The sequence below is a fragment of the Desmodus rotundus genome, chromosome 12 (genome assembly GCF_022682495.2).
Source record: "Desmodus rotundus isolate HL8 chromosome 12, HLdesRot8A.1, whole genome shotgun sequence".
In the NCBI taxonomy this organism is placed as follows: domain Eukaryota; kingdom Metazoa; phylum Chordata; class Mammalia; order Chiroptera; family Phyllostomidae; genus Desmodus; species Desmodus rotundus.
In genome coordinates, this window is record NC_071398.1 from 90,034,866 (window position 1) to 90,149,155 (window position 114,290).

Consider the following 114,290-nt stretch of genomic DNA (forward strand, 5'->3'; position numbering starts at 1 on the left):
AGCCACACCAGCGAGGGCTGAACTGGTGCAAATTTTTATTATGCCTTCATTTCTTCTGAAACTGGTTATTACCAGCAAGGTTTTAGGGTAGCTCAGCTGCACCACTGTTAATTTCTACATGTCATAAATTTCAGGAGTCATGGGATTAAAATTCTTGCTTAGATCTGACCTAACCAAATTGTGAGGTATTGATGTAATAAAAAAATTGTATTTTAAGTTTCCTATCCTTTATTTAAGACTCCCTTGAGCCAAGTATATTTTCCATTTGAGTGAATTCAAGGAGAAAGGCAAAGATATTCTCACCTGTCATTTCAAGGAATACTTTGACTTCTTATCAATTATAATTCTTCCTAAGTCTGATAGAACTGATTTTTCTATCTCCTATTTCTGCTCTTGGGAAAACATGTTTAGTAGTGAGCTCTTTAGGTGCAAGATAAAAATAATGATTTGTACATGCCCTAAGGTCCTCCAAACATCTGAAAGAAGCCATGATAAATAAATCATCAAATATCTGAATTAGCTGAAGAAATTTGTTATTCTTAATGGTACACGATGCTTATCGGTTATAAACACCTGTGTGCTTTTCTACCTTTTGCTGTGGTACCAGCAGTATCGGCCATGTTTATAATTGCTAACCGGGTCTCCCATGTTGGAAACATCTTTCATTTGTGAACTATGATTTGCATAATTAGAGACATTATGAATCTGAGTGAGATTTGGGGGATTTAAAGCTGAAGGAAGGGGGACCTTGACCTAGGACATTTTTCAGTCCACGGATGTAGGAATGTTTGCTTTTGAAGAAGATGGGGAGAGTAATGCCAATCATCTTAGCCGTTTCCCTAAGATGAGAATCGTGGCGGAAGCAGAAGAGAGAGAACTATGCAAAGATCCAGAATGGTAGAGAATTCCAAACAGTCACGGGATTTCTCAGAGTCCTTTCTCACAGTAATACTTTGTTTTTACCAGGAAAACATGAAATGAATGTTCAGTATCTGACCTGATCTCAGGATCTGAAGGGGCTACATCTGTGTGTGTGCCTTTTTGCTCTTCCCGGAAAGGATCATCCTTAATATCACTCTGGAACCCAGCTTCGTAAACATGGGATGGTCTCACCCTAATTTGTGGTGCGGTGGATGATTACCCCAGACTAGGTAAATAGGGAGATAAGTGAGCATAAATACCCATGCTGCTAGACTTTACATATGCACATTTCCTATCAGACCCAAGAGAGACTTGAGCCTGCTCATCAGAGCAGATATTTATAGCAGGGAAAGGTCCGGGTTGGACTGGCTGCCTCGAGCCATTTGGAAACTGAACTGGCTGGGGACGATTGCAAGGTTTAGGCTGTGGGAGAATGACTCTGGTTCCTCTTCAGCCTAAAACAATTACCCAGCTGTTGGAATGTTGAAATATTGGAGCAAATTATATTACCTGAGTTAAAATAAGCACCCCTGAGAATAGCTTACTATATATATTAAGGTGCATGTATTATATAAGAGTTAACATTCCTATTTCTGTATCTTGTAAGTCAGCCTTGGAATCTTAACTGAAAATAAATTTGTTGTTAACATGTTTTTGGCGACACACACACACACACACACACACAGAGATCAACCGATGGAGTATTTATATCTGCCTTTGTTGGGTTTTCCCTCTTATCTGATGAGTTTGAGTTATTGAACTTCGCCAAGAAATAGGGGAAACTTCAGTTCTTCCTCTGGTCCTGCGTGTGGGTTGAAGCCACCATACTATCAAACAGGCAGAACATATACATATATATACATATCATATTCCCAAAGCCATTACCTCCCTAAGATTGGAACTTTCAGAATATCCTTGAATAAGCCAACAATAAAAAGAAATCTAAACACACACACACAAAAAACCTGTTTTAAATGTAACAACTGTGGAGTTTGACCTAAAGCTCACAAGATGCTTTAAAAAAAAAGGTCATTTACTCACAGCTGGTCTTATTTGATCCATATTGTACCCCTGTATAGTACACAGGGCATGTAATATAGTATCTTCAGTTGACAAAATAAAACCTTAGCAATAAAGGACTTGCCCAAAGCCATACAATTAACAAGTGACACATTCCTTCACTTCCTTGGGGTCCTTACTCAAATACCTTCTTATCCAAGGGCCATTCCTGATTTTTCTTTTCCTTCTTAACCTGCTTCCTTTCATGTTATGGTATTTATTACCATTAGATTCATTCATTTTTACGGTCTGTCTTCCCCTCTAAAATGTGAGCTATACTAAAGCAGGGACTTTGTTTTGTTCAAAGCCCCTAATTCAAGTCCCTGGCGCATGGCAGACCTCAATGAATATTTATCGCTTAACGATAATTATGTTAATTGCCCAGCCAGTGTTATTGTTTCATACCCAAGTCTGCCTCCCTTCAACATCTTGCCCTTTCTGCCTCACTAATCTGCATTCTATATTAGGGAAGACACAAACTCCACTACTTATTTACATCAATTCTTAGGACTCTTGTATTTAAACTGGAAAATTTATGCATATTAGGGTTGATTTGCTATTCAGCATAATTTAACAAATATTTTTTGCACACCTACTATATGCTCTTGGATAAGAAACAATGACCAACTCACTAATGAAGGGTAGCCATTTACCCAAGAATCTTGGAGCCCAGGAAAGCTCCACACGTAAATAATTGTACCTGTGGAGCTCTGTGTTCCGAATTACTATGTACAATGCTATCAGTGAGTCAGATCTGGCAGTGAATTGATAATGATTAAAGGTGCGTAACTGGTTCGCTATATCATGCTGTTTACTTTTGCATGTGTTTGGAAATGTCCAGAAGACAAATGACTGTCTTGTTTTTTTCCGCTACTTGATTTAAAGGGGTCCCCTTCCTTCCCGTCCCAGTCGGAGAGTAAATTGCACTCACTTATTGAGTATTGCACAGCTGCCTTCTAGTATTTTCCTCATCTGTTCGTACATTGTCTGTTTCCTTCCCGCAGAATGTAAGCTCCCTGAGGACAGGCACTGGGCCGCAGCAGCAGGGTTTATAATGGAATCTAACACAACAGTGAGCACTCAGGAAACGTGCGTTGAATGGGCAACTCTTTGTCTCATCATCGTTCGCTTGGGTAAGATCACTGTTGTTTCAGAATACAGCTCTAGATAATTGTGCCCCATCCGTGTTCTGCCAATTCGATAGCACAGCTTCAACCCACAAAAAGGACCAGGGGAAGGATTGAGGTTTCGCCTGTTTCTTGGCTAAGTTCAGTAATTAAAAATCATCAGATAAGGGAGGGGGAAAAACCCAACAAAGGCAGATAGAAATACTCCTGAAATGAACAGTTGCCGTTTCTCTTTTAAAATCCTGAGGAAGAGAGAAAGAAACAGTTTTTAAGATCAACCACTTTGGGAGCTGGGGATGTTGGAAAAAGTAGGTGTGGACAGAAAAACGTTAGAATGAGGGAGGAAAACGGAATCACAAGGGGGTAAGAGACAGAAAGAGCTCACACCATACTCTAAGTATTCATGGTCCTGGACTTGGGTACCACGTTCTGTCTTGTGGATAAACACTAATAAAGAGAGCAAGACGGGGTGAGGTGGGGTGGGGGAGAGAGAAAGGAAAGGCGAGAGACCGTGAAAAGCTAGGAAGAAAGGAGAAGGACCGAGCAGAGCAGTACAAAAGCAGCTTCGGATCTCGCCGGAGATGCAAGCGTTAAGGGGAGGCGGGGAGTGACGCGGTTTGCGTCTGGAGCGGCTCCTTGGAGTCCACAGCATCCGAGCCGGAGCCTCGCCTTCCTTTCTCCCTCTGCAGACATCCGGACACAAAAAGAGAAGCGACACCAGGACCAGCGCGAGGCACCCACCTGCACCATGACCGAGACCACCAAGACCCACGTTATTTTGCTTGCCTGCGGCAGCTTCAATCCCATCACCAAAGGACACATTCAGATGTTCGGTGAGTCCTCCCGCCCACCCTCGGAGGCTGCTTCCGCCTCTCTCCTTTCCCCGGCACCGGGGTTTTCCAGGGCGACGGAACTGGGAGGCGAGTGGCCCTTCGGAGGGGTGCGCTGGCTGACCCCTCTGGTCGGAAGTCCGTTCCTCTATTCCGGGCTCCCGGGAGGGGACGCAGACTGCGCTTTCCAAGCGTGTCTCGCTCTGGCCAGACCCGGCTTGCGGGGACCAAGAGGTGGGGGAGGGGAGGGGAGGAAGGTGAGTGTTGGTTTGGACTGGGTCGAGGTTCGGAGAACTGGGGTGCGGATGTTCCGTGCTTTGGCTACTTGGCTGAAGAGGATCGGGATGGGGGCCGAGGCTGGGCGCGGAGGAGGGAGGAGAGGGACGGAGATAACGTGCTGTTTGTTTAGGCTGGGCGCAAAGCTCGAAGGAGTTAAATGATGAATATGCATCGGAGGCACAAACACACACTCACAGCACTCCAATAACGCGGCTGGGGCTTCAAGGAGATTGATTTCGGGTTTGGATAATAGTTGGGGCGGTCCAGGGGCGAAATGTTTGAGGATGCTGCACCGTGTTTTGCCCGCAGGAGGTTGGATGGCTGAATGAATGGGGTGGGGTGAGGGGGGCGGCTGGCCAGCTTGGGCTTGGCTGCGGGGACCCCAGCTGCCCAGGAAGGGGAGGCGACGGCGTGGCCACTGCGGGCGGCCCTTTGCGAACCGGTGTCTGATGGAGCCGGACTCAAGTTGGCTGAGGCTCTGCCCAGGGCGACGGTAGCACCCGAGAGGCTTGTGGCGTGCGAGTGTGTGTATGAATTCGTGTGTATATGTGTGTGTGCGCGCGCGCGCGCTCAATTTGGGGCGGGGGCAAAGCGCAGAAACGCGCCGTTTGTTTCTCGGAAGCTTTGGACTTGGACCGAGAGGGAGTGGGCGGGGGCTCCTGGCTGCTGGTTTGGGATTCACTGGGGTAAGGGAAAGACGATCGAGGCCTGTCGGAGATCTCGGGCCACCGCTGGGTAAACCACGCGGGTCTGCCGCTGCTCCGGTAGGACCCAAAGGCGCGGGGGCGTGCGCGGTTAGACCCTGAGGGAGGGACGCGGAGGTCACTTTAGAAGCAGGCTTTAGGAGAGGTTAGAAGTTGGGGGTGCTTTTTTTCTTCTTCTTCTGGTACTGAGGGAAAAGAGAGGAGGAGAACGAGTGGGCTGGGGTTGGATGAATGACGGTGGGAGGCCCGACCTGAGCTACCAGCAGGGCGCTATCCAGAGGCAGCGGTGCTGAAACGCAGGGTGTGCCTGAGCTGGCTGCGGGCACACGTGTTTACCCGGAGCCTGAGGATTGCTGAGCCCTCCGAGGGCTCTTTCGTGAAAGCCACATCATATCGGTAAAGACTGGGAGAGGTGTCTTACACTAAAAATTCTTCTTTAAGCCTAAAATGTGTGTTGAACTGGGTCCACTTATTTTAAAAACCTCACGAAAAGAATACAGAATTACTTTGAGCTGAGGGCAGATCAGTCAGGCACATTTATAGGACTCAAGGAGGGAGACCGAGAGGTAGCCAGCCCTTCCTCGCCATCCTTTCAGCTTTTAAAGGTGTTTTGTTAGGGGCTAATGCCACCTTACTTATTAAATAAAGACTCTTTGTTAAGCATCAGGGTAGACCAGAGCATCTCATCAGTCTTCTAAAGGAATATCAGAGCCCTAGGCACACTGTACTTTCACTTCCTTCTGATTATGGTGTCTCCAAGCCTGTCTTTCTTTTCCTCTGTCTCCATATTCCCTCTAGTCATTTTATGTTGATGTACTTACTGCATCCCTCTCCATTGCCCAGACAGGGATGGACTTCCCTCTGGAACTCCTTGGCTCCAGGAATCTATCCATAGAGAGCCCGCAGGCACTCCTCCTTTCTTCCTGGGGCAGAGGATGGAGTTAATTCTGCTTCTTTCGGGATGCCATGGGGACAGCTTTATATTGAAAACCAAGGATTCTCTCTTGCAGCTGAAGAGAGTTGGGTAGCAATGGTATAAAAGCTTTTGTTAAGTCAATGCTGACCTGCCAGTTCCTCATGACTTTAGAGCATAGAATAGGTGGAGATAGGCACCTATCTCCGGATAACCATATGGAGGTTTAGACGTAGCGTAGGTGAAAAGAGACTTTTGACAGTAGTGACTATCTGCTTGTTATCGGAACTGTGGAAGAAGAGGATATCTGCCCATAAAACCTTTTGAGTGTCCATTAGTCACATGTAATTCAGAGGACAAGGTGGAAGGAGGAAATGGTATGATCGCATACCTTTAAGGAGCATATAACCTAATAAAGGATTTAGCACATATACATATGAATAGGTAACATGGATGCAAAATACATATTAAATTAATTTTTTTGGTAGAATCTGTTATGGGAATCCTTGGGCTTGTGATAAATATTGTAATTTAATTTTGTAGAGTAGTTTCTAGTTTGCAATGTCTTTCCATATACGTTAGGACATGTTACCGATAACAAACTTACAAGAAAGGCCCCATTTTCACCATTTTACAAATGAAAAACTGGTGTCCAGAGGCTAAGGGACTTTCCTCAGTGCCATAAGTCATTATAATGGCCTACAAGGCCTTCACGATCTGCCACCCTTCCCCCCTCACCTCCTGTCCAAGCACACATCTTTCTAACGCATTCTTAGCCAACCCCACTGCCCACCCTGCTTTGGTTTTAAAGTCTTTGTACTGAATGCTCCCACTGCCTGAATGCCCATCTACATACGCCCCCATGTCTAATTCACTCTCCTTCTCAAAGTCTTTGCCCAAATATAACCTTCTCATCGTCCACTGAGCAGATTCTGTTTTCCTGATCACACAATTTAAAATCATAACTCACATATCCCAGTCCCCCTTATCCAGCTCTACTTATATCTTTTCCCCTTACCTCTAAACACCTTTCAACAAAGCATGTTATTTCTTTATTGTTATGTTTCTTGTTTAGTGCCTGTCTCCCCAGCTAGAATGTGAGCTCCTCAAAGGGCAGGGATTTTCATTTACTCTGCTCACTAATGTACCTCAGGTTCCCAGGACAGCACCTGGCACGCAGTGGATGCTAAATAAATGCCTGAATGCGTAAGCTGTTAGAATTACCTCCCTTTGTTACCTCCAGTCTATATTCTCTCTGCCACAGGAAGGGCAGAGTCATGAGAAGACTCAGTGGCCCTTGACTCATTCAATAAATGTTTATTGAGTTGTGAATGTGCCTCAGGCACCATCTAGGCCTCAGAGGCATGGAAATTAAACACTCCTTCCCATGCCTCTGGGACATCCTCTTCAGTGGAGGAGATAAACAAACTAAACATAGCAGTTCAAGTCACAAGTGCTATGAAAGAGGTGAGAATGAAGTCAGGTAGGAGCATAAAGGAAGACGTTACCACCCTCAGCATGGTGGGAGGGCCAGCAGCACAGGTGTTAGTGAGAGTGAGCTTGGAAGAAGGAGCTGCCCAGTGGACAGGTTGGAGAATGGCTTCCTGGGCTGAGAGCAAGATGTGTGGAGAGGCCCCAAATGGCATAGCTCATTAAGGGATCTCCAAGGAGCTCAAGGACCTGGCTAGATGACTGGAGTGAGCGCAGGATATGAGAAAGCCGGAAAACAGGTGGGGGTGGGGGGGGCAGGGGCCGTGCCAAAGCTGAGACTTCACCAACCCTTTTAGTAAGCTCGCAAAGGATGACGGGCAGAGAAAGTACATTTCCAATGTGGGACTCGATCCCAAATGTTCCTTTGTTAGGGATCTACCACCATGGTTTTATCTAATCATTTTAATGTTACTATTTTTTAAATTTTGTTGGCATTTTTGTGTCTCCTTTTAAAATAAGGAGGGCTCTTCCTTTTCTTCATGGTTTTGTTTATTTGTTTATATTTGCTGAAACGGAACCCTCGTAGATTGTTCAGGCCATGTCTATTGAAGGAATAAACAAGTGAGAAAATATACTGCTGTACAACCCACTCAATCAGACAACTCCTGCTTGGATGGGAAGTTGTTCGCACTCGGGTTTTAAATGTACTCCTTCCCTCTTTTTACTTCAATGGGATGGCTGCCTCCTTGTTCAAGTATTTTAGGTTTAGTGAACTCCATGGAAACCACTCACCCTAGCGTGGTTTTCCATAATTTTGTAGAATTTGGATCATGTGCCCACTCTCTTTTCTACACGCTTAACTGTCTGAAGCGAAAAGACCAAGGAGAGCCTTTCCTTTAACCCTTATTTTCAGCTCTAACCCTTCCAGGGGTCTCAAACAGGCATATTTCTGCTCTTGCTATAAAGTGGTGGGTCTCTATGACCTTGAAATTTAGCGTATCTTTTTAAATGCTCAAACAAGTGACATTCCAGTGGGGGGCCGGGAACGTGTTTTCCAACGTTTTATTTGTCAACAGTTTCCCAACCCTTCATCTTGGTGCCTGTAGAAAAGGTGCATTCCTCATTCCATGGAGCACTGAGATCAAACTACACCAATAACTGTTCACATTTCTTTTGAAATATCTGTGTGCCGATCAATATTTAGCAGCATGTGGCTCATTGCATGAACTGCAAGATCTTTTTACCATGAGGCAAATTTTTGTAAACTTAGAGATTGGCACTATTATAAATTAGAATTAAGAAAGACAATAAAACCTAAGGCATAATTGCTTCATTTACCAAGAACCAATCTTGCTAAGCACACAGTTTAAAAATTATTTAACTTGTTATGCCCCCAGGGAATTGAAGTTTATAGATGATATATGATTTTCCCACACTGTGAATCCTGTTATAAAGGGTGGGTAAATGTCACAGTTTTTTCCTATTGCTTCATTACTTCTCCTTGCATGGAAATTAATAAACTGAATTGCTATTGATTTGAGAATGCACTTAGTCTCCTTCAGCCTTTGTTTTATCATTTGTAAACAGTGAGATTGATTTAGCCCCAGGGGTCAGCAAACTCTACAGCCTGCTGGCCAAATGGGGCTTGCAAGCTAAGGATGACTTTTATATTTTTAAATGGTTGGAAGGAAAGATAAAATAGCAATAATATTTTGTGGCAGGTGGAAATTTCATGAAATTCAAATTTTAGTGCGCGTATCGTGAATAAAGTTTTATTTATACTGCACTCATTCGCATGTGTATCGTCTGGGGCTATTTTCATGCTACAACAGCAGAGTGGAGCACTTGCGGCAGAAAGCCTATGGAATGAGAGGCTGAAACATTGGCTACGTGGTCGTCTACAGAAAAAGTTTGCCTGCCCCTGATGTCACCTACCTCTGGGGGTTGGGATGGGGAGCGAATCTAAAGGGTTCTAAAAATACATCTCGCAGCTGAAGTGCATTACCCAGAGGGACTCTTTAAGAACGAATTTTCACTCTAAACTAAATCTCTAAAAAGACTCATTTAAGCAGCAAATGTAGTGCCAATTTCATCATTGTATTGAGTCATGTTTCTGGCTGACTTAGTGAATGGCCATGCTCAGAATGGGGATGATTCTCTCCTGTCCTGTTTACACTGGGCACTTATTAGCCCCCTGGCTAATGTCGGGATTTTCTCTGCTGTCGAACTTTGCATATACTTCCCCAGAACATCCTTGTCCTGATTCACAGCTACTTCCTTCTTTAGATCTAATATTTCATATGCCTTACTATTTGAGGATTTTTTTTTTTTAATGAGCACATTCATTGCATCAGGTTTTTACAGGCTGTTGTTAGTCACATCTCGTTTTTCTGCAGCATCTCACCTCTTTCTGAACTCTGATGGCACTCGGTTTGTACCTCTCTTACAGCACTTAGCACACTGCACTGTGGGTTGTAGCTATTTTTGTCCGCCTTTCATGTTCTCTATCAGATGTGGGCCCTTGCCAAGGTCCTATGGCTTTCTCTATCTCCTAAGGTGCCTAGTGTGGTGCTCTATACAAGCACATGGAAGATACTATAGATATTTTTCAAATGAATGGATGATTAGGAATATCTGGAATCTCAAAGTTTAGGCAACGTAGGTGATCAGCAATCAGACAAGAATTTGGGAACCAGAAAAACAGATTCAAGGATGACAGAGTCAGAAGACAAGACAAATAGCAAACCCTCAGGGACCTCAAAATGGAGCCTCAGGGTAGGAAGGCTCTTGCATCCCAGAGTGGAATCTTATCCCAGAGCAGAGCCTTCCCAGATAGCCACGGGGAACCTGCGAGTCCTGTCAGAGAGCTGTCAAGTCTGGGCTGGAGTGAAGAAGGCGGGATCAAGGATGAAATGAATCCTGAAAACTGTTTACTGGCAGCTTTAGTCAGATGTACGGTGCATCTAGGAACGGTTTCTCTGTGAGGCAAAAGGAGTTTGAGAATGGCAGAGGAGTTAGGTTTTATTTTTATCTACTCTCAGTTTGAAAAAGGTTTTAGGGACATGGCACCTGGCAAAGGGAAGCTTGGTGTATTCTTTACTTCAAACAAATGAACGAAAAACCTTGGTTTGTCAGTTAGAAGCTCTCATCTGCGGAATTCACAGAATCTCCTTTGGAAGGCGTTTTCCAAAATCATGCCGATACTCATGCAGCCATGAAATCCCTGTAAAACATCCTCCCGAGTGTGCGTCCAAACTCTGCCTGAGATCTTCCAGGGAATGAACGCACTGTGTTCCAAAGAAGCCAAACAGCACTTGGCTCAGTTTTACTTTTTTCAAGATTGTTCCTTCTATTGGGCTGACGTTGGCCTTCCTGAGACTTCTGTGTGTTGGCCCTAGTTCTTTGCCTTGAGATCCGTGGAGCAGGTCTGATCTGTCCTCTTCTTGTGCGACATTTGAATAGCTGAAGGCAGCTGCTCTGTCCACCTCCCCAGTCTTCTCTTTAGGCTTAACAAGCCCCAATACCTTCAGCTGGACATCCATTGCCATTGCTACTTTTCATGACATCCTGGCTCATCGTCCTTGACCGTATCTTCATTTTTTTATATCCTTCTTCAAGTGTTATATCCAGTTCACGATGCTACATTCTGATGCAGCCCCAATGTGTGCTATCTTATCTGTCATTGAACTTCGTTTGCTGGATGTGCCTTTTACTTGTGGCACTGTGTCTGTCTCTTTCTAATGGAATCTGGTAAGGCAAGCTATGGGTACCTGTAGGCTAAAATGTCCTGCCATTGTGAATCATCAATCAAGTTGGTAGACTAAGCTGCTAAACTAGCACTGCCAGTTTAAAAATCTGGCTGGTGAAAAACAAACAGAGAAAGTGACTGGTGTACCATCAGGGTGTGGTATCCTGCAGAAATTTGCAGTCAATGGACAGGCTTAGCTATGTGAGATAATGTCAACCACACACTGGAGTGACACACAGCCTTTAGAGAGAGAATGACACTCTGCGGGTTCCCAGCCACAGCAGAGACTGTCATGTTTTAAATGGGTTCTATTAAGAGCTCCAGACAACTCTTGGTCACGTCTGTAGGTCCTGGTTTGGGGACTGAACCGTGAACTTCCTTCTTGTCTTGTGGGGCCCCTCCCCTCATGCTCTTGCCATTAGCACTGCTGTTTCCCTGGGGCTCCCATGGAGCAGGAAGAGGGCTCTTGTCCTCTGCAATGGTGACTTTGTCCCAACAGAGGTGGTCAGTGTCACATTTAAATTGGGCAGGTGGAATCTTTAAAAAAGTCAAATAACAAAAAAAGTCATTTTTCTTCTGGAAATTTTCAAACATATGCAAAAGTAAACAGAATGATACTCCAATGTACCTGTCACCCAACTTCAATAATTATCAATTCATTGCCAATCTCGATTCATTGATAGCCCTACCCACGGCCCCATTCCCTGCCATATACTGCCTTTTGAAGCAAATCCCAGACATTTCAAGGTGAGATCCTTTTACATGTACATACCTGCTTCTCTGTCTATATGATCACCATTTCCAGGCTGGATCTTTCTCCTCCCCAGTTCATGCTTGTTTGCTCGACAGTTTGGGCTGCAGACGAAGCTGGTATAGGGACAATGTTTAATTTCCATCTTCGAGTGATATGATAATGCCTCCACCCCAGTCAACAGTGGGTGACCCTTTGGCATTGGCATTGCCTTTAAAACAAGGGACTCATGGCCTTTCCCACCTTTCTCAGGCCATGCGGGAGCTCTGAGGTTCCCCTCCACACTGGGCCACCACTGGACACAATGGGCCATTCTTCCCCCAGCTTCCAATATTCAACTCTTCATCCCCTGTCATTCAAAGCCACGAATGCCTGTGTCGGAAGGCGTCCCTGCACCCATGGTTCCCAACCATGGGGGGATCTGACAACCAGGGTTTCTCACAAATCAGAAGAAGGGTCTGGAAACTGTTTCCAGTATTTCTAAGGGCCTGCCTTCACCCTCAGGATGGCACAGGCTAGGGGTCAAGTTTCTGGGCTTTTGCTTGTATCATTATCAGTTTGGTGTGAGGAAGCTCACATGGGTCCGGAGTCCTGCTTGTCTTTGCTAAACCAAACAAAAAGGAAACAAATGAACTTTTCCCCCTACTTCTCCACAAAAGGAGGAAAATAAATGAATTTTGCTTGGTGGCAAGGTTGGCTCCCGCAGTTGCGTTGGAATTCTGGGCTTCTCTTTGGCCTGACTTTAACCTCCGTAGAAAATTAAAAGAAAATCCTTCTTATTAGGCCCTTAATCCTTTCCTGGTGCTGTTTTAAATCAACTTCTCAAAGTGTATTGTCATGCGGTTCTGCGATCATTTGCATTTAAATGTGGTGAATAAAGAACTCCCTGCTGAACCCTTTGGGGAAGGCAGAGACCCACTATCCTAGTTTGCCCGGTGCATCATATGGCTCTGAATATTCATAAAATGGGCTGGAATGACTTCTCCGTAGGGAATTTTCCATTCCCAGCTGCACTCGTTTTTATTAAGGCTGGTTCTTCGTGTTTCATCTGTGATTGTATAGGGCTCTCGCAGTGGATGGGGAAGAAAATGGTGGGAAGCTGGTAAGGACAGGCTTGGAGTGGGCCGTCCCCCCACTGTGGTCATGGGGTGTTTTAATGTTGTTTTTCTGGCATTGATCCCCTTAATTTGCTTCTATACCCCTCAATACAACCCATAGTAATTTGTACCACACCTTTCTTTTAGATGCAAATTGCTTATTTCAGTCTGTTGTAATAAAAAGCTTTGGTTTTTTTAAAGAAATGTGCATAAAGATACTGTGTTTGAAAAGACTGGGAAAGAGAGTAAGACATGATGTTACTTGTGAGGAATCATCTCATTGTATGAAAATAGCTTTGGGATAAATTTTGGACTTTAGGAATTAAAGGGATGCAGAAGAAAAGAGAAAACCCAGCTTGTCAATTAGGTGATCTCTCAGGGTCCGTTCCCCTCCCCTTTCCCGAGGTTTGAGCTAGCCCCAGAGGGCTCCTGCGCAGAGGCTTTTGTGGGGGCTGAAACCATAGACACTCTCCCTGCCTTGGAGTGAGGAGCAGCCGTGGCTGGACACCCCTGACATCGAGGAATTTTTCTGGGCCTGTGCTGTGACCAGTTCTGTTCATCCTCTTAATAAACAATCAGTATCCACTAACACAAAGCTAACATTCACTGAGCACTTACTTTGTGCCCTCCTCCCCTTGCCTCATATAACTCTCCCAACAATCCTATTAACATTCTCATTAAGCTAATGATCAAAGAGGTGAGGTAAACTTGTGTCAAGCCACACAACAAGGGCTGTGGGCAGAAGTGTGGACCCACAGGCTCTGACTCTGGAGGTCACTGTTTTAACTCCTGCAAGATGCTGCCTTGCCCTGTGGGTCCCTCAGCTCTGTGTTAGGGGCTGTGGGTTTGTGTGTCTGTCGAAAGGCCTATATTGCTCTGGGATCCTGCCCAAGGCAGCCAAATGTGGAGGGGCCAAAGGACTCTGCAGACCACCAGAGAGACCTTGGACAAGTCCAGAGGACAGAGAGGAGCAATAGGAGGGGCTCAGATCAGAACCAGGAGCCACTGGAAGGAAACAGAAGACTGGAAGCCAATAGGGAAGGGTCCTGGGCAATGACCGTGAAGTAGCCACACTCACCTTTTTCCCAACTTAAAGGCACAGAATCAGTGTGAACAGACATAAATATAAAATTATCTCCCTTCTTTTGCATTGTAGTTGGCAAGAGTGTCTACAGATAATTATTCAGTCACCCCCTCCCCCCACATAAAATAAATATGATAATACCTACCTTGTTGGGCTGCTGTGAAGATTAAATGAAATGATGTGAATACATTACAATGTCACCTTTGACAGCCTGGCTCTCCCCTTGGGCCCCAGGGCCTTATCGCTCCCCTTGCAGCATCGCAGGTGCAGTCCCTAAGTCTAAATGAGGTTGATGGCACCAAACATTTCATGAAGAGATAGGGAGGGTTACAGCGCTAATCACCAACGATTTCCAAAGTGCCACACTCATCTCCAGGGAGAGAATATTTCCTCTCTTCTTTCCTCTCCTGGTTCTTCCCCTTATGGCAGCAGGTTCATCTCTCCTTTAGCAACTGCCCCTCACCTCCCCGAGATCTTTCCATGACATGCCCTTGTGGCCCTCTGGCTGCTGCTGTTAGCTTCCCTGCCCCAGCTGCCCCTCCATCACCTGTCCCACCTCTTTAAATCCCTTGGCTGGCCCACCCCACTCAACAAGCAGAAGCCACCCCTGCTGGTCAGACTCTGCCCGGCTATGGTTCTCCAAGCATGTGGATACATGTGGCCACATATATCAAGGTCACAGCCCATCTTGTCACCTACAGTGTTGTTAGCACACTATCTGGCCCACACTAAGTAATGGGTAAATGGGGGCGATAGCAGTTGTGGCCAGTGTTTGTCCTGTGATGTCTTGCCCGGGCCAGCACGAAGTCACCCTGGAGGTCTGTTTCCAGGGTCAGTGCGGGATTTGGGAAATGGCTCGAAGGCAAAGGAGGGCAGATTAATGCCACCCAGAGATGCTGTGAGCAGGCTGGGGTCTCAGGAAGGCCTGTGCATGCAGACATTATGACAAGCATCCAGAAGTCCCCAGGAGGGCGGCAGCCTCCTGTCCAGGACAATTTGCTCTGCTCCTTTTTGTCATTGCTGGTGGCTTAACCGTCGGTGAGATCAGAGTGACTGGCAAAGACATGCTGCCCATTCCCGCTGGAGGGAGCACCCCGTTCAGATGGGAGCCCTTGGTGGGTCCTGCAGGGCAAGGCTAGGATAGGCTGTGCCCCTAATCTCCCTGCGGCAGGGTCAGCTTTTGCTGTTGCTGGAAGGATTTGGGACAAGGGTCAGGTGACTGCTCATTCTCTTTGAGGGCTGGCAAGAGAACCATGGTGTTGGGCCAGATTTTTGGGCCTGTCCTTACACCATCGCCCACTGGAACAAATGATGACACAGGGTAAAAAGATTCCACAGAATGGAAAATAATCAGATTTGCAGTTGGAAGAGACTTCAGAGGACATTGAGCCGCTCATTGGATACTTCTCAGGACAGAGAGCTCGCATCCAGTCTGTTTCATTGCTGGACAGCTTCATTTGTTAGAAAGCTCTTTGTCATGAGCAAAGTCCGTGTTCTTGTGACTTTGGGCTATTTGTCCTATTGCTTTCTTCTGAAAATGTCCACCGGGCTTTACTATCATGCCCACTCCCTAGCATCTCGATTGGGCATCTTGAACTTATTTGCTATTCAAATGTACAATAATACATCTTAGACCATCTCCACCCAAGAGTTTGAAACACCGTCCCCCGATGGCTGGAGGAAGGGTTGGTGGGCAACTCGTTAACAAACTATAACTGGACATCGCTAACGTGACTCCTCTGTTCTTTTCCCCATCAGCCTCTGCCCCTACCCCTTTCACAGCGCTATTGCCCCCTGACATATTTGAGGGGATGCTTCTTTGTTTATTGAAATCTCTTCTCCAAGAATATAGACTCTATAAGAGCCTAGGCTTGTCCTGGTTTGTGTTATCCTTTCCCGTGTACCAAGTGCTTAGAATAATGCTGCAACGTAGGAAGTACTTGATTGATATTTGTTGAATAAATTAAGAGCCAAAGTAACATAGTGAAGGTCCCAGATTCTTTGTGCCCATCTGAGTGCCCCAGAGAAGGACACCTGGTTTCTTTAAAGGCCAACTAGTATGGAAGCCATAGTTCTAATCCTGGACTCAGGAGACTTGCGTTCATCACAGTTTTGGACTCACTTTCTGGGGGACGAGTAGGCTGGAGGGGACTTATCTTTCTCATCTACAAAATAGGACCGACAGTCTTTGCCTTATTCAATTTCAGAGTTGTCCTGAGGATGACCTACAACCATATGGGAGAACGAATTCTGTAAACCAGAAAGCACTGTACAAATATAGAAGTTATTACTATCATTATGGTGATGATTGAGAGGATACAATCTTGGTATAGTAGAAGTATATTTAGCCTAAGAATGAATTTATTTTCCACTTGAGATGAGTTCATTTCTGGAGCATGTGATTTCTCGAGATGCTTTCTATTTGTTTGCTTACCACCCCCACCACCTCCATTACCACCAGCAGTACTTACTTAAGTGCCTACTATGTGTAGGCATTAGTCCAGTTGCTGTAGGTACATCAAAGAACAAAACAGACAGAAACCCCCTCCTTCATGGCTCTTACAGTCTGGAGGAGACAGAAAGACAATAAACAAATACGTACTGAAGAGGAAAATAGAGAAAAAGAGGAACAAGATAGAGGAGTAGGGAGGATAAGGGGTGGGCTGCAGTTTCAGGGGACACCTCACTAGGTGGTGACACTTGAGCAAAGACTTGAAGGAGGTGAGGGATTTAGCCCTAAGGATGCTCTGAGGAGAGTACTCCAGGTGGAGGGAACAGTGAGTGCAAAGGCCCTGAGGAGAGTACTTCCCTCAAATGCCCAAGAGAAAAATAAGTAAAACAATGTGTCCAGAGTGGAGGGGTTAGAAGAGGCAGATAAGGCTAGAGAGCTACTGGATGGCCAGATTGGGTAGGGCCACACAGGACATTGTCAGGCCTCTTTGACTTTGCCTGCAAGAGAGAGAGGGATCCATCTGAAGGGCTTATGGAGAAGTGTTACACGATCTGAGTTCCATTGACTCACGTGACTGCAGTGATGAGAACTGACCATCAGGGCTGAGCTACAGGAGGAATGATGGTAATTTAGACCAGGGAGGTAGAGGTAGGAAGAAGTGATAGGATTCTAGATAGATCTTATGGGAAGAGCCAATAGGATCTGTTAATGATCTACTTTGGTGAGAAAGAAAAAGGAATGGAGGGTGAGCCCACGTTTTTGCCTTGACCCATTACGGAAGAATGGAATTGACATTGATTGCCGTGGGATGACTGTGGGAAGGGCAGGCGTGGGAGGGAATAGCAGGAGCTCAGTCTTGGGCATGTTACTTCTGAGATGGAGATTAGACATTCCAGTGGAGATGTTGAGTCAGCACATGCAAGCATGAGCCAAGAATAGAAATAAAGAAAGCACTCGGGGAGTCATCAGCATATAGTTGATATTCAAAGCCACGAGACTGGCTGAGACTACAGAGGGAGGGAGTGTTGACAGAGCAGGGGTCAAGCACAGAGTCCTGTGACACTGCAGCATTTAGGGACTGGAGAGATGGGGAAGAGACAGCAACCTTGACCCTGAAAGAGCAGTCAGGGAGGCTGAGGAAAATCAGGAGCTTGTGACAACCTGGAAGGCAAGTGAAGCTGGTACTTCAGTGGTGCAAGATCAACACGTGAAACATTGTTGGGAGGCCAGCCAAGACGAGCACTGACTGTTGGTCTCAAAGCAAAGGCCACTGAAGACTTTGGCAAGAGCAGATTCGCTGGAGTGGTAGGGGCAGAAACTGGACCCGAGTGAGCATAAGAAGGAAAGAACTGGGGAGAGCAAATTCAGGTGCTATTTTGAGGACTGTTACTCTACGGGGAACAGAGAAAGTCCCTGTATGGCTGGAGAGGGGCATGGGTCAAGATATGGTATTTGTTTTTTTGTTTATTATTTTTTAAGTGGGAAAAATAACGTTTGTACACTAATGGGAATCACCAATGGATGTGGAAAAATGAATATGCAAGAGAGAGAAATCTTGGAAGAATCTTGAATAGGGGAGAGGGATCGGCTCATGGCAGAAATGGAGAATTTGGCCTTGCCTGGGAGCACCAAAAATTCATCCATAGTAGTGGAAGAGAAAGTGAGAATAAGGAATCACATGGGGGTAGGCAGATAGACAAAGTGGTGGAAGGGTTTCTATTCTCTCGGTGAAACAGGGAGGCAGGTGAGGGGAGGATGCGGGGAGGAGATGCTGGGCTTTAAAGAGAGAAGAAAATACGCCAAAGGAGCAGGTCCAGCACGGAGGTGAGTGGTGGAGGGGGTGGCTGTCTGTCTGAGGGCACTGCACTCGCAGGGTCGGACTTCTGCGCTGATCTACGCTGCAAAATACCAGGTGTCCTTCCTTCAAGGTTTCTGGGTCAGGTTATTGTCAGTTTCTAGGCATCGGCTTTGAAATTAAATCTCACTTGTACATTAGTCAAGCGGTTCCGGGTTGCGGGAGCTGTCAGAGCTGCCACGGTCTTTTCAAACACCCACCTTCTATGCGCTGACCCACGCCGACCTTCCTTTCACGGCATCACGTGGTGGATTTCTCCTTCACAGCATTAGTTAGGGCGCCAGTCCTGGCCTGGGTGAGGAATTCTGTATTTGTGTTGTTTTGGGTAAATGTGCTGTCTCTTACATTTCTCCCTGCCAGGCATTCCTAGCCTGCGTTATTTTATCTTTTTAGAATTTCCAAGCACTCCTTCCAATCACTACCTTTTAGGCGGCAGCCAAGAGCCTTCAATTTTGGTTTTAAGTATAATTTGTATCACTGCCATTCAAATCAAGCAGCGAACAAGCCTTTGTGAGGAATGACGGTGCACCAGGCGGAAATCATAGTGTGCCGTGATGGCTCTTACATGCTTGACGCTGTGCCCGTGAAGCTGGCAGGGGTGCCATCTGCTGCCTAGCCACCTTGTAATAAGGAAACTGAGGACTGAGGGAGTGGTGACAGGAGTGGGGGGAAGACAACATTGGCATGTGACATTTTCTCACCGTCAACTCTAAAGTGTATTCCTTCTGGTCGTTAAGATCTGCACTTCTCCCTTTCCATGCTGGCTGGCGCCACGGGCATTTCTGGGCAGCTGTTGGGCAGTGATGGGCAGGCAGCTCAGCCTCATCAGTCGGCTGTGACGGAGAAGCAGTACACACAAGGAAAGCAGCAGTGTCCCCGACCTCCCCTCTCCCCCGCTGCCCTCAGGAACCGCCCTGTGCCATCAATGCCTTCTAGGTCCCTGGGACCACAGAAACAACGTCCTCAGTGGTGAGGTGCTCCAATTGCATTATTCTGAAAAACCTCAGCTCTCCTCGGTTCATGGGTCCTTGGGAATAGTTGAGAGTTTGCTTCAAGAAAAAAAGAGAAGTAACATTTTCTTGAACACCTACTGTGCGCCAGGTGCTTTTGTCAATGTTGTCCCATTTAATTCTTACAACAGCCCTGCAAAGTCAGTTTTACCCCCATGTTTGCGAGAGGAGAAGGTCAAGGCGGAGAAGAGGTTATGTAATTTGACTGAGGTCCTGCAATTATAACATGGAAAAACCTGGATTCAAAATCTTTTGTGTGTGAGAGGGGAAAAAAAACAGTTATGAAAGAGAAAATGTATTTTCTCACACCCATATTTCCTTCTAAAACGATGGCTCCCAAGGGGTGTGTCCTTTGCACATCAGGGACCATGGGTGTGGGGAGATAAGCCAGGGACCCTACATTGCTCAGGGCCATGGGGGAGATGCCTAGAGACCCAGGAGGCAGAACCGTTGGGGCCTGCAGTGATGGAGGAGGGGGCGGCATGGGAGGGTAGAGAAGTGACCAGCTGGTGGGCCAGGGGCCTGTGGTGGACAGAGATGCTCAGCGGAGATCTGGGAAGGAGCAACATGCTGTGGTCTATGCGAGGTGGCTTCTCTCCATCTCCCCAACCCCGCCAGCAAATCCCTCTTTTCTCCTTGTGCTTCAAGGCCCGTGCTTGCTTTGAGGGTGGTGCAATAGCCTGACACCCTCATCCAGGCTCAGTTGAAGAAGCAAGACTGCCCACGAGGGTCTGGTGAGCATTTTCAAAGACCATTCTTTTTCAAAGAGTCACTTCATGAATATTTACGGACTTCTTCCTCTGCCAGGCGTTGTTCGAGGGTGCCAGAAATGCAGTGATAAACAAAAATGAAGTCTCTATATGCAGCTTATATGCCAGCTGGGGGACACAGACAATCAAAAACCAAACAAAAAGAGTTATAAAGGGAAAGAAGATACAACAGAGAATTATTTTTAAAGTGTTGGTAGGAAACTTCCTACAATGTCTTTAACGCATGTCTGCGTTCATCAAAAAGAGCCAACTGAGCTGAGAACTAGTGGTTTACGATGTTTGATGAATTACCGCATGTGCGAAGTCCAGTTCTAGATACTAGAGTAAGTGAATTGAACAATGGATCTTCGAGGAGCATCTGGTTATTAGTAATCTAAAAAGGTATGCGATACCTAAAATGCTGTGAACCTTCTAATCTTGCAGTGGGCAGCAGTACATTTCTTTAGGATCTGAAAATTGGTCCAGAGTGGGGAGAAAGCCATCTAGATGGACTCCACCCTGTGCCCTCACTTTGCTGTGTCTCTTCCCACCTGATCTCTGAGCTTTGATTCACCTGCCTAAGCATGAGCGCCTCCGTGTTGCTCCATTTACCAGCCCGTCTTCTTGCTCACAGTGAGTGTCTTTTTTTCTAGTAGGAAAGCATACTTAGGGCCTGGTTTCTCATCTCAGTCGTCTATACCTGTCCACCTGGCCACCTTGAGTAAGATCCTTAAATTGGGCTGTAGTTTTCTTATTTGTAAACAGGATAACATTGTACCTGCTTCATGGGGTTCTTGTGAAGATCAAATGAATTAATTTATGTAAAGTAATTAGAAGAGTTCCCAGCACATTGCAAATTTTGAATTAGAGTCAGTAGTTAGTATTCTGGTGTCATCTAAGTGTTTATTATTATTATTATTATTATTATTATTTGGAATGACTGCACTCATTCTCAAGACCACCTGTGCTGAGAACAACTTCCGAGCCCGACCCAAGCAGAAAGGCCCTCCGCGCAGAGCCCTTGGCCCTTCAGCTTTGGGATTACAGAAAAGACACCTACTTTTACCTGAGACATATGGAACAATGCAGCGGGGGTTGAGATGGACCTCAGAAATGGGAACGGTTTAGACATTAGAAATGGCAGGAGCGTGAGGGGGAAGCTGGGCGCTGGGCGCCAGCCGTGGCATTTGGGGGTTTGATCTGCCTGAACAAGGGGAGCAGGAGGCTAAGACCAAGAGACAGGTGTGGAAGCATGGCAGTCAGTTGACAGGTTGTGGAGGCAGGTCAATGTTAAGGTTGCTGGTGTTGGACTTCATAGACCAACGGGGAACTACTGTGGACTTTAGGGATCCAGATTCGTTCTCCCTATAAGGTAGCTGTATAGGTGTGAGGGCTGTTTACCCTGACAATAAATGACCGAAGGCTAGTGGAATTTCTTGAGTTATCCAATTTTTGTACTAGTTGTATCTCTCTATTAGATATTCCACAGGGATTGGTCAAGAAAATCTAAATGAGTTAATTATGTACAGTATGTATTCCAAATCAGGTTAATCCATATTTTCTCATTGAGAAGATATAAAAAATAGATAGGGATTTTCCATCATATACTGTATTTTTTGGACTATAAGACGCCCCAGACCATAAGACTCACCTAGGTTTCAGAGGAGGAAAATAGGAGAAAAACCCCGGATCCACCGCCACCCCCCACCCCAGTGAGCCAGGTAAGCTACATTCGGACTATAAGACACACCCCCATTTTCCTCCCAAATTTGGGGGGTGCGTCTTATAGTCCAAAAATACGGTGTGTGTATGTGTGTGTGTGTGTAGACACACACACACATACGTATACATATATCACATATACATGTATACATATATACATATGTGTGTATATAAAATTATATAGACTTTTAGGGCTATGATGCCATTTAAAATAGCATGTAACTCATGTATATATTTACTCTTGAAGATTTAAATTTATATACTCTATGAAATACTATATTAATTTCTAAATATTGCCTTTCTGCATGTTTCATCAGTTTTATTCAAATTTCTCACAAGCACTTTCAATGTCATTGTCTCTGTCATTACTGAAGTGCATTTTTGAGTCATCTGATAGTTTTTCAGAGCTCAGTGTATTCACATTTGCCTAAGTTGTTTGACATAAAGCCCTTTTCGTGTCTGTGTATAATAAAATTTTATTGTAAACTGCAAGCATCCATTCACATAATGTAAGCATCATTTTGAGTTTTCATTTTCCTGCAGCTAGCTATTCATCATCTTCAAAATAACTACGCACTCGATGGCTATTTTTATTGTTAAAGAATTTTGAATTTGGTGCAAAATATTGACACAATAATGTCAAGTGTAAAAGGCAGGCTACATAATTAGATAAATATAGTATCACCTCAACTATGAAGAAATAATATTCAAAACAACTACATTGCTTTTAAAAAGTGTTCTTTAAAAAGCATGTATACAGTCTCTGGCCCTTGCTGTTGTGAGGTTATGTCCTCACAATAATTACTACACTGTGTTAAATTATCACACTTGTGTTCTTTGCCTTGCTTTTTACCAATTTCATCAGATGTTTTCTATAAGCACCAAAATTTAGCCTAGAAGTTTTCGGTGAATAAAACTTCTCCCAATAGTACGTTGCTGTTTAAAATAAAGTAACTGAAGGGCACGTCAGAATATTTTAGAGACTTTGTGAGAACAACCCTTTCTTTCCTGGCGGATATTTTTGGACACTGTATGTTTAGATATAGGTGGTCTTGTCTCTCCCGTTGGGAATGTCTGGTCTTATTCCTTTGCTCGCACCCTGGATTGTTTTTCTAGCTGAGCATCAGTTTTTGCTGAAAAGATAGTCCTTTAGGTAACAACATGCTACAGTAGAATTAGGCAAACAAACCAAAAAGGAACACAAAAGATTTTAATTCCTTAGTACAGTCCCTCCAATAGGCCGCTGGTAGGCCCTTCCTCCCCAGAGCTTCCCTGGCATAACGGCCTGGTGCCTTCCTGTGCTCTCAGCATCCAGCACTTACCCCTCGGGGCCCACACGGATTGGCCTCCCGTGTCCCCTTTACTCGTCAGGCTCTCTAACTAGACACTAGGGTGTCTCAAGGGCAGAGACTGTCTCGTTCATTACCTCAGTCCCCAACACAATGCCTTTAGGAATGAATGGACAAATAAGTGCCACCCATTCTCCTGTGATAAAGAATCATTCCAATATCCTAGCAAGTTGGTACACATTTCAAATGATGCCATATGCAGACTCTAATGTTTGTTGATTCTAACTATGTACACACATTGAGACAGTCCCCATCTGTCGCCTAAACGTATGGGTGGCCGAATCTCATACAAGAGGTGATGAAAGGAGCCTGCAGCTACAATGTGGAGGCTTTTCTGGGGAAAAGGAAAATCCAGGCTCAGTCTGTTGCTTTTTCCCTTTTTGAAGATTTTATTTATTTATTTTTAGAGAGAGAGGGAAGGAGAGAGAAAGAAAGGGAGAGAAACATCAGTGTGCAAGAGATACATTGCCTCTCACATGGTCCCACCCAGGGAAGGATGGCCTACAACCCAGGCTTGTGCCCTGACTGGGAATCGAACCAGCGGCCCTTCGGTTCACAGGCCAGCACTCAACCCCCTAAGCCACACCAGCCAGGGCGCTCTGTTTCTTGATATCACATGACTTTGGTTTTGTCATGGCCCCAGGCCACACCCCATGACCTCGCAGAATATGTGCCAGCTCAGCATGTCTGCAGACTGGTAATCTGCTTTGAGTTTATTTTATCTCAACTAGGTCTTTGCCCACCTCCTTCCAAGGATGTCTTCCATGGGCGTATCTTTAGGTTTGGGTAGGGGCTGAATGGTTTCCCAGGAATCTCAGACATCTGTGGGTTGTCAGCCATTGCCTCAGCCAACCTCACCCCCCCTCAACAGCTCACAGTTTCCACACGAACAAGCACACCTATGCACATATATACCTGTGGGTATTGATTTTCACAAAACTTGTTGTTGCATCTCTTCCATAGCTTGCAGTGGTCTTGGTCATGGTTTATGTACAACATCGCACCCAATATTTGCTCGGTCATACCTGGTGACTGAGGGCACTAACTACAGCACAGACAGTCATCTTCAATGCCTTCCTTCCCGTTTGTGTTATTCTGTCAACTAGGAATATCAGAGCCTCCTACCTCAAGGTGGTGAGAGACACTTGCTGGGTGGGGAATTACTACAGGGTCCAGAACAATCAGCTTTAGGGCAGAGTGGCACAGAGCCTGGAATCAGGGGCCTGGTTTGAATCTTGATTCTGCCATTCACCAGCTATTGATCTGGAGCAAGACTTATTGCCTCTGTGCTTCAATTCTCTCATCTGTTAAATGGGTATATAATAGTTCCTCCTCGTAGGAATTCCATAAGAGCAATGAGTTAAAACATGTCATGTGCTTAGAACAGTGCCTCACACAGAGTAACTGTTATTTTAAGTAGTCGTTATCATTTTATTTATCATCAAGGGGGGTAAAATGTTGCTATTATTATGTATGCTACCGGCTCTGGTTAGCTGCAGGGACCTGAATGCCAAGGCCAGCCCTCACTGGGTTTCCTTCCCACGTCACCCTCTCTGCTCCCATCCCTGTCCCTGCTCCTGCAAAGTATGGCTTAGTTTGGGGTTGGTAACTTACATTTTCTCTACTTACAGAAGCTGGGAGAGAGAAGAGCCCAGGTCTGTCCATCTGTGTCCGGGAACAGTAATGATGGGGCTGCCTATCCCTCAGGTCATCTACACAATCACTCTCTCTCTCACTCATCCTCACAACTCATCCTTGGACCCTTCCGAGAGATCTCCTGTCACAGGGCATCGCATTTCATCGCTCTCCTTCTCATAGCGGTTGGTCCAGGTCCTCCTGATCTCTCTCCTGGACCATGGAAGAAGCCTCCTCACTGTCTTACCCACCTCCAGTCCCAGCATCGCCCCCAGTCCGCACACTGCTTCCAGACCCGTCTTTCTAAACCAGATAGCATTATCCTTCTCCTCTGCTGAGAACCTCGATGGCTCCCTCTGGCCGGCACAGCAGTGTGAGGAGACAGCCCTTGGCTTTTCGGAACCTCCCATGACAGGACCAGAGGCCCCTTTCCCCATATTTCTCTCCTGCTCACCTACTTTAGCCAAACAGAACTTTTATCTCCTGCTTCATTCTTTTACTTGTGACATTTCCTTTTGCAAATGACCTCTCCTGCTACGCTGTTAAATTTCCATCTTTAAAATATTAGGTGAAATGTTACTTTTAAAAATGGGAGTTTTCCACCAAGACCCCTGTGCCCCACGGTACTACCCATCTGAATTTTTCATCCTGTCATATTCCCATAGCAATTTGTTTACATCTCCTTGACAACATATAGCACAGACTGCCTTGTGATATTTCTTTTTAACATTACTTATGTCCAAATGGCTTTTAGATGGCTAACAAAAGTGACGTGGTGACATTTGTCAAAACTCATTGAGCAGGTACCTATGAGTTTATTTTCTTGCTTGCACATTACACCTTCCTAAAATTGGTTTTAGAAGAAAACTACAGCAAGAGCCTAGCAGAATAAAATTAAACAGATGGGAAGATTGGGATGAAAGGATAATTAGGATGGGAAGATAAATAAAGTCAGGGGTAAAGTTAGTATTAAAAATAGATGTCATAAGTTTCCATGGGCTAAACATTTGCCTCTGAGCAAATTTCCCAGCGGCCAAAGGAAGTAGTGAATTCTCACCAGAGAATAGAGACTTTTCCTAGTTCTGAAACCAGAGTAAAACATCTCTCTCATGGGCCCTTATGAAGTGAAGAGAACACTGGGATTTAAAGCACAGCTTTCTTAACCATAACCCTATGTTAAAACCAATGAGGAGTTGTATGGGGCTGTTTCCTACGACATCTCTTAGTTCAAGTTGCTGGCAGAACATCAAGGTGCAGTTAAGAAAACAGTTCCATAAGGGACTAAAATAGTGCATGCAGTTCAAGTGCACAGCTTTTTAATGGTTTGGCTAGATTAGGAAATAATGTTTAAAATAACTATAGAGCCCTGGCTGGTGTGGCCCAGTGGATTGAGTGCCGGCCTGCCAACCGAAGGGTTGCCGGTTCGATTCCTGGTTGGGGCACGTGCCTGGGGTGTGGGCCAGGTCCCTGCAACCCTTTCCCCCTCTCTTTACCCCTAATAATATTCCTTGGGCTGACATCTACTCTGTGTGAAATTGATATAGCTCCTCCAGCTTTCTTTTAGTTAGTGTTTGCACGTTCACTTTTTTCCATTCTTTTACTTTTCACCTATCTACATTTTTATATTAAACATGGGGTTCTTGAAGATAGTGTAGAATTGGGTCTTTTTAAAAAGACTTAATCTGACAATATCTGTTGTTTAACTGGTATATCTGAGTCATTCACACTTAAAGCGATCACTGATGTGGTTGGATTAAAACTTACCATCTTGCTTCTTGATTTCTATCGTTCCAATTGATTTTGCTTATATTTTATTTTTCTACCATCTCCAAGTTTAATTAGAATTCTTTTTGTGATTCTATTTTTATTTTTGTATTGACTTACTATTTATATCAGTGGTTATTTTAAGGCTTGTAATACACATTGAGAAATAATCTGAGTCTATTTTAAAATAATATTAGGCCAAAAAATAAATAAAATAATATACTACTTCAAGGGAAATGAAAAGACCTTGTAACAGTATAGCCCTAATTTCTCCTTCCCACCCTCTGTGTCATTGTTGTTATGTTGTTTTTTTATATATTTCACTTTACCTATGCTGAAAACGTATAACACGCTATTACTCTTCTTGCTTTAAACAGTCAGGGATCTTTTAGGAAAATTAAAAATAAGAAATAATTATTTTTCCTTGTTCATTTATTCACGTCGATTCGTTTCTGACCTGTGTTATACTGCTTCTGCCTGAAGACTGTCTCTCACATTTCTCGTAGAACAGATCTGTTAGTAGTAAATTCCCTAAATTCTGTCTGTCCGAGACAGTCTTTATTCCTCCCTCTCTTCTGAAAACGATTTCTGCTGGGTGTAGAATTAAAGGTTGAAATATATATATATTTGCTTTCAGTGCTTTCAAAATAGCACTCCATCTTGTTTAAACGGCTCTGACAATGAGTTTGCTGTGACTCTTAGCTTTGCTCCTGAAGCTAATGTGTCTTTTTTCTGGGTGCCTTCGATTTTAAATTTTGAGCTTCTTGGATTTGTTATAGTTTGGTGTCTGTCACTAATTTTGGAAAGTTCCTGGTTGTTATTTTTTCAAATATTTCTTTTGCTTGTTCTCATTTCCCTCTTTTTTTTTATGAATTTAAAACACATATACTACATATATTTAAGATTTTATTTACCTATTTGTAGAGAGAGGGGAAGGGAGGGGAAAGAGAGGGAGAGAAGCATCTATGTGTGAGAGAAACATCAATCGGTTGCCTCTCACATGCACCCCAACTGGGGACAGACCCACAGCCCAGAAATGTGCCCTGACCGGGAATTGAACCAGTCAGTTACCCTTCGCTTTGTGGGATGTCGCCCAACCAACCGAGCCACACTGGTCAGGGCAAAACACATATATATTTAATACTGTGTTCTTAATATTATCTCACATCTCCCAGATTCTCTTGTCTGTTATTGTTCGTTTTTTATTTATTTTTTTGCTCTTTCTTTTGTGTTTCAGTTTTGATATTTCTATTAATGTATGTTTAAGTTCACTGATTTACTGATTCTTCCTTTACTTAAGCCAAGTCTCCTGATAAGCCCACTGATACTCTTTATCTCATCCTGTGTTTTTGAGGTCTATTATTTCCATTAGACTATTTCTTACAGTTTCGAACTCTTTGATGAAATGATCTTTTATTGTTCGCTTTTTCCATTAGAGCTTTAACATATCGGTTGTTGTTATTTTAAATTTCTAACCTGATAGCTCCAACATCCGAATCATCTGTGAATCTGGTTCTAATGATTGCTGTTTCCTTTCAGGCTCTGTTTTTATTTGCTTTTTTGTATGCTTTGGTTTTTTGGGGGGTTTTGGGGGGGGTTGGTAAAAAGCCGAACATGCATAATATAGTAGATAATGAAATCAGTTCTTATGGGTTTTTTTTTTTTTATGTTTGAAGATGAGCGCACCTTGACTTTTGGCAGGCCTTTAGTATTGGGGAGTATAGAGACCTTTAGTGTCGTTAATCTAGGTAAAAGGTTGGCTGGGTTGGAAGCTTGTTGTTGCTATGGTTGCCCTTAGTGCACCAAGGCTTCCCATGACTCTAAAGATAATTTGTGCTTATGGTGTGGACTGATTTTACAAGAGGGTTTTTGTCAATGACTGTCTTCTCCTTGACTTTGAATCTTCCTGCCTGGATGTGAGTCTCCCTTTGCACTGCTACCTAGAGAGAATCCGCCTCCTGCAGCTCTCCCAGCCATATTCCAGCATTATTCCTACCTGATGCTTGCTAGGCTGGAGGACGTGGGTGTGGGGCGGGCTCGTTCTCTGCTGTTTCAGCTGGAGATAGTCACTATCAATCTGGGACTCGAGGGTGTGGCCTTCCCACGCGTTATCATCCCTTTTCCCAAAAGTAACGCTACAATGAGTGTGCATTTCTCTCCCTCCACCAGGGGTAGAGTTCTCCGTTTTTCCCCCTCAAATTTCCTTAGCCCAGCTTCAGTGAGCTTTCACCAGTGCCCTCAGACTATTGCCCTGTCGCCCCTCCTGCTGAGTATTTTCTTCCTTAGAGAAGCGGAGGAGAGGAGGGAAATGGAATTTCATTAGCGGCCCGTCATTCCGTAGCCCCAGCCAGCACCACCAGGGGACTTCCTGATGTTCCCTGCAAGACCTTGCTGGGGGCTCCTGGAGGGACATGTCTGCAGAGAGAGCCTTGTTATTGACAATGGACTGAGTAGGATTGAACTCCTCTTGTGAATTTTAAGTCTCCCAAGTAGTTCTTAAGCCTAAGGAGATGGCCACTCTACTTCACCATAGAGGGGGCTGAGGGCCGCTGTAGACTGGACCATGATATTTCTCGGAAAATATCTCCCACGCCTTGTCTTTACCTACCACACAGTCAAAGGCATCTTCAAGGTCATCAGGTTCGATGTGGAGGAACGGTGAGACCCAGCTTCAGATTTCACAGGACTGCAATGTTAAAACAGAAAAATGATTGGGAGGGTAAACATTAGGTTCTCAACTCTGTTTTTCAGACCAAACAAAGCACCAATTTCCCCTCACATGATTTCAATATGAAAAGACATTTAATACCTCCCCCACCCAAAGTATAAAGGATATGCTCTTGACACAGTGAACGATCCTTTACTTGGAATAAATTTAACCCTTTGAAAAATTCAATAAAACGAACTTCATTATCTTTTAAGGTTTATCATCACAATCCCTGGGTATCTGGTTGTGGACCAGCGCAAACCTCACTCGGCCTAGCTCTCGTGGGCTGCTGTGGAGCTCGGCTGCCGTAGGTGTAGTTCTGTCTTCTATATTTGGCTTGTGACTTCCTGGAGAGCAAGGTCACGTCACAGTCACCTTCACTTTTCTAATTTGACCCTCATATGTGGCACGCTTAATAGGTGCTCAGCCAATAATACTGATGAATAGTTATTATTAAAATAATTATTAATACTCTATTGCATAAACATTAATTTTATATATGTGGCTAGTGTGTATGTGAGTGTGTGGCTAGTAAATGTTAGCTGAACAGCACCAACCTGCGGGCCTGCCCTCTCCAGCACTGCTTAGGTTCTCTCCCGCTGCCTCCCTAAGCCCACCTGGGAGGATGGGATCTCCTTCATTTCCTTTCATCTTCGTATCGTTTACTGAGTGCCCACTCCGAGAAAGGGGTGTCTTTTTTGGATGCCGTGGAAGATAAAAGGGTAAATTAAACAAGAGTTTTCCCCTTAAGTGGTTTATAATTATCATGTACGCAGCTATTTAAACTACTAATCACAGTGTGATCTATGATCTCATTATTGTGCCACGGGACCAGAGAAGCAAGTGTCCCTGTGCCCATTCACTCACAAATACTCTGAGTGGCTGCTGGGTTTTGGACTTAAAATTGAAGGAGGGGGATAAGCATGAGCTTTGCTTTTGATGGATAGTAGTGAAGAGATAGTACTACTCCGGTGTAAAGAAATAACAGGGATGCAGAAAGAGCATGCTGTTCAAGGAGCTCAGAGACGGGAACAGCTGTGTCTTCCTGGGGATGACGGAGTGGCAGGTGGCCAGAGAAGTGATTAATGCTGACTTGGGGAAATCTGGGGAGGTTTCATACAGAAAGTGCCCTTGAGGTGTCCTAGAGGCTGGGTAGAACTTGGATGTGCGGGTGTGGAGGAGGGGAATTTGCCAACAGGGGACAGCCCGGGCAAAGGCATAGGGCAGGGATCGGGAAATAGAAAGTGATCGAGTGAAAGTGGAGAATAGTGTGTGTGGCGTGGAGGGAATGGGGAGCAGATCTGACCGGGGAGGCGGGCCGGAGTCAGCTTGTGCTAGCACAGAGCAGGTGCTCAGTAAATATTTGTCCAATGATTGGATGAGTGCATGGCAGCATCAGACAAGGGTTATCGTTATTTTGTTTATTCATTTTGGGGGGCTGATGCTGAAGAATTTTGAACAGGCGGTATGGTCGTGGTATGATGGCAGCTCTCGGGAGGACAAAAGAGAGGCAAGGCTGAACCAGGGCAGGGACATGAATTAGGAAACCTAGGTGATTGTCCTCAGTGGCCTCCTGCTCCCAGTTCTGGAAGGTCTATGATAAAACCAGGCTGGAATGCCTCCCTCTTCTGAAACTGTGGGTCAGTGAATGAGAGCACTCAGGTTAAATGCAGGGTGTGTTTAACCACACGCTGGCAACATCAACAGGCATCCTACTTTTAGGGAGGGGACCCTGGTCTCCTAATTGCATTTGTATCAAGGTTAGCTGGCTCCTCAGAAGGACCTGGGGAAGTGACACAGAGCAAGACTGTCAGCCCCGAAGATCTGAAGGATGGCAAAGGCTCTAGATGTTCGGGGTTGACGATTCTCGTTCATCTGCCTAGAGGGAAGATGGAAACCCATCCTCTTAGCACACCCCTCATTAACCCGATATTGACATCAAAACACAGTGAAATCACAGGATCCAGATTAAGCGAGTCTATTTTCCTTGCCTGTGGTACCACACAGTTTGAAAACAAGAGAACAAATCAAATGCTCTGAAAGCAAAGCCCATGCAAATTAAGGTCTGGAGACATCTGCCAGCCTGTGAGCCTTTATTTTGCTTTCCTCTCCTCTTTAAATTAAACCAACACCATTGTGTGAAGCTCAGATGTGAATCACAGCCCCTTCAGGAATGAATGATTGTGACTCTGGCCTAGTTTAAGCAGAGGACCCCCCACCAAGGGGGTGGAGAGAGGCTCTTTCCAGGGAGAAGGAGATGCAGGGGCTGTGGCCTCGTGAGGGCAGATGGCCAATGTGGAATTGCCCAGGTGAGGTTGCCTGGGGACAGGGGAATGCAAACGGAGCCCTGGAATCCATCTTGGCTGTTGATGCTCTTTTAAAAAAATTTCATCAATGCTGCTTGTTAAAATTCCTAAATGGTACTAGAGCTTACTGGTTAAGAGTGTGGGCATAGGGGAGGTAGAACTGGTTCAGACCCTCACCCCTAAACGCATGACCTTAGGAAGCGTCACATAAGTTCTCTGAACTGTAGTTTCCATGCCTGTAATTTGGGGACAATAACCCAACACCTGGAATACCGCATAAGGGCTTTATGAAATAATATATGAAATGTGTTTAGCAAAATGGCACATAGTGGACACTTAACAAAAGGTAGTTCCTCCTTATTATTAATAAAGAGGAGAATCCAGCTACCTTACAAGAGACAGCAGAGGCCTGAGAATAAGCAGACCCTTGCTGCGCACACTTGTTCCTTCCTTGGAGACTCTGGAACTTCCTGGCTGTTCTGAAGCCTTTCCCCCAGTGGTCATCGCAGAAGAGGTCAAGGGGACCCGGCCCGATGTGGGGCTGCCCCAGGACAGGCAGCCTCTGCTACATCTATGCTCATTCTCTCTCCACCGGGTCCCTGGAGGGAGGAGAGGGGACAAGAATCTGGCGGTGCGTTCAGCCCATGTAAAGGGCCCCTTTGCAATCAGGCCACACAGGTAGTACCTGCCGCGTGTGGAGAGTGCTGACTTTTTAAAGAGAGTCAGACGTTGTAAATGGCAATGTGGCCTGGCCTGCCTTTGCCTGTCGAGGATTGCCAGGAAACCAGTTTGCAGAGCACAGTGGGGAGAACGGAGAAGCTGGTCTCGGAGGAGGGAATGGCCCCAGGCCCCAGGCCCCTCGAACTGACCTCAGTCACCGGCCCAGGAGCTCTGGCCCAATAGTTCTGTTTAGATAAAGTCTGTCAGACATCTTGGCCTGGACCCTACGACCTCCCTGAGGGACCTGTACTTTCCCTGTGGACCTCACAAATTGAAAGACATTTGCACCCTTTGGTCCACAAGGAGCATCACCCATGGAGGGTCTCTCCCCACTCCAGGACCCAGGGGATAACCCTTTGGTGTCTCTTCCTGCCCCTTTCTGTGGCTGAGGTGCTCAGATGGCATCAGGGCCACATTCTTTTTGGGGTCCTAGGGTATCTTATGCCTATGCCAGCATCCCTTCAAACCCAGCTGTTCAGCTTGGTCTTTTTCCAGGACTACGCTGTTAGATTTTGATTTCCAAACTCCCCGTGGAAATTACCTAGTCATTACAGAAAAGGGAGGGGGGATTTTGCTGTTTGCTTTGCGGAAGCAAAACATTTGAAGAAGAGGAACAAGGAGCCAGGTCATTCTGCTGTAGGTTCCGAACGTTAGTCTCCCTAAAAGGTCTATTTCATTCTGAAGAACGGGAAGAACCTGGAGTTCTATCTGCTGTTCCACACCAGGGACCCATGCTGATGATATTTAACTTTCTGTAGTTGAAGGCCAAGGTTCGTTCTCTGCCTCACTCTGAGTTCTGCCTTGGGCACCTCACTCCCTTGCTCAATCTGCACCCCCCACCCCAGCTTTGCTGTTCCCTTCTCTCCTTTGACTTTCTCCCCTGTCTTTCCGTAGGGGAGTTCATTTCTCTGTGGTCTTCGTGTCTGATCCTGCCATCTTTCCTTTTTGGGTTTCTAGCTTTCTGGCTTGCTCAATACCTCTCTCCTCACTTTTCTCACTGGCCAGTGCCCGTGGCCTGGTGCCCTGTGTTTCCGGAGTGCTGACCTGTTCCAGCATCCCCCTGAGGTTGCCCTGTGTTTGTCCAAGAAGCAGGCAGAGCATGCGGACTCACCTCTTGTTTCAGGAGTACCACAGTTACTTGCAGAGGAGAGAACAAATTTGGGGAAAACAGCAGCTTCCCCTTTCCTTGCCCTCCGGCTGCCGGCAGACCCGGCAGAACTCAGAACACCTGCGTTTCATTCCTTTTAACTCCTCGAATTTATGGTTTCAGGAAGTTTGTCTCATGCTCCCAGTGGTAGCTGAAAACATCAACTAAATCCCCACGCCCTTTTTTTATTTTTTGGAGGGCGTGGGGCCTCCACCCCGAAATATTTGTCCAGGTGGTTTGCTCTTCCTAAAGAAACACATGCTAGGCCTGCGGCAAGCACCAGGCATTCCCTCCCTCCATCCTTCCCTCCTTCCCTTCCTCCTTCACTCATTCAGTGGGTATCTACTGAGCACCCCTGGTGTGCCCCCCTCACTGTGAGGTCTGGGGAGAGCACACTGGGCCCTGCAGGAGCTGTCCGGCCTGCCTGCTGGCCAAAGGGTGGAAGTTCGGGCCGGGATTTGGTGTTTTACAGCATCAGTGTCGCTGTGAGCCTGCCAGCATCCCGTTGTTCTAATATTCCTGCCAATCCTTGAGATGCAAGAGGCAGCTCATGCTTTCCTGGGCATTTGATTTCATTCCCTCAGGATTAGCAAGCCCTTCCCTCCCCCCATACCTCTTCCTCTCCTTCCGTCTTCTGCGGCCAGCACACCTGGTAGCTGGAGCAGCCAAGGACTGGCTGGACTCCAGCGTGTTCATGGAGGGTTTTCAGTTTTCTTTGCAGGAGGGGGGAGGTGAAGAATGAAGGGGACAGGAGCTCACGATGATTGAGTTTCTGCTGTGTATCGGGCACCGTGCCCTGTGGTTTAACAAATTCGTTTCGTTTCACCCTTATTCTCAGCATACCTGTAAGGTAGATCGTATCATTCCCACGTTAATGAAGAAGAAATGGGAGCTCAGAGAAGGTCAGACAAATTGTCCAAGAGCGGGCATTTAGTACGTGTCTGAGCTGCGCCGGGAACCCATGTCTGTCTGAATCCAAAAGTCAGGTTCTTGTCACTACGGCCTCTCTGTGTGTGCGTGTCTGTCTGTCTCGTGGGATGTACCGGGAGAGGGAAAACTGAGCAGTACAGATCCTCCCAGCTGCTGCTTCTCCCGCACTGAGTCCTGGACCCGAAGACGGCCTTGCCGCCCTTCTGCTTCTGGTCTGAGTGCAGCTGTGTGTCTAGGGTGGATGAGGAATTAGGGAAAGGAGGTACCCATCTGTCTTCCTCAAAGGGACTTCCATTCCCTCTCACATGGTGCCAGGTCTTCTGTTCACGAGCTGTGTTACCTTGGGCAAGTTACTTAAGCCGTCTGTGCTTGCTTCCTCCTCTGTAAAGGGGGCAATAATAGAAGACCACGTTTTAAACTCATTGTATCTGGCAATAATAACAACACTGTTCTCATTCATAGAGGAGTCAAATTCACAGAGAAGAGAGTCCATTGGTGGTTGCCAGAGGCTGAGGGAAGGAGGGAATGGATTGTTTACGGGCCCAGAGTTTCAGTTTGGGAAGAGAAAAAGTTCCGGAGGTGGATGGTGGTGATGGTTACACACAGCGTGAATGTATTAAAGCCGTGGAACTTGAATGTGTATATGTACGTTATGTATACTCCGCCACCATAATGAAAGAAGAAGTACCTTCCTCAAGGACTTAGGGGAGAGGAGTGCAGGAGATGATGCGCGTTAAGCACTTAGAACAGAGCCCATAGTAAATGCTTCAGAAACGGGAGCTCTTGCACGCTCCAGCCTTCGCCTTTTGCAGGGAGTCCTCGAAGCCCAGGCAGAGCTTTGTCGAGCGCACCTGTCACTTGGCTCAGGGGCGTCGTGAGAAGGGGTCTCAGATATCTGTACACCACACATATAGGAGCATTATTCACAACAGCCAAAAGGTGGAAGTAACCAAAGTGTCCACTGATGGGCAAATGGGTAAAATAAATGTGGTCTCTCCATACAATGGAGTATGAATCAGCTTTGAAAGGGGAGGACGCTGTGGCCCTACCATGACATGGATGAAACTTGAAGGCATTATGCCCAGTGAAATAAGCCAGTCACCAAAGGACAAATACCGTATGATTCCGCTCCTGTGAGGTGCCTGGAGCAGCCAAAATTACAGGTATGCAGTAGATTGGGGCCTCCGAGGGCTGGGGGCAGAAAGGAATGGGGAGTTATTTGTAATGGGTGCAGAGTGGGGGAAGATGAAAGAGCTCTGGAGACCGGTGACGGTGGTGACGGTTGGTGACGGCTGCACAGCAACGTGAATGTCCTTGATGCCCCAAAACTGTACACTGAAAAGTAGTTAAAATGGCAAATCTTGGGTTTCATATATTTTACCAAAACTTTTCACGGAGGCTGAAAGTTACAAATGACACAGTGAGTGCAGAACACGGCCTTTTCCGCACTTCGCGCTGCTCCTGTCCCTTCCGGCTTAACATGTAACCTGATTTGTGCATACTGCACCCCTCACTAGCTGCTCCCTCCCTTTCGTCCCCGGCTGGACCCCCAGGTTTTATGAGCCATACCCTTGCCTCTTTGCAGCCACCTCACCTCCACCCATGACCACACCCACCGAGGACTGGACGTGGCCACTCGGCCTCCCCGGAACAGCTCACAGTGGACATTTCATGCTAAACCCCGCAGACACTTCAGTCTTCGTGACACTGTCGATCACACGCTTCTCGTTGAAACTCTCCTGTCCCCACATGTCTTTGGTGTCACCCCTGCTTTTCCTCCTACCCTCTCCACTTGTCTCTTCATGGAGATCGCCCCCAGATCTTGCTGGTTCTCACTCCCTCCTGCTATCATTGACCTTTTGGTGATTTCCCAAGTCGACGTGTCCTCTTAACATGAGGTCTGGATATTCACCTGCCTCTTAAATGTCCCTGTCAGCTCACACTCACTGTACCAGTGGCACCGCCATCGATCCCTGTACCCTCATCACCCTCCCTTCCTCTCTCACCTCCGACATCTCCTCTTTTACTATCTGCTCCATCCTACCTCCGTTCCACGTGTCAGGTGCATTTCCTCTCTGTATTGATAATGATCACACTTCTAATGAGACTACTATTCAGGAATAGCACTGCGTGCTCTTCAAAGCCAAGGACCCATTCATCTTGGAATTTCCAAGTTAGCAAAATGTCTAGCTCGCTGCATCGTACTAAGACGAATGCATACTAATAATGATAATAAAAATACCGAATGTTATATGGTGCTTAATACGTCCAGGCACTATTCTAAGCACTTCACATATAATAACTCACTTCATTCTAACAACTTCCCTATGAGATTGATACTGTTATTCTCTCTACGGATAAAAAAAACCCAAACCAAACCAAACCTGAGTACAGATAAGTTAAGTGACTTGCCTAAAAACCAAAGCTTGTAGAGTCTTAATGTTGAATGAATGAATGAAAATATAAATGGGGGCCAGAAACATGGGCTGGTACATTGGGAGCCGTTTCTTGGGTTCCTTTCTAAGGAGGCACCGATTGTTTGCTTTGGCGGTTGTAGTTCCGCCCCGTGTGTAGTGGTGCATCCGGAAGAATAAGAATCTGACATGTGTGATCAAAAGAAATAAGGGGATAAACCATTCCTGGTGGAGAGAGGAAGGAAGGGGGCTGGTCTAAGGTGTCACATCAGGTGGAGGTGTGAGTCAGAGTGGTTTCTCTGTAGTCTGGGCCTGCAGTGATGCTGGCATCCTGCCTCTTCCTACCCCTGCTACACAAACGTCGTGACCAGGGTCTCCCCAGGGAGCCACATACCTGGGATTTATATAGCACAGTGTCCTGGATGTCCATCCGGGCTGCTGGCCACCTGTCATTGTCCCTTATTTTAAAAACCCGTTCTTGATGCTTATGTCTCCTCTATCACATTACAGCCTGATTGCCACACACTATGGGTTGCACAGTTTTTAATCTAGAAAAATGATGCTGCCTGGACCTGTTTGCCACCTTTCTCCGTTCTGAATCCCCCCTGAGCTTTCTCTCTGTTTCCATGGCGCTCCGCCACAGCTCTGTGGCTCTGCCCTCACCACCAAGAAATAAAAGCAATGAAAAGGGTCCTTCTCCCTCCTCCCCTGCCCTCTACAACCAAGTAAACATTGACACCTCCATTTTTCCTGATATTCTTATTTTCTTCCTTTTTTTCCCAGCTAAAAGTAAACACATGAGTAAACTATTCACTCTGATTTCTAGAATGTCAGAACTATAAGGGATCTTTAAGACCTGCTGGTTCAACCTCTTCATTTTAAATATGAGCAAATAGGCCCTGGCTGGTGTGGCTCAGTGGATTCAGTGCTGGCCTACGAACCAAAGGGTTGCCAGTTCGATTCCCAGTCAGGGCACCCGCCTGGGTTGCAGGCCATGTCCCCACTGGGGTGGGGGGGCACACCAGAGGAAAAGACACATTGATGTTTCCCCCCCTCTCTTCTTCCCTCCCTTCTCTTCTCGGAAAATAAATAAAATACATATGAGCAGATAGGAATCCAGAGAAGGGTGAGGATCCTGTCTGTGGGTTGGATGGGACCCCTTGTCAGATTCTGGGGCACATGGGAGTGGGAAATCTTTCTCTTTGCCTGAATTTCTCCCCATAGTTTCCTACTTACAGATCACAAAATGAAACTGTAATTTCATTTTAATTCTTTCCTGTGATTTTTCCTTTTCTTTTTCCACTTAAAAAAATAACTTTTAAAGTCTCTTCTATTTCATTTCTTTTCTGCTAGTTCCCTTCTCCAAAGGGCACTTTAATATAGAAACACAAAGGAACATGTACATTCTCCTCTGCTCCCATCTGGCTTGCCCATAGGACACCTGGGAAAGGCGAAACTTCGGTGCTCGCTGTGTCTGCAAGTGTTACTTTGCGTTGCGTGCTCCAACGATGAAAATCGCCAAGGGGCAATCGTTGTAAAATGATGTCATCTGCAAACATTTGTTTACAAACCCATCCCATGCGACACACTGCGAGCCCTTTGAAGGCCCGGTTGTGCTGTGCTACGTGCCTCTCCGTGTTGCCAGCTCAGTGCACAGCATCCGGCACGCGGCCCATGCTCCCTGGATGACGGCAGCCACACTGACTGCGTGGGATTCTCGGTCTGGCCGCTCACTCGGGGCTTATGCTCCCCTCACAGGGAAGACGACTCAGAGGAAATGGCCTTCGAGCTGAGCACTCATGGAAAGACAGCACACGATAGCAGGAGGAAGAAGGTTGTTTTAACATGCATGGAATAAGCCAAACAAAGCTTTGGAGCGGGAGCCTAAAATTACTAGGTTGCCCATCAGGAAATTAAACAGCCCATCCGTTCATTAGAGAGAGAACAAATGATAGGCCTTTGGCATTGCCAGACTGTTAATAAGCAAGAGCCAGACTTGTTCTTAGGGAAAGCCAGACTCTGAATGGCAGGTTACCCACCCCTCTCTTGGAGCCGCCCCTTACAGTCTTGCTGTCCAAAACCGTGAAGGTTGGAACAAAGGGTTACAATCCCTCTTCTACAACTGCCCCTGTCCTCCCCTGTCTCGGCTGCTGAGACGGTTCACATCTCATGCAGAGATCGGCGGGGCCATGTGACCTCTGAGCCCAGAGTGGACATGTTGTTGTGTGGGAGGCGGGCCTCCTAATCAACTCACTGACCTCTTGCAGTTGGGATCCCCGACTTTTAGACTTTAATCCACTCCACTGGCCATGTTGCAATTGCTCTTCCAAGGTCAAATACGTCTTTCTAAGGGAAAACATGTCTAAAATGAAGGCGGAGTGATGAGAGGATTTAACACTTTTTCGCCTATTGATTACTCAGTGTACACAGTGTTAATCATTATTGTCTCTTCTGCACACGTGTGGCGGTCAGGGCTCTGGGGTAGGGACGATCCTGATAGGGTAGGAAAGCCTCTCAGATTTATTGCTGAGACAATGCTTTTCTCTGGGGAGTGGGGCTGGGAGAGAGGAAGGATGTTTTTACTTTGGGGCAGGGGACACGTGCCCGCTTCCCATTTGCTGCCATCCAGAAAGGAGGAGAGGAATGTGAGAGTGCAGAACAGCGGGATAGCTGCACATGCTTGGCACACTGGAAGATTCTAGAAAATAGTTTCGACCCAGCCTGTTTGGGAAAAGCTAAAATTGTCAGACTGAGGGATGAGAGAGAAAGTGACAAGGCGGGTCTTCCCGACCGTTCCCTCTTTTCTGCCTGGCTCTCTGGTGTTTGGCTCTCAGTCTTGACACGCAGCTCAAGATGTCACAGACTGTGTTTTCACCTTTGGTGGAGCCTGCCCTCTTTCCTCCCCGCCCTTCAAAGCCCAGCTCTGAAAACCATGTGCTTCGTGAGGGCTCCCCTGCAGTATTCTGTTGGATTTGAGGTCTGGCTCCCTGAGCCTCCCAAACACGTGGCCACAGCATCTAGGTTCCACCACAGATTACTTTTGTGTGCTTGTTCCCCTGCTCCCCAATGTCCCGCACACTCTGCGTCCCATCCCCTCCACAGCCATCCCATACCTTCAATTATAAGCTTTTCAAGGGCAAGTGTGTCTTATTCATTTTTATATTACTTGTAGCTCATGGCCCTGGCCCAGACCCCAAAACTGAATACAATATTGGCGATGGATTGTAACAGGAGACGCCATTCTGTTGGTGGAAAGTTGCTTGGTCTTAGAGGCTCATGTTTAGCCATATCTAGAAAGCTCCACCTCCCACTGCCAGTTAGCCCCGGGCAGCCTGAAGGGATTTTAGCACCTTCCAGAGGTGGACGGTTCTCACCTCCTTGTCATTGGCTCTGTTGTTTATACACAGGGAGCACACACTGTCATAACCAGCTGGCTCAGGCCCGTGGTGTATCCAGCCGGCCTTGTCTCCTGCCTGACATTAATGGGGACCATGGTCTAATGAGATTCACGTTTGAGCACAAGGTTAAACAAAAGATTTGAGATCCAGGGCAAATGCTCGTGGCAATGAGGCCACATGTTTGCACTCTGTAACATGGCAGGTACACCCTAAACTGCACTCCTGGGGCAGGGTGGGGGGCGGGGAGCAGTAAGGTTCTGGCTGATTGGAAGCCTCAGAGTCCTCGAGCTACTTAGATGCACCCATAGGCCGGCTGTTCACCGGAAGAGGCTCTAAGAGTCTGTGGCGCTCTCTGACGGATGGGGAACAGCATGGCAGAATGGTTGAGACCAAGGAGTGTTTGGGCAGAAGTCCAATCCTGGCTTCTGGGCAAATCCTGCCCCACCACTACGGAAGCTGTGGTGCAAGATGCCTGATCTCTATAAGGCTTTAAACAAAAATCTGTAAAATGGAATAAGAGCCCACTTCACGGCATTGTTCTGAGGATTACATGGAATTGTGCCTCTATCTATAGTGTGAGACATGTAGTACACGCTCAGTACATGCTCAGCACACGCCAGCTATTGTGAGTTGATGACTCCCACGTGCTTCGTAATAGATGCTCAGCCCCTTGGGCAGTGGTTCCTCATTTGTTCTGGCTTTTAAGCAGGAAGAAGCACTGCTTGCAGATGACTAAGCTGAGTCCAAATACCCTCAGTAGAGTTCTTAGATTTCCAAAAGAAGGCGTTAAAGGGTAGAGAGAATAATGGTACCACTTTGCTTGTTAAAAACCTTTCCTCAACTCCCCGAGGCAGGGAGAAGGACCCAGATCTGCTGACTCTACGCAGGGGCTCCATGGGCGTGAACAACAGCACAGCCTATGAGGCCCAGAAACACGCTGTGAGCAGAATCTGGGCTAGGACTCGGTTGAGAGTTAGCTATTCAAGTGTGGAACAGAGCCGGCTGCAGGAGCCCACGCCAGGGCTACCTTTCTGATCTCAGCCTCAGCCTGTCTCCCAACCAACCCATGTAATGCACTTTTATTAATTCATTCACTCAATGAGATTTTATTAAGTGTCTGCCCTGCGTCCGGCACTGAACTCAGAGAGATTTCGTTCAAGTAGGAAGATAGATGTCAATCAGTTCGCCCCAGGAATTATAATACGACACTAGTTCTCAAACCTTAGTGTGCACCAGAAACCCGCTAAAGGGTCTGTGAAAACACAGACTGCCCCCCACCCAACCCCAGTTTCTGATTCAATAGGGTCTGGAGTGGGGACCAATCATTTGCATTCCTAATGAGCTTTCAGGTGCTGCTGCTGATGTTGCTGGTCTAGGAACCGCACTTGGAGGACCATTAATATATAATAACAAACTGTGATAGGTTCTCTGGGGGAAATACAGGGGATTCTGGGAGTGTGTCAGAGGGCCCTAATCCCCCAGATTGTAAGAGTCTTAGAAGTCCTCCTCGAGGAAATAGCATTTAAACTGAGATCTGAAGGTGAGCAGGTGGGAGAGAGTGGGGAAGGGCACGTGGGGACTGTGAGGAGAAAGGGAGCATGGTGAACTGGAGAGTGGAGGCCAGTGTGACTGCCACATGGTGGGTGGGTAGATGGTGAGCCATTTGGGCAAAGTCAAAGGGCAAGGGCCAGATAGATCACAGGGTCTTGCAGCAGAACCGTTCAGGGTTACATGCTAAGTCCAGCGGGAAGGCGTTGTAAAACAGGAAACTCACATGTTCTGATTTATAGTTTCAAACTTTAACTTGTCGCCACTACTGTGGGAAGGATGGGTTGGTGAGAAGCAGTAACGGTAGTGGGGGAGCGGCTCAGCAGACAAGCCAGAAGTCTAGGCAAGGAGCGGTGGCCGGGGTGTGCATGGTGCCTGTGGTGGGTGAGAGGGGTAGGCAAATCTGGGACACGGTGTGGAGGTAAAATGGATAGAATATGGCCAGGGATTGAATGTGGGAGGGAGGGGGAAAGAGTTATGGATGGTTGTGGGTAAGTAGAATGAAGCTATGTGTCTGAGCAGCAGGGTATGTCTGAGACCTTCCCAGGAAAGGGATGAGATTTTTGTGTCCACGTCTACTGACTGTCTTTATTTAACCAACCCCTTCCCCTCCTCCCCCTTTCCCTCTCGTCTCTCTGTCACCAAGCCAGTCTATACCCATTTGTCACTTCTTTGGGGGTAGTTAAGCTATTGTTGTGGCAATTGGCCATCTAAAGACGAAGGCAAGGCTCTGGCAAGTTCATTTCAAGACCTGTGGGCTTCAGATCTCAATGTGACGAACACGGTGGGAAGAAAGGATGGCCCACACATAAAGATGGTATATCCCGCCCTGGCTGATGGGGCTCAGTGGACTGAGTGCCAGCCTGCAAACCAAAGGGTTGCCGGTTTGATTCCCAGTCAGGGCCCATTCCTGGGTTGTGGGCCAGGTCCCCATTTGGGGGCATGTGAGAGGCAACCACACATGGATGTTTCTTTCCCTCTCTTTCCCTCTCTTCCTCCCTTCCTTCCCCTCTCTCTAAAAATAAATAAATAAAAATCTTTTTTTTTAAAAAAGATGGTGTATCCCTTTCAAGATTTATCTCCTTTTCAAGCTTTATCTGTTTTAACTCTTAAAACATTCATCAAAGAAAGCTTCATATTGTCATTCTTTTTCACTGGGGCAACACTGAGCCAGGGAGCAAATTGCCTTCCTCCCTGCCGGAGAGGCCCTGTAGCCACTTACAGAAGAGGGCCTGGGGCTTCTGGGCTCCCAGGTATCTATCTCACCGGGGCCTCTCTCTCGTCAAGCAAGTAGAAGTAGGTCAGAGCTGCAATTAGGACAGGAACAGGATACTCCCAGCTGGAGGTTTGGATACCAGTGAGTCAAAGTGGAGGTTCCCATGGCAATGCTAATGCCACCTCCTTTCTGAGACCAGAAACCTAGCAGTACGGGGGTGAGTCGACTACTGCTTTGAAGGCCTGTGGGGTTTCTTCACTTTCCTGTCTCGGATCGGAAAGATCCACGAGGACTCGGTTCCTGGGCATTTGGATAGTTTTCCACATGGTGATGTGGGCGAGGATAGAAGCCTAGAAGCATCATCTCATAACATGCTTTTCCCCTTGTCCACCGCACCGTCCCCAGAGTGACGGACTGGAAGACTCCAGTGGAGTGAGATTTTTCCACTAGCTTAAAAGTCTTTCTCAGGGCATCACAAAAATTCCCAACTTCTCTAATTTTGAAAAATATGAAGAAGAGAAGGCTGAATGGGAAAGATCCAGCAGACTGTTTCCAAAAATATCCCTGAGATCTTCTTTAGGAGGTTGTTTTCAGAAAAAGATGTCCAGGGCCTGCCTCTCTTCGTGCCCCCGACTCTCCTGGTGAGATTGCACAACTAGGTCAGGCAGCCCCCTTGTGCTGCCTCTCAGGAGGAGTCGGGAAGCTCTTGAATCATAGAATATCCTAGCTGGAAAGGACTTCAGTCAGAGACAGGTGAGCACAGGGCTCCCTGGGACTCGAAGCCTTCACTCAGGTGACGTCTCCCATAGTGCAGGACCTTGGTTGGTCACCGTGTCCCTGGGGCCACCCATTAGTTTTACAGGTCCAGGTTTCATAGACTGACTCACGATAACTAGGTTTGCCATAAACTGGCATATAAACTCCAATGTCCATATGTACATTTTATAATGAGGGATATTCTATTGAATATTGGATATTTCAGTGACCAGAATTCTCATGTCTCTTATTCAGTGTTGGGATGTTTGGGAGAAAGAGCTGGTAATCAGAAGCTTTCTTAGCAGCCAGAGCTTCAGAGAAAAGGGGTGAGGATGACCTTGAACGATCTCTTATCTATGGCAGAAACCCCTGGTGAACTCTCCCTGCCCAACAACAGACAATTCTGGCTTATAGTGGAATGTTCATACGACCCTGAGCTAGCTACTCTCACTGAGACAGCCCTGGGGAAGAAATGCTGATAAGTTCTGCTCCTTTGGTCTCATCTGGGGTCCCCTCAGATCATAGCCCTGTTGGTAACACATCACATTTCACTGGGTTTTCACTGTCTTGATGCTAATGTCATTTGCAATTATGTCCACTCGAATCACACCCTAGTCACCTCGTCTCCTGATGTACTATTAATGTTCTCTTAGGGTGGGTTGATTGTTAATAGTGTCCCTTTCCAAGGGTACCCGATTCATAAAATATATTTTTACAGGGAGCCCACTAGAGCCTCCACCAGAACTGTAGAACCAGTAGCTTTCCCAATTCAGGTTCCAACCTGAATCCCAATGCCATACCTGCAGCCTGCCTTGGCTTGAACACTGCCAATAGTAGGGAGCTCTCCACCCTCTGGGGCTCAGTTCTTTCACCGGAGATCCTAGGCTGAAGGAAGAACCAGCCAGAAGATATTATCAGTGCATATCAGTGCAGAAGATCGTATCTGTGCATCTAGCAGCTGCCCTGGGGATGAGTTTTTTTTGAGAGGCTGGAGGCGATGTAAGGGAAGAGTAAGTGAGCTCAGGAATGGGTAGCTGGTCTGTTTCTGAAGTTCTGCAGAGAAGGGGGGTTCAGACCTTTGCAGAAATAGCAGTTTGTGTCCTCAGCATCCGTGAACTTGTTCAATCACCTAGGACTACTCCTGTCCATCCAGAGCCCTGAATGTTTGCTATTTTGATGGAAAAAAACCAAGCCCTGTGGCCCATATGAAGAATTGTCAGGACAAGGCTGGGCCTCTCAGGGAGGGAGGGAGTAGCCTGCTACCAGGGCACCGTGGGGCTTATCAGAGTGTCTGGAAGTCCCACCTGGCCTTCGGACCCTTTCTTTAGGTGTAGCATTGTCTCCACAAGGTTCCCATGACAATGAAGGTCATTTTACAAGAAGTCAGTGATAGATGAAGTTATGAGTGGCTGAGCAAAGAGCAAGACTCCCAGAAATTGGGACCCAGGTCCCGGAGCACCGATCTGAAGTGCTCGTTCTACAGGGGAGATTGGGAATGTCGAGTGGGGGCAGACTGGCTGCTAATGCAGACGGGACACGGTTCCCAAGGAACCCGCCCTCCCGCGCCCCTCCAACCCTCAAAACAAGATGTCATTGCCATTCTTACCGACACAATTTTGGAACTGGAACTGGGGCGTTTTCCCTCCAATTTCATCATATGCTCAGTGACTTGGCTTACGATTCAAATCCCAGCCATACCACCTAATGATTTGGTGATGTTAGATAAGGTGCTTAACTTGTCTGAGTACCTTACTCAGCTGTAAAAAAAAGGAAAAAGAAAGAAGACAATTATACCTACCCAGAAGGACTGTTTATGAAGATTAAGTGAAATCTTATGTAATGGATGGCATGTAGTAGACATGCAATAAATGGACATAATTCTTTCTTTTTTTTTTAAATTTATTTCTTGTAGCGGCTCCCTTTAATATGTCCATTAAGAATTCCTTCTACTCCATTCCCAGGAGTCTTATCTAGATGTAAAATCACTCACTCACGTATTCCAGGAGCTGAGTCGTGATCGAGCCTAAACACAAAGGTGAATTTTGACACATCAGCACTGACCCTTGAGAGTCAGACAGCAGATCCTTACTGAAGATAACTCACATCCTTCGAGTTATATAATTGTATCATCATAGGAGACTCCCATTCTTTCCTCCGTCTTCTCCCCCCTTTTTTCTTGCTCCTTTTAGCTTCAAGACCTTCAAGCTGCAGCATATCTTTGAATGGATTTATCTCCATTTTTCCTCCTAAACTGACCAAGGCTGGCTGGACAGTTCCCTGATCTCAGTTGCTTGGCGGGAAGGGGGACTCCCCCATCCTCCTGGACACTCGGCACTGTGGCTCTTGCTCCGTGTGTGAGGGAGGAGGAAGGAAGGAGGAGGAAGGAAGACCCTGACTATCATGGTATCCAATTTAATTATTCATAGCACCTTCCAGCCTTGATAGTCATCCTTCTTGGAACACAAGCTGCACGTGGGACTGTGTGCATCTCATATACCTTTAAGTTGTCAGGGTTTGCACATTGCTTGGTGCACAGTAGGGATTTAATCAGTGTAGATCGAATGAATGCACAGTGTGTGATTGTGTCCCGGCGTAACAGGGTCACGTGACAATCCTGGATAAGAGCCAAGCTCAGGAGCCTCTGCCAGTTCCAGCAAGGGGACCTCCTGGATTGAACTGAGACGTGCATCTTCTAGCAAAGTCGGCACTGGATGGTTTCTGTGCCTCCTTCCCTAGAGGGCTGAGCCTCCCAGTTCTCCATTCTAGGCTCCCAGCCTGCAAGGCCAAGATACACTTCCAACAGGAGATCAGTATTGGATGTTCCCTTCCTTTCCCAGTTCCCAGCATTTACGTTCGCAGCTTTGGAAGCCTCACTTCCTCTTCACACCACTCAGATAAGACACCCCTCCTCTGGCTTTTCCATTCTGGGCCCATGCCACCCGCCGCCGCCTGACGTGGATTTCAGCCGTACTATTTAATGCTGCTCTGAGAGCCAAGCGCACACTCGGCACTAGACACAAACATGCAACGACACAGCTCTCGCCCGCCCCAGAGGCTGGCCCAGTAAGCTAAACAGACTACACAATGCAGACTTCAAATATGCCAGAGAAGAAGGCATTTAAAATTCTCTTCTGGGAGCTGGAAAGAGAATGTTTTCAATGTTTTCATCTCTTCTCCTTCCCTTGCCTTCAGCACCTGGGCTGCCTGAGAGCTGTCCTGCCGCTCCCGGTCTGTGTTAATATTTAAGGATGACGGGTCCCTTTATGAGCAGGTAAAGAGCTGGAGGCGTGGCTGTGAGTGTGGACGGCTCCTCCCAGCCTCCTTCCAAGCTGCCTGAAGGAGCAGAGACACCCAAACTTGGTAGCAAACCTTTCCGAGCTTGCTTTCAATCCTACCACTAGAAACAGTGTTATTAGGTTGACGGTCCAGGATCGCAAACTAGAAGAGTGCGCTGTCCTTTGAGGGAAACATAATCCACGTGGCTGGTTTCGCTTGGGCTATTTCTGTACACCAGAAACCAGTGCCTGGGACAGTGCAGATCGCGAAGCAGGGGAGCCAGGCCCTGTGGTCAGGAGCCCCCTGGCAGGGGAGGCATGGTTGGTGCTCTCACTGCCGGCCTTGCTCTGTGCAACGGACATACCCGGGGCAGCACGAGTCCTCACTGTGCCACCTTGGTGCTCCTTTCTCCTGCAAGCGCCCGGCCCGTGTCATGGGCTCTCCTCAGCATGACATGAGGAGAAGCTGCAGTGATTTCCAAGGGCTCGCCTCCTGATCTGCTGAGGCTGTCATTTTGAAGACTGGCATAGAGAAGCAACTCTGGGACAGGATAGCCCAGAAAGGTTGCTCTGAGCAGATGACAGCTACTCTGAGACCTGCGTGATGAGAACGTTGTGGTTGTTCAACAGGCATTTGTTGAAGGAATGAATGACCAAATGAATGAGGCATGAACAGAGTAGGAGCAGTGGGGAAGGAGAAGAGGCACATCGATGAGAGATCTGGAAAGAAGGGTGGACAGGGCTTAGCGATTGTAGGGATGCGGGGATTGAAAGCGAGAGAGGAGATGGGGAGGGCTAGCCTCAGTGGCCCTGTGGTGACATCCACTGAAATAGGAAGGAGCATGAGGGGCAGACATGAAGAAAACGGACCTTGAGTTACACTTGAAACATGGACTGAACAGAACTGGGTTCAAATTCTAGCCGGCTGTCCATTAACTGCATGACCTTGGGGAAGTCACGTAGCCTGTCAGAACCCTCAGTTTCCTCATCATTAAAATGAGGCCAAGTCTTGCCTCAGCTCATAGCTTGTCTTCAACATCTAATGAAACAACACATGTGGAATCTTTGTGACCCACAGTCTATCCCAGGCACAGGGCATGATTCTGATTACCACCGCCCCTGCCCTTAGTATCAATCCAGGTGGCTAGGCGGGGCTTCTGGGTCACAATCATCTCGCTCCCCCGTCATTAGGGCACTTGCTGGATGCTGTAATTACACCAACCACCTGGCAGTTTATCCTTGGGTTGTGTGCTTCCTCAGCCCGGCTTACCAGGCCTGAGAGGACAAACACCTCCTCCCAGCATCCGCGCAGGTATGCTCAACACTAAGCCAAGCGGGAACGCAGAAAAAGTACCAGGTCTGACTGTGCGTGAGCAGTAGCCAACCAGAGGAAACCGTGTCGGGATCCGAAAGGCCATTGGAACAGCCGCTTCACCTCCAGGGCATCACCCAGCTGTGTGTGCTTGGGGATGTGCCTGTTGCGAGAGCCAGTGTGAGAGGCTGGGGTTGCTAGCACCGTGGCTGGCTCTTCAACACTTTGTCACCCATCCCCCACAGGAAGGCAGCACCCAGGAAGGCTGTCAAAATCGGAGAAGCAGAAGTCTGCGAATCTCTTCTCTAGCCTGAGGCCCCTTGTGCGGCTGGTTCATAGTGGTCCCTGAGGCAGGTGCTGGGACCAGGCTCCCTGCTCACTGAAACCATTCCAACCAGCCCCTACTGGCTTTGTTGATGGTCAAACAAAGATCCTTAGTACTAGTCATGGTCCCAGCTCTCAGGATGTGTCTTCGTGTTCTAGGCAGGAATTAATACATACAACTCTCGCACCCCCTGGAGGCACATCCCCTCCAGGGTGGCTCTTAGGGCCACCTAGAAGGCAGAGATAAAGGTGCTCCCTCATAACGAGCTTCATTTCACTGGTGCACATGGTACTTCCCCGGTTGCCAGGGAGGTTATCAAAAAGGCACTGTGTAATGACTGATACAATCCAAGTCAAGTGCTTAGAATAGTGCCGAGCGCATAGTAAGTGTTCAATTAATATTAATCATTGTTATTACTTGTCTCATAATAACCTATATAGAAGTAATGTTATTACCCCAACTTTGAGTAGGAGGAAATTGGAACTCAGAGAAGATAAATCTCTTCCCAGGAAAGTTCAGCTTGTGAATGGTGGTCCCAGGATTGGAATCCAGGATTCCTCTGAGCTACACTTCCTCCCACGCAGGAGCTATTAACCTTAAACTCTTTCCGAAAATGCTGAAAGGGACTAAAGCTGTGCTCTGGGATTTAAAACGGATCTCAGGATCCGGAGCTGCTGTGCTTGCCCTTAATGGAATGCTTGTCCCCAGGGGATTCCCCCCCTCCAGGGACTGGGGGGCAGGGCAACTGTCAGCAGGACCCTGTGAGCTCAGCCAACAGGGAAACAGAGGCGCTTGGTTCTGATCCCCTCAAACATTTCCTTCTCTCTTCGCAGTCCTGCCTTTCCCCCACCCCATCCACCCCGGTGGGCGGAGGAAACTTCAAAATGTTGCCTGCTCAAGTCCCAGACCTGGGGCTTCTTGCTCTTTCCCGAGCCCACACTCTTGCTTTAGAGTTCAAGTACTGCCCTTCTCCGCAGCCTCCTGCAGCCAGGTGCTACTTCCTAAGTCACTAGTACATGACAGGCAGCCCTCTGAGGTCAGCTGAGCGGTCCAGAGGCAGCCTCTCAGGCTGACGGATGCACTCAAGGGCCTGAGTTCTAGCTGTAGCTTTTCCATGTACCAACCTGGACAACAGCAATAACAAGTATTCATGTAGCAGTGACTGAACAGCTTCTCAAATCCTGTTTCATTTAGTTCTGATAAAACCCGGTAGTAATCAAGACAGACTCTCCTATTTCCATGTAAGCCCTTGATTGGAATTGTACCTCTGATAAGTGAAAACCAGGACACAAACCCAAGATTCCGATGTTATTTCCATATTGGCATTTCTCCCTCCATCTCTCTTTTCTCACTCCTTCCCTGCCCCCCCCATATACACAAACACACACACACACAATGAACCTCAATTTTTCATGTGTATAGTGAGGGTGTTTCAAATAAATGACCTCTGAGGTCCCCCTAGCTGTCAAACACAATCGAGTATCTTTCTGTCTTCCGACCCACTCCCATTCATCTAAGGAACTCGGTTAGCGTGCCTGGTCTGGGGTTATGATGTATGGGACTCGTGCTCACTCTTATATCTTACAATATTCCCATTTTTATATTTCATGCAATATCCTTTCTTCAGTGAGGGGACCTATTTGATATTAATAACAAGAAAATCACCTGTTTATTCCTTGGATGACACTAGCAAATAAAGAAACAGCCCTCCAGTGTGCGTGCCCCATTACCTGGGCATTAAACCTCTGTGCGCAGCACAATCTCTCTCTATAAAGAAGCCTGATGTGGGACATCTAGCATCATCTGCGAGGCATTTAGACCTTTGAAAATGGCAGTAATAGTGCAAATGCAGAGAGCATATCGATGGCTCCGGGTAGCTGAGTTATTAAGAATTTAAAAATGGAGCAGGAAATGACCGTTGCGAGCAGAGGGAAGCTTCAGCTGAATCCTTGGCCCATTACTCTTGAAGGAATAATTATAATAGCCCACAAACTGAAGGCAGTGCTCAATTATAGATGCTTCTCAAACATATGGTGGGTTTTTTTTTTCCCCTGCAGAGAAGAGAGAGGTGGTTAAGATTGTTAGTAGTAAGAAAGCCTAGATCCAAGACCTTCTTTTGCAGTAAGTTACTTAGTTTCTTTATGCTTCAGGTTTTTATAAATCTTATAATACTATAATGACACTACATAATATATGAAATCGTGACGTGAGGATTTGAAAGTTTAGAAAACATTAATAATTTATATGTTCCCCCTTAATTTCTTCCCTCCATTATTTCATTCTCTCTCTCACTGTGAAATATTTTGTTTGTTTGTTTTCGGTCTCTCTCCACTACAATGAACTCTCCACGAGGATAGAACATCCTCGAGCTATTGCTGTGTTTATAGTACCCAGAATAGTGCCACGTACAAAAAGGCACAGCAAATGTCTAAGGAATGAATGAATGAATGAATGATTGTTCCTTTGTTAAAGTGTTTTCTTCTTGTTTTATGGATGTAAGATCTTACATCCCTCTGAGGATATTATATCATCTTTGAATTTTTTTAATTAAACTAAAAATGTCGAAGTGTTCAGTCACAGCTGAAATCCAACACTATATTACTTTCAGCTGTACAGTATAGTGGTCAGACATTTATGTACCTTATGAAGTGGTTCCCCCGATGACTCTAGTGCCCGTCTGGCGCCACACACAGTTATTACATATTACGGGCCACGTTCCCTTTGCTGCACTTTCCGTCCCCGTGACTATTTTGTAACTGCTAATCTGTACTTTTAATCCCTTCCCCATTTTCACCCAGAACCCGAGGATGTGTTAAGTGGAGAGATGCAGAGTAGGACAAGACCACGGAGTCCCTACCAGACGTTTCTGATCTGGGCATCTGCCATTAGCAGGGACGGGATCTGCTAAAGAGGAGGGAGCCTGCCCTCTTGGGAGCTCTTTGTGTTGTGGTTGTTCGGGGACTTTTGACTGAAGCCCAGCGACAGGAGGGAAATGGGGTGGCCGAGTCAATTGAATGAGAGAGCTTCTGTAAGTGCCTGGTGGGTTTTAGTTGGTCATTGCTATTCATCACTGTGCTGAGGGGGTGGGAGACCTGGCTCAGTCACATTTTGTGTGATGACCTAATTCCAAACTGTGCTCTAGTTCCTTAATTCTCTCCACCTAGGACAATGTCATGTGACCTCTTCCTGACCCAGTGATCAGAGCAGACAGGAAGTGGGCCCAGAGCTCCTCACCCGGGCACCCAGAGGCCTCCCAAACGCTGCTCAGCTGTCCATGGGGCTTTGAGTTGGAACCTAAAGACCGGGCGGGGTGTTCTCGTGCTCACTCAGCTGCCCACCACTTTTCCCGGCTCCAAGTATCCCCCAACCTGGGGTTTCTCTGGGCACTGGCCTCCTCCTGGGTCTTGTTCTTTCTCCCGAAAGGAATTTGTATGGCTGGGTGGAGTCCTTCCCTGTGGGTGTCCAGTGGGAGTCAGAGGCCTCCCATCCACGTGCCTGCATGCCTGGTGACATGGATATCACAGCCTGGCCTGGCCATAAGGCTGCGTGACAACTCACTTCACCGGTATCTCAGGGCTGCTGCCGTTACTCTGTGGTTCTGAAAGGCAGTCACCGCCACAAACAAAACGAGGACGAGAGAAGCGTGCGGAGGGTTTGAAGGCCCAGAACCCAGCAGGGAGCGTGGGAGGACTGGGCGCCCAGACCTGGGTGAGGCTGGGAGTTTTCCATAGTGCGTTTGGATCCCCAGAGAAAAGGCTAGCTCCAAGGAAGCCGGGGCCTTTTCTTCTGGGACCGAACAATCGTGGGAGGGGTGGTTCTCCTGGGCTCAGCTAGCCAGTTAGCATTCAAGCTCAAAGGCAGGTAAGGGTCTCTTTGATTTTCAGAATCTCCTTCCCCAACCTCCCCTCTGGTGCGGGGCTGCCTGCTGACAGTGTCTGAGTGCCCCTCCCTCCCGTCCCGCGTGCTTGTGCAGATCCCAAACCTCCTTTTAAGTGTCTCCATCACAGCTGCCCTCGGTTTTCCCTCCCTTTGGTTCTGGTCTGCATGACTGAGTGGTTTAATTTATTCAGCACTTGGTACTTTCAGTGATTAATATCACATCCTGCCGCTTCAATGGAACGCTGCGGTACATCCTGGGGTAGCGTGTCCCCCCAAAGATAAAGTTGTCTGGAAAAAAAATCCCATGTGGGTGAGATCAGAAAGCACAGAAAAGAACTGGCTTAACTTTGTGAATCTGGGCCCTGCATACAAATTCTAGAAAGGCCCACGGGCCCTTGGCGGTCGGGAGAACAGTTCTCTAACTGAAAGCCGGACTCCCCAGCAGGGAGGCACGTGTCAGGCTTTGGCAGAGCGCCTCTGAGGATGCGGGTTCAATTAGGAGGGCTCCAAAGGGAGGCAAAGCCGGGTGTGCTGCTGGCAAGAGGGTTGCCTGGGCGAGTGGGGGAGGAGGGCAGACGTTGTTCTCCCAGGGAGGGGGCCCTGAATTGCTAGCCCTGTGAGCCTGGCTCTCCAAAGGGCTCAGGCCTGAGGCTGCGGCAGGAGGGCCCAGCAGGGAGAGGGAGGACCCTCCAAAAAGGAAAACAGTTCAAAAGCCTGGTGGCTTTTCATTATGGGGAAAAGGGGTTTCCATTCCAGGCTCCCGATTCCTTGGCCCACCTCGGGGCCAAACCTGCCTCTGCATCCCTCGCCACTCTGTGACTCACCTCCTTCCCTTTCATCTGGTCTTGGCTCCGCACTCCAGGCTTCCTTCTCTTCCCCTCCAAACGTCCCCACCAGCCCTCCTTCTCCTTCAGCCCCCGGCTGAGAGGTGAAAGCGAGTGCAGGCTTTGGCAGCCCCCCACGCAGCCCCTGTGGTGTCCATGCATGTTTCATGATAGTGGTGACTGATGTCTGCCCATCTCCTGGGGTGAGTGCTCCGTGCACCCCACAATTTCACAGGCCTCTGTCCTTGCGCTGGAATGGCTGTGAGCCGGTTGGGTTGGAGGGGACCCCAGCTGAGTCTCAGGCTGCCTATCTGCCTGAAAATCAAGCCTGGGCCTGGAGTAAACCTGGGGAAGTGAGACGGAGGGAGGGAAGGGGGAAAAAAGGGAGGGGGAGTGAAGGTGGTGGGGGAGAGAGAGAGACAGAGAGAGAATGAGCCCAAACAAAGGAAGGAAACCGAGGAGGTTCTTTCCACATTTCTGAGGGGCTGAGCGAAGACCTGATGTGCTGTTGGGATCATTTAGACGGGGATTGGGAGCTCTGAGTCCTGAAGGGGATGAAAACACTTCTTTATGTTTTTTATCCTCACCCCAGGACATGGCCATTGATTTCAGAGAGGGGGGAGGTAGGGGAAAAGAGAGGGAGAGAAAAAGGGATGTGAGAGAGAAACGGTGATTGGTTGCCTTTTGTTTGTTCCCTGGCCAGGGCCGAACCTGCAACCCAGGCGTGTGCGTGTGCCCTGACCGGGAATCAAACCCGTGACCCTTGACTTTGTGGGAAGATGCCCATCCAACTGACCCATTCTGGCCAGAGAATGAAAAGCTTTCTCTGCATGTTTCACTCTAGTTTCTGTGAGAACATTAAATGGGGAGGAACTGCCAAATGGAATTGAATTCTCCTCAATTTCCTGTTCAAATTAACCCTTAAAGATGCAGAATTTTTTTAAAAAAGAACAAGAAAAACCCCACCTGTTTTTAGGTTAATGAGAAAGGCCGTGCTTAGTTAGCAGTTCCTTTAGTGACCCCACTCCACCTGTGCAGACCTTGCAGCGGGTGGACTCAGACTTCTGGAAGTGCTCACAGCCTCCTCCTCTGTGCTTCTGAAACCCTTCCCTCCCTCTGGGCCCTGCTTGGGAAGTGGAGGTAATTGGCCAATCAGCACGTGGCCCGCTGGCACCAGCTGTGTTCTGCAGGGTACCACCAGCCAAGGCTCAGAGAGAATGGGGAGGTTTGCTGGGAGGGAGCGTGGGTGGGGAAGGCAACGTACGGGAAGAAACCCAACCTGCGGCATCCATCCCAGCCTCCTTTCCTCTCTCTCTGCCTGGATGCCTTTGTAACTCAGCTTTCGTGGAGCCTGCCCTGGTGTCGGGGCGCTCTGTCCACCGGATGTCCCAGAATGATGCGGTCTTCAGACTCCTCACCAAACCCCGGGTCTGTGGAGGCTGCTATGTTTTATTTAGCAAACACACATAGAGCATACTGTGCCAGGCACTGTTCAAAATGCTTTACTCAATGATGCTGTAACAACCCGATGCAACAGAGACGGTTCCCATCTCCATTTCACAGATAAGGCGACCATGGCACGACACTGTTAGATAGCTGGCCGGAGTCCCTGCAGCTGGGGAGTGGTGGAGCTGGGGCTTGAACCTGGGCACTCGGCCTCCAGCTCCACGCTCTCAGTCACCAGTTAGGATGCATCTCATGATGGCTGTCTTTGTCCCCCCGCCGGGCACCCAGCCTCCCTGCTGTGGGTGGGAGAGGAGTGGTGACAGAGTGGTGACATAGCACTGGAGACCATAAACCTGCTTCTAGTCTGGGCTGTGCCACTCTCTGGCCAAGCGGCCCTGTGCCGCTCATCAGGCTCTCTGACCAGTTCCACACCGTTCGGAGGAGAGCGTGGATTAGATCACTCCCACCCCACGCTCTCGTTGGATGGTTCCAAGGCCCCACAGAGTGCTCAGGCATGCTTCAGCCAAGCTGCCCCCGCAGCCACCTGGACCTTACCGTGGGGTTACACAGGGAGGGTGAGGCAGGGTGAACACACTGGGCAAGGAGTCAGTGGATGCGCAGCCTCCTTTGAGAAGGTGGACGGCGTAAAGGCGGAGAGCTTGGAGAACACTCTTCCCAGGGACATCTCTTGTGATCGTGACCCAGGAGGAGCCCTGTGGTTACAATCCCCGCAGCAGGTCAGAAGGAAGACATCAGACGCTATTGCTGACCAGCCAAAGGCTGATCCAAGTAGGTCTCCACCCCGGCGGCAGCAACAGAGAGATCCCAGCTACTCCTTAATGACTTGGAGACACACAGACACTTTAATTGGGTGTAAGTGGACCATTTTAGCTAATTAAGAGTCAGGATCAGAGAGTTTGAAATGGAAGTGTAACAACCCGATGCAATAGAGACTGTTTCCGTCTCCATTTCACAGATAAGGCGACCGTTCTATTTCCTCAATGCTGAAGTGTGTGCTTTTCACGTTGAACATTTCTGAAACGGGAATAAGTCATACGAACAGCAATTTTTATTTTTAATGTAGTGTTTCTCCTCTAGTGCACACACAAGCATGATTAAAATTGATGGTGCGTGGTAGAATAAAAAATACAACAATATCATATTTCTTTGTGCTGCTTTCATCTATGGTGGCGGTGGGAGAGAAATCACTTCAGCAAGAAGAGAAACTTTATTATAATAATTTCAAACCTCTGTGGGCACGAATGGGCCTCAGGGAGGCTAGAAGCCCCAATTTGGAACGCTGTGGGGAACCCCTGAAGTATTTCCATCTCTCGTCTTTGCCTGTTCCTGTTTATCTGACTTGTTGTTCCGTCTTTCTGCTGACTCTCCACCTCAAGATTCACAGCACAATATGGCCCACTGGGGCCCCACAGCAGGACCAAATCTCTCTGTGTCCACGTGACTCTGTTTGTTCTCTTCCAATCTTAACATCAGGGGGAAAATTCCTATCGGCCCTTCTCGTCCAATCCAGTGTAAATGGAATAGAGGTAGGGTCACCTTTTACAAAATGGCTGCCAACTGGGGGTCCTCAGACCAGGCGCTGTGAATTGGGCAGACGTCCCATAAGATCTCCCTGACAGGGGGCAGAGGTTGACTTCTGCAGAATGTCATCCTAATGGCGCTAAGTGTTGGGGTTGGGAAGGACAGTAGGCAGGGCACCCAGAGACAAGCCACCAAGACTAGACCTGGAGGGTCGCTAGCCCGGGGATCATATCTGCAGTGGCCATGCTGGCTCGGCCAAGGGCTGCCCAGGGCTTTGCCCCGATCTTATCATCCTCGGAAAGGAATAGAGGGCAGAAGGACCTTTGCCCAAGAATGTCTGAGGCATGACAGGGAGGCAGGGATGACGAATCACAGAAGCGGACTCTCCTAGAAAGGCTCCTTAACCTATAGATTGCCATCACAGAAGCTCTTTCTAGAATGTTCTTTGAGGGTTCAGATTTTGGTGATCTCAGCCTCAGGCTGTGTCCAAGGAAAGCATAGCCCCTTCATCATCTCTGGAGGTGAGAAGGGGTGGGGAAGACAGGTGGGGAGGAAGCCCAGCAGTCAGGGGTCCTGGTCTGTGAAGTTTGGTGCCTCACCTTTTTCAGGGACCTGCCAACTCAGTCTGCTCAGGTGGCCAGAGTCCAGCCACGGTGCTGTGTGGTCTTCAGTTCCCAGACCAGGTGCCGAACCCCTCACATGACACCTTCCTCTCCTTTCTGAGTGCTGGTTGCAGCAATTCCCTGCCTATCCTGGAAGCTGCGGGGGCAGCTGACGTTGATGAGCCTCTGACCTAGAGATTTGGCAAGCGAGCTGCTGGCTAAGTTGGGGAGGATGTCAAATGAGAAAGGGGTGTGTTCGGTGGCAGCTCCCCAGAAACCCAGGAGAACCAGGGAGCGGGCTGAGCCAGGGAGAAGCAAGGTGGGAGAGCACGGGCCTCCCAGGGCAAGAAAATAAACCAGCAGTGAAAAGGACTATTTTTGTGTCCAAATTCTCCAGTTTCCACTCCCAAGAGATCTGCTCAAGTGACTCACAAAAGGCCTTGTGCTGAGAAGTCACCTTGCGTGCGGGTACACGGGGCCAGGTAAACATTCCCTCTCTTCTTCAGCCACTCGCCCCACCACCCTCCGTGCTAAACAGTTCTGGGAAGTACTGGCCTCTGTGCGTCGTGCACGCTTCTGAACTGGGAAGCGCTGTCCGAACACACGAAGGAGGAAGCTCTGGCATACAGGCTCTGTCGAGGGACGAGGAGCATCGCATGCACGTCTGGTCCCTGTGGCTGGCTGGATTGGTGATTCTTGCGCCCACGCATCTCCACAATTTGCTGTGTGAATTGGGAGACGTTATCTCACCAATTTCTGTCTCCAGTTTCCTAGTAAAGGACAAAGAACTGTGAACACTGCTGGGAGATGCAGCGGTGACAGTCACCCCAACCTTTCTACTGCTGTGTGGTGGGATCGGTGGAGACCAGTTCTGTTCACCCCCTTATGGTCCTGCCCCAGGCCTCTTCCATCCACTTGGTCACCCAAGCCCTGCCCTACATCCCCGGGGCCCAACCTTCGCTAACCTGCTCATTCTTCCTCCAATGTGTATCTTGAATCCACCTGCTCTTTCCACCTCCCCTATCACATCTCACCTCTGCCCTTGGAAGATTGGTCTTCTAACTTCTCTTCCAGGGACATGTCGCTTTGGTCCATATCTGACCATCAGCACCCACGCTCGGTAACCAGGATACAGCAGGCGCTCAATAAATATTTATTTACTTCTTTTTTTGAGCACCTACTCTGTGTAAAGAATTGTATTATATGCTGGGCAAATAGTAAGGAAATAAAACAGACTGCTCATATCAGTTAATGGTTGTAACACATGGTTTAACTATTTTTTTTTTCAAATTTTTATTTTTTTAGACAGAGGGGAAGGAAGGGAGAAAGAGAGGGAGAGAAACATCAACATGTGGTTGCCCCTCAAGTGCCCTCTACTGGGGACCTGGCCCGCAACCCAGGCATGTGCCCTGACTAGGAATCGAACCTGTGACCCTTTGGTTCGCAGGCTCGCACTCAATCCACTGAGCCACACCAGCCAGGGCTATTACAATTAGAGTGTGAGGAGAGAAAAGGGAATGGCTCTTTTAATATTCTAAGCACATTGGAATTGCATTTAAAAAAATGGTAACAACAGACTTACCTGCTTTGCTCCACTGTGGAATAATAGGAGGTAAAAGATTTTATTTAAAGGAGCTCCAGCCCAGGTGTTGTACCTTGGGCTTATTTAGCCATTTCCTCTAGAGATTTCTCATGCACTTTCCTCAAACCACCAAGCCTTGAAAGGAGCTGAAAGAAAACCTGAAAGATTGCCCCGAGTCTCTTAAGGAACATGACACTTTTCATTTTTCCATCTTTTCATGGAGATAATTGCATGTCTCTCTCCAGTGTATTTGGGAATTTTAGTCATTTTACAAGCTGGCCATGTTTGCATTCAATTGAAAGAGAGGGAATAAAACCCTTCTACCTAAACTGTGGAGGAAAGTGAATTTAGGATGAAGCTGCTGGATGTGGGGGACAGAGCGCTGACCAGGACTTGGGAAGCGGGGGCTCTGGGTCCGGTTCTACCACTGAGTAACTGGTTAGTCAGACCCTCTCATGGGGCTTCACCTGGAGAGTCAAGGGGTGGAGCTAAGTGTCCTTACCTAGTGGTGGCAGTAGATCATGAAGGGTAATGGTGAAAGGGGATACGCTGGGCCCGGGGCCCCTGATCATAGATTCTGTACCTGGAGAGAGACCTTGGTATGACTTCCAGTTTCTGGGTAACCTTGGGGACTGCTTGTGGGGCCACAGTCACTGCACCCACATTTTCCCTGTGTTAGACACTCTGCTGGGTGGGTTCTGGGAGTCCAGAGATTCATTCATGCAACGAATATTTATCAAGCACCTACCACACAGGGCCAGGAGCCAGGCCATAATGGTGATAGGAAGGACGAGAGCCTAAATCCCTGCCTTCAGAGAGGTGTAAGTCCAGTGGGGGATCCAGGTGGCAAGCCGAAAAAAATGAAAAGGTGCAACATGAAGTTCTAAGAGGTTGGAAGCAAGGTGCAGAGACAGAGGGTGATGTAAGGAAAACCGTTCAGGAAGTGGTCAGAGAAGACTTCCCTGAGAAGGTAACATCCTTTGGAAGGATCAAAAAGGAAGAGAGGGTAGAGAGTATGTCTAAAGGCAAGAAAGGGCTTACAGTCTTAGAGGAACTCGAAGGAAGCCAGTGTGGCTGATATTTAGTGATCTGGAAAAGAGGCTTGAAATAGAGACGGTGAGGAAGGTAGGAGCCAGGCTACGCAGGGCCTTCTGGGTCAAAGTAAGGGGTCTGGATTTTATTTTCAGTAAAGGAAATGGCATGATTGGATGTCCATGTCCCCTGTGTGAAATCGCCCACTTCAGTCTAGTGTGCAAACACTTCCTTTTGTCTATTCTCCTTTGATGAAACCCAGCTGATGAGAGTTCATTTTCCCTCTGTCGGTGCAGGTGAGAGAGTGAATTCTGGCATTCTTTTTTGAGTACCTTGTCAGCCATCTCAGAATGCTCTCTGTCCTTTTCCTTCACCCTCTCTCCCTGGATTTGCTGGAAATTCCAAGGGGCGTATGTACCGTCTCGATGCTGAAGGAGGGGCATCGGGCCCACGTTGGTCCTCTGTTGGCATCTGTTGCTTTCATGCGCCTTGGCGTCTGTTCTCTTGCTCTGGGCAAATGAAATGATTTCTCGAGGGGAGCTGAGGGATCTCCCCTTCTAAGTTCAGCCTTCGTCTCAACTCTTACCTCCATGACCCCTCTCAGGCCACCTGTCCTCAGGTTTGGTCATCTACCCTGAAGCTTCCAACATTAGGTCCCTTTGCACACTCTGTGATGATCCCCCGTCAGGCCCCCAAGCTCTCAATTCTCGGCTCGTCTTTGTGCTACACTGGCACGCAGTCGTGTGTCAGATCTACTCCCCATCTTACAGGAAGCCAGGGCAATGGGGTGGAGCCGGGGGAAGGTAACAGAGAAAGTTATATGTCAGGCCCCGTCTCTGTGTAAGTCTGCTCATCGACATCCACAGCGCAGCCCTAGTTGGTGCTGGAATCTGTGGCCTCCCAGAGTTGCGAAGGGTAGTGAGGCCAAGCTCTTCCATTTTCAGATTCCCAAACGTTCTCAGTTTACACCCCATGCAGCAGTCATGAGGGGTGGGGGCAGCTGTAAGCAAGGCGCCATCCTCATGTTTAAATGTGCTCCCTTTCCGGTCCCTTTCTCCTGTAAGCATCCCCTGGTTATCCCGACGAGACATAATGGTCCCTTGGAGTATAGTGGTAGTAGGAAAGGTAGAAAGAAGCTGGTGGATTTTAGAGGCTCTTGATGGATCAGATGTGCAGGTAAGGGAGAGGGAGGAATCAACAACACCTCCCGTTGCTTGCTTCAGCAGCTAGGTCCTGGGCACTGTCATTGTCGCAGGGAGGGGATGGGGGGAGCAGTGGAGGTGCAGATTTGGGGATGGATACTGAGAATCTAGTTTTGTGTGTGTGACGTTTGAGATGTTTGTGAGAGGCGTCCAAGAGAGATGTCAAGCAGATCATTAGATTTCTGAGATCAGAGCTCGGAGGGGAGGTCTGCAAGGGGATAGAAATCTGGGCGATGTCAGCCGACGGATGGTATTAAAATCATGGGGGTGGACCTTAGAGTCTCACATGCTCCCATGAGGCTTCGGCTTTGCTGCGTGGTCCCGAAACGTTCACCCCGTGATTTGGGTCAGAATCACTGAGACTCCCAGTGGCTGCTCCTGGGCCCCGGTACTCACTCCGCAGACTCTGCTGGACTGGAGCGATGTGGGGGCTCCCAGCTGGGGACAATGGGTAGGACCGGCCTGGCTTGTCAGAGTGCTGATAGGAGGAGGGAGCGGTCTGGCCAGCTGGATGGAGTGGGTGGAGGAGGATATTTCTAGATAAGAAGGAGCTGCCTAGGCCTGAGTGGTTGCAATTATTCCTTGAACCTGAAGGCTGCAGGAGCAGCACAGGGGAGTAAAGGAGCTCAGGGTGAGGGACAGGCTGGGACCTCCCCTGAACAGGTTCTTCCCTCCAGGGTCTCACAGTCGATGATACTGTAATCCCTTATTTATACCCCTCAGAAACCCAGAAACCCACCTACTACAGTCTCCAGGGGTGTTGCATTCAGGAATATCAGTTCAGCATTCGCTTATCATCAAAAAGGCATTCCATCTCTATTGCCAAGGCTGTTAGAGGCACTCCCATACGCAGCCCCAGGAACATCAACAAAAATCTTATCTCTTTTTCTATTCCTGTGATTTACGCACTACAGCAGCAGCATTCTCAACCCTCTCTCCCCTTCCCCCACTCAATAAACTCTCCTGTACCCAGGCCGCTGAGGCCTCCTCCCTCCCTGCCTTTCTCTCTCTCTTAGCTGCTTCATCATGTATATGCGGGGCCTCCCTCCTGGGAGGAAAGAATGCATCTTTTTTGAGTGTGGGGAAAGAGGTTTCTGGAAGAAGGTCGAAGTGAAAGGATTCTCTCTGGAGGGATGAAGGGATGGACATTTTTGTCTTATCACACACTTGTAGGTCAGATTACCCTTCTGTGCTGTCATTTGAACTTTCCAACTACCTTGCAGGCTAGTTGCTCTTCTGAGTCACATTTTTTAGAGGAGGCACCTCAGGCTCAGCAATGAGGTGACTCACCCAAAGCCGTGTAGCTTAAACGAGGCGGGGAGTCAGTAGAACTGCTTCCAGCAGGAAGGTGGCTGAGATGCGGGGGTACTGATGAAAGAAATGGAGAAAGACGGTGTCTCTTGTCTCCCTCCTCCTGTCCTTTGTCCCTCAGCTCACCAATCTCCCATCAGTCCCTTTCAGCCATCAGACAGGCAGTTCCACTCCTCGGTCAGGAAATTAAGTGAGAAACAAAGAGCCGGGGCCTGGCTGGCTCCCGTTTCTTTATCTGCAATAAAAGGAAGAGGTCAGAACACGTGACTTTGGATCGAATTGTCTGTGTGCTGGTGTGACCCACACAAAGCGGAGCTGCCCGGTGACCCAGTCCCACTATGGCGATGTACTCAGAGAAACAACGGTCAGCCAAAAAGTAATTCACAACGAAATCTGGACCTCTGCTAAAATCTCTCAAAAGGATCTTTGGAAAATAGAGCAACACATAAAAAAAAAAAAATCTCTTTCACCACGTACATCTTGAATATCGCTACTGCTCAACTACTGTCCTCTCCAGTTGCGCTTGGAAAACGCTCCCTAAACCCCAGAAGTTCACATCTGTCTTCTCATCTCATCTCACAATGTACTCGTTTCTCTTCCACCAACAACTCAGACTTCCTTTGCAGAGGAAGTCCGCCCTCCTGGTGCGGCTCCTCTCAGTTCTCTCCTTTCCTTGACCCTGGTTTGGCCGGGAAGCCTGTGCTACGCCAGCATTCCCCTCCATAGGCAGAGACAGAGAAACGGCTTTCCTATTGCATTGGGATAAGTCCAGGGAAACGGGACCTGGGGGCGGGGGGACTCTCTCACATAAAGATTCAGATCAGATCATGAAGAACTCCCTCCGAAGGTCTTCGTGCTTCTGGTCTACGGGCTTCCAGACGTGGTGTGATTCCCGACCCTGCCCCTAAGGAGCAAGTCCTTAGCTTCTCATCTGCGGACTGTGCTCAATGATGCCTCCCCAACAGGGCTGATGCGATGAGGAAAGACATACAGGGTCCGGCAGAAGTAAGGCCTGCTTGGGTGTAGTTGGTAGGGTGATAATATGGGTGTCATAATTTATAGTTTTAATTTGAACATTTCACCTATAATGTCATGTGGTGTGCTTGAGTGTGATATTGTTATGTTATAGAATTACATGCTTATGATTTTGTAATAAAAGATTTTGTAATAAAAAAAATAGGGGCATTATTTGTGCCAGACCCTGCAGTAACAACAGAAAGGTGATTTTGAAAGTCCTTAGTGGGCTTGCCCTCCTGCTTCTCAGCCCTTCCCTCTTCCTTGCCTCGGGCACCCAGACTGTAGAGGTCAGCACCTGAGGGCTTGTTTGGTGTACGTGTCCACAGCCTCAGCAGATGGAGCCCGTGGCTGCAGGCTCACTGGGGCAGGAAGGACTTAGGACTCTTCCCAGGGAGAGAAGGGTTGTACACACTTCTGCTGCCCCCCTCCTGACCTCTCCCTTCCCTGTTCAGTCCTCAGAAATTCCTTCCCACCACCCTCTTCTGGGGATTTCCTTTCTCAGGGAAGATGAAATGACCTTGCACTGGTTTGGGAATTCCAAAACAGACCAGGAATAAATCTTCCAGAGCTGACCTGGCTTCCAAACACAGAGCTCAGCCCAGTCCCTGCTTCGCTGTGAGCCCTCCCCTCTGCGTCTTCCTCCTCCCCTCCAGGAAGGATCCAGCTCCAAGGCTCCCGTCCAGACACAGGGTCCTGGAATTCCCATTTTAGAGTTCGTCTTTTGGGGACAGTTGCTGGGGGCTCTTGTTAAAATGTGCGTATTAGACTAATGCACACATGTCTAGTTATTAGTAAGGTCTGGGTGCTAAGCAATAACTACCTGAGGGCATGAGGGAGGCACAGAGGTCTGGCCCTGGGGCATGCCAGGGACGCTGAGAGTTCCACACAGGGCCAGCAGGAGGGGTCGGTGCTGCTGGGAAAGACCTCAGTTTCCCCAAGTGGGAAGGAGAAGAATCAGACAAGGGGCTGTTGCCAACACTTTCTGCCTGGAGTACTACTCCCGTGGAGAAGCCTGCTTGTTAGGCACTCACTCATTCAGTGTTTGTTGAGTATAGATAATATTTAAGATGCTCTGCTAGGGACTGGGGCGGGGGGTGGGTAAGGCAGCAAGCTGCATGAGACACAGGGCTGCCCTCCAGAACACAAATGAAGTGTTGGTTCCTGGACAGTCCACCAGGAACCCACGCGGGCAGCGTGGAGGCCCAGGACGCCCCTGGTCTGGAGCTGGCCCTCCGCCAGGCAGCCTAGGGGGGAACCTGAGGCTGTTGTCTGGCTCAGCACGTGACCTTCACCGACATGAAAGGGAAGATGGGTCAGAAAGAATGTGTGTGGGATGAATCTGCTCCCTTTTCAGCCTGGAGGGCCTGCAGGGGGCCGAGGGGCCAGCCCCACTCCCAGCCACTCGCCATCCCACAGAGTGGCCATTGATCTCGGGGAGGCTAAAAGAGGCAGACAGCGGGTGACACAGACACCCGGCCCCACCGCCCACTCCCTCCTCATTGTTCACATGGCCCTCCCGTGACCTGTGTCAAAATGAATTCCAGATTCCAGGAGGAAAGGTCCCTGGGAACTCGAGCCTGTGGGGTCAGAGGGGACTCTGGGTCTATGGCGTCACCACCATCCCTGCAGGAAGCTGCCCCGGGCGACCCAACCTGTGGACTTCAGGACGGGCAGAATCTGAGCGGAAGGAGAGAAAACTCGCAGACCCCTCCCCCAGGGCCGGTGTTTCATTTCAGTTTGGTGAAGGAGGAAAAACCTCTCCGAATCCAAATGCAAGACTTTGGTTACTCCGAATTTGGTCGTTTGCTCAGTTCATGGGTTACGCTAATATTTTAAGAGCAGCTTGGACCTGATGTCTTTAATTTGGATTGAATTAAACACCCCCACACATAACACGTGTTCTCTGTAGGTTGTACCTTCTACCATCTACATGTTAGCTGGACTCATTACTGTACATGTTAGCAAACGTGCGATGTGTATGTGTTCACCGATGTGAAAATACCGTGTTGGTGTGGAACTTGGTGCTAATTCTTTATTTTGTTAAAACTGTTGAGATGTAGATGGACCCCTTTAAAAGCATGTACAAAAGTATTTTATTTCTAGCTGAATGTCCTCCTGAGTGATTTCAGAATCAGGTACAGATGGCCTGCACAGTATGATGGATGGTCCATGTGACAGGCTCTTTTTAATTATCATTTTTGTTGAAGTAAACCACTATCTTAGGTGCCAAGAGAAAAAAGTAACTGGTTGACTATTAAGAGGAAACGTTCACTAAATCTTTGACCTTATTATTTTATCTCTTAAAATCTGTATGAGGTTATGTTAAGAATTTAAATTCACAAAACTAATATATACAAAGGTAGAAACTTCTCCCCCCCCCAACAAGTTACTTCATCTGTGTGTGAGAAATTCACCTTCAGACTGGGAACTCTAGTTTTTCAGGTGCCCACACTCTGACACATACATGTACAAGTTTGGGGGGAAGCTGCGCCCATCCCAGGGCGCACTGAGCATGCCACCGAACGTGCAGTTGGAAAGGAGGGAGATGCAGAGAATAAACCACAGTCCTAACGGAGAGTTGCTCACTGCAAAGAAAAATGGGATCAAACCTATTCTGGTGATACCTACGGAGTTGTGGCTGGAAAGCATCGATTCCCCCTCGGATGGCCAGGGAAGGTGGCGTGGTGAGTTAGGCTTTGAAGAGTTGGCAGGTGTTCCTGGCTGGGTAAGGCACTTGAGGCAGAAGGGACACATGGGTGAAGGCACTGGGGGTGTGTTCATGAATCTGAGCCACTAGGGAAAAGGGGCGTGCTTGAGGGCTGCGGCAGGAGGTACACGTTTCAAGGATCATGCTCTCCTTGGGAGCTTGGGCCTCATCCTGCAAGCAAGTCATTGTGGGAGGTTTGAAGGCATGTGGGAGGGTGCATGGGTGCTTCTGGAGACAGGCAGAAGGTTCCTCATGGGACACCCTGAAGGCTGCCCCTGACTTTTAGCTGTGACTGTTGTTGGCAGAGCCTACCTCATGGACATGAGCCCAAGGCTGTGCCTCAGCAAAAGCCACCCTGTTCCCAATAGCTACACACCCCATAGGTCCCTGGAGAGAAAACCCAGCTGTAGATGGAGCCAAACCATAGCTTTCTGCTTCCAGGCATTTCTTCCAATTGAAGCTGCCCATTGGTGGTAATTAGTGACTAACAACTGTGTGCTATTGCTGTTGGAATTTAAAAGGTATAATTCCCAAAAAAGAAATGCTTGACAGTGGAAACATCTAAACATCTTGTGAAAGTGTCAGGAACATACTAAGTATATTTTTAACATTACGTGGTTTTTTTTCTTTCCTACTATTCAAACACCCAACTATCCATGCTTAGGGAAAGAAAGTACAGCTGGTTAACCCAGACACCCAGAAGCAAGGTATCTCCCTCTCTCCCGTGGCAATTACTCAAATCACTGCCTGTTGTTGGTGACCTCGGGCATGCCCGATTTGTTATGGTTTTCCTACTTTAAAGCACAGGTAATTTAATAACCTTACACGCAGTGAGCTTTTGTTCTTTCCTATTGAACAGAAGACCGATGTGTATGGGGTGGGGGGAGGGAGAGGGAGGAGCAGGGTTAGGGCAGTGGACAAAGAGAGGAATTAGGGAAATTGTGCATTCGCGCCAGCTCCCCCCAAAACAACTGTGGGATGAGCTTCGTAGGAAAGGACAGGGTTTGGAAACCTATTGGCGAGTCATAATCCCGAATAATTACAAGAAAATGAGAAGGGCAAAGGAGATGATGGTAGCTAACACTGAATCACTATTGCTAGTGAGTACTGTGTCACATGTGAGTTACACCTGCCCAGGCGTTGTCTCATTTAGTGACTTAGTTCATTCGATCCTCACAGCAACTTTATGCCAGAGAGGCCAGCAACACCCCCGTTTTACAGAAGAAGAAGCCGAGACTTAAGAAGGTATCCAAAGTCACTGCTGGAAAGGAGTAAAGCCAGGATTTGAACCCGGACATACCAGAGATCCTTGGAAAACGCTATTTTGCAGGCCCAGCCTTTTAAGCCGTTTGTCAAGTGTTCAGCCTTCCTTCGACTAGAACAGGACAAGCCTCATTAGATGTCAGGAGTATGTCCTTTTTGTCAGGAAATACACACTGAAGCATTTCGGAGCAAAGAGGCAGCTTATTATCAAATAGTTTAAAAAGTAATAATCACATGAAGATGCAGAAAGCACAATGATAAAGCAAATGTTGTAAGATACTAACAGACAGGGAATCTCGGGGAGTCAGCATTTGTTACTGCCTTGCACTATTTCTGCAGTTCGTTTCTAAGTCTGAAATTACTTAAAACTGTAAAAGTTACAAAAACAAACAAACAAAAGTATGAAAAATCTGCCCAGAAAGGGATTCTCTGTCCTTTTCTACTTCGTAGTATGCTTATAAATTTCTAAACCTGTGTGTGTGGTGAAGTTGGGCAGAAAACCAGGGTGTGCAGGTGTGTGTGTGCACACGTTTGTGCAGGGACTGGAAGTGTGAGCTGCATCGCACAACTATCTTACTCTGTTCCCAGCAGCAGCGCACTGCCTGGGTCTGCCTGAGAAAAGCAAGGTAGTAATTACAATGCATTTCACTGCTGTTAATCATCACTTGATAAAGCAGACCCTCCTGTCCCCCGACCTGGGAGGGGCAAGGCAGGTCCTTCCATGGAGGTTAACGAGGGCCCAGCCTTTGTGTCCACTCCTGCCAGGATGCTGCAACGAGCTCCCTGCCATTTGAACTTGCAGAAGAAAGTTCTCTGCCAGCACAGTACCAAGGCACCAGAGCAGTTTGTTTTACCTGATTATTACGTAACATTATTATGAGTCTAGAAACTAGGCTGCTAATAAATCCTTTCACTCCTGCTTGTCTGAATTATTCCCTCACAGCTTTTCATAAAGAACCAAATAATTAATTATTTAATTAATTAGGGCCTGTAAGGAGAAAGGGTCTCCCTTCATCTCTGGCGAAGAATTCCCTAAATCGCTCCATCTACTTTCTCCAAAGTCCTGTGCCCTTTAACTACTGTGCACAGAAACCATTCATTCTGTCAGTTCGGGGGGATTCCAGAGGCTGCATGACTCCCTAGAGTGGGATTCAGTTTGCAGAAGCAAACGGAAGGGGACAGACAGATAAGGGAGAAGGCAGTGAGCAGAAGCCTGTCCCAGACAACTGCCCTTCACTCGATCAAGGGCAAGTCTCCATTTGCAGCCCCTTAGGGTGAGCGGAAACCTTGGGATCAATCTCTTACAACCTGCCCAGCAGCTTGGTAATTCCTTTGTCATTCAGGACATTTTGTCATCATGGTGACTTGGTCACTTTTCCCAATAACAGTCCCTTGTGCTGAAAGGCAGAGACTCTGGAATCCCAAAGTCCTTGGTTTTTCTTCTCTTGGGTCCATAATTCCTCCACCTGAGTTAGTGCTATTAGTTTCCACTTTACCTTTCAAACAGAGGCCTTGTTTTATTTATCCAGAGCACGGCTTCTCCACCTTGGCACATGAGACCCGATCGTTTTTTGCTGTGGGAGCTGTCCTGTGCACTGTCCGGTGGTTAGCGGCACCCCCGGCTGCTGTCTCTGAGGTGCCAGTAGCACCCCCTCCCAACTATGACAACCAAAATTGTCTCTAGACGTTGTCAAATGTCCCCTGGGGAGCAAAGTCAACCCCAGTTGTCAGCAACTGATTTAGAACTTCCTTAGGAATAGGGGTCTTCCTGGTCTTGGAAAACCCCTGGGAAACAGGGAGCAGAGCAGGCCGCGGGCGTTGGATTCGGGCTGGGGCTAATGGAGGGAGCAGAAATCATGTGATTTGACACCCGAGTCATTCTAGAAGGCAGGCTGTGCTGTCTCATTGTGGGTGCTAGTTCTAAAGCATTGGACCCAGGTCAGATTCTGCACTGGCTGTTCATAGGAGTTCTTGAAGGCAGTCTCAGTACGGGAAGCTGACCTGGAGATACTGAGAGCCAGATTGCCTGGTCAAGGTCTTCGACTATTTAGAAATACGGCATCTTAAGAATGTTTGGGAGAGTCCGTCCGAGCCCTGCCCAGCTTGACTACAGGTTCCCCTAATCCTGGCCGTCTCTCTCCTCTCTAATTAGAGCTGCCCTCTCTGTAGAAGGTCACAGACTCACCTTTGAGGCTCCGGGAACAGAGCTGTGCACCGCCCAGGGTGAAGTTCCGTGACTCTTCAGGTGTCCACCCTATATTTTCAGGAACGTGCCCAGAAGGTTCAGCCAAAAGAAACATGTTTGCTCTGCTTCGAATGAGGATGAAAAAAAAAACGAAGTCTGGTCTTCTAGGGGGCACTGTAACTTTAGTTACAAAAAGCAAAGGGACACAACCAGAGAGGAAAACATACTGAAGCACACGTACAAACCACTCAAGACTACGAGGACGTGTGGGCCCTTACTCCTTCCTTAGCAATTTTGTACAGGTTTTCGTAATTCCCGGGACCGCCTTCCAGCTCTTGGGTTTGGAAGCACGGATACCCATTTCATAAACTAACAATGTTATATCCAGTTGCTGAATAAACTGCCGTATTCTGGGGAAAGGATTTGAGCAGATCAGATATGGTCATAACAAAGTAATCTGCATAATGAATCAGCTGTATCAAATTTAATTCTACTATAATATTACTCTCCACTTAATGTAGGCCTTTTCCCTTTTTAAAATAATAGTTATCAAATGCCTTGTAAGATGCAGATTAACGTTTCTCCTTCTGAGGTAAATGACCGGAGGCCTGGCCATTAGCAGGTTCACGGCTGTTATTTCTTATCTGGACTCCTGTGAGCGGCAGGTAATTGGTCTCGCTGACTCCACCCATTCATTCTGCACCCGACACCAAGTGAGCTTTCGAAGATGTAACTGGGACCCTTCCACTTACAACCTTCCAAGGGCTTAGGATAAAACCCGAACTTCTTCCCCGCTCACAAGGCCCTTCCCCGTGGGTCACCCTCAAATCTCCCTGACTTCCATGCCAGCCTGGCTCTCCTGCCTTTGGGACTTTGTACCAGCTGCTGCCCCTAATCTGCCACACGCTGCCCCCTGATTTTTGTGTGGTTGATGCCTTGTCATTCAGCTCTCTGCCCCATGTCACTTCACAGAGAAGCCAGCCCACACCACCCAATCTCCACCCTCTCTCCCTGCCTTATTGTCTTCATCGCTCCCATTATGACCTTCGGAAATTCTCCTACACTCACATAGTTTTATTCACGTCACCCTGCTATAGTCATTTCTGTAAGTTGCTTTGTTTTTTCACCAAACAATGTGCTTTGCGGATCTTCCCATGTCAGTGCGGAGAGACCTACTTCATTCTTTTTCTTGTGCCAGAAATGGTCTAACCGCTTCCCTGTTGTTCCTGATTTTTCCTATTACGAATAATGCTGAATTGAAACAGGCTTTTGGACACCTCTGTGTACATACGCAAGTTTCTTCTGCAGGACAGATTCCTCGGAGGGAATTGAAAGGTCAAAGGTTGTGCCCACTTACCATGTTGATAGATGCTGGCTGCCACATTGCTTTCCTGAAAGGCTTTATTGGTTTACACTCCCACCAGCAGTTGTGTTACAACGCTGGCTGCCCTTCACCCTCACTGACACTAATTAGCATCATTTTTTACAAATTTGCCTTTGGGGACATACAAACGATGGTAACTCATTTTGCATCATAATCCGAAAGGCCATTTTCAGATTGTTTCCTGCCTGCGGCCCCTGAAGTCATGCCTCCAGGCCCGTTCTGGGAGCAGCAGCAGAATCCTCTCGGAGCTCTGAGAGTTTCCTAAGATAAATGAAACCTTTTACAGCAGTCTCATCCATCGCAGCAGAAACCTCCTCTGTCCCGCTGCTGGCAGAGCTCAATCAATAACCTGGAGAGCCTTGGCCAGCCTGACACTCGCTGCGTGGGGCTCAGCCCCATCCATCATCCAGACACACCCCAGGCACTCCGCTCAGGCTCCGCCGTCCTGAGCCGAAATCTGCCCAAGAGCACCCCTCCCCCACCCCAATCTTAGCTTCTCTGATGTCGCTCTGCTCCCTGTTTGGTCTCCCCTGAGGCCCAGAGGAGAGGGAGGCGTGGTCACAGTCAGACACTGGGTCTCCAGCGGTGGCCTTGCAGGCTGAGGAGGCCATGTGTGCTTTCTCCAAGGGTGAGCAGGACCCCAGAGGCAGCGAGCTCCAGGGACACATCTCACTGGGGACACCAGCAAGCGCGGCAGGGCAAGGGGAGACATCCTAGACCTAATACTCCCCCATTGGAAAGCTGTGTTTGAGAATGTTTGAAGTTTCCTTCTCTTCCCTTCACTTTTGCAATAAGGAAAAAACCTCGGGTTTCCACCTTTCTGCAGGAAAAAGCCAGTTCTTTCTTTTTAGGAGTCTCTTTTCTGTGTGTCTTCTTTACTCACACAAAACACACCCTTCTGACCTTTAAGGTCAGCGAAAGTGTGGAGGTTTTCCCCACACCAAGCAATTAATTCTCTGTAACACCAGCCAGGGTCCTACAATTTAGCTTAATTCTGACACTGTCAACGTGGAGATGGTGTCAGATCCCCCAGGTTCAGGGCTCAGCCCCCCAAAACGCTGCCACCCCCCCCCCACCAAACACGCACACAGTCGCAGCCCAAGTTATCACCTGTGCTTCTGACCCGCTGGCTACATGTTGCAGGGTCCAAAGATCTGCAGTATTTATGGAGGCTTCCTCATGCAGAAATGATCAATTATAAACTCCATTGCTCGCCCTCCCGCCCCTCTCTGGAGGGTAGGAATGTGGAGCTAAAAATTCCAAGCCCCTAATCATGGCTTAATATTTCTGCTGACCAGTCCCCATCCAGGAATGGTCCAGGAGCCCACCCAGAGTCACCTCATCAGGACAAAGACAAATACAATAGATGCTCCTGTGTTCTTATTACTTAGGACATTACAAGGATTTGGGGAGCTCTGTGCTGGGAACCAGGGGTAGAGACCAATATATATACTTTCTATTATCTCAATGAAGTTGTTAGACTTCCCCAAGAAAGGAAAGCGTGGCCCGTGGTCCCTGGGTGCTGACGCTATGCTAAGCAATGTGCACTTACCACGTAACAACCCTGTGAGGCAGACAGTATTACCGTCTCCAGCTTAGCGGTGAGTCAACAGCCAGAGCAGCTGAGAAACTAACCTGAGGTCATCACCCAGCTAGCAAGGTCTGGGGCAGGATTTGAACCTGCTCTCCTGCCTCTTAGGTAAGCTCGGTGGCTTAATCTACGAAATTTCAAAGGCTTTATTTTTTGAGTGTTACTAGATTCTTGTACATTTCTTCATGTATAGCTTTCTTTAAAGAGAAAATTCCAAAACAACAGTGGAATTACTTTAAAAATTATGTCCTTTCTTTGGCCCAGAAAGAGCCCAACACAGGGTACATTTGTTTTCTGGGAGCCACTTTCCTCTCTGCACTGGTTCAAGACCGTGCAGTGGGCCACCGGGCTCCCTGGCCAAGCGGGGTGGGGTTGAACAACTGTCTCAGGTTCCTATGGCTGCTAATAATCAATACCACACACTTCCTGACTTAAAGCAACACAGACATATGATCTTATAGTTCTGGAAGTCCTACCGAAATCAAGGTGTGTTCTTCCTGGGGGCTCCCTTGCCTTTTCCATGTTCCAGCGGCCATCTGCATCCTTGTCTCCATCCTCGAATCTCTCTGCTCCCTCTGTCACATCTCGCTCCGAGTCTGAGCCTCCTGCATTCCTGCTGTGGTTACGTTGGACCCACTGGGATAATCCGGGATAGCCCCCCAACACACACAAGATCCTGAATTTCAGTCACATCTGCAAAGGCCCTTTGTGTTAAGGTAACGTGTATACAGGTTCCAGGGATTAGGATGTAGACGTCTTTGGAGGGCTGTTATTCAGCCAACCACTCAGTTTGCTGCAGACTCAAAGGTCTTCCAGGTCATGGAACTTTTAGTGCAAAATCTACGAAAGTTCCGGGCAAAGCTGGATAGTCAGTTGCCCCTGTCTCAGGAAGATGTTCTACTGACTCTTGGGGAAGTAGAGAGAGAAGATGAACACAGACAAGAAAGCTGTAAAGGAAACTATTTTTTTTCCAATAACGTCCTTTGGGTAAAAAGCACCTTTGCCCGTGGAGCAGTCCCGCGCTGCATGAGGGCCTCAGCAGGGCCACACCCTTACAAGAAGGACCCTTCTCTGCCTAATGTTCTCCGCTTCTTTTACTTGCTGGACAGATTCTACTTCAGAGTCTGAATTATCCCGAAATGAGAAGCCGGCATGGCGAACTTGAATTCGAAAAGATCAATAAAGTGTGGAATAACAGAGTTGTAGCTAAAAATAGAGCCTGATTCCATGCCAGTGACACAGACTCACCACCTTACTGTGAAGCCAAGTGGGTTTTCTGCATCAGGCTTCCTCCTTCTATCTTTATTCCTTTTTCCTCACCTTCCACTCTATTCCCTGCCCCAATCTACCCACCCACCCAGTTATATTTAGTACTGCAGTCTGTGGGTTTCTAAAATAATTCCCTCTTGTGTTTCTGGGTCTCACTGAAGGGAAACTAGTTCATGTCATATTTTTACATATATATTTAGCTTTCTATTTCTGAAGAAATAAATAGAAAAAAATTCTGTTTCAACAATGGGTGGGGTGAATCCCAAGAAACCTGGAGCCTGGTTTGGAAGGGTGGGAGATGGGAGCTGGGGAGCTTTCCCGGTGGAAAGGGTTTGATGGATGCCAGGCTCCTGAGGTGGCACACGGCGGCTGGGGCCTTTGAGAGGGTTGCCCGGCAGTTTGTTGGACGTGACAGTTTGTGGAAGGAAGGGTCACAGATCGGATTCTTCCACGGCAGAGGCGGTGGGGTAAATAAGGTCGCAGTAATGAGGCAGTGACTGTGCCAGTCTGTGTTACTCCATGGCAGCTGGTTCAGGGTTGCAAATAGTTGTGGCTGCAAAAGCCAGACAAATGGATGAAAGTCCAGGAGCTAGAGGAAACCCGGGAGGGTGAGGGGTTCTGGGAGGCATTTGTTACTTTCTGTGGTGAATTCAGACAGCCGGAGGCTCGGGCAGGGGGGCACAGCTGGCGGGAATTGACAGATGGTGGGGAGGGCTGCACTCCATGTGTCGAGGGGAGCTTCTCAAGGTTTGCAGGCTGCTCTGCACGTGAATCTGTTCAGGGACCTCAGCCTGATCCTCATGGGCATTTAAACCCAGCAGCCCCCTCCCCTTTGCCAGTCAGCCACTGGCCAGTGTGGCTCAGCTGGTTGGAGCATCATCCTGTAAATTAAAAGTCTGCAGGTTCGATTCGTGGTCGTGACACATGCCTAGGTTGCAGGCTCTGTCACCGGTTGGGTCACGTAGGAGAGGCAACCAATGGATATTTCTCTTTCATATCGATGTTTCTCTCCCTCTCTCTCTTCCTCCCTTCCCCACTCTCTAAAATCAATAAGTATGTTTTTGGGTGAGGATGAAATATATATACATAGATATATTTTTAAAAAGCTATGTTTTACTAAAGGAAAAAGAAAACATGCTCTCATAACTGCAAGGGGTTCAAGGGATTGTGTCCCCGACAGCACCTCACACAAAGGCTTGAACATAATAAATACTCGTTGAATTTTTGTTAGGGAATGCCTAAATCTCAGCTTGGTAGGCCACAGGGATGGTTTCTTTTAAAATATATATATATATTTTTGACCCCTGAGTAAGGAATTAACCCTGCCTAGGACTCACAACTTGATTTAGTGAAGGAGGAAGAACTTTTCCTCTACCCTCCTAGGTTCTACCAGCTGGTCTCATAATTAAATCTGCATGAGACAGACTAACAAGAGAAAATTGCCAACTTTAATTACATGCCTACTTACAGGAATCTTATATACAGGAGGGAGTCCGAGACTCCAGTACACGGGAAGTTCAGAAACAGGTAAAACGAGGCACAGGAAATAACACTCAGCTGAGGATGAGGTCGTGCACCTTGGGGCTTCCGATGGGGGGAAGGTCACTCACAGGAGGGTAAGCAGAGCAGAGGTTTAGTGATTGGAAGTTTCCCCTGCCCTATGGACAGGTCATAAAAAGCTATTTTTGGTAATAACTCATTTCACTTAATTTAATTTCTCTAAGGGGCAGATAAGATTTCCTTGTGAACCCACAGGGTCTCGATTGCCTTAGGCTCAGAAATAATCCACATCAAGGCGGCCAATCTTAGGGAGGCTTTTTTCTGAGCTCCTTCAGGTTCGTGCTTTATTACCCAGGGCTTGATCTTTCTCATACTCGGGATGTTTACAAATCGGGACCACCTTTAGCACTTCTCAGATGAGGGACATTCAGGCAACCCCAGCTGGTGAACACAGCTCAGAAGGGATCATTTCTAATTGCAGCTGCAAAAAGAGAAATTGAGTGAAGTGTCGATGCCCTGACCTCATGTTTCCTCCGTTAACTCCCTGGAAGAGGAGAGGAGATGACCCACATCAGCGGGGCTCACGGAGCAGCCAGGAGGCAGACGAGTTGCGTCTCTCTCACGTGTCACGATTGAAGGACAAGTCATCCATGTGGTGTCCGTCTCGGCTGGTGGACCCAGCCCAGGCTGTCAGGAAGGGAGGTTTGCCAGGTTCCTAACGGCCTGAAATGAGGAAGGAGACACAGTGGACCCTCTGGGCACTGAGGGCAGTGCTGCTGACCCCCTTGGGCTCCTCCTCCAGGAGAACAGGAGCCAGGAGGGGACATCCTATGGAGGGCAGGTAGGACCTGCGTGTAAGATGTTAGGGTGATTTGGCTCTGTCCCTGGGGCAGAGCTGATGAACAAAAATAGACCACATCTTGGGAAGCCTGGCATGAAATTAAATTCCAGGGCTGTAGCTATAGCTTGGCCAGTGGGCTACCTGCCAATGTCCACTAATGCCCTTGTCATACACAGTGGAGGTGGTGGTACCATGGAGGAGGGAGGAGAGCTTCTTTTGTGGGTACCCTGACATTGCAGGGGCTGCCCCAGCTGTCTTCACTGTCTTGTTACTCAAAACATAGCCCCTAGGCCTGCAGCATCGCTCTCACTGGGAGCTTGTGACAAATGCTGAATCTCAAGCAGGGCAAGGGGTAGGGCAAGGCCAAGGGAGATGGCCCCCTCCAGTGCAGAATTTAAGGGGGCACCCCCAAACTCAGTATTCAAGCTAAATAATATTTTTAAAATTTGAAATTCAAGTACAACAGTCACAATGAACAAAATATAATTTTTTTAAAGATTTTATTTATTTATTTTAGAGAGGGGAAGGGAGGGAGAAGGAGAGGGAGAGAAACATTAGTGTGTGGTTGCCTCTTGCACACCCCCTACAGGGGACCTGGCCTGCAACCCAAGCATGTGCCCTGACTGGGAATCGAACCGGTGACCCTGTGGTTCGCAGGCCTGCACTCAATCCACTGGATCACACCAGCCAGGGCACAAAATATCATAATTTTAAATAAAGGTAGGATCTGACACTGCGCTTGAACGATCCTGCCTCTCTCACCTTTGCCTGAATCCTGGCCCAGATCTCAGGCCCACCTAGACTCTTAGAATCGATGTTCTAAGAAGATCCCCAGAGAATTTGCATGCACGTGAGAGTCTGAGAAGCGTGGCTTTGGCAGCACCTCTCACGCCATAGCAACCCAAAATTTGGTATCCAGACAGCAGCAGAAATGGGAAGGTATGAAACAGAGCATCTTAACCCCACCAGTTTGCTGGCCATTTGCCTGGATCGGCACACTACCACCTTGAAATTGTTCAGCACTTTGTAGTTTCCTCTAAACTTTAAAACACGTTGAATGCTGAAATAATTATGGACTCATAGGAAGTTTGCAACAGAGTACAGACAGATCCATGTGCCCTTCACCCAGTTCCCCCCAATGGTGACATTTTATGTAACTATAGCAACAACATCAAAATGAGGATGTTGACCTTGGTGTGAGTGTACGGACAGTTAGTTATATGTCATTCTACCACCTTTGTAGATTCGTGTGACCCACACAATTAAGATACAGAAGTAGTCCGTCACCACAACGAGCTCCCTGGGGCTGCAGCTTTATCGCCACACACACCTCCCTTCTCTGCCCACTCCCATCCCTAACTCTTGGCAAGCACTAGTGTGCACAGTTTCTCAGAATGCTGTGTAAATGGAATCATGCATACGCAGCCTTTTGAGACTGGCTTTTTTTCGCTCAATGATGACCTGGAGATTCGCCCCAACTGTTGCATGTGCCATTAGTTTCTTCACTGAATTGGTCTTGCATCTCCGTCAACATTCGTGGGCCGTTCTGGTGTGGGGCTGTTTCTAGATTGTTGTATTTCATTGATCTCTGTGTCTGTCTCTCTGCCAATACCTCACAGTCTTGATTACCATAGCTCTATAGTGAGGTTTATAATTTGGATCCATTGATTTTCCCACTTTATTCTTTTTTTCGAAAAGGTTTTAACTAGATTAGTTCCTTTACCTTTCATATAAATTTTAGAATTATTTTACACCAACAAGTCTTTCTGGGATTTGGATAGGAAGTGCATTAAATCTATGTACTAACTTTGGGGAGAATTAATATCTTTACAATGTGCGCCTTCTAATTCACGAGCACATTATATCTCTACATTTATTCAGATCTTTGATTTCTATCATCCGCATTTTGTAGTTTTTAATGTACGAGTTCTGCATATGTTTTATATATTCATACCCAAGTATTCATTCGCTTGAGTGTTTATAAGCGGTCTGGTGTTTGTATTTTCAGTTTCCACATGTTTTTGTAATTACTCTTCTTACATTGATCTTACGAACTTACTGAACTCAATTATTAGTTCTAGGAGTTTACTTGTAGATTTCTTGGGATTTCATGCCATATGCAAATAGAGACAGCTTCTTTTTCCTTTCAGATTTCTATGTCTTTAATTTCTTGTTTTTGCTTTATTGAGCTAGCTGCAACTCTGAGTACTACGTGGAATGGCTGTGATGAGGACGGACGTGCCTGCCTCGTTGCTGACCTTGGGAAGAAAGCATTTAGTCTTTCACTGCACAGTATGATGTTTGCTGTAGGTTTTCATAAAGGGGGTTTTTTAATTGTATTTTCTCCCCATCGCCATTTAGTCCCCTTATGCCCCCTCCCCCAACAATCACCACACTGTTGCTCACGTCCCCCTTGTCTTTCTCTGCCTGGCTTATTTCACTGAGCATAGTGTTCTCCAGGTCCATCCACACTGTCACAAAAGGTAAAATTTTCTTCTTTTGTACGGCCGAGTTGTATTCCATCGTGTAAATATCCCACAGTTGTCATCCATCAGTAGATGAGAGTTTGTTCTTTATCACGCCGAGGAAGTTCCTTTCTATCCCTGGTTTTCTGAGTTTTTATTGTGGGGAAGGAAAAGATGTCCTCTACTCTTCTAGGTTCTGAGCCCCAAACTCAACAAGGACAGAGTTCCTTTGTTTGGGACCTTGAACTATGTATCTCTTCATCTGGCTGTTGATTCTTATCCTTAAAATCTTTTGTAATAAGTCAATAGTCTAGTGAATAAATGGTTCCTCGAGTTTGAGCCACTCTAGCAAATTAATCGAACTGAAGGGGGAGGTTTTCAGAACCATAGAACTCTACAACACAGAGAGTGAGCCTTAATGTAAATGTGGCCTATAAATAACAATGTGTCAACAGGAGCCTGTGAAGTGTAACAAATGCACCTTGCACAGTAATGCACGATGATAATAATAATAGGGGCGGCAGTCTGGGTGTGAGCGTAGGGGGATAAGAGGTGAAGGGCTAAGTATACAGAACTCCACATACTATCTGCTCAAATACGTGATAAATCTAAAACTGTGCTAAGAAAATCAAGTCTATTCATTATTTTAAAAACTCTAAGAGATTTCACGTTAAAAGACAAAAAAAAAAAAGGCAAAAGTGATGAGAATTTTTTTAAGTTCTAAGAGAACAAGCCAGGCCACCCTGGAACCTTGCCTATAAACTGCCCAGCCAGCCTTGCCTCCCAAGTCCAGGTTCACCTACAGAATCCCTCGCCTGTAAGATAAATCCGTGCCTCATTTCTGCAGCAGTACCAGCTCAGGCCCTGTGGGAGTTGTGCAACGAACCCCCTTAGAAGGATGAGAACCAAAATTTTCATCCCTTTCCTAGGTTACTGAATTTTCTCATGAAAAGGACACTGAGCGTGGCGGGCCAGTTTGAAAAAGCAACATAACAAATTCCTTCCTAAGGAAAAAAACCTTTTTTTTTTTTTTTCCTTCTCTGGCTGAACTTCCCTCAACTGACTATAATGATGGTTTTTTGATCTGATTGGTAATTCTCCCTAATTATTCAGAAGCCTCTTTAAATTGGTTTCGGTGGTTTTTTCTCTTCTGAGTAACTAGATGAGGCAATCAGCTCACCTTTCATAATGTAAGAAGGCTCCTTGCTCTTCTTTTTGAAAAAAATTATCCCTGCACTTTAGAATTTCCGCCAGTGATCACAGGAGCAAATTTCAGTCTGTTGCTCTAAATGGCTTTTAGTGAGGGGCCTGTGTTGAATCCCTGTAACTACACTGGCTCATCCAGCAAGAACCTTTAAAACTGGGTTAACCCCCTTGAGTCTGAAATCCTTTGGCTCTGGGGGCTGACATCTGGCTCCATAACCTTTTGAATCCCCCACCTTTGCTTTGAAAGTAGGCACTTTCTATTTAAACGACAAGAAGAAAAATAAACCTTTTAGAGCTGAATGAATTGATTTCAATGATCACCTAGAATTCACACCTTTCCTCTTTCTAAAGTGTGGTTTTCTTCTCTTAATTAGAAAGAGCCAGAGATTATCTGCACAAAACCGGAAGGTTTATCGTGATTGGCGGGATCATCTCTCCTGTTCACGACTCGTATGGAAAGCAGGTGGGTTCCTCCTTTGCCCCTTCCCGCCCCCACCCTGCTTTCCTGCCCCCATCCTCCCTTCCTGCCCCATGGCTCCTCTGGCCAAACTGCCCCACTGCCATTTCTGCTCTGATTCCTGGAAAAGCAAAGTGTTTGGTAGCAGGCATCCTGCTACCCATCCCTGGACCACAGTCAGACCTGAGCTACGGGTATTGGGCAACAGCTGGGAGGAACAGCTGCCCACAACCAGGCAGCGGCTCCCAGTGCCAGGCTCAGTCCAAACTCATTAAAAGAGAAGCAGGCCCACCCACTGAGGGCCAAGCGCGCTTGGCATGGATGCCAAGTTAGTGGCTGGTTATAGGCTAGGCAAGTCTTTCCTGGGGTTTTAGGGAGAAAAAGAAAGGCATACACATTTTATAACCTGATTTAAAATGTATTTCCCTGCCCCTCCCTCCTTGCCACATGTCTTAGAAAACCTAGAAGCCCTCCCAGTCATTCTCCCTCCTCCCCATACAACTTGGTGGGCTCCAGGGGAGGTCGCCTAAGCACCAGAGTGAGCTGTGAGACGAGGCAGCATCTACCGAGTTGAGTCTCGCCTCCCTGCTGGGCACACTGGCTGCTCCACTGGCGTGGGGGGCGCACCTAGGGGTCCTGATGTGGGTGGTCTACTCCACCTGCCCTTTATTCTTTTTCTGTCCTCTCTGACCCTCCACGCCCATCTGTATGGCTGGTGGACAAGGAAAGGGGGCACACCCTCATTCCCTGACACCACCGAAAAATGGCCGCACTTTTGTAAAGGGTTGGTTCGGGATGGCTTCTCGGACCTCCCCACGATCACTCTGCTGCTTCCCAGGGCCTCGTGTCCAGCCGGCATCGCCTCGTCATGTGTCAGCTGGCCGTCCAGAATTCCGATTGGATCAGGTAGGGCTGGTCTGATGACACCAGAGGCAGGGGGCCCTGGGACCCGCTGGGGCGGAGGGTGGGGGGGTTGGGGGGGTGGGGAGGGTGGAGAAGGAAGGTGGGTCCTGGTGTGGGTGGGAGGCCAGGGGAGATAGTAACCCCGTTAAAAACAAAAATTCAGTTGAGGAGACTTAAAGATCAAACTGGCTTTGTTCAAAGATTCATGCACCAGGCAGCATCCCTAAATTTAGCAAGTGGAAAGGAGCTCCGAGTTGCTGCACAAAGTGGAAAACTTTTGTACAGGAGGAGGCTGCTGGGTGAAGTGCCTCTCAGTGGTGCCGACCAGATGGACTGGCTAAGATGACATCCCTGGGAAAGGCCGCCATTGCTGTTGGGTTAGGGATTAAGTCTTTGGTTGGTGACATGAGCTTAGCACAAGCGACTCCATTTGGGGCCTGCTGTCTCTGTTTTTAGCAGCCCCATGCCAGCAACAGTTGCGTAGCCCTTCAGAGTGTCCCAACTGATAACTAGATTTTGTAACCAAGCTCGGGGCCCGTGAAACGAAAGAGAGTGTTTTTCGTGTTTCACCTTCTCTGACACAATTGGATCCGGGAATGTTCTTGGATCTTTCAAAAACATCACTGGGGTTTGGGTGAGGCACGGCCAGGAAATGCGAAATGCTTCCCTGCTTTCATATCCGCTCAGGTCCGTGAACTCTCCCTCCCTTCCAGGGCAAGTTGCCTGGCCTGGGCTATTTCCTGTTCCCTAACTCTTGAGTCCCTAGGGCCCCGCGTTGACTTGGGGGCAGAGATGGGGGGGCTAGCACATGCTGCCCCCCCCCGCCCCCCCCCCCCCCCCCCCCGCCACAGTCCGCTACAAGGGCAGACACTGTTACCCACGAGCCTGCCATGTAATTAAAGCAACCTTCTGCTAATTATGCTAATTACACTCCCCAACATTCCTACAGTTATAATTTGCATGAGTAGATGCCGTTTGTTAAAAATAATGGCACACCATTTGTACTGTAATTTCCACCCCTTACCCCCCTGTGGAAAAACAAGCAGCACCTAGAGGGTCCCTGAAGGCAGGAAATTGAAAGGAAACTGACCTTGGAATGAGGGACGCAGAGGTGGTGGCGGAGAAGGTGGGGTGGGCACAGATGAAAGCCCTGAAGGGAGGGGACGATGATAATTAAATATTGATCCCTGCCGATTGTGCACAGGGATTTGTGTGAGAGGCACATGCCCTCGGTAGGCCTTCTCCTCCCCACCCCCCCGACCCCGACCCCTGAGATATAGGTTAGGTAGAGAGGGACCTGCCTTTTCTCCCATGAGACCCAGAGAATTCAAGGGGCTTGAGAGTGAACTGCACAGCTGCGGCTGAGTCAGGAACAGAATCGAAGCCTCTTAACATTGTAACTCCTAATCCGCAGGGGGAAGCGGGGTCCAGTGGGGGAAATACTGGGCAAGAGGCTGTTACTGCTTGGATGTGATTAGAAGATTCTAAATTGATTCCCTCATTCGCTCAACAAATATTGATCAAGCACTTCCTGCCTGCCCTGTACTGCGCCGGGCACTTGGAAAGTCAGAATTCTGAACTGAGTTCACTAGGGAGGCTCAGAGCTAGTTCTAGAGATGGGGGCTGGGCATGGCAGGGCCCCTGGCCATGGGGAGCCTGTTTAGTCAGATCAGGGTTCTGTCCATGTGGGGAGTGGGAGCTGGGCAGCGATCTGGGGGGAACCAGGCTCAGGGCAGGCTGACTGGCTGAGAGTTTTCACTTGGTGAGATCGCCTGTCTGAGAACTTGGGTGTGTTTGCATGGTGGGAGGTGGGCAGGGAATGCTCAGCTGCTAAGAAAATGTTGCTAAATATCCCGATTTAGCAGCTCATTAAGTTTGTAATTAAGGCCGAGCGCTGCATCAGTCCAGGCTGGAGCCCCGCTCACTCTCACCCTGGTGTGCAGGAGGGGTTGGCTGGCAGTCTATGGGTGTGCGCCTTCCGATCGGACTGCCAGTCTGCGCAGGGAGGCACATGGGGCACATTCCCAGCTCAGGGAACGGCAGCCACCCCTTGATGAGAGCTTCACTCCCACAGTCCTATTAGGCCCCGAGGAGAACTCCCATTTTGCAGACAAGGGTAAGAGTAAGACCCAGTACTAAGCACTTCACGTATAACACTCATCAGGCCTCTCTAATCTCCCCACAAGAAAGTAACTGCTGTGGGCCCCACTTTACAGATGGGGAGAGGGAGCCCTGAAGGATCCCATCGCTTCCCCAAGGCCCTGCTGTGGGCAGTTCCGGGGCTGCCTCTCTGCACGTCGGCCCGAGCTGTCCACCTCTCCTTTCCCAGGGGGACACCTCGGCTCAGGGAGGTGTGTCAAGCCTGTGTTTTATCTGATTTGAGATCTAAGTGCACAGCACAGCCAGCCTGCTAAGCTCCCTGAGCTGCGGTCTTTGAGGGAGCCCATGAGAAATGAGTGAGAGGCTAGGAACCAAGAGAAACCCCTCTCCGACTCTGCCAGGGTGGACCCGTGGGAATGCTACCAGGACACCTGGCAGACGACCTGCAGCGTGCTGGAGCACCACCGGGACCTCATGAAGGTGAGCTGGGCCACTCGGGGGGCGACCGGCTGAGCTTTGTCTTAACAGACGTGCAGCCCTGGGGCTCCAGACCCTCCCGGGCATCAAGCACCAGGCACTGACTAGCAGGCTGACGCTGCATCTGCTCCGTTTTTCCCCCGTGGAATGGAAGAAAACCATGTGCCTTCCCTCCACACCCCGAGTCTTTTCAGGTCCCCTTGAAAGCACCGACGTAGGTGGCACCTGACTGCTCCTCTCTGCTGGTCAGTGACGAAAGGCACCCCATTTACTGTCTCAGGGTGTATCCGCCAGGATAGGCTAAGAGACGCGTGGCAACAAGCAGCCTTAAAGTCTCAGTGGCCTCACACAAATGCACTTCTCACAGGACATGTCGGCTGGTGTCAGCTGGGGTCAGCTGGGGTCAGCTGGGGACCTGTGCTCCTGAGAGCCACCCAGGAGCCTCAGGTGTCCAGGCAGAAGGGAGGAATCAGGGACCCTGCAGGCACGCTGAGCCCCGGCTGTGCCAGCCATGAAGCCTGACACTGTTTTGCTGTCTAAGCTCCTGGGCCACCCCACCCCTCCCTCTCTTGCTCATGCCCAGAGGGTCTGGGCCAGGGAGGCCAGGAGCCCCAGCTGTTGCAGTGATGGGCAGAGACTGACTGGCAGGGACTGTAGGTCTTGATGTCCCCCTGCCTTGGAGCAAGGGCGTGGGGCTGCCTCCTAACAATGTTTGCGCTCCCCGTCCTGGCACCAGGCTAGTGTTTTTGGCATGGAGAGTAGACCTGTCGGAGAGACAAGCACAGGCCTATGAAGTGAGTCAAGGCCATGTTTGGAAAGGCCTCTGAGACTGTGAGAGCCCCCAGAGAGCTGACGAGGGCAGATCGGGGCAGGCGGCCAGCCCCTTCCTTCTTCTCCGGCATAGAACTAAGGACACATGTGGCAAGAGGAAGGAACTTCTCAGCCACCAGACCAGTGATTAAGTGGGACTGTGGCGTTTTCCTACCTGGAAGTGACATAATATTAAAAAGGAGGCAGACTGCGCCTTCCACTGCACCAGCCTTGGCTGGGCTGAGGAGACACCGTGGTGCCCGGCCAGGCTCCCACATGTGCTGGATGTGGCCGTGACTTCCTCCTGTCAGGAGCCTTCCAAAAGGGACAGTCACCCACAAGACAAACGCCTGTCCTTCCACAGCTCAGGACTCACGTGCTGCTCTGCCTGTGGTGTGGCCTGTGGGAGAGGCGTCTTCGAAGGGTCACCCCAGTCCTGGAGTTGGGTGTCCTCTGGCTTTGGGACTCAGTAACCCAGAAAGGGCCATGGGTCAGGGGGTGGGATGCTGGCTGTCAGGGAAGGAACCTGGAATTAGCCATGGCTCTTGTGAAGCTAAACACATTGAAAATTCATCCTTCGTTTCTGTTGCCCAATAGCCCCTGACCCCTCACTGTGCACAAGGTGGGTGCTTCCGGGTTCGCTGTGACGAATGCTGCATTACCTGCTGTCCTCTGCGGCACTAGACAGAAGCAGAGGCCAGATAACAGGGACGATGGTTCACACACACGGAATTTCTGCCCAGCTCTGGAGTGTGTATTCGCACTGGGGAGCAGTGCCCAGACCCCCGCCCCCCTCTTCCCGGAAGGCAAACACATCCTGCCCTGCCTGGCACTGCCCTCTGACTTGGCCTCTCTGCCCCGGAGGGGCGGCAGGTGGTGGGAGTGCCTGGTGTTTACATGACCTTTCCCAAGCTTACATGGCCCTGGTGCAGACACGACCTCCTGTGAGCCCCGTGAAGCAGATGGGGAGGGCAGGTATGCGTGTTGCCCAGAAGGTTACATCGGCTACTGTGTACCCAGTTCCTGCCACGTGCCAGACACTCTAAAGACACTTTGTGTATCCTCACTCGTGCAATCCCTGCACAACCTGGAAATGTTGCTTCCCTATGCTAGACTCTTGAGCTGGGGTTCAAGAGAAGTTAACTATCCAAGGTCATGCAGAGCTCAAACTTGAACCAAGGTCTGTGCAACGTCACATCCTGTGCTTTTGCCTCGGAGCTGCCCTGCCTCCTGCTAGCCTGCTGTGCCACACAGCACAGCTGTGTCTAGAGACTACCCCAGGGCTCCTCACCACAATGGACAGCACATGAGCCTTTGGAGGTGACTGGGAAACGCTTTTCCTAAGTCACCTGGCTAATGGCACTGACTCTGCACTTCTCTCTTTCCCCAGCGGGTGACTGGCTGCATCCTCTCCAATGTCAACACACCCTCCATGACACCCGTGATCGGACAGCCCCAAAATGACAACCCCCAGCCTATTTACCAGAACAACAATGTGCCCACCAAGCCCACGGCAGGTAGGGGCACGCCGGTGTGCAGCGGCTGTTCTCCAACCTCAGAATCGCCCAGAGGCCTGGTTAGCATCCGGGTCGCTTGGTGCCACCACCGCAGAACTGGGTTCAGTAGGTCTGGGAGCGGGAGGAGAATTTGCATTTTTAATTAGGTGATGCCAAAGCTCTGGTCTCTGTACTGACAACCCTTAATATAGAAGACCAGAGAGAAATAGTCACGATTAGAGAGAAACAGAGAGGCTGATAGAGACAAGGGGGGTGGTGCGCATTCTTCTTTTGTGTTTAAATGTAAATATAACCACCTCAACTGGAAATGAAAGAGAAGAGGGGGCATTTTTCTCTGCCCCCTCCATGGGGGCTGAGGACATTGCCCAAGCTCAAAGCAAGGACCAGGAGTCAAACCCAGGCAGTCTGCATCCAGAATTCCACACTCATACCTGTGTCTCCAGGGACCGGCAGCTGGGGGCCCTCCACACTCACCGAACACCCAGCACTTTATGCCCACATGGTGCTTTACACAGGTTCTCACTTAATGCAGTGATTTTGACATAGAGATACTATGTTCTCATTGACATGAGATTCAGAGAAGGTTAGTGATTTGACTAAGAACACACAGCTCAAATGTAGAAGAGCCAGAATTCGTATTTAGGACTTTCTGATTCCAACACCTTATGTTCTTTCTAATATTTTCTTCCAGACCAATTGCAAGAGATAGATGCTAGTGTTGCCTTTCAAGCCCAGACCCCATAAGCTATTGTGTCATTGGTCTATGACACAGAGGGAAGAGCCAGAATTTCATAGTTTACATACAGCTGTGTGGTGTGGGGGGAGGGGGGCTGAGAAAGAAATTTCTGGGTTAAAGCCCGGAGAGCTTATTGGAAACCAGATACCTCTCCACCAACATGAGGTGTCTGATTGTCCTGCAGACCACCTGCATGGGAAGGAATGCCTTAGCCCAGCAGAAATGATCCCAAATGAGTTCTTCGCCACAGGCCCAGCCCCCGTTGATCGGGCTGGGCTGCTCATGTTTGGTGATGGGTAAATGCTTGCGATATTAAGAAACTTGCAAGCAAACAGCCCATATGCCCTTGAAACGCACCCTGTGACCCAGCTGGTGTTACACAGACATAGCAGCACAACACGTATTTGGAAAAATGGGGGAAAATACATGATATCCCAGTACGTCAGCAGTGGTTTCCTCTAGGGGCGGGATAATGGGTGCTTTTTATATTTCCTCTTCCTATATCTTCCTCCTCTGTATTTTCCAGTTGTTCCACCACAGAGTAAACATGACCAGAGAATAGGCTCCAGTCTGTGGCTCAAAACGCTTGTGCCTTGGACTATGACAGAAGGAAGTTTTGCTGTCATATTTCTGTTCTTTCTCTCCACTCCCCTTTCACCACCCACCGCCCCCCACCTCCACCCCCTCCGGTGCACCCTTGTTGTTCACAGCGGCCCAGCGCTGGGCTGACTGCGTGTAAGTCGTGAGTGGTTCTCTCCCCCTGTCCCTGTGTGTCTTGCTCTCTTCCCTAGCCAAGATCTTGGGGAAGGTGGGAGAAAGCCTAAGCCGGATCTGCTGTGTCCGCCCGCCCGTGGAGCGCTTCACCTTTGTGGGTAAGGAGCAGGGACCTTCTTGCCCATCCTGCCTCTCTTCTCCCGCTCCTCCCTTCGTGCATTCAGCCAGTACCCCCAGCCCCAGCCCCTGCTAGGGGATGACTGTTTAGAGAGTGATGATTTTGAGGAAGCAGAGGCTACTGGTCTGTGCTAGTGGGACTTGTTATGGGGGCCCAGAGGGCGTGACCCACCTGGCCTGGGCTGCCTAAGAGATCCCACCTGATGATGGGTGATGTGTTCATTCTCCACCCCCCACGGGATGCGGCTACAGGCGTAAGAGTGTCCAGGAGGCCCAGGATCTTCCCTTGGGTCCTTCTGGCTCGGGCAGTGCCTGTACTCCTGGTGACAAGCTAAGAACACACACGCTCTTTCCCTCATGCCCTCTGGGTTGGAGCGGCTCCCCCGTGGGCTCAGCATGGGTAAGACTGTCTGAGTCCCCAGGGCTCTTTCACGGTCCCCAACTTCAACTTTGCAGAAGAGCTGAAGGTCTAGACCTCTTTCCTCTGACTCTTTGGGGCTGACTTCTGCCATGGCTGAGATTTCCAATTTTAGGCATCTTGAGAAGGAACTAAGAGGGATAATTGAGGAGGAAGGGAGGCAGGGGACCCAAATGGCCTCTCTGTGGCTTTGGGCACATGGTGCACCCCCGTGCAGACCTTGCACACTCATGAGCATGTGTCACAGGCTCTGGCGTTCACATCTTCCTCGGGCTCTTGCTGCATTCTGCCACATGGAAAATCTCCAGCACCCAGGTTTGCTTGGTCTTTGAACCAGGTAACCCCTAAGGAGAAAGGGTCAGCTCCTTGTGACTCAGACCTGCCTCCCTAGGTTTTGGGGACGTTGCGCTTCCCTAAAATACGGAAAGAAACAGAAGGTGCTCGGCATGAACGTGTGTGTGTGTTCGTCACTGCCTCCCTGGCGAGACTGTCGAATTCTGACAGTCCCAGAAATGTGACGTCTGCCCAGAGCCACGGAGATGCTCGCTCTATTTTAGGCTGGACCGCGGCATGCGGCGGCATCCTTTCACTCTACACAGGTGGCTCCTGTGCAGGGAGGCGAGCACACCCCCTCCTCCCACCTGCCCCACCTCCTCCAAGAAGCCTGGGTGGACTGCGTGTTGGGTACCAAGAAGTGGGGACCCTAATGCTTCTGCGTTCCCCTCTCCTCCTAGATGAGAACGCCAACCTGGGCACAGTGATGCGGTACGAGGAGATCGGTGAGTGGGGACGGAAAAGCTGGGGCATAGGGAGCCATCTGCCTCCACCCCCGGGGCAAAGTGGGGGAAGGGAGAGGCTTGAAAACCCTGGCTCATCTTTGCTACTGAGTGTACTCCCAGCAGAGTTCCAAGCTAGGACCAAAGTCTCAGGGGTCCCCCTGCACACCTCCCAACTGCACTCGCTCCAGTTCCCAGGAGTTGGCCTGGGCACCTTAGCACTTTTCCCTCTGGCCAAAGCCCTCATCCAAAAGACATGGAAGTTGAGCCTCAGTGCCAGGCAGACGGACCCTTCTTCTGCCCACAATGCCGCACTGGAGGCAGCAGCCCTTTGGGTGATGAGGAGCAGAGGGGGACCCGAAAGCCGCCTCCACGTCCTCCCTGAAGCCTGGGGCTGAGGCTAAGGCATCTGCTGCCCACGTGAGGCCATGGGGGTTCAAGGCCAGTGCAGGTGGAGGGCGGTCACATGGAGCTGTCAGATGGGAAGGAGCCTACCCACCTGAGGGAGGAAGCTGAGTCCTGGCTGACCCTGCGGAGCAAACTGGAAAAAGTGAGATCTTTCCAAGGTTCCAGAATGGCTGAGAGTGGGGAGCAGAGATATCTGAAGCTGGGGACAGAGCAGACAGATGCCAGAACAAACTGGAGTTGTGCAGATGCCAGGTGACCAGGAGGGTCCATGGCACCTGAACGCCTGGATCTCCAGGACGAGGGCAGCCCAGTGTCCAGCAGGCATGCTCAGTCTTAAAGGTCCGGCTGCAGAGACACTGCAGGTCTCCCCCACCCGACGGTCCTCTGGCTGGCCTGGAGGCCACGGCTCCGGTGTGACCCCGGGGGGTGGGCTGATCTCGAGCATCAGGTTCTCCCAGGAGGCCCAGCAGATGCGGCATCGTTTCCAGGGGCTTCTCTGGGGCGCACCTGACTCAGCTCTTACTGGATTGCCAGAACCTGTCGTAAGAGTTTCAGGAATTTTGTGAGCCGGTTGTTTAATGCAGCCAACACAAAAAATCAAATTATATTAAGTAACAGTTAAATAAATTGTATTAAAAACAAAAGTAATGAATACTCAAAACTCTCCACTTCCTAGCTCTTTTACTATATTTTAACATCCTTTATTTCCCAGCACATCACTGTCTGAAGGCCCCAGAAGCGGCACCCAGCTTTCTGGTCGCTCCCAAAAGCAGGCCCGACCATTCAGCTCCAGGTTCCACAGCCCCCAAACACCCAAAAGGCCAGGACGGGCGCGAAAGCCCTGCACCCACTTCCCCGAGCCGCCACACCTGGCGGGGCGGGGAGGCCATCTTGACCAGCAATGCTCAGCGCAGTATTCCGACGTATAGTCTCCTCGTTCCGTGTCCCAGGAAGAAATTACTGTGGCCCAGCTCCAGCTGTGACCTTGTTTCCCTCCCCAGCACCCAGGCCCAGGCACCCTGCCTGGGGAGTTCCCCTTCCTGCTCCAGTGGGGTGTGCTGTGTGCCAGCGCTCACTGCAGCCTTGGGAGGGGCAGGGCCGTCTGAGCCCCGTCGTGCTTACTCTTCTTTCAGAGAAAGGAAAGCCAGGTGGCCACAGGCATCAGGATGGATCCCTGGCCTGGCCCAGGTGGCGGCCACCTCTGTGTGGGGTTGGAGCTGGGAAGGGCCGCAGGGCCTGGCCTTCACATAGCACAGATTCCTGGGCAGGGAGTGTGCCTGGAGAGCACTGGTCTGGCTGCTGGTCCTGGATCCCTGGCTGGGGTGAAAGGGGGAAGTGGCCGGGAGCTGCCCTGCCTCCAGACCTCTGGGTTCTGAAGCCCTCTGGCTCGCATGTTCCCTTTCTGCAATCCCCTTGTACGCTTCACAGGAAGGAAAAAGCCTGCTTGTTCAGTTAGCATCTGTGGCTCCACGTTTTTAACCAGGTGACTGCTCCTCCGGGAGTTGCCCCAGACCAAAGGCTTTGTGGGCCGGAAAGGGCAGCATTAACCTCGAGCAATAAACTGGGAGAGTCACTGCTGTCCTCTAGTGGCCAAACGTGGGATCCCAAGCCCTGTGAGGGCCTCTGGTCTGGGACACACACATCTGCTCTGGTCCTGCAAGAGAAGGTGGAGGCCCCACTCCTTAGCTTTCTATGTTCTGGCTCAAAAAAACAATAATCCAGCATGATGCTCAAGTGGGAAAGTGAGCCTCTGGCTGAGGAATGGAAAAGAGACTCATTTCCACGGCTGTAGAGCAAGCAGGGTTCCTCACCAGGACCGCTGACATTTGGGTAATTCCGGGGGTGGGGGGGCGCTGCCCCGTGCCGTGGAGAAAGTCGAGCAGCATCGCTGCTCTCTGCGCACGAGATGCCAGTAGCCCGCCTCTCTCCCCAGTCTTGACAACCCACGGCGTCTCCAGACACTGCCAAGTTCTGGAGACAAAGTTGCCCCCAGTTGCGAACCACAGGTGTAGAGAGAGCTGAGGGCCAGCACATCCTCTGCACCCGGCCACTTAACTGAACTCTTGGGTGACTGGAGTTACAGAAAACTGACTTGGAATCTGGGTGGCTCCTAGTGGGGGTGGGGGAGCAACAAGACCCCGGAAGTGAGCCTGGTCTGGCTCCTGTAAGCCATAGGAAGGCTGGTTCCCCTCCGCAGGTGGGGATTGGGCCAGCCATCCCAAGGCTCCGCATGGAGGGAGGGAGGCTTTGTGGACCAGGGCCATGAAAGGGACGGCCGTGACAGAGAGCCCAGCGAGCCCAGGCTGCCCAGAGGCGCAGACAGCCTGCCTGCAGGGCCTTGGTGGTCAACTTGTCTGTGCTCCGCTTGCTCATACTTCCTGAGCACCTGCTGTGTGCGGTCACTCTGGCCGGCCCTGGGGACACAAAGGTAAATTCAGGTCCCTGCGCGTAAACAGAGCATCAGGCTACAGCGTGACATGGGGAGTAAAGGAGAGGAGGGGTGGCAGGCCTGTGAGGAATGAGGGCCCCAGTGCTCCATGGGGCTCCCTGAGGGTGTGTCATCAGCCCCAGCCACCCTGCCTTCCGCTAAACCGTCTGGAGACTCTGCAGCCAGGACAGGCTCATGATCTGAGAGTCCTTGTCAGGTCCCTGAGCTAGCTGCAGTGTCTAAGGCCATCTCAGCCTCAGCATCCGGGGTGGCAATGTCTCTGGAAGGCTCAGAGCAGGACTGTGTCACTATTTCAAGTGTGATGCCCACAGGCGCGACGGCCTCTTGACAGAGGGCCTGGGACTGACCACACCACCCCGAGTCACATTCTGGCCAGCCGAGGTCTCTCGCCTGTGGCTCGGTGAATCCCAGGATCCTTGTTTCCCCATTGCTCAGCTTTAACGAGCGAGTCAGTCTGCCGCCTGTTTTAAACCACGATGGGCCTCCCTGGGCTCATTCAGAGCGAGCGTAATGAGGGAAGAAACACAACCGATGAGAGGGAAGTGTGCCTGGGAGTCAGACAAGGAGGTGCTCAGCATCGCTTCTCAGGCCCTTAGCTGAGGACAGTGGTCGTGTAAGGCGAGGGTATCTGATGAACCCGCTGCTGCCTGGACACACTCAGTGTCCCCCCACGCCCCCATCGTGTGGGCATCTGTGATGGGAGACAAACCCAGACAATGCATAGCAGCCGAGGGGCAAAGGCCACCGAGACTCAACTTGGATATGAAGCAACAGACAGAGGCCCTTATATGATAGACAAGGCACGTAGCTGGCTCAGTCTCTGTTAGAGGGGTGGGCCAGCCTGGTTTAGCATGGAAAGACCCCCACCCCCAGAAACCCCTCAGTACCAGGCAAATCAGACTCTCCCTGAAGGAGCAATCCCTCCCCTGGGAGATGGTGTGGCCTGTAAGCAAGCCTGGAGAGAAGCAAGCAAAGGTTTCTGCACTGCACATACCGCGGTGCAGGGGTGCCTGGAGGCTGGGGTCTGGACCCCCACATGTGGGCAGCTTCTGGGGGCCCCAGGAAAGAAGGCCGGAGTCACATGCTTCCCACGTCTTCGCTTACTCCCTTTGCAAACTTTGTCGCCCTCCTCAGAGCTGCGGATCTTGCTGCTGTGTGGCAGTGACCTGCTGGAGTCCTTCTGCATCCCAGGGCTCTGGAACGAGGCAGATGTGAGTAACGAGGTACCACGCCACACACGCTGGCGTGGGGGGAGGGCGGGAGGGGCGCTTGATTTTGACCTCTGGTCTTCCCTCTCCCCATCCTGAGTCTCCCCTCTCCTGTGAGGTCCTGGGAGGGCAATCTCTCCACATCTCTAGGAAGAAACTTTTCTCACCTACTCTCAAGCTGGGTCTTGTCCTGATTTTCGCACTCTCTTCCTCCTGCTTGCTCCTGTAAAGCCCTTGGGGAGAAAGCAATCTGAGTCATAGAGTACCTTCTCCAAGTCCTGCTGGGATGGGGGGCGTGCGTGTCCTCCCAAGGGCTGCGTGGTAGGTGAGGAGGCAGGGGGTTTTAAAGCCTTCACCCTTTTGAATGGGGTTTTGTTTTCCTTTGATTCCTTTTGAAGAGGTAGTAAATACCATCCTAGAATTCCCTCAGCAGGAGAATGGGGTCAAGAGGGGAGACATTAAAGGCAAAAGGTCAGCAGGATCATTATGGCAATTGACGTGGAACAGAGGCAACCAGGAAGTTTAACTTAATGTCCCTCAGAGGCCCAGTGGACATCTTTCCTTACCAGACCTGACAGGGACGGTCTGAAGCCAGTTAATTCACGAGCTACTCGAGCTTCACATGTAGATTCATTCCTGTTCTTTCATGAATTCATTCACCTGGCGGCCGGAGCTGCTGCTCCGGGCCCAGAGCCCTAAGTGAGCGGGAGCCCAGGGTGGTCGTTCCAGCCCCAGGGCTCTGTATTACCTTGCTGTGTGACTCTGAGAATCACGCAACAGTTCCCCGGCCTGTTGTTTTTCTTGTTTTTAATCTATAAAGTCTATAGAGTGTTATCTATAGCATTTAGAGATTTAAAAATATATACAATACAGTCCCTGCCCCTAAGTGCAAGATGTGTACGTAGGAAACGTTTTCGTGCACAGGTATACATATGTCTCTGGAGAGAGAGCGGTCCGTTGGGATCAGACGGAAGATTCTCGTTCTAGTCTAACACAACTCGTGTCAGTTTTTCCCACCTCTTAAACAGGCATCATCTCGGTACCTACCTCGCAGGATTGGGGCAGACTTAAATGCGATTGTCTATGCAAAGCGCCTCGCCCAGCGCGGGACATACCATCCCATACGTCCCATGTTCCTATGTGAATTTACCCTGGCGGACACGTAGGAGCCCACACGGCCATTCCAGGAGAAGGGCACCCACGCTACCATGCTGTGGGGCGACCAGAGGGCAGGGAGAGACTCAGGGAAGCAAATTACACTGCAGGGTCAGTCCTTTCACCTCCAGCCCTCAGTGGCTTCCGGCAGGCGGAACCCTAAACCCCCTTTCAGTTCTGGAACAGGTGGCGCAATTGACTTTTACTTTCCTCTCTACTTCACGAGGCGCTGTGTAAGTAAAAGGGAATGCGGGCAAAGTGCTGTACAAGGTCTCAGCTAAGCTCTTTCAAGACCAGGCAAAGCCGGGCGGTTGTCTGGGGCCTGTCCCCAGGGGAGGCCCGGGCAGTGTTGGGGGGATTAAGGGGCAGCTGGCAGGAGCAGGGAGCCTCTAGGGGCTCCCCTCGAGGGCAGACCAAGGTGCTGTGGAGCCTGAAACTGTCCCAGTTTGGGGTCTGGGAAGCATGGCCAGGCCCTTTGCTCTTCCTGGTTCGCCTGCTGACGGCAGGTCCCCTAATGTCCCCTGCCCTCGTGTCCTCAGACCCGACCTCTGAAGGCCAGAAGACAGCACCGCAGGCCTCTCCGGTTCCAGTGGGTCCCTGGTGCTGAAATGATGCGCCGGTTAGGGCATAAAAATTTGAGAAACCAATAGCTGTTGATTTACTGGGAATGTGAGAGGGATTTACTGGGAGTGAGACCCTCACCTACTGAACTGTGTTCCCACTTGGCTGACCATCCCGGAGACCTGGGGCACCCAGCAAGGCTGCTCCCCGGGGCACGACCGCCCCAGGCCAGCAGGGCCCCGCATCCAGGCCACGGCCCAGGCAGCAGGGCTCTGGGTGAAGGAGATGCTCAGAACTCACTCCAGAGGGCTTTTCCAGGGCCTAGAGCTCTACCTCCCCACCCCCAACCTGGCCAATCGCTCGGTCCTCTGATTCCCCCCGCGGCCAATCTGTGGGGCCCTTAGAACCACGATGTCTGAGGTAGAGGAAAAAAAAAAATCAAAGAGCTGTTTCCTTATATAGTGGGTGTGACTCTCAGCCCACCACACAGGTGTGCCCGAAATGTTACATTTAATTTATTGAAGCCAAATAAAAATTCAACTGCGACCTTTATCCCACAGGGACAGTGGGGAGTTAGTCTTAGTCGTTACTGGTGAGCAGAACCTGAGAGGCCCTTGTTCGCCCTGAAAATGAAGATCAATTCGTGGGTGTCCATACAGTCATCTGTCCTCAGGCCTTCGTGGTCCTTTGAAGTTGGTGGCCCCCTGCTCTGTGCCCACCTGGGTCACAGGTCTCCTGGCTGAGTCTGGAAGCCCAGCGCTGGGCTCCACCCACCTCTGATCACCAGGCCCCATTTTCTTCTGAGGCTTTGCCCCTATATGTGGGTTGGGGGGGCGTGGCAAAACCTCTTCTTTTTATTCTGACGGTATCCCCCCTATTTTCTCTCTCCTCCTCGGGATATCTGCTGAAATCTCTTCAGTTAATTTAAAGCTACTGACTTCAAAACATCTGTTTTCTGCCCTGCAAATTCTTCTCGTAAAAGGTCTGGTTCTCTGCCAGAAATAGGGTAGGGGTTGGGCGAAAAGGGGGTACAGGTGTTACTGGAAAGAGGGCCCACCTAAGGCCAGCGGTAGTGTGTGTGGGGGTACTTGGCTTCATGCAGGAAAGATTTCACAACCCAAGTCCAGGTGACTTTGAGGGCGTGTTTATTGGAGCTGGGGACAGGGAATCAAGGAAGGGCCTGAGAGAGAAGAAGCAGCAGGAGGGAGACTAGGCAGAGCTGCTTCGGCTCACTGAGAAGTCAGAGAAAAGGGGCCTTGGAGACAGCTTCAGGGGGTTAGCCCAGGACCATCTGCCACTGCCCATTGCTCCCCTGGGTGCAAGCCTCATGGGGTCCCTTAGAGTGCAGGAAAGACATGCCTGTGGGGGAAGAAGAGGGGGAAGGGAAAGGTGCAGGCGTGCTCCAGGGAGGGAGAGCGCCTCCTGGGTCCTTCCTCTTGAGGGTTTTAAAGGCCAGGAGTTTAGGGGAGGTCTTAGGGGAGGATCTCAATAGAATATTCATGAGTTTTCCAGGTGTGCCCTTGCAGGGTCCTGGGCTCCACTGGCTGGTCAGCACCAGGGCAGGGGGTCTAAACAGCAACATGCCAGGGGAGGAAAGACCACCTGGGGGCAAGGTCCAGCATCAGTTTGTCACCCATTGCTAGGCACATAGGGCTTTCCGCCCTGGTGACCTTCCATATCTGGCTGTCAATTGCTCGGCCATTGTGGTCAGCTATCTGTCTCAGTTTCCCCATTCCGCTGGCCAAGGAAATGCCCTAGCTTCCTACTAACCTGCCTCACAGGGAGCAGGAAACTATTCCACTGAATTATTCCACGGCCCTTATTCGGGCAAGGTTGGCTCTCAAGGTCTAGAAAAGGAAAGTCTTTCTTTCAAGACAGGGTATAGGGTGAGCCCTTTATATTCTTCTAGAAGGTTCTACCATCCAAGGCTCGCCTGGAAGTGGCCCGTTTTAGGGATTTCAGTTCCTAACCATGAGATTACCAGGGATGAGGTGTGTGAGACCAGCTCCTATCGCAGGTTTCATTCATTCATTCAACTCGTACCGGAACACATTCCTCTTTATCACCTGGTGTCCCAGGTGATACCTGTTGGCCAAGACCTCTGCTCAGTGACTGTGAGCCCAAAGCCTGGAGTCTGCCTGTGACAGCAAGAGAACAAAGCCTCTTGGTGAAGTCCTGGGCCCCGCTTTGTATTCCAGTCTCCTGAGTCTTCTTCAGAGTTGTCAGAAACAAGAAGGCGAGAAGTTCAAACAGGTTGAAGGAGAACCAGAAACCTTTCTACGCTTCTGTCAGGAAAGCTGCAAGGAGGCGTGGAGCAGCTCTGTCGCCACCCCGGCGGGGAGGCAGCTGAGACAGCCTGTTCCACAGCAGGACTGCGAAGGCCTTTCTCTGTCACAAAGTCCCTACTGAATCCATCTTGCTTTGCTTTGGATTCTGAGCCAATGTTCTTTATCCAGAAATCGAATCACACAACTAAAGGAACACTCCCGCCCCCACTCAAACACGTTCCCTGGGCATTGCCTGTCGAGCACGAGGACCCATTAGCCCCGCAGAGAATTCTGACCTCCTCTGACCAATGACATGGCCCTAACCCCTTACATTCCACAGGGAGAAAATTCCACACGTGTTCAGCAAGTTTCTCTCCGGAGAATCCAAAAGAGCTGCTTGTAGGTCCTGGCAGTTGGCATTTTCATTCTTGATTCCTGAGAGAAATCAAGATTCCAGATTCCTTCACTAGCCTTGGAGATAGGACCCAGGCCCCCTAGCCTGTCCCATTTCCAGACCTTTGAGAACTAGTCTCGCCCCAGAGCCCCAATCATTGCTGTCCTCTGCTGCTTCCTGACACCAGGATCTGTGGAAAACCGAGGCCAAAGGCTGACCAGTCAGCCATGGACAGATTTACGAAGCCGGGAGATTTTATAGTCGCCCCCTCCCCTCCCCCCAAATAGCCCCCATTGTCCAAGGACCTCAGGCTGCCAGCTGCCTTGTCCATTATGTTATATGGGAGGCCGCCTGGCAAATAAATTCTGACTTAAGCATCTTCCTTCAATCAGTCTCATAACTAATACTTATTGAGTGCCCAGTATGAACATCAGCACATATTTGCCCTCGAGGCCCTGGCCATCTAAAAATATCTTACACTTTATTGCGCTAGCTCCTCGCGGCCCATGAACGAAAGAAAACACGTGAAGAGTTCAGAAGAGTTCCTGAACCTAGGGCGCGCTCAGTAAATGCTGGCTGCTGATCATTCACCGGTTTTAAACTATTTGTTGAGGAGCTGCCATGTGCCAGCCACTGTTCTAGGGCTGGAGGAACAGCGAAAACGAAGTAGACCAAGCTCCCCTCTGTGCTTTCCAGAGGGGAGACAGACCATAAACGCTTGGATTATTTCCCAGTTAACCCCTAGAACATTCCTGTGAAGTGGGATCTCGATCCCCAGTTACACCTGTGGAAACCAGGGCTCGGATGGAGTGAGACTGGTCCAAGACCACCTCACTATTGAATACCACCGCAGGGCTTTGCAGAAATCTTCAGATCCAGATAAAGCAGACAAGGGAGAGGAACGATACACGTAATTCACAGCCAGCCAGGGAGGAGGCAGCGCTGAGCCGGGCTTTGACTGATGGGCAGGGTTGGGTTAAGTGGGTGGAAAGAGGGGGCTTCGGCGTTTAAGAGAAGGCTGTGCAAGATCCACTGGTGGGAACGCGACCTTTCTGGGAGATGGTTCTGACTGGTTGAAATAAAAGGCTTAGCTTGGACTCTATTTGGGAAGCTTTTGACTTTTCAGCAAGCTGGCAAAATCATGAAGTTTAATGATTACATGTATTAGCCACTCTCAAATAGTATTTACCTTTCAAATGAGCAAGGGTTAATATTTAACCCAAAGAAATGAAAATCTAAAGGGACATTAGGCACCAGAGATGGGCCAAGGAGAAAGGTGTTTTTTCTTTCTCTTTCTCGCTGCCTTTCTCAAAGCCCAGCATTCCACGGGCTGGCTCTCATTGGCTGTAGCCTACATTTTTCCAGCCAACCAGCTGTGGGCTAACTGCTTCCTCCATCCACCAGCTATGGGAAAACAACCAAAGCAAATAAACAGAGGAAAAGCCTGGGGCACTGGCCACTCCAGAAGAAATCCCTGGGCTCCAGGACAAGTGGGGCCAAGACAAACATTTGGTTTTTCAGGCTCAGATGGTTTTCATCAGACAGTCCAGCCGCAGCCAGGAAGCCCGAAGGACACTTCCACCCTGGGGATTCGGTCCCCCGCACCCGTCAGCCTGTGCTGAATTTACAGGCTCCAGGCAAGGAGGCTCGGCAGCTACTGGAGAGATTCTGGTTCTCGTGTGAAAGGCGCTGGTGGCTTGGTTGTCAGGCTGTTGACTGGAGTCTGGAATCCCCTGCCTTCCCACACTCCCAGTCAAATTGGAAATGGGGGCAGGGATGATTTTCTCTGGGAAACCCCCTTGAAGCCTCTTTGCACTAAGAGGCATTCTGGGAATGCATTCCCACCTTCTTGGCTCTGAGTGCACTAGCCTCTGCCAGCCTTCCCTCCAGAGAGGAGCAGGGGCCAGAACCAAGGTGGACAGCTCATTATTCAGACGGGTGGAACAGGTGTCAGAAGGCCATCACCCGTGTGGCTTCTGCTGGACACCCTCTCCCTGCATCTTTTCTAGTCCACTGAGAAGTATGCCAAATAACATACCCCAGGGGGTGATGGAGAGTAATGAACGGAGGATTTAACACATGATATGCCTGGAGAAAAGATAAGAGTTTATTTCCAAACCAAAAAAAGTTGCAAGTCACTGACATGTGAGCCTTAACAATGGATCTAGAAGAGATATTGTTACCAGACAGGGGGCCTGGCCCAGAGCGGGTCTGCCTAAAGCTGGCCGGTAGCATGTGGGTTCTTGACCTTGTGCAGGAAAGATTTCACAGCATGAGCCCAGGTGAGTGTGAGAGTACATTTATTAAAGCTGGGGACAGTGAAACAAGGAAGGGCTTAGGATAGAGGAAGCCACAGGAGAGAGCCTAGGCAGGGCTGCTTTGGCTCACTGAGAAGTCAGAGAAAAGGGGGCCTTGGAGAGAGTTTCCGGGGATCAGCCCTGGACAGGCTGACACTGCCCATCGCTCCTCTGGTTGCAAATCTCCCGAGGACTCTCAGACTTGAGGAGAGGCACACCTGTGGGGGAAGGAAGAGGGAAGGGAAGGTGCAGGCATGCTCCCAGGAGGGGGAGCACATCCTGGGCCCTTCGTCTTAAGGATTTTAAAGGCTGGGAGATTAAGGGAGAATCTCCATAGAATATTCACCAGTTTTCCAGGTGTGCCCTTTCAGGGTCACAGTCCCCACTGATTGGGCAGCTCCAAGACAGGGGGGCCATTAGCCATTGCAGCCTGTCCTGGTATCACCCACCTGGTTTTGCTGCTTTTCTGGGCCTGGAGCTGAAACACAACTGAGGCCTAGATGTTATCTCCAGGGAGGTGGCCTTCCGTATCTGGCTGCAAACTGCTCGGCCGGTTTGTTCAGCCCTCTGTCCCGGCTTCCCCATTCTACTCGCCAAGGAATTTTCCTGGCTTCTTACTATCCGGCCTCAGGGTGGCAGAAAGAGCCTTGCAAAGAGACCAGAGTGGGTTCAAATTCACTTCCTGGCTGTGCAACTTGGACTCGGTACTGCGTCTGTCCAAGTCTCGGTTTTCCCTTCCGTGAGAGGAGAACCGAGGCACATGTCTCGGAGGAGAGTTGACAGTAGGGCTACATGTAATCATGAATAAAGCTCCTGGGATTGTGGCTGGCACATCCAGGTCCCGCAGTGGCTCTTTCTCCCCCTCCTTAATGATGTTCCTTGTTCATCCCTGAATCTCCTCATCTGGAGAAGAAACACAAGCGTGCCCAGGTAGCTCATGTGCTGTACCTTGGGAAGACAGCACTGTTTGGGGGACATGGTTAGGGCTCTGAACCCTAACCCAGGTCTCCGAGTGACCCCGCAGAGGGTCTTGTAGTCACGTTTTCCTGTGTGAGGCAGTGTGAATTGGATTCTGTTGCCAATGCAAGTCGAGGCCTCTGTTTGAAACACGCTAATGGTTTCTCTTTGGAATTGGAACGGAAGCCCTTCTTTATTGTGACCTGGTCCTTGTCTACTTCTCCCACCTCTCTGGGCTCCAGCTCCACCTGTTTTCTTTACCTGAACAGTTCTCACCTCAGGGCCTTTGCGCCCACTGTGGCTTTACTGGGAATGCTCTTCGTCCAGGTATCCCTATGCCTTCTCTTCTTGTCATTTAGGGTTCAGCTTAAAAGTCTTTTTGTTATATGTTGAAGGCTCAGAACAGCCCTTCTAAGATGTGCTACTTTGGCTTGTGGATTATTTTGAAGTGAAGGCAATTAAGACACTGTGGGCTCGCAAGAAACTCTCCCTTAAGAGTATTTAAATTTGGAGCCTGGTCCATAATGAGAGTTATTACCAGAAATAACTATCTAATACCTACCTATAAGTCAGAGCAAACACTTAATTACTGCACATCTACTTTGTTGTCCCATGAATGAACTTCTTCCTCTCTGAGCCCCGAGGCGCCTGACCTCATCCTTAGCTCGGAATGCCATGTACACCTCATCTTACCTTTCTGTCCGGAACCCCTCTTGTATGTGGGGTTCCCGTACGTGAGTATGTAATTCAATTTGGTTACTTTCTCTTATCAATCAATCTGTCTTATGTGGATTTACTTACTAGACCAGCTGGAAGAACTTAGAACGATAGGGGAAAATGTCTTCCTTCCCCACAATAGTCAGCATTGTACTTAGCTCCACCTGATGTTTTCTTATGTGTACACTTATTTGTTCACGAGCTACCCCTACTACAACGTAAGCTCTGTGTTACTAAATGCACCACCTTTTCCAGCCACAGCAGCGCAGTGCCCAGTTCCCCAGACACACTCACTAAGAATTTGTTGAATGAAAGAATGACTAGGCACCTGGGAACAGCTTGGTTGGAGCAGTGCAGCCCATAAGACAGTTTGCCTCCACCACGAGATGTGGCTTATGGGTAAGATGTGGCTTTTGACAGTTGCCCAGAAGACATTAGCCACTGCAGGATATTAGCCACTTAATAGTAACCTGCTATCCTTCATAGCAATGCAGTTGAAATAATCATTTGAGTAATGTCTCTCACTAGTTAGTGACTGATCCAAGAGATAAAGCCACATCTGTCTTGTCCAACCCTCTGTCCCACAGAGGTGCCTGGCTGAGACCACAGGGCATCCTCCCACCCAAAGCATTCCTGAAATCCAGCAGGGCAGGTCTCGAAATTCAGCCTCCTAAAGGGATGATGATGATAACTATACATTCCTTCCAAGAGATTTGCCCCCTGGGTCTCTCCCGAGGCCAAGTTGCTTCTGGCCTCACCATGTCTCACATCTTAACCCTCAGATTTCCCAAATTTGGAGAAGCAGAGTCCACCCCTCCTACCTGCTCTCCCTATCCCCACCTCCACCTCCTGGGGGAGCCTCTGACCAGAAGACGAAGAGATACAGTCAACGCTGTGCTTGGGAGCAGGACGTTGAAGCAGGACCAATGTCACAGTCCCCCACTTCTGGGACATGACCCAGGCCGGAGCTAACATGAGAGGGCCACTGTGTGCTGGGGGCAGGGGAGAAAGGTACCCGGATCCCGCCCACTGCGGCGTGGCAGTGTGAGGTTACATTGGTCTCTACCAGGAGAGGAACCTGTCACTCAGGACAGCGCTGCTGCGTCAACCACTGAGCCACCCACCTCTCCGTCTCCACAGCAAAACCTACAGAGAGCCCTTTATGAAGACACAGGAGGCACTGGACCCCTGGAGTTGAGACAATAGTTCCATCCCAGGGCCAGGCAAACCCCACCCCCATCCCCCACAGACTCCAGGGGCAGGGACAGCCCTAGACCCCAGTGTTTCCTGGGGCACAGGGGGTGACCTCATGTTTGCGGGAATCCCCAGAGGTTCTCATCCCATGGATGACCTCGTCCCAAGCCAAACCAGAATACAGGCAGCTGCCTGAGTGACTTAAAGCAACAACTTCCCCAAGGTGGACACACAGCAGAAGGATTAGGGAGCTTCGTAAGGAGGAAGGCCCCAGCCCGTGGTAGACAAGTTGTATGGAAATCCCTGGGGCGAGGTCTGGGAATCCGTCTTTGTTGTCCTTTCTAAAGTTCCCCAGTGATTCTGCTGACCAATCAGATGGAGTCTGGGAACCTGAAGTCTATCTCTAGGGTCACCTCCTTGGGTCTCCAGAGCTCCCTTGAGGCACAGTGGGCCTCCCTCCATGTCCACAGACAGGGAGGGTTCATGGGCTAACGCCTCAGTCCAGCTGCCAGAGGAAACACAACGCTGCAGGCGTCCACTTATTCAACAGAACCTGTGAGCATCCAGGATGCGCCAGGGCCTTTCTCCCCGGGGACACGGCAGGGAACAACACACGAAAATCCCTGCTCTCGTGGCATTTTTCTATAGAGAAGGCAGAGACGAAACTAAGGTTAAACAAAGAAAATACACATAGGGGTAGGTGGAGATAAGTGCTAGGAGGAAGGTGAAGCACAGAAGAGGGTAGGGGCTGTGGGGGTGGGGAGCACACAGGGACGCAAGTTGCAAGGGCATGGCCAGAAGGTCTCGCTGAGAAGGTGACATTTAAGTGAAGGGCTTTGAACTAAAGAGCGGCATAATTTGGCTTCTATTTTAACATCATCAGCCTGGCTGTTGGAAATAGACTGAAAAGGGCGCGAGAAAAACAGGAAGACGGGAGCAATCCACCTGAGAGATGATGGAGGTGAATTAGTTACCTCTTGCTGCAAAGTTGGTGGCTCGAAGCACACAAATTTCTCCTCTTACATGCTGGAGGCCGGGCGCCCACAGAGGGTGCATCGGGCCAAAGCCAAGTTGTTGGCAGGGCTGTACTCCCTCTGGAGGTTCCGAGGAGAATGTGTTTCCTTGCATTTGCAGCTTGCCTCTGGAGCTGCATGTCCTGCTTTCCTTGGCTCATGGCCCCTTCTTCTATTTTCAGGACCAACAGCGTAGCAACTTCAAACCTTTCTCTGTTCTGTCTCTGCATCCTCTCCTCTCTTCTGTGTTAAATCTCCCTCTGCCTCCCTCTGGTCAGGGCACTTGTTATTGAATTAGGCCCTTCCCCCTAGGGTATTCAGGATAATTTCCTTAAGTTTAATCACATCCGCAGTGTTTCTTTGGCCATATGGTTTACAGTCACACGTTCCAGGGATTAGGACCTGGATATCTTTGGGGGCCATTATCTGACCTGTCACAGGAAGTCTAGACCAGGATAGAAGTGAAGAAATGGTTTAAAAGGAGCCGATTCTTGGGTTTGTTTTGAAATCAGAGTCAATTGGGTTGCCTTGTAGATTGAATGTGGGATGTGAGAGAAAGAGAGGAATCAAGGAGCATGCCAAGGCTTTGGCCTCAGCAACAGTAAGAAGAGTTTCCATTTACTGAAATGAAAGGCTCTAGGGGAAACATTTTCAGGGGGTTGATTGATGAATGTCAGAGGGTTAAAGGGCTCCTGGACATATTGGGGCAAGTCTGTCACCTGTTTCTGGGAAAGGAAAACATCTCGAGCAGCAAGTCTCCATCTGCTTGCCACCCACTGAGCCGCGTGGCGCCGTTATTGATTGGGTGCTCAGATCATTAGTTGCTGAGTGGGAAGCAGCAGGTGCACCGATGTCACCCTAGGGCCATGCACCCCGGCGTCCTGACTGCCACTCTGAGCCATTGTTTCCACGCTTTAAACCAGAATGCTCTCTTTATGTAGCCCCACGATTTCACGCTTCACATCGGAAGCGCCCATCAACTCAGAATCCAGATGAAGGCAGATTCCTCCTCCTTGCGTAGCTTACACCACTACCCTGAGACATCTACCAGGCCAAGCAGCGGAGGGATCTCCTGTATGTCTCCAGTCCCTCCGCTCCCTTTCGTCCCTCTTCCCCTGTCTTCTCTTTCCTGCCTCTGTCTCTACCCTACGAATTCCCCTGGAGTTTTAATTCACTACTTGGATCACTGGTTCTCAAGCTTGGCAGCACATTGTAATCACTTGGGGAGTTTAAAAAAAAAAAAAACTGTTGATGCCAGGGTCCCATTCCCAGAGATTCTGATTGAATTGATCTTGGGTGTGAGCTGCACTTTGGGAATTTTTAAAGCGCCTGAAGCAATTCTCCCGTGCCGCGGAGACTGAGAGCAGGTGTGTTAGGTTACCGCCTGAGCAGGGACTCCTCGGGCAGCATTTTAAAAGCCGTGGCAGGAGGGGCTGGCTCTATCTCCAACTCCCTGCCCTGCCTCTCCCCAGCATTCCTGGTTTATGGGACAAGCGCTCGGGGCCAGGTTATCGGATCTGAGCACCAGCAATCAGAGCGGCCTGTGGTGCAACGCTCTAGTTTTCCAAATGGCACCATCCCGCGGGGGCCCTGATATTCTATACCTGCCTTCAACTTCTCTCCACAGCTTCCCTCCCAGGGCACCTTCCGCCAACTTTTTATTTCAGCAACATCGGAGCTCCAATAGCAACTCAAGCTCCACTTGTACGCAATGGCAGGAGGAGGGTAAAGTGGCTGGAAATGCCCAAGGGCGCGTGTGCGCCGCTCGCACTCGTGCGCATGCACACAAACATAAATCAGAAGTGGAATTCTGCTGGCACAGACATCCTCGGCAGAACCAGCTCCTACAGTGCTCCATAAAATCTGTTTGTGTCACTAGTTTGGAGCATTATGAGGAGAAACCTGTGGCCCTTGCTGCCAGACCAGGTCTTGCTCAATGAGCTGCCCTGCCTGGAAGCAGCCTGCCTCCCTCTCCCGCCCCCTCCATCTGGGATCCTTAATTGGCAAGATTTAAAGAGTACTATGCCCAGGCTAGATCCCAGTCTCTAAGAGCCATCCCTTTCCGCCTCTTTGAAAATGAAAATTGGCACAACTTTGCAGAGAGCAGCTTGGTAATGTGTCTCAAGAGCTTGAAATATGTTCAAGTCATATCCTTTCATCTAATTAGTTTACTTCTTATCCTAGAGAAATCATCAGAGATGGGGCAGAAGATTTATGTATAAAGATCTGCAACCAAGTGTGATGTATCACTGCAAAAAGCCAGAAGTCACAGCACACTTTCTATAAGACAAGATTGGTTGAGCGTGTCATGCTAGATCACAGTATAGCCTGACAATAAAATGCACAGATTACCAAAACGTGACCTTTCCAAACGATTTCAATGACGTGAGAAAATGCTCACAATATAATGTTTGATTAAAAATGCTGGTAAGATTATTTGTTTTTCAGTTTCATCCACATATGGATGGGTACACTCCTTTGTAGAGAGGAAGACACTGGACAGAAATAGACTATGGTTATATTAGTGGTTGCCCCGGGGGGTGTGGTTCTGACTTATTTTTTCTCCTGAGTTTCCCAAGCTTGTATCATATCTGTAATCAGGAAAAAAAAAGGTTACTTTTTTAATGAAAAGGTTTCATTTCCCATTATGGCAGCAAGCTCCTATCAGATGCTGATCTCAGAAGCGCCCCCGCTAAAACCTTTTCCTATCACTTCCTCTGCACACACGAATGCATTACGAGCTCTTCGCTGCCCCTCAGACCCACTGTGGCTTGGATGTGGGTGGGCAGGGGCACGTTCTGGCCCCTCTCAGTAGCCCCCCAGCGGGCTGGGGTTTTCTTTGCTGGCTAATGGGATCTGTGTCACCACGAGGCTGTCCACCAGTGAGGACTATGTCATTCGCATTATTCTTCAGCATTATGAACTCAACAGGAGCCTCAGGAATAGGAGAGGTCTTGCCCAGACATGCAGAAGCACGTTTATTCATTCAGTCTGGAGGTGTTTATCATGCATCTTCTGTGTGCCAGGCGAAGTTCTCACTCGTTCCGCTGACACTGCTGTGAGTTGTTACTTGAAAGAGTTGCCTGGCAGGGCTAAGAAGACACGCGTAGGACTAAAGTGAAGGACAAAGAAGGCAATAAGACTAAAGCTTGGGGTTCTACATGGACGAGAGCTCCACCCTGCTAAGTGGTTGCTGAGTAAGTTGGAGCCGTGATCTCACAAAAGGTGCCCCCCCCACTCTCTCTCTGCGTTCTTCAGATGGAGGTGATTGTTGGGGACTTTGGGATTGTGGTGGTGCCCCGGGACGCAGCTGACACAGACCGAATCATGAATCACTCCTCAATACTCCGCAAATACAAAGTGAGTTCTCCCTCTCCCAGCTGGTGTAGCTCTGTGGTGTGGCCCTTCTCGGAGAAGCCTGGGGGGGGAGGGCCAACAACCTACTCTCTCTGCTCTGTCCCCAGAACAACATCCTGGTGGTGAAGGATGACATCAATCACCCCATGTCTGTTGTCAGCTCAACCAAGAGCAGGTACGTTTGGCCCATCACAGGAGTGGAGAATGGGAAGCAGCCCAGACCAAGCCTAGAGCAAAACTGTGCAGCAGCCGAAGTGCATCACCAGAGCCCTTTTGTACCCACTGGTGCCTTTCCTCCGAAGCCACCCAGGCTTGAGAGAAGGGCTTCAGGGAAGGGCACCTTCTTCTCTATCAGGCTCCTGGAGCAAAGAAAGGAAATGCTGAATCCTAGGAACCCCAACGAGCCTCATCTTCACTAGGCCACGGTGCAGAGAAGCACAAAGGAATGAAATAAGAAAGCTAACATTAAAATGCATACTGTGTGCTCGGGCTGTTCTAAGTGCTTTTCATAGTGAATCATTTAAGCTTCATAATAACTAAGATAGTTATTACCCTCATTTTCTAGAAGAGAAAACTGAAGACCAAATGGGCTTAAATAGCTTGCCCAAAGTCCCTCAGCTAGGAAGTGGCAGAGCCAGGATGAAAGGGAGTCACCAGGATGGGGGAGGGCTGGTGGGGGAAAGAGGGAGCTTCCTGCTAGGGATTCTACTCACTTGCCTAAGCAAAGGCTGGTGACAGGGTGTGGGGTAAGCCTTTGCCCTGTAGAGAGGGGGCAGACCAGTCCTCCTGCCTGGCCTCAGGAAGGCTGTTTGCCTGATTACCATCTCTTCTCCTCCAGGCTGGCCCTGCAGCATGGGGACGGCCACGTCGTGGACTACCTGTCCCAGCCGGTCATCGACTACATTCTCAAGAGCCAGCTGTACATCAACGCCTCGGGCTAGCGGCTGCATAGCCCTCCGCTCCACTCTCCCCTTGTCCTCCGCCAACACACTGGCCCCTCCAGTCTCTGTCAGTCCCCTGTTTCTCTCCTGCCTCTGTTTCTCCAGCTCCTCATCTTGACTGTTCTCCTCCTCAAACCCCCGCAGTGTGGGGACCCGCAGAGAACCACGGCGTCCCTTATTCCACAGTCATCTTTGGACAAACTTTCCTCTAGTCTCGGGTTGGGGGTGGGTGAGGGAATAGGGGTGGGACTTGGGGGGAAGTGCAGTCCTTGGAGATGTGCTGGTGTCCATCTCCCAGCATGCTCTAGGGAGTGGCTCTGGTGCCCATCCTCCCAGCATGCTCTGGGGAGGCGGCTCTGGCTCTCGCCTTCCCAGCATGCCCTTTACCACAAAGGGCTATTTTTTTTTCTTTTCTGTTTTTTGTTTGTTTCGTTTGATTTTGATTGTTGTTGTTCACGCCTCAGAGAACTTGGATGGAATCAGTGTCCACAGTTCTTTACGTCTGTAGCCTCGATGCAGTCCTGTGGGGTCACCTCCCCGTGATAGGGTACCGTGACGAGCCTCTGCACAGCAAGTGCGGGAGGGCCACAGCCAGTGAAGAAGGCCAAGCCACCCCCGCTTTCCCTCCACCTTCCACCCTCCTACCTTCTTGCCCCCCCTCCCTCCATCAGCAGCAGCAGCAGTCTGGGGTTGAGTGTGAGACTTTCAAGTTCTGAAACTGGGGAGGCAAGTCTGGGAACAGCAGGGTTTCTTAGAAGAATTTGAGTCCATTTCCTTAGTTTCAGAAGACCCTTTTCTGAGGCTCTGGGCCTAGGCTCCCACAGAGCCAGCCCATCCCCATTTCCTGGTGGCATCTGTCCCGTTACTTCTTTGGGCTGTGACTGATGGCAGAGTGTAGGTTTCCTGCCAGCCAGGCATTTCCAGGGATCCTTCGCATCACCGTCGAAGCCGGTGGAGGCCACACTTAGCTACATTCCTGCATTTGAGAGGAATCCCATGTGCAAGACCAAGTCCTGATAATGCTGCCGTTTCTGAAGTCAAACATGCCAGGGATTCGCTCATCCCTAGAGATCTTTGCTAGCTGCAGTTATTTGCTGCCTGTTTGGTTGGGACTGGTCTGTGTCATAAGGTGAGTCCAGGAGGACGTAGGAGAGAGCAATTTGTTGCCCTGATGGAAACTGATGACCCCCAGCCACTGGAGCTGCGGTGACACAGGCAGTGCCCTCGTGAGGTCCCTTCTTTCCCGAGAAGCAGGACCTGGGCCTGGTTTCGGAGGCTGGTCTTATCTCCTGCTGGGCCCGCAGCCCCCGCCACTACTGGAGGAGGTCTGCCTGGCAGAGGAGTGGGTTCCCAGAATAGAGATTGCGAGGGACATCAAGAGCCACTGCCGTTTCACCCCTTTTCTCCCTAATTTCCCACCTTCCTCCACTGCCCCTGGAAACAGTATTGACAGATTCCGTTCTAGCTGTTCAGGGCCCATGCGTGTCCTACTTGGAGAGCCAGAAGGAAATTATTCTCTCATGCTCTGTGTCTCACCCAGCCTCTGGCTCGTGGGTTTCCAGGTGTCTTTGAGGAATGGTCCCTGAGCAGCAGGACAATTTTATCAAAATCTAGTACCAGCTAAGGCCCAGGAGGGGTTGGGTGAGATCTAATACCAGGAACAACAGTCTTCACCGCACACTTCACATCTGCCACATCTTTCGGTAACCCCTGGAAGGAACAGGGTCAGCAAAAGAGCACAGGAAGAGTAGCACCCAGGGGGGTGCTATTCTGCTTGGATTATGGAAATAATCTGCAGAGGAAGGAAGGACGATTCTATTCTCGGGTCTCAGTGTTTGGCTAAGGATCACGGATTCATAAATGAAAAGAACTTTAGAGGTTAGTTGATTGAACATTCCCTTTTAAAAGATGAGGGAGCAGAGAGCCCCTGAATTAAATGGCTGGTCCCAAGTCACAGCAAGTTTGGAGCTCAGCAAAAGGATATTGTTTCCCTGACCCTTAGTATCACATCCCACGGCCTCTGCTCCTCTGGTTCCCGTGATATGGACCAGGTAATATGTGGTTTCTACTCATCTCGGCTTTACCTGGCTTCTTGCTCTTAAAGTATGTCTGACCCAGGTGCCTCCTGTATATGGCTTTGTCTATGGCAGTCCAGGGGGCGAATGTGATGGTGAGGAAGGCTGGAGCTAGGTTTCCCTTAGAAGCCAAGAAATCTCAGCATCTTGGAAGAAATCCTAGAAAGTGACTCTCTAAATCCAAGAAAGGATTGCTTTGTGGAAGGCTAAGAAAGACCCGGAATTCTCGAGAAGAGACTAGTGTTGGAGGCAGAAAGACACAAGAGCCTTTGTCTGGGCAAAGAAACAAAGGAACACCAGGCGCTGGATTCCGGGGGGGGGGGGGGGGGGGGGGGGACGTGGCATCCTCAGGGCTATGGAGCTCGTGCATAGAGTTTGTTGTGAGGATCCACCTGAGCAGATCCAAGAAAGACAAGGTATCTTCAGTGTCTTCGATCCACTCTGCTGCTCTGCTGGGCTCTGTGGTCAAGCCCCATTTAGCCCACAGCCTGTGAGAGAACTGGGTGGTGCTATGCACTCAGTGTGGGGCAGGGAAGGCCCAGAGGAAGGGAGAGGAGATGAGCTGAGGAGAAAAACGGGGGCGATAGAAGCAGATTTCTAGGAATGAAATGGGGCAGTTCTTGATACATCACAGGGAGCGTGTTACAATAGCTTTCCTTTCAGACGAGGAAAAGTGAAGTGAATCTCCTTCTGGGTAGAACTGCCCGTTCCCCGCATCCTGGGCCATTCTGCATTTGCTAGGGGGAGGTCCAAACCCCTCTCTCAGTCCAGGGCAGGACATTGTGACCCAGCCAGTGACAACACCAGAAAGAGGATTCAGAGTTTGAAGTAGTACGCCAGGTTAACCTCCAGGCCCTGGCTCCCCCTCGGGTCTTGCTCCTTCCTACAAAGTCCAACCCACGGCTGGCCTGGCTCAGGGATTGTGGGAAATGCGTGGGCTGGGGTGAGCATATCAAGGGGGGTCTGGAGCCGTGTTTTCTGTCTACCAATAAAAAAGTCCCTCCCGTTTTTGTGAAAGTGGCTGAGATGCGTGAGAACAGGCAGAGGAAAACCCTTTGTATCAAGGTCTGTCTCTTCAAGGAATGGCCCTCAGGGGGAGTCTGCTGCTAGCTGGTACCTCATACACCGCCCCCACCCCCAGGCAGCCTCTCTTGCTTTCATTTTCCTTGAATGTACACAGGAACAGGGGAGGGAAGTCTCTTACTGAAGTGCCTGAAACCCAGAGCTAGAGCTTCTAGAGACACCATTCTTCCTGTCTCAGCTTGACCCACCTTTCCCCAATGTTCTCCGGTCTCATGCTCCAGCTTCTCAAAAAGACTAAAAGAACTTGCTGTTGTAATTAAGTAGAAAGCGAGACTCAATGTACAGCAAAAGGCAGGGAATTACAGGGAAAAACAACTTATATCTTAACAGCCCAAATCTATTCATCCAAACCACACACACACACACACACACACACACAGTCTTTAGGGGACTAAGACAGAGAAGCATGTTATGTTTCATTCATCGAAAGAGTGATGCAAAAATCAATCAGCGGAATAGGAAAAGCTCAGGATCTCTCCCACGGCTACTGCGGGAAGGCCACCAGAGGAGGTGGAAAGGATTGAAATAGGGACCAGTTTGAAGCTCACCCAATTAGGACACTTTAGGAGTAGCACTGTGGTAATGATGGTGAAGATGCTTTGTCGAATCCACCCAGTCTGCACCTTCCTGGAGCTGCTTGGTAAACCCAGCTCGTCCTGTGGTTTCTTTGTCGTGTAAGTTTGGAGCGCCCAATTAACATGTTCCAGTTAGAGCTGAGTCACGCTCTTCCCTCTCAGTCCCAGGGTCCGGAACTCAGCTTGATTCAGGGAAGTCTCAAGGATTGGCGTGGGGAGGGGGAAGCTTTTTTTAAAATCACTTTTTGGTCACTCAAGCTGTCATTTTAAGAGTAAGATTTGCTTTCCGGAAACCAATTCATCAAATAAAGACTACATTTGAGTTGCAACACCATTTCACAGTGAAATATTTTGAGTACAATTTTGTTGCTTAGAATAGATGAAAGTTTTATCAGCAACACGTTACGATGATGTTAATAAATTATACAATGCTATTAGAGGCTCTTGTCTTGGTCTAGAATCTTCTCGGTGGGTGGTGGAATTAATCTCTTTTTCTTCGTAGGCCTATGTGGCAGGAGGCAACAGTTGTAAAAAGTTCTTAGAGCAGGGGGTCTCCTGCCTGGTTTAGCTGATGACGCGCATGGGCAGGAAAGCATATGCAACACCGCTGAGGGTCATCAGCAGGGAGGAATAATTAGCCATTTTGTGAACTGCGCCTAAGTGTTCTCAGTTAAAAAAATATCCAATCTTAGATCCTACCTAACCTGCATAGTCTGGTATCGGTTAGCTTTGGCTCCTTCATGAAATTAGGTCTTTACAAAATAAAAGTATATTTCTGAAAATTAAAAACCTGAATAACTTTTCTGGCATAAAAGATCTCAAGTAAGACCGATTATGAAACTTGTACATCATCTCGGCAAGGTAAGAAAAGCAAAAAAAAAATGTATTAATTGTTCAATCCTGCTGTAACTCTTAGTTTCTATGTCATTTTTAGTTGTGACGTACACGACGTATTGGTTTAGGTCTAAATGGCGATGGTCACTAGCTCATGTGGGGTGTGATTCAGAAGGTGAAATAGCGATTTCCTGTGAGCCCAGCTCGTGTAAGGCTCAGCTACTTGTTTGTCATATTAATTGTGGGTTGTTTTTTTTTATAAATCATGTTAGTACTTAGTATTTTTTGCTGCTGTTGTTGCACATTGGGACTAGCAGGCTTTGTGTGTACCCGTGTGGGTCTGCTGGCCCAGGACCCTCGATATGCCTCGTCAATGGACTCCTTGTATTATGTTCGCGATTCTGGCACAAAGCTAAACACTTTTTTCTCTGTCCTGAAAGTATATAATGATGAGAACTTGTTGAAAATAAGGTATAAACACTGTTTGAATATGCTGGCTTTTGTGAGCTTATCGAATATATGTTCTCAGTGTGAATTAACATAGACATGCATACACATTTCTTCCTTATGACCCATAAGTGGATCTTTGGATTTTCTAGAAAGTTTCATGTGGGCCATAGTATAACAAAAGCAGAGAAACACAGCTAATTTCTGCTTTCCAGGGGGGGAAACTGAACCACAGCAAGAAGCCATAACATTCCACAACCACGCAAACATTAAAAGAAGACATGATAAACACATTATTCCTGGTCCTTGAGTCTGGTTCCAAACATTGGACATTACCAAGTATTTTCCTACCCTTGTCTCGGGCCTCCCAAGAATACTGAAAGGAAAACACACCCTGGAATAAGATCAAAAATACATCTGCGAAGAGCTCCTAGTCTGAGGGCAGTCTCATTTCTACCCCTGTCTTCCCACAGAAATCCCCGTGAGTCAGAGCAGAGGATGATGTCCGTAATCGCCTACCATCGGCACGATTAGTCAGAAAACTCTCGGAGAAGTATGACAAAGTTTTCACTACAGAGTATAAATACTGACGGCAAACTGGAAGAAAGGCTCCCTTAATGTGGCAGGGTCAGTTCAAGACTGGTAACAGAGGCTAAGTCCTGGGTAGGCTAACTCTGAGTCACACGCCCTTTCTCTGTCCTTAGGGACAACTTCTGAGAACCTCAGAAATGAAGGAATCATTTCTAAACCAAAGGAGTCCCATGAGTCACTGCATGTACCTTGGTAATTAACTAATGGATCCCTCATGAAGCTCCCTAGTGTATGTGCTGCCTGACCCTGTATGCAGCAGACAGAGAGCCAATCACTAATGATGCTCTCTCCCCTTTCCTAGTGTAGAATGGTCGCCGAGAAGTGGCTTCCTACAAATGACTATATTCCCCAGGTCCCTTGCAAGTCAGATGTGGTCTAGACCATGGAAAGTAGGCCTGGCCCACAAAAACCTCCCACGTGTCTCTCTCTCCCATGTCTTCTTTCCCTGCCATGCACTGGAATAGAGATGATTCCCAGGGTAACCCTAAAAGGCGCAGGTTATAAATGGCAGGGCCTCTGCAGGGACCACGTGGAGGGAGGGCCACCCTGCCAACCTGCTCCCCATTCAGCACATTACAGGAGCAAGAAAAAAGCGTTTACTGTGTTTGAGTTATGCACATTTTGAGGTCGATGTGAATTGAATTAGTACATCTACATTTTCTAGGCACTAGTTAATTAAAGGAAGAGATTTGTAGAACATGGGATCGAGTCTGTCAAGACCAGACTGTAAGTTCACTCCCACAGAAGGTAAAGCAAAGTGATCAGCCCCGTCAGTATTTGGCAGGTGGGGAGGGTCAGTGTGGATGGGGCAGAATCCTTTCCTCAGCCACATGGGTAGATGGCCAAGTCAGGATCTGAATTTATTGTATGTCTAAGTACTAGAAAGCATGGGCAATGGACCACAAGCTAGTGATTTTTCCCTTTATTTTATAGCCGATAAAAAAGACAACAATATTCATTATAACCGCCACCTTGCTCAGGGCGTTCCAGAAATAAATCCTCCTTCATGCCTAGGAGACAGCACCAGTTACATCTCACAAAGTTCTCTTGTGGTTGGAGAGGGCCAGACAAGTTGCTCAGCAAAAGGATTAAAAATGCTAACTCTAGGACTCCCTGCTCTTTCTGTGGCATTTTCGTTCCCATTGTTCTGGAACCTCCACCTCAGGCTTCAAGTGTAACAAATCAGGAACTGACCACTGGCATCTAGGAATTATTCTTTAGTAAAAACATGTCCACGAAAAGCCGAGGACACCCAAGGGTGAGGCAGAACTCCGGGCTTCCTAGCCCAGGGCGGCGGGGT

At 49.1% G+C, this 114,290-nt stretch overlaps 1 protein-coding gene across 1 annotated transcript; it reads left to right on the plus strand.

The window, feature by feature from the left end:
* Nucleotides 1-3,644: 3,644 nt before the first annotated feature.
* Nucleotides 3,645-109,787, plus strand: NMNAT2 (nicotinamide nucleotide adenylyltransferase 2). Its single transcript, XM_024551543.3, has 11 exons — nt 3,645-3,940; nt 79,757-79,845; nt 80,678-80,745; nt 83,244-83,322; nt 85,520-85,646; nt 87,174-87,254; nt 88,426-88,470; nt 92,459-92,535; nt 106,346-106,447; nt 106,552-106,619; nt 107,283-109,787. The coding sequence occupies exons 1-11, from the start codon at nt 3,856-3,858 to the stop codon at nt 107,383-107,385; spliced, it is 924 nt and encodes a 307-aa protein (XP_024407311.1). The 5' UTR covers nt 3,645-3,855; the 3' UTR covers nt 107,386-109,787.
* Nucleotides 109,788-114,290: the final 4,503 nt, after the last annotated feature.

Coding starts and splice junctions, on each gene's coding strand:
- NMNAT2 (XM_024551543.3), top strand. CDS start 3,856: ATGACCGAGACCACCAAGACCCACGTTATTTTGCTTGCCTGCGGCAGC. Junction 80,746..83,243: donor CAGAATTCCGATTGGATCAG/GTAGGGCTGGTC, acceptor CGACTCTGCCAG/GGTGGACCCGTGGGAATGCT. Junction 106,448..106,551: donor CAATACTCCGCAAATACAAA/GTGAGTTCTCCC, acceptor CTCTGTCCCCAG/AACAACATCCTGGTGGTGAA.